The sequence below is a fragment of the Lithobates pipiens genome, unplaced genomic scaffold (genome assembly GCF_037356315.1).
Source record: "Lithobates pipiens isolate NorthernLeopardFrog02 unplaced genomic scaffold, aLitPip1_a1.2 Scaffold_8, whole genome shotgun sequence".
Taxonomy (NCBI): Eukaryota; Metazoa; Chordata; class Amphibia; order Anura; family Ranidae; genus Lithobates; species Lithobates pipiens.
The window spans coordinates 352,424,226-352,568,404 of NW_027507903.1; the positions used below are offsets into that span (position 1 = coordinate 352,424,226).

Consider the following 144,179-nt stretch of genomic DNA (forward strand, 5'->3'; position numbering starts at 1 on the left):
TTTGTGAGGTTGACGAGGGAGTTGCAGGAAGACATGAAGATTTGGGATTCCTTTCTGGCGGAATTCAATGGGCGGGCCATTTGGCAGGTTGGGCCGGTCGGCAATGCTGATCTGGTCCTGTTCACGGACCCTGCCGGTTCGGGTGGCTATGGCGCTTACTGTCAGGGTAGGTGGAGCGCGGGTCCATGGCCGGAGAGTTGGAGGGAAGCGGGTTTTCTCAAAAATTTAGTATTGCTGGAGTTGTTCCCCATTGTTTTAGCTGTGGAGTTGTGGGGGGAGGTCTTTGAGAACAGGAAGGTGCGATTCAATTGCGACAACATGGGGGTGGTGATGGCCATTAATAACATCTCGGCCTCGTCTCCCCCGGTGATAAGGTTGTTGCGCCACTTGGTGCTTTGCTGTTTGCGCATAAATGCGTTTATATATGCTGTGCATATCCCTGGGGTCGACAATGGCTTAGCGGATGCTTTGTCTCGTTTCCAGTGGGACACGTTTCGCAAATTGGCACCGGAGGCACGTCAGGAAGGGGACTTGTGCCAGCAGGAGCTGTGGACGGTTGCATTGGAGTCGCCGCAGGATTGATCAGACAGTCTCTCAGCGCAGGAACGTGGAAGGCTTATCAGAAAGTTTGGCAGGAATGGTTGGTCTTGGTGAATGAGGTAGGAGGTATGGGGGGCCCGGATGGGATGGAGATGCTGGTGTTGATCTTTGTATGTGCTAATCATGCAAAGGGAGTGTCCGGGGCAGCCATCGGACGGAAGATGGCTGCGTTGGCCTTCTGGTTTCAGATGGAAGGTAGGGTGGATGTCACAAAGGCATTTTTGGTCCGCAGGGCTCTGTGGGGGTACAGAAGGGGTTCCCAAACACGCGACTCCAGGCGCCCTGTGTCTTTTGCGGTGCTGGGGTCAGTTCTGTCAGTGTTGGGGGAGGTGTGTTCCACGGGTTACGAGGTAGTACTGTTTAAGGCGGCGTTTGTGCTGGCGTTCTTTGGGGCTTTTCGGATTGGGGAGCTGGTCTCGCCGTCCAGGAGGATGGCTGGCGGACTGCGGTGGAGTGATGTCCAATGCTCGGGAGGCAAGGTGAGGATCTGGATTAGGAAGTCGAAGATGGATCAAGAAGGAAGGGGGGCCTGGGTGGAGTTGTTTCCAGGGGTGGAGGAGCAGCTTTGTCCGGTAATGGCTCTGCAGCGGTTTTTGGCACTTCGCCCGCCGGGGGAAGGAGCGTTGCTGGTGAATCGGGATGGATCCTGCCTGTCCAGGTTCCAATTTTCTGCGGTTTTTCGGAGGTGTCTGGAGGCAGCTGGTCTTCCCTCGGGTGAGTATGCTTCCCACTCGTTTCGGATAGGGGCGGCTACTGAGGCAGCTAGATGGGGACTTCCGTCGGAAGTCATTCAGAGGATTGGTCGGTGGGAATCGGCTAGGTACCGGTTATATGTTAGGCCACAACTGTTGTGTTAAATTGTTTTGTTGCTTTTGTATATTACTGATGTTGATGGGTTTGCATGGTTCCTTCTTTTCTTTTCAGATCCCCCAAGATGTCTCGTTTGGATAATGGGACATTCTTTTGTTTTTTGGGGGGCCAGGAGGGCGGATGTCAGGCCTGAAGGTAGACAACTCAGGGTGGCCAGGGAGGAAGGCACGGTCAGGTGGATTGGGATCCCGGGTATGATGTGGCATAAGGTGGTCCCCGAGGTACATCGCTTTGCTGCCTTGGATCGGTCCCCGGATATTTTGGTGCTCCATGTTGGGGGCAATGATCTGGGGATCCAACCTATGCGACAAGTGATCAAAGATATACAGTGGGAATTCTTGAGGCTCCGTACCGCTTTCCCGGACATGACGGTGGTGTGGTCGGATATAGTGGCCCACATGTTGTGGAGAGGGGCTCGATCCTGGGAAAAACTGAATAAAACCAGGATTAAGGTCAACAAGGAGGTGGGAAGGTTTGTGGCCCGGAATGGTGGGGTGGTCATCCGTCATTGGGAGCTAGAAGTGGACACCTGGAGGTATTTGAGGGGCGACGGGGTTCATTTGAACCCTGTGGGCATTGATCTGTGGGCCTTAGGGCTGGAAGATGGTGTGCACCGGACTTTGCTGGCGTGGCAGCGGTCACAAGTGTAAGGTTTCACACTTGTTCCGCGGTGGCGTTGGGTCCTTGGCGATTGCTATATATATATATGAAAATATATATGTAGAAATGCATGGGTCAATTGAAAAAGGTTGGGACCCATGCCAGAGATGGAGTCATTGTGTTTGGGCTGGTGTCAGTCCAGATTAATGGCTAACATATGTTGGGGGTCTGTGGTCAGTTAGTGAGTCCTCGAGGCAAGTTTGGCGGCTGGGGACAGATGCTCACGAAGTGGGGATCACAGGCTCAAAATAATAAGGGGTCGTCAGGGACCAGCCAAAAAGCACTTAGGGTCTTTTGGGTAACTGGAAGTTGTTACAAGTTTTTTGTATTATTAAAATATTTAAAATAAAGTTTAATTTTTTATGGTTATTTAAATAAAGGCCGTTGAGGCCATTTTCATCCAAGCAGGTGTCCGGGTATTTATTTAAGATTAACAGTTAAGGTTTACATGTATTGTTGGGGAAGTAAGTTATCTGGCTACCCTAGTCAAGACATGTACAGAGCTGTATTGAAAAGGAAGCACAGGACATACATGACAGGGTGCAAGGGAATTACTGGGCTAAAGGAAAAGCAGCGTGGGGGTGGTTTAAGATGCAGGCGTACTTACCCTATTGGTGGATGGTCACAAGGGGGGAGGAGTGTGGGTCCTTCGTCCATGTGCCAGGGTGGGGCAAGTCAGCAGTTGGGGGTCAGCAAGCGAGGAGAGACGTTCCCGCCCGCCCTCCCTAATAATGGATAGTGGTTGGGTTTGGAAGGGTTATTGTTACGAGGGTGGCGTTGGGTCCTTGGCGATTGCTATATATATATATGAAAATATATATGTAGAAATGCATGGGTCAATTGAAAAAGGTTGGGACCCATGCCAGAGATGGAGTCATTGTGTTTGGGCTGGTGTCAGTCCAGATTAATGGCTAACATATGTTGGGGGTCTGTGGTCAGTTAGTGAGTCCTCGAGGCAAGTTTGGCGGCTGGGGACAGATGCTGACGAAGTGGGGATCACAGGCTCAAAATAATAAGGGGTCGTCAGGGACCAGCCAAAAAGCACTTAGGGTCTTTTGGGTAACTGGAAGTTGTTACAAGTTTTTTGTATTATTAAAATATTTAAAATAAAGTTTAATTTTTTATGGTTATTTAAATAAAGGCCGTTGAGGCCATTTTCATCCAAGCAGGTGTCCGGGTATTTATTTAAGATTAACAGTTAAGGTTTACATGTATTGTTGGGGAAGTAAGTTATCTGGCTACCCTAGTCAAGTACATGTTCTGCATGTATTGACAGATACCTATTGATCCTGGTAGACATCTAGTATCAGCTTTCCCAGTTATTTTCTGTGAACTACAAGCCCCCTTGTGTTATAAAGATGAGGAAGGTGTTGGTAATCTAAATCAGCAGAGCAAGCCTCGGGGGATGTTAGCATGGCAAAAACTCTAACTTTAATTATATTACGGTCTTTGTAAAGTTATGAAATCCTACTAAAAGGACACCAACAGATGAAGTGTGTCTGATTCTAATAGATACAGCAAACACAATAGAAGTGTTGCATTAATCTCCAGTACATGCAAAGAGAAGATTGGTAATGCTGGTTGCCCAGTATTTGTGCCTATTGTGGTTAGCAGAGACTGTATACAGTAGCTTTAAAAAGTATTCATACCCCTTGAAATTTTCCACATTTTGTCATGTTACAACCAAAAATGTAACTGTATTTTATGTGATAGACCAACACAAAGTGGCACATATTTGTGAATTGGAAGGAAAATAATAAATGGTTTTCAAAGTTTTTTTAAAATAAATATGTGAAAAGTGTGACTTGCATTTGTATTCAGCCCCCCTGAGTCCAGAACCACCTTTTACTGCAATTACAGCTGCAAATATTTTTGGGGATGTCTCTACCAGCTTTGCACATCAAGAGAGTGACATTTTTGCCCATTCTTCTCTGCAAAATAGCTCAAGCCCTGTCAGATTGGATGGAGAGCATAAATGGACAGCAGTTTTCAAGTCTCCCCATAGATTCTCAATTGGATTTAGGTCTGGACTTTGACTGGGCCATTCTAACATATGAATATCAACTCTGACTAGCTTCCCTGTCCTCTGAAAAAAGCATCCCCACACATATGACCAGAGCACCTTCTTCCACATGTTTGCTTTGTCCCCTACATGATTTATCACAAACTACAAATGGGACTTCCCTATGGCTTTCTTTCCACAGTGGCTTTGTTCTTGCCACTCTTCCATAAAGGCTAGATTTGTGGAGTGCATGACTAATAGTTGTCCTATGAACAGATTCTCCCACCTAAGCTGTGGATCTAAGGAGTGAAATTTTTGCCCATTCTTCTTTGCAAAATAGCTCAAGCTCTGTCAGATTGGATGGAGAGCATCTGTGAACAGCAATTTTCAAGTCTTGCTACAGATTCTCAATTGGATTTAGGTCTGGACTTTGACTGTGCCATTTAAACACATGAATATACTTTGATCTAAACCAATCCATTGTAGCTCTGGCTGTATGTTTAGGGTCATTTTCTTGCTGTAAGGTGAACCTTCACCCCAGTCTCAAGTCTTTTGCAGGCTCTAACAGGTTCTCTTCTAAGATTGCCCTGTATTTGGCTCTATCCTTCTTCCCATCCACTCTGACCAGCTTCCCTGTCCCTGCTGAAGAAAAGCATCCCCACAACATGATGCTGCCACCACCATGTTTCACGGTATGGTGTGTTCAGGGTCATGTGCAGTGTTGGTTTTCTGCCACACATAGTGTTTTGCTTTTAGACTAAAATGTTACATTTTGGTCTCATCTGACCAGAACACCTCCTTCCACATGTTTGCTGCAAACGGGACTTCTTATGGCTTTCTTTCAACAATGGCTTTCCTCTTGCCACTCTTCCATAAAGGCCAGATTTGTGAAGTGCATGACTAATAGTTGTCCAGTGGACAGATTTTCCCACCTGAGCTGTGGATCTCTGCAGCTCCTCCAGATTTACCATGGCCTCTTGGATGCTTCTCTGATTAATGCTCTCCTTGTTGGGCCTGTCAGTTTAGGTGGGCGGCCATGTATTGGTAGGTTTGCAGTTGTGCCATACTCTTTCCATTTTCGGTTGATGGATTGAACAGTGCTCCGTGAGATGTTCAAAGCTTGGGATCTTTATAGTATAACCTAACCCTGCTTTAAACTTTTCCACAACTTTATCCCTGACCTGTCTGGTGTGTTCCTTGGCCTTCATGATGATGTTTGTTCATTAACAGCAAACCTCTGTAGGCTGCGCAGAACATATGTATTTATACTGAGATTAAATTACACACAGATGGACTCTATTTACTAATTAGGTGACTTCTGAAGGCAATTGGTTCCACTAGATTTTAGTTAGGGGTATCAGAGTAAAGGGGGCTGAATACAAATGCACACCACACTTTTCAGATATTTATTTGTAAAAAAATGTAAAACCATTTCTCATTTTCTTTCCACTTCACAATTATGTGCCACTTTGTGTTGGTCTATCACATAAAATCCCAATAAAATACATTTACGTTTTTGGTTGTAAGATGACAAAACGTGGAACATTTCAAGGGGTATGAATACCCTTTTCAAGGCACTGTACAGCACACAAGAGGGTATGTCAGGGTATGATAAATATCTGTATGACAAAGATCCCAGGGACTAGCACCAGCATAAGGCAGCTTAGACAGCCAGCTTAAGGTGCCAGCATGGGGGGGGGGGGCAGTTAAGTCTGAATTCTCAGCCATTTGCTGGGGTTTCCGTACTTGCTAACTGTACCCCCTTTTCGTGAGGCATCCCACCTCAACTGTGTACTAAACTGTGTTCTGGGAATGGGTGCCACCACACACTTTGCCATACATGACAGGCGGCTTACTGTGTAGAGTGAGATCTCCCTCTTCTGGAACACTGTATAGCCTGTGCGCCCCCCGCAGAGGCTCGCAGCATTGGCATTTCAGTGTAGAGTAATGTAGAGCTGTCTGGAACCTCCCATCTCCACCAAGAGTGGTGTGGTGCATGTTTCCTTAGCATTCCTCGGCTTCTGCATAAATGCCGGGGAGTGTCTGAGCAAGGCAGTCACAAGTGGGTGGACTCAAACTGTCCTGGTAGATGTGTTATGGGGGAAGCATTGGAAGTAGTTGCATTCTGGGGGAGGCATTGGAGGTAAACAATGTATAGCCCGTTCTCCCCTGCACAGCTGCCTGGGACCTCCCCTCTCTACCTCCCTCCTGCCATGCATCTAAGGAGTGGTTCGGTGCATGTCTTCACAGCACTCCTCGGCTTCTGCATAGATGCCAAAGCAGCACCTGAGCAAGGCAGTCACAAGTGGGCAGACTCAAACCCTCCTGGTCCATCCTCAGTGTGCACCAATGCCTGACCCATGGCCACTACACACCAGACCATAAAGATGATCAGGAGAATGGTAAGGGCATAGGTGTACTCGGGGTGGAAGAGATTGGAAGCATAAAGTATGTGTGCTGGATTTGGGGGGAGCATAGGTATGTTGGAGGATTGTGGATGGAACCAGAAGTGTGCTGGAGAGGTGGAGAGGGGGAAACATGTGCTGGATTCGGGGGGGGGGGGGGATTGGAGGCATAGGTGTGATGGATTGGGGGGGTGGAATTGGAGGCATAGGTCTGATGGATTGGGGGGTGGTGCAACTGGAGCCATAGGTTTGAGGGATGGGGAGTAAAGGGGGTTTGCCGGAGGATGGGGGATGGAACCAGAGGTGTGCTGGAGGAGGGAGGGGGGAATATTGGAAGCATTGATGCGGGGGATTGGAGGCATAGGTGTGCTGGATGGGAGGGGATGAGGGGGAATATTGGAAGCATTGATGCAGGGGATTGAAGGCATAGGTGTGCTGGATGGGAGGGGGTGGTTGCGGACATAGATCTGCTGGATAGGGGAGGATGGAAGACATGATGTACTCGGGTGGTAGTAGAGGTATGCTGGTGGGGTGTTGAAGGCAGAGATATTTTGGGAAGAGGAATTAGAGACAGAGGTGTGCTGGTGGGAGACATTGGAGGCAGGGGATTGGGGACATGGGTGTGCTGGAGAGGGGAGGCATCGTAGGCAGAGGTGTTGAGGTAGAGGTATTCTGGGGGAAGCGGTTGGAGACAGAGGTGTTCTCGGGGAAGCATTGAAAGTAGAGGTGTACTGGGGAGGAGTTGAAGGTAGAAGTTTTCTGGGGGAGGCATTGGAGATAGAGGCATACTGGGGGAGGCATTGCAGGTAGAGGTGTTCTGGTGGAGGCGCTGGAGGTAAAAGTTTTCTGAAGGAGGCATTCCAACCATACAGTTGCATCCAAGTGCGCACAGTTTGTGTGTATTTTAGCAGCCCATTAATTTCAGTTAGCTGCAAAAACAAAAAGAGTTTGGCAGGCACACATTTTTAAATTGCACCATACCAAAAGTACTTTGCTTTCTGGTGGCTGCACATACATCTGCATTTGCTAGATGCATGGGGTACCATTAGGAATTAATGACTACCGCACATGCAGATGGCAGTGAATTTCTGTGCGGTGCGGGAAAACACATGCATCCATGCATCTTCCTGCACTGCAGTATGTTTTAACAAGCCTTAGGGTTAAGTAAAACTGTAGGCAAAACTTTGTTTTTCATTTTGGATAGAGCAAGTGAGGGTTATAACCCTGGTTACTTTTATTTTTTACTATTTATGTCCCATTTTGGAGATTTTCCTTCACTTCCTGTCCTATAGTCAAACAGGAAGTGAGAGGTTATCCTTGCAAATTAACCAACTCCGGACTGCCCACCGCACATATACCTGTACGTCTTTTCGTGCATGAGATACCGTGGGCTTGCACGTGCATTGCGTGCCGGGGTAGTGCACACATGGGTCAGGTGGACTCGATGTCTGTCAGCAACCCGCAATCGCTCCACAGAGAGGCAGAACAGGGATCTGTCCATGTAAACAGGGTGGATCACATTCTGACAGGGAACAACACTGAGATTGGCTCTTATTAGTAATCCCGAACAGTGATCTCTGTGTTGTCCCAGTAAGCCCATCCCCCACACAATTAGAACACTCCCAGGGAAGACAGTTAACCCTTTGATTGCAGCTAGTGTTAACCCCTTACCTGCCTGTGTCATTTATACATTGATTAATGAATGTCTTTAGCACAGATCACACTGCACCCTTCAGGAGCGTGCCCACAGGTCGGGCAGACTCAATGTCCACTGGCGACCCACGATTGCCTAGTACAGAGGCAGAACAAGGATCTGCCAGGGCAATCAAGGCGAATCCCCATTCTGACAGGGGACATGTCAGAGATATTCTGTTCCCAGTGATTGGGAACAGTGATCTCTGTCATGTCCCAGTGAGCCCATCCCCCCTACAGTTAGAACACACCTAGGGAACACACTTAACCCCTTGATTGCCCCCTAGTGTTAACCCCTTCCCTGCCAGTGTCATTTTTACATTGATCAGTGCATTTTTTATAGCACTGATCAATGTAATAACGTCACTAGTCCTCAAAAAGTGTCATTTAAGGTCAGATTTGTCCGCCACAATGCCGCAGTTCCCCTAAAAATCACAGATCACCACCATTACTAGTAAAAACAATAAAAATAAATAAAAGTCCCTAAATCTATCCCATAATTTGAAGACGCAATAACTTTTGCGCAAACCAATCAATATAAGCCAATTATTTTTTTACCAAAAATATGTAGAAGAATATATATCAGCCTAAGCTAAAGAATAAATGTGTTTATATATATATATATATATATATATATATATATATATATAAAGAAGCTTTTTTCTAAATTGTCATTCTTTGTTTATAGTTGATAATTAAAAACCACAAAGGTGATCAAATACCCCTAAAAGAAAGCTCTATTTGTTGGGAAAAAAGGACATCAATTTTGTTTGGGTACAGCATCGCACAACCGCGCAATTGACAGTTAAAGCGACACAGTGCCATATTGCAAAAAATGGACTCGTCACAAAGGGGCAATTCCTTCCAGGGCTGAAGTGGTAAAGGGGGTCAATTCTTCTGGGGCTGAAGTGGTTAAGTGAATACCTTGGGGACCCCCAGGTCACCAGAACTAGTGTCCCCATTGGAAGATTTCCCCTCTATTACTTTTCTGGGGACAACCCAGAATTTGGGACAAATAGAGAGGGTGAACCTACCTAAGGGGAGCACAGAGAGTAATAGGAGCTTTTAGGTGTTTAGGTGAATTTTCTTTACTTTTCACTTTGTGGGCTTATTCACACCAGATGTGTTATATTGTGTTGCTCTGCATTGGTCAACACAGGCTCAACACAAAAACACAGCAAAAACAATTGTTCACAAATTGTGACCTGTTCATACCATACATGGGTGTTGGTGTGTGTCATGTATAAATGCAGTGCGGGCAGGAAGTGGGGCAAAAAAAAAAAGTACACCCTGCTGCAAGTAAACAGATATCCAACATGTCATGCTTCAAAAATTTTGCCCGCTCATGGAATGGCGACAACTTTTACCATTTAAAAAAAATCTACAGGTTGCATGCTTTGAGTTACAGAGGAGTTCTATGGCTAGGATTATTGCTCTCACACTAACAATTGCAGCGACACCTCACATGCGTGGTTTGAACACCATTTTCATATGCGGGCGCTACTCAGGTATGCGTTCGCTTCTGCGCGTGAGCTCGGCCGGATTGGGTGCGTTTAAAGAAAAAAAAATCTTATTTATTTTACCTTTTATTTTTTATTTTTACACTGTTCTTTTTTAAAAAAAATTGTGTCACTCTTATTCCTATTACAACGAATGTAAACATCCTTTGTAATAGAAAAGCATGACAGGACCTCTTAAATATGAGGTCTGGGGTCAAAAAGACCTCATATCTCATATTTACACAAAAATGCAATAAAAAAAAATGAATGTAATTTGAAAAAAGAAAATGGCCTTTCTCGAGCTATGGGCGAAGTGACGTTTTGATATTGTTTCAGCCCTGTATAGAGATGTGTGGGGGCCATCTCCCCTCATTCATCTTCATGCCTAACAGGAAGAAGGATCCAATTGCCTCCGCCGCTACCGACAGCTCCGGTAAGCAGCGCAGGGCAGCAGAGCACAGCGGGGTGGCCCTCTCCCGCCACCAATAAAAGTGATCTTGTGGTGAATCCGCCACAGAGACCACTTTTATCTGAAAGCGGACTGCCCGCTGAAGAAAAGGATACAAGCGTTATGGCAGCTAGTTGCTGCCATAACAAACGATATTCCTCTTTAAAGTAGTGTCGTAAAGCGCCGACGGGTGGTCCGTAAATGGTTAAAGTGATACTTAAGTCTCATTTTTATTTTTTCTTAAAAAATAACAAAAATGATATACTTACCTGCTCTGTGAAATAATTTTGCACAGAGCAGCCCTGGTCTTTCTCTTCTCGAGTCCCTCTTCAGCACTCCTGGGCCCTCCCTCCTGTCTATTACCCCCACAGCAAGCAGCTTGCTATGGGGGCACCCGAGCCGAGCTGCAGCTCTGTGTGTCAATTCAGATGCAGAGCTGCAGTTCAGCCTCACCCCCCTCTCTCTCCTGGTTTCCTAACTGACTTTAATTGACAGCTGCGGGAGCCAATGGTGCTTATTCTGTGTCTCAGCCAATCGGGAGGGAATGTCCCAGATAGCTGAGGCACTTGTGCACATCGCTGGATAGAGATAGGGTTCAGGTAAATATTAGGGGGCTGGGGGGGGGGGGGGGTGGGTTCATGGGCTGCTGCCAACAGAAGGTTTTTTATCTTCATGCATAGAATGCATATAAAAAAAAATTCTGCCTTTACAACCACTTTAATTTTAACATTTCACCAAAACTCTTTAGGATTTCATTCTACTGAAATGACCTGTTCTTAAGAATTAAGAATTCCTGGACCTGAAATGTGGAACAATTCAGCATACTAAACTCTACTCTGCAATTAATAGGAGTTTACAATCTGCTCGGTGCAAGGAATAGTGAGACAAGATTATCACCTCATCTCATGGAGAAACAGCTCTGCCTAGCTATAAATCCTGAATGAAAAATTTCTGGCATCAACAAAAGCCCCTACACCTTTTTTTTGTATAACTCTCAGATTCTATATTGTACCCAATGTATTGTCTATTGTATATGTGAATATCTGTGAAATACAATGCACAAAGAAAAAAAGTATTAAAATTTGTTTATTTTCTGTATTTTGTGACAGATGGTTGTGATAAAAATTGTATTATGTCATTCATTTTCATATACCTGTAACTCAAAATTCAAGAACATCAAGGGGAACATACAATCATGACGGCTATCTAGAAACAGCTCTAATTCAATATGGAATGAAATGGCATAGAGAATGTACATATACAAAATAGAATTATACAGAATGAACAAACAATAAAACATTTTAGTATTGCTGTTGTCACAATAGTTGTAATAATAAAAATGAAAAATGTTTATGTAAGTTTAAATAGCTTCCATCCCCAGCCTGAATCAGAAAACTTCCTTTCTTCCCACAGATGTGCGTACTTTGCAAAGTATGTTTGAAATGCCTTCAAAGTTTAAGCCAAAGTCCAGGCAAAAATGAAAACCCATCAATCAAAATCTCATGGAATGGTGACAGATGGGGTTCACTTGATAAAATGCTGTATTGTCTTTACAGGACACGCATATATTTACATGTTTTCACTACACCAGCCAGAACTCCTAAGCTAAAACTATTATATCAGCATCCAAAATGCAGTTGCTTACTTTTAGAACAGTCATGGCCTGCTATGATTTTTTTTTTTTTTATCCTTTGTCCAAAGTCTTGTTTGGTGCTGGACATGCCTATGCACTGAGCCCTCAGTCTTGGATCAGGCTATCTGCAGAGACTAGAGATGCATGGGAGATGGTTCAATACAATTTTTTTGTTTATAAGCGTAAATGAGTTTGGCTGGAGGATGTACACATTGGCAAAGGCTGTATCTGGCCTCCTGAACGACATAAAAGCAGCTGGTGGGAAGGCTTTATGGTACAGTTTAGCCCAGAAAGTTAGTAATTGGGAGGTAAGTCCGTGCGCTTTTATTTTGTGAATTATACTTTTACTTTAAGAAATTCAAAACCATAGTGCTGAAATTGCCGTGTTGTCCTAGTGGTGTAGATTGTTCCCTGCTAACTCTATGTCCTCCTTCAGTCTGACCTGCTACTCACCCCAATGTTTACCTGTGTACAGCAGCTTCTGGTCACACATTCCAAGCTGCTTGTGGTCAGAACTAAACATCTGGTTGCCCCACTCAACAGAACATCTACTCATTTAGTTATTCCTACAATGAGTAGTTACATATTTCATAGGCAGGTGTTGTTGTTGTTGTTGTTATTCCTAATTCCCCAAGTAAATGTCCATGCAAACTCACATGACTAGTTAGCTGCAAGAAAGGGGGGACAAGCAGTCCAGGAAATTTTACTGACAATTTTGGAGCTGCTGAACTACATCATATGACCCGAACTAAGATATTTATACCAATAAACGTTTTATATATATATATATATATATATATATATATATATATATATATATATATATATATATATATATATATATATATATATATTTTTTTTTTTTTTTTTTAAATTAGCGCCTTATGCCTATAAGCTGTGTGTTTTAAGCATAGCTTCTTAATGAATTATAAAATGCTGTTCAGTCTGTCAGCAGTGGAACTGGGTTATTATATTACAATAGTAATGTGAACAGCTTAAATTCATTTTCAAATAACTTCAGCTGGGTATACAATAGTAAAATTTTGAACAAACATTCTTACTTAATTTGGGAAAGCATAGCACCAAGATAAGTGTAACGAACACATTACACTTACCCTTCTCTATCCTTTCTGCAGAAAACTCCTGGAGATCTTTATAAAGTTTACATTGCATATAATACAATTCTACTTGCAAAAGGGCCATCAACAACTCATCAGCTACTTGAGTATAACTAGGTTGTCAAAGTGATAAATGAACTTTCATTGGAAGACTGAAAATATCATTACGAACCCTTTAAAATATACCTTTGACTATCCATTTGGACCGGTATGTTGGCTGAATCTCATTCAAGTAAACAATCTGTGCATGTCAAGATCTAAAGCAGGTTAGTATGGCATTTATTGTTTTTGTACCACATGGAGAAGGCAAGGGATGGTGTAATCGAAAAGCCACCTGTCCCATAGCAGCTGCATACATTGCTATAATCTCCTAGCTTTACTACAGATTATATTGAAGCAACATAAATATATTATTACTAATTAGGAATTTAAATGTGATTTTCAAACATACTGTGTCGGCTATCTTGTTATTTTGTTTGTGAATTTTTTTTTGTTGACTTTTTAAAATGTATATATCTTCTCTTTATACTAATTGAAATGTTGATCTTGTTTTTTTTTTTATAATGGCTCTATTTAAATATATTGACTAGCACAAACTGGCATGAGGGAGGAGGTCACATTGCCAAGGCCAATGTAAACAAATACATAAATCCTTCCATGAAAAAGAAAGAAAGTCATTCAAATTCTGAAGCATAGATCTGTTTTTCACATACAGTATATATAGTTAAAATTACAATTGCACAAAAAACATTTTTCACTTTAAAAGGTACTGTTTCTTTAAGATTTCTTGGCTACGGTTCATGAAATAGATGTCATCCCAAGAAATAAACACTTTATTGTTAACAAGCATGTTTTCTTAGATTACCACCATGTGTATCTAGCACACAAGCCTCAAGCAAGGATAACTGTTGAGAGATTTTGGCTAGATTTTAAACGTTTTAAACAAAAAAACATTGTTACTTTACAAAGTCAATGTACTGTAACAAAACGTGGTTTCTTTTTAAAAACAAAGAGGCACTTAGGGCAATGGCTGCTTCTTGTTTTTCACCCCAGAGACTTCACTTCTATTGCTTCATTCTAGACATGAGCCGGGAATATGCAGGTGCTGAAAAAGAAATAGAGGGGGGCGGAAGTTTTAATCTTGCAACATAAATGAAAGTGCATTGCAAATATGATACCCTCCCTTTCAGTAGCGGTGGTCCATAATTAATAGTATATGAGTCAAGTGTGGTTATCAGCTGCCTTTGGAATAGCTGAAAATAGCATTGGAGATACTTCCTAATAATACTGCCCTGGGGGAGAGACTTACAAAAAATTATCTTGCCATTATTATTTAACACTAATAATACATCATTTGAGCTCAATGTATTATCATCCTCTATGTATGAATCGATACTGGTGGAAATATTGACACCAGGTAAGGATGGGATGCAACCAGATTCATATTGCCCAATATCTTTGCTTACATTGTTATGTTAAATTTAATAGCTAAATGGTATCACATCTTTTGATTGTAGTAATATGTAAAATTATAAATCCTGACTCAACAAGCTTTAGGATAAATCAACAACACCTAGTATTTAAAGTTCCTTTTAAATGTACAAATACCTTTTTGATAATATAAAGCTCCAGTGATACTATATCTAGATGCAGCTAAAGCCTTTGATAGTATTAAGGGCATTATTCATGTGCACTGATTAAAAAAAGTATTTCAGCACCTAGTTTATCAAATGGTTTTAAAAAAGTTAAATCAAGATCCCAGTATATAAATCAGAATAAACAACTATTTATCTCCTAAATTTAAATGTGCCACTCGTCTACGATGTCTTCTAATATTTTTTTTTTACATAGCTATTGAGCAGCAAAGATCAGACATTTCTCAGACATCAATGTCTTTAAATTAGGTCATATAAGAAAAAATAACATTAAATGCAGGTGATTTTCTTTTGTGGTGATACATGCTGTTCTTTAGAAATGCTGTGACTATCATTTCTACCTTTGGTCATTTTTTCAGGATTATTAATTAAGTAAATTAATAATTCACAGAAGGTATAACAAATATATTTAAGACACAAATATAGAACGATTTTATTGACATCATCATTATTTATAGTTATTATCTACTCAATATAATTTTTTTCCTCACATCTCATTAATTAAATCACTAATACTTTAATATATGCAAAGGAAGAGATCGGGGAGGGAAAGAGGGAGGAAGGAAAATAATAATTATTGTTTTGCCTCCTCTGCCTCTTTCCTTTTGATGGGGGGGGGGGAGAGGAGAGGGGGGGTTCCAACAAGAGTAGAGAGGTGCCGGGCGGGGCAAATCCCCCCCCCCCCCTTCCTGCTATCAGCAGGTTTATATAAGATATGATTACTTATTTTATAAATATTATTTTTTTCTGATTGTTGTCTATTTCTATGTTTCTATATAAAATATGGAATGTAGATATTTTTTGTAATAAATTCAAATGTTTACATAAAGATGAATTAATATAAAAAAATAAAAATAATTCTGTATTGTTACCAATTGTTAAACTGATATCTCTTTTATCCAGCTCTGTCACATGAAGATGGCTACCACTATTAAATACAGTGTTTAGTAGTGATAATTTCTATAAATCTTAAAATGTACAGTGTAATAAATGTTTATTCATGTATTGTTAAATTTCAGGCAGTGTAATTTGTGGTGTAAAGATAAAAAAAAAACACACAAACAGAAATTCCCAGTGCTGCCCTAGCTTGTCTAGTAAAAAGTCCAAACAATTTATGAAAAATGCAATGTCTAAAAAAGTAAAAATAAAAAATATAATAGATAATAAATAAAATGATGCACATATATGCACCTATATATGAAACAGTGCCTCTTATGTACTCAGTGTAGATAAAAAATCAATGGGAACTGTCTGTGGTATCCATTGGAAACAGACAGCCTATTCTGGGGTCAGGGAACCCACACTGAAACAGAAGAGGGGAAGGAGAGAAAGGCGCTAAGCGACCAATAGTGTAAAATTGTTTAATGGGTCAGCATAGAAAACCAAGTAACAGCTTCAACTCACAGGGTTAACATGGAGGACTGTCAGTGCCTGGATAGGCTTTGTAAAGGATCCTGAATGGTATCTTGGGGCAGGCCTTGCCGCAGCGGCAGCCTTGCGGAGACAGTGAAGAGGTCGATAAAGGCATGAGCTGCAGGGAGCCGAATGACAGCTGTCAAAACCTGGAGTGAAACTGACCAATCAGAACACGTTTCAGAAGCTAGTGATTAGCCACGAGGTCACTGCTGTGTCAAGGACCACCCCACGGCCCTATTCAGGATCCTTTACACAGCCTATTCAGGAACTGACAGTCCCCCATTTAACCCTGTGAGTTAAAGCTGTTACTTGGTTTTCTATGCTGACCCATTAAACAATTTTACACTATTGGTCGCTTAGCGCCTTTCTCTCCTTCCCCTAATTTGTGGTATAAACTTTCTTTTTCTATAGTTGGCAGATCCAGTCTTAGAAAGATAATCTGGGTGTCCCAATTATTATATCTACTTCATAATTCACCAATTTAAATTACAATAAACCGGTATAATAAGTAAGGGTATCTTTAGAGATCTTATATAGAGGGAATAAACTGCTAGATTATGTATAAAAATATTTCAACATCCAACTGATGAGGTTAGCATAGTTACCCCTAATATAGGGATATATTTTTATAGCTATGCAATTGCTAGATTCTGAAGGATGTGGTGAGGTGATCCTACTTCTATATCAATTGATAAATGCATGTGAGGGAGACTTGGATCTATTAAAGGCACTATAGAAAATTATTTTTTATTCTCTGGGTGATGCCCCAATTTTCTAGTTGTGGAATACAGCATAGAGATTGGCTAAGGAATTACTAAGGATGAGGGGTTTACTTGTCTACACAAGTGGCAAAGTTGGAGGAATTTACCCTCTGGAAACACTGTGCTATTTTAAAATTTAACCGATTGTACCCCACTGATTCTCTAAAATCATTTCAGCAGCTCTGGGAACAGTTCTCTATACCTAAACAAAATTTTTTTAAATTCACAATTGCATTATAAATATTCTCCCAGGAGGAGGTAACACCTATGAAGTAATATAGGATTACAAGATTACCAATGGAATTCTCGTGAGTGCATATTGGTGAAGGAAGAGGCACCAGAGTCACTTTATGCAGAGAAGCACTTCTGTCACCTTTTATGTTTGATATCACCTGGGAATATACCATTATTGGTTGATTTCTACACTTTTTGGCACATGCTTTCCCCTTTATGGACTTTTAGGAGTTTGATTATTCATTAAATATCTGTATGATGTAAGATGGTTACATGTTTGATTAATTTTATTTTGGTTTATACATGGCACTTTATGTATGAAGTATTCTGGAGCTGAACTTTTTATTTATTATTGAGTTTTAGCATTGGTTCGGTCACCTTTGTACTAGCAGCTTCACCTGAAGTGTTTTATTGAGTATGTTAAGAGGCTCAGCCAGCTGCAGTTCAGGCATCTGGGCAAATCCCAACATTATTGTTGGGATCTCTGCAGAACCTGGACTGGATCTGTGCTGTCAGCAGACAATGGACTTCAGCCCAATGTCAGCTGAATCTGAGTCACAGGAGTGCAGCACTAAGTGTACTCCTATGACCCATAGTTTGTTGGTCACAGTTTTCCTTTAAAGGTGATTTCCTGTAACTTAATATAGACTCTCAGAAAGTAACTCGGTAATTTATTGTCTTTAAGACAACCCCTATTAACTTAAAAAAAGCAGGCTTTCAGGATAGTACTAATTATACTAGATGTGGTCCAGCACAGATTTCTTACATCCTATTTGAAAATATCCTAAACTGGTAAGATATTGGAAATATGTTGTTCAGAATAATACAGTTTGCCAGCAATCCATGTATTTTGTATTTAGGGGCAAGTTAATCTGAGATTGAGGCTTAGCAGAACATTGTTTCTTGTTAGAAATGTCATTACACAAAAGTGAATTTTGCCACATACATCTACAGTGGTAGATTGAATATCAGCAATCTAGTAACATTTGAAATTAGATGTCAGGACCTGGTAGAACTGCTGGTGCCACTGTGCTTTCCCAGAGGGAGAGGTTGCAGTTCCAGTGTCCACCAGCAGGTGTCTCCCAGCAGCCAGCAGTCTCCAGTAACCAGCTTATGCTGGTTGCTTGGAGGGTACATATGTCTTTTTCTGCTTCAGTGTTTTGCTTTTGCCTTGTTGCCGATAATTCCCTGTATCCTGCTTCCCTGTACCTGCTCTCCTTTCTTCATGACTCCAGTTTTGGTTCCCGCTTCCTAAACGCTCCTTGAACCTCCATTTTTTTCCCTACTTTTCTCTGTCTCCCATGTTTTATATATTGTATATCATTAACTATTACGTTGCCTGTTTGCTAGTCAGTCATGTATTCTGTCACTGGGATTTTTGTTAACTTTACTTTTACATAGCTCCCAACTGTCCCTGATTTTGAGGGACTGTTCCTGATTTTGAGGGACTGTCCCTGACTTGGAACAAAGTCCATCTATCCCTCTTTCCTCCACTTGTTCCTCATTTTGGTCTGATCTATATAGTTGAATATAAAATGCACTATTTATCTTTCAAAAAGTATTTTCCAGTGCTAAACCTTTTGTCCAATTTCTAAATTGCTGCATTAGTAAATTCCAAAAGCCAATAAATAGGAATAGTAGTGGTAAAAAAAAAGTGTTTGTGGATTTTTTTGTATAATTCTCCTTTAAGGAGGCATGGCAGGGATATGTGTTCTATACCTACATACTTTTGCTGATAGGTGTCCCTCAATCCAATCTCAAAAAGTTGGCAGGTATGCTTTGATGTCTGCTGTGTATTGTTGTTTGGATGGTTTTTGTTTCAATGTAACTTAAAGGGGTTGTAAAGGCAGAAGGTTTTTTCTCTTAATACATTCTATGCATTAAGATAAAAAAACCTTTTGTGTGTAGAAGCCCCCCCCCCCCAGCTCCCCCTAATTACATGTCTGAGCCCTATCTCTCTCCAGCAATGTCCACAAATGTCTAAGCCATCCGGAAAACACTCCTCCTGATTGGCTGAGACACAACTGTCAATCAAAGTCATTCAGCCAACCAGAGGAGACAGATTGGGGCTGGGCTGGGGCTCCATGTCTGCATGTATACACAAAGCTCTGACTTGGCTTGGGTGCCCCTATAGAAAGGTGCTGGCTATGGGGGCACTCAATAGGAGGGATGGATGAGGAGCAGCAAAGAAGGACCAGAGAAGAGGAAGATCTGGGCTGCTCTGTGAAAAACCAACTGCAGAGAGGAGGTAAGTATAACATGTGTGTTATTTAAAAAAAAAAAAAAAAAGAGACTTTACAACCACTTTAATTAACAACTAACTTAAGCATATATATTCTGGTCTCCTTGTGTGGCTATGCAAATCTGGGAATCTCTGTCACTAAATTTTGACATTAGAACAGTTGTCTTTTTAGCATAGCTATAAAGTCAATTTGTGGAAACTTCTTAGCCAACAAAGACTGCAGACAATCAGTCACTGTTCTGGGATTTTGACTGCCATGGGAGGAGCGGCTGTCAGAATACAGTGGCCGTCATGGAAGTTTTTTCCATCTGCATCTCCATCCACATGGATGAGGAAATCTATCTTAACAAGAGAAATCCCAATGTGTATGGCTACCTTTGGAACACAGGGGAAGACACGTGAAGGCATATCCTTTTAGTCTAGGCTACAGTTTTTCTTCTAGCAAGCTGAGAGCTATGGCTAGTACAAGAATCTTAATGTGATACTAAAGTCTCGTTTTTTTTTCTTTAAAAATAACAAACATGTTATACTTACCTGCTCTGTGCAGTTGGTTTTTGCACAGATAAGACTAGATCCCCCTCTTCTCAGGTTGCTCCTGGCCCCTCCCTCCTATCAAGTGCACCCACAGTGCTCAGCTTGCTATGGGGGCACTCGAGCCAAGCCTCTGTGTGTCCATTCAAACATTGAGCCCCAGTTCGGCCGGCACTCTCTCTCTCCTGATTGGCTTACTGACTTTGATTGGCAGCAGTGGGAGCCAATGGTGCCACTGCTGTGTTTCAGCAGATCAGGAGGGAAAGTCCTGGATGGCCAAGGTACTTGTTCCCGTTGCTGGAAGAAGATCAGGCTCAGGGAAGTATTAGGAGGCTGACAGGGGGCTGCTATACACAGAAGTTTTTTTTTATCTTAATGCAGTAAGATAAAAAAACTATCGACTTTACAATTACTTTAAAGGACCACTACTGCCAAAAAGTTTTCTATCTGTTTACTATAAGGTTAAAATTCTGTATGGATGCTTGAGTGGATCTGATCTGCACATAATGCCAGTTCCAGCAACACTGCAAGTGATAAAATAGTTTTTTTTTTCAATTTTTTTTTTACAATCTATCTAGTCTAAATCCAACACTGGTCAAACTAAAAAAAAAAGATTTTTTTTTATTTTTTATTGATTTTATGAAAAAAAAAAAACATTGGTATTATTTTATTCTCATGCGAGATAAAATAGTTTCTAAATCAATAGGCTCATAGAGGAAATTTTTAAAAATCCTTAAAAGATTTACAGGTGTTGGAGTTTAAGTGATTAAAAAATAATAATATATAAAACCTATACGGTTATCAGAATACAATGTGTTTGCCATTTTGGTTCTTCTAGAAAAATAGTTATGCATTGTATTTAAACAGACATTGTCACTTTGGCCACTTAAGGCAAAGTAACAGGATATGTGCAAAACACCCCCCTTACCCCTTGACCACCTTATTTTAACCTTTCCAACACTTCCCCACCACTTCTTCTATGACCCCAACTAAAAAAATGGTGCTTCTGGGTAAGAGAGAAATAATGAAATCCCCCCATGATGCATTGCTGAAGCCCAGCAGCCAAAAGCTGGACCCAAGCACTGTCACCTGTCAGAGAGGGCAATTTTACTGCTCTGTATAAGCTCTAATATTGGCAGACACTAGGCATTTTGCTCTTGGCTGCAAAAGAAATAGGAGTGTAACTAGTTGAATTTTTCAACTAGCTGGAAATCTTGTTATAAAACAAATTTTTTTTGTAATTGCAGTGATTGGCTGGTTTATCTCTTACTATACAGATGAAAAAAGTTGGAAAGTTTCTACAGAAATTCTTATAGTGAACAAAATGTGTTAAAAAAATAAAAATCCTCTCTTTGAATAGATATTCAATTAAATAAAGAGGAGGGGGTATGATGAAATGGAAAGTATGTGCAGTCACAGAAATAAATTAATATTTAAAGTTTCTTATGCTATGCTTTACCTAATCGAGTGCTCCTTTGGGATACCTGAAAGAAAAGAAAAAAAAAAAAAAACAGATCTGTTACCAAATGTACTTGAAAAAAGGAAACAAAGGCATTCCAGCTTATGACTGATGACTCCATATTTTCCTGTAGTCTGGGAAAGCTCAATAGAAACATCCATTCCACATTGGTAACACAGTCACAATGAATGGCATGCTTACACACTATGTATACAAATGTATTTGTTCTACAAATAAAGCCATACAAAGATAAGACACACATACAAATGTGTTTGCTCTATAAATAAAGCCATACAAGGATAAGACACAAAATAACCACAGCATATGTTGTATAATTTTAATTGATTTCCTCTAAGTAAATAGCACCACATGATTAACTTTGTCGAAGGAGCAGCATGCATGTAGCTTCTATTATATCTTGGTTTCTGAGTCCTAAAAAAGGGTCTATTGAGTGTCGGCAAACACAAAAGTGGTTAGCCTTTGTTTTATGCAGGAACCAGTGTCAAGTCTTTGTAGACTTATTGGAAAACTCCAGCAGAATTTTGGTAGGAGAGTGTAATTTGTAAGATACAAGTACCTCTATTATATGCTGAGCAGGAAATGCTACAGAGAAAGGCTTTCCTTACAGTTCACCAGCTGCTACAGGCTTTCTCTCCCAATCCTATTCTTTAAATTGTAGCTGCAGATGTCTACAGGGCCAACTCCTTCCGTTCATATAATGCAGAGCAGTAGACCAAAGCTAGAAAACCCACAAGCAGTGGGGAGAGCCAACGGTTCTCTACAGCAGTGATCATCAACTCTGTCCTCGGGGGCCCACTAACAGGCCAAGTTTTATGTTTTACCTTGGGGAGATGCAGACTTGAATACTGCAATCACTGAGCAGCAAATTATATCACTTGTGATGTATTTCAGTTATCTTGCAAACCTGGCTTGTTAGTGGGCCCTGAGGACAAGGTTGATGACCACTGCTCTACAGCATTTGCAGCACTTACCTCCACAAATGCTGCAGGTTCAAAGCAATCAGCTTTGTTGAGTACTTCTTTAATCACCTCAGTATCAGCATGACATCCCCACTTCCTTCTCAGACCATTTTTCGGTTTTCAGTTATGGGATAATTTGACAATTTCTCAGTTATGCAATAGTGTTTTTTGAAAGAGATGAAGCTTATCTTTTGGAGTTATTTATTAACCTGCAGCGACTGTCTGTCCACAGCAGCTGTAGGCAAAGCGATGTACCCGTACGTTGTTGCCTGCTATTGGGTTTCAGGCATGCAATTACGTGCCCTCCCCCTCACCTGGTACCCACTGTGATTGCACACAGCAGCAGCCTGTAAGCAAGTCCCAACTAATGATACACAGCAGGGACCTGCTGATTGGCCGTGTGCAATCACAGTCCAGAGCTCTTGTGTTGGTAAACAACACTGAGCTCTGTATAGAGGGAGCAATCGGTCAGTTTCTCATTCCTGAAAAGCAGGGATGAGAAAATGAGAGGTCTCTTAGTAAAAGCAGCACAGTGCACACTGTGCACACATTACACATAGTTAGGCATATTTTTACCCTATTCCTAGCCACTGTAATAGTACTAGTGTATAGTATTATTACTGATCTCTATAATAATGTCACTGGTGATGTCATTGGCAGTCAGTCCCCCTCCAGCATCAGTTAGTGTCAGATTGTCCACCGCACTATCGCAGTCCCATTATAAGTCATCGGTCGCCATCATTATTAGAATACAAAAAAAAAGGGGTATATATACCATAGATAGATATACTTTATTGTCATTGTATGCAGGCATGTCCCACTTTTAAGTATGCAATAGTGTCTATTTACTAAAGCTGGAAAGTGCAAAATCAGGCTCACTTCTGCATAGAAACCAATGAGCTTCTAACCCCGACTTTTTCAATTAAGCTTTTTTAATAAAGCCTGGAAGCTCAATGGTTTCTATGCAGAAGTGAGCCTGATTTTGCACTTTCCAGCTTTAGTAAATAAACCCCATTGTGTACTTAAAAGTGGGGTATGCCTGTACATACAACAACATTTTTCTGGATACTCTTTACAGCAGCAATAAAACACTTCTCATTCTCAACAAAACCACACATACATACTCCTAGCACATGCCCACATATCTATTTAAATATATCAAAATTTAAAATGCTATTTAAAAATAAAAGAATATTAGAATTCCACATAAAATTCCTAAAACACTGTACCTGATTGGATTATGGACAAAACGGCCCTAGGGAAAAAACTATGCTTTAAGCGATTAGTGTGCATTTTAAGTGTCCTATATCTTTTTTTCTGGTGGCAATGGGACAAACACACTGTAACCTGGGTGGGTTGAATCAATACTAATAGCTTTTGCCCGCTTTTTTAATGGGCCGGCATATGTTGTGTCCAAATTCGGTAGCTCTGTTCCTATGATCCGCTGTTTGTAAGCGCTATAACTTTCACTCAAACTAATCAATATACACTTATTGGGATTTTTTGTATCAAAATCTGTAGCAGAATACATTATGGCCAAAATTTATGAAGACCTTTTTTTTTATTGGATATATTTTATTGTTTTGTTTTGTTTACGTTTTCAGACTTTTTTCCTTTATATCGCAAACAATTAAAAACCCAGTGGTGATCAAATACCAAAAGAAATTTCTATTTGTGTTAAATAATATACATTTTGTTTGGGTACATCGTTGCATGACTACGCAATTGCCAGTTAAAGTAGTGTAGTGCCGAATAGCAAGAAATGGCCTGGTCATTAAAGGGGTAAGCTACCAACAAAAATTGGGATTGCTTACGTTAATCTTTCATATCTAATATATCTTCATCTACAATATATTTTCATTACTAATAGATAATGATTAGAGTTGTTTCCTGGGATAAAGTTTTAGGTTGGATTTGTATTAAAACATAGGTGCTGATGAAACATAGGTGTTGTTGCTGCAGATATCAGTATATTGTGCTGAATCCTTCCAAAGGCATTATGATCAGTAGCATTAAAATGCCCACAATCATTGGTGATCAGTGACATTTTAACTCCCTCCTGCTACCCCATTATTGATGGTCAGTAGTATTTTAATCCCGTCACACTGCCTCCTGGCTACCCTTAGGTATGCTTTATTGCCAGGGAACAGAGCGGTTTTCTGATAACTTAGCTTCTGTGATTGGCTTTCCCGCTGGGACAGCTGGGTCAATGTGTTGGAAGCATGCTTTCAGCTCGAAACCTCAGGCCGCGTACACACGCGGGGACTGTTCGCTCAACTTTGTCCGTCAAACAGTTTCAGTGGACAGTCCGCTCAAAATTAGCATGGACGGACTTGCCCACACACGACGAACGAACAGTCCGCTGAAACCGTGCGCGATGACGTGAACGGCACGTACGACGGGACGAAAAATACAACGTCCTATACACTGCAATGCAAACTTCGGCGTGTAAATCCTTTCTGAGCATGCGCGGAACTTAGTTTGACGAACAAGCCTACACACGAGGGGACTGTTCGCTGAAACAGAGTTTCAGCGGACAGTTTTTCGGAATTTCCAAAAAACTTTGTTCAGCAGACTGTCCGCTGAAACTGTCCGCTGAAAGCCCACACACGAGCGGACTGTCCGCCGAAACACTGTTCAGCCGACAAAGTTGAGCGAACAGTCCCCGCGTGTGTACGCGGCCTCAGACCACCTTGCCATGGATGCATATATGTGGAGGCTGGTCGTTAATGCCCACTTTCCTGCCACCACGTACAACGTTGTATATGCATAATGTAGTCAAAAAGAGGTAAAAAAAAAAAACAATCCCACAATCACTGCTAGTTAGTGGCATTTTAAATCCCCCACTCTGAATAAATATAAGCCTGCCACTGTTTAGGACAGCCATTCTCAACCGTTGTGTTGCAGTACCCAGGGGTGACATCTGGGCCAATCAGGGGTACTGTGGCAAAATGCTAAAAACTGCACCAACAAAGGCAGGTGGATCAAGTAGCTTGATCCAAGCTTACTCTATTTTACAGAGAGCCATAGTTTGCAATACAAATACAAGCCCACCAGCCAATGACATCATTGGTTTCTAAGGAGCACGTCAGACACCTGTGCAGAGTCTTTGAGTTTTCCTCACCTGCTTCCATGGCCACTAAGGGAAGTATGGGTCAGTGGGGGTGGGGGAGATGGGTGTTTGGGATACCTGTGTCTCTCTCTCTCTCTCGAGGTAAACTTTGATTTCTTCTCTCTTGTGCCCTGTGCAATTAATTGTGGGACAGAGCTGTACTGCTGCTCAGCAGTTTTTCCTTTGTCAGCCAGAGCTGATGGGTAGGACCAGGGGTGCAGCCAGCTCTTTCCCTCATCGCACAGGTGGCTGATCCAGACATAGCAGCCTTGCATGTCTTCCATCTCCAGCCCTGTGTTAAGTGTATGCTCACTAAATGTCCTGCCACTACATACTGCTCAATGACCACTCTGCCACCAGGTACTGTTCACTGACCACCCTGCCACTACATTCTGCTCACTGACCACCCTGCCACCATGTATTGCTCATTGACCACCCTTCCACTAGATACTGTCACTTACTACCCTGTCACTACATACTGCTCCCTGTCCTACCACTGAATACTGCTCACTGCCCACACTGCTACCTGACTGTTTTACCACTAAGTAATGCTTACTGTAGTAGTAAGTACTGTTTACTGATCACCTTGCCACTACGTACTGCCCACTGACTGCTCTATTAATTCACACAATGCTCCATTATCACATGTCCACTGTGCTGCTCACTGACTATCCTGCTTGTATGTATTGCTCACAGACTGCCATACCACTATTTACTGCTCACTGACCTCCCACCACTGCCTACTGCTTAATGACTGCCTTGTCACTACATACTGCTCCCTGACCAAGCTGCCACTACGTACTGCTCACCAACTTCTCTGCCACTACATACTACTCAATGACCACCCTGCCACTACATACTGTTCACTGACTGCCCTACCACTACTGCTCACAGACTGACATGCCACTGCATACTGCTCACTGCCCACCCTGCCACTACATACTGCTCCCTAACTGTATTGCCACTACCCTGCCACAATAAACGGTTTACTGATCACCTTGCCACTACCTACTGGCCACTGACTGCTCTATCAATACATACTTCTCACTGAGCACCCTACCACTACGTACTGCTCACTGACTACCTTGTCACTGCTTACTGCTCCCTGCCACTGTGTACTGCTCCATTACCACATTACCACTGTGCTGCTCACTGACTGTCCTACCACTATGTACTGCTCACTGACCCCCCCACCACTGCCTACTGCTTAATGACTGCCTTGTCACTACGTACTGTTCCAAGCCACCACTACATACTGCTCACCAACTGCCCTGCCACTACATACTGTATGTAAACGCAACCAGTATTTACACTTGTGATTACTGTAGGCTGCATATACAGCTGAACAATTTTCAGGTGTTTTCAGTCATTTTAATTGAAACATTTTGAAGCTTTTTTTAAGCGTATTTCAAGCATTTTGCATGTGTATCCAATCTTCAGGCATTTTTGTTTTAGCCTATTGAAAAGCACTGGGGGGGGGAAAGACCAGTTCTAAATGGCCAAAAAAAAACAAACAGAAATATTCCTGGAAAAAATGATTGATTGATTAATTAAAGCATTAAAATCCATTCCCATTAAAGTCGGGGGAGGGGGGGGGCAAAAATACCCAAATCTGCCTCAAAAGTAGCTCATGCTTTTAAAGTGTCAAACATTGAGCTATAGAAGCCTGAACACTCATATGTGATTGGTCCCTATTGATTTACATGGAATTTTTGATGTTGAAGGTTTTGGAGCTTTGAGCTTCGAACTACAAAATGCTTGACTGAGAATGGAGCCCAAAGAATGACATGATATACGCACTCATGTTGTGTCAAAATGCACTACACACAAACATACTACTTTAGGTAAAATTGGCTTCTGCAATTACCAATGATCTTACTTTAAAACAGAAAACCTTTACATTTAATTTGCAACAGATGGGGGAATCTACTTCCCCACTAGACACATTACTCTGGCCTGGCACATATTTATCAGTTTAGTATTGAAGACAGTTTTTATGCAAAACTACATAAAGTTGAGTATACGTGTACATTCCATATGGCCAGTTAGAGGAGAAGATTTGAACTGGAACAAAATAAGTTACTATGATGTTTATTCAAGATTATATAATTGGTAGTTCTAAATGATGTTGAGAAAGTCTTCAGAAGGTCTATATGAAATCTATAAGTGAACTCAGGGTCGGGACAAGTGCAGGGCAGAAGGGACATGTGCCCCAAATGCAGTGATGTAATGTGGAGGGGGCACCGAATGTGCAGCTGGCATCAGGCATCCAGGGCTCTGCATCTCCTGCGTGGTGCACCAGGTCCCCTGTGCTGTTATTGCTGACACCCACAGCAACCAACGTCTCTACCTGCAGGCTGCCACCAATCACAACACTAAAGCAATATCAGCACTGAGGGAGGGAGTCTGGGAGGAGCTCTGGCATTGAGCCATGCCGTATCTTAGATCTGTAATAGGAGTAGAGATTTGTGGGGGGAATAAGAGGAATCATGGCGGCATTTGTACTGTAAAGAAGGAGGGGGGCTTTGGAGTTTATGGATATGATATGTGTTTGGGGGGTTGAAAAGAGGGGATGCAAGAGGATTTGTGCTAGAAGAGGGTGTTAAGGGGGATTGTACTAGAAAGAAGGAAGGGGGAGGGATATATGAGAGGGTGTATAGGATCTGGGCTTGAGTTTAACAAGATTTGTGGTAGAAGCAGTGGTTGGGAGGAGAACATTTTTTTGCAGGGGTGGAGTGAGAAGAGTATTTATGTTATCCTGGTATTTTTACTAGAAGGCAGGAGAAGGGATTTGGAAGAGGTTGGATAGGATCTGTGCTTGAAGGAGTGATTTTTGAGGGGTGTAAGAGACTTTGTGCCAGAAGGAGGGGTTGGGGTAAAAGGATTTATTCTGGAATTGGGATTGGGGGGGATAAGAGGAATTATGATGCTGTTTGTACTAGAAGTTGTGGATTTGGGAGGAGGTGGATATATTTTGTGCTTGGTTAGGGGGAGAAAAAGGATGTAAGAGAATTTGTAACAGAAGAGGGGGTTTAGGGGGAAGGATTTATGCTGGGAGGGGAGATTTGTGGTGGAATAAGAGGATTGGTGCTATAAATTGGTTTTGGAAGGGGGAGGATTTGTGTGTGGTGGGGGTAGGGGTGGGGGGTTTGGGGAAACAGAATTTGGAGTAGAAACTTTTTAAATAAGATTTACACATTTTTCTAATTGGATTCAACAGAAATAATGTGTGAATCCAGGGGGTGAGAATATAAATAGGCTCCTTTATGTCTCTTCTGAAAATTACCTTTGAGTATGCAGCAGCTTGCCTCAGGATATCGAGCCCAGAATCTGAGAGTTCATCTCCTCGTTCTTGGGACTCTAGGGAGTAAGAAAATATAACAAAATAATTAATTAAAATTACAAGATCTTCACTTTGTATTGCTGTAAAGGTAAAAGTTCTTTGCAGTCCCAAAATGTTTGAGATTCACATGAAATATTTTATATGCACAAGAGTAATTGCAGAATGAAACGATTTAGCTGCCTACAGATACCCAAATGTGGCCTGCCCTTCGCATCCAATATAGTCATGGAATAATCTTGCTAACTAAAAATAATCGCCTAAAAGGTGAACATTTCCAGTGGAAAATATGCTTGTTGGTGCTTATGAAGCAGTTAGTCACAAAAAGACCCCTTTTACACTGATCTGTGTTTTTTCCGCAGTGTGGGATCACCCATGGTTGATGTACCCATGTTTTCTGTTCAGATTACTTGCTCTTTGCCATAGACTTCCATTAGCTTCATGCAGGACTTTTAGTGCTCTTTCAGAAAATGCACCAAAACAGCCTGATCTAATGGAAGAAGCACAGGTAGCCTGTACAAAAACCACAGATACACTGCCCTGCGCCTGCGCTGCAGAGAAACCGCAGTGCATCAGAGTGAAAGAGACCTTAGTGGTTTGTCTTTTTTGAAGAGGGGGCTGACCTGTGATAACAGAGTATACCTGTTTATCAGGAGAAGTAATTAGGGTCTCACTAATATGATCTGCCTAATATTGTCACTATCCACAAGACATAAACTATTACTGAGACTGTAATTGTTAATTTGATGTACAATATACATCTGGCCAGACAAACATGATGGATCTTTCATGAGCTCTGTTTATTTACAGTTTTTAGATAGACTTTAGTTTTTTAGGCGCCTGGAGAAAACCAGATTCAGACCCCATACACACTATTATGCTGCGTACACACGATCGAAATTCTCGTCGGAAAAAGCTCTGATGGTTTTCCCGACAGAATTCCGACGGAATTCGGCTCAAGCTGTCTGGCCTACACACGGTCACATCAAATTCTGATCATTTATAACGCGTTGACGTACAACACGTACGACGTGACTAGAAAAAGGAAGTTCAATAGCCAGTAGCCAATAGCTTGTAGTTGAATCTGAGCATGCGTGATTTTTGGCGTGTGTCGGAATAGCATACACTCGATCGGTATTACCGATAGCAAGTTTTTCCGTCGGGAAAATTGAGAACATGCTATCAATTTTTGGCTGGCGGAAATTCGGACAGCTAAATTCTGATGGAGCATACACACGGTCACATTTTCTCATTGGTCTTTTTCTGGCCGGAATTCCGATCGTGTGTACGCGGCATAAGATTTTCTGCAGATTTTTGTCTTCAGATTTACCAAAACAATGTAGTGCAAAGACCTGCCTGATTACATACAAATTGAAACTCTTAAGGTTTGATGTCATATTATATGGTTTGGGTAAATCTGAAGACAAAAATCTGCAGAAAATGTAATAGTGTGTATGGGGCCTTACACTCAAGCTGATTGCAGCCTGTTTAGAGAAATGGATATTTATCTAACTAAATATATTAGTACATTCTTTTGTAATTCCTCATTTCTCTCATTCCTTAGTGAAGAACTTTTTTTTTTTTAGATATAGGTTTATTTTTCTGCTATTAGATGCAATCCAGAACTTCTACGTGGATATTTTACTCCCTCTTGCATGCATAACATACTGTTATACTTGAAAACAGAAAACTCTTTAACATTTAATTTGCAACAGATGGGGGTTCAACTTCCCCCACTAGACACATTACTTCAGCCTGGCACGTATGAATCAATTTAGCATGAAGACAGTACTGATGTAAAACTACACAAAGTTGAGTATAATGTACATTCCATGTGGCAAGTTAGAGCACAGACTTTGAACTAGAACCAAACAAATTGGTAAGATGTTTATTTAAGATAATATAATTGGCAGCTCCAAAGTATCTTACTTTTTAATGAGTTAGAAGGTCTCCATGTAAACCAGATTTAATTGACTCTGCAAATTTGATTAGCCAGACTAATGACTTTAATGTATTAAACAAAATATGCTGCATACACTTTGTTGGCTATTAGCCATCTAATGACATAGGCCTGTGAATGTAACCTACATTGGTAATAGTTTTTATTTCTTTCATTTTGAATCATCCAGATGCTTGGAAAATCTATTTTAACCAGTGTATGCTTGCTTGTTATACAAGCTTTCACTGCACTCATAATACAAATAGCGTCATTAATTCATTTATTTCCCAGTAAACAACTAGTTATACCCAATGCACTTATATTGAATTGCTTTCTATTACTTTACTAATGGAAGGACAACTCTAGCATGTAAATGTAAAATAAAAGAAAGGCATTTACAAATGCAGCACTGATTTATTCTTACTTGGTGGCTGTAACACAGTGTTGATAGCATGGACCACACCATTTGTTGCCATCAGGTCTGCTTCAGAAACACGCTGTTTGTTGACATGCAGTGTGGAGTTTTTCTGTAAAAACATCACAGATCAAACTACAAGAACTAATTATAAAATGTATATGGGCTAATGGTAGAGCCAAACTTAAAATAACAACATTACAATGATCGAAAACTGAAGCAGGGATAGATATATTTATATATTTATATTACCTGGCAGGGCAATTAAAACAGCTACAGACATAGATAAGACAGGAAAGAGCAGGAGGAGTGGAAAAGTATCTATTGGAAATAATCCAGGTAAAGGATTTAGTGGTAGGATTGTTGGCACAAACAGCGAGGTTACCTAAAATTAAGACCCCCATATTTACAATGGCACGATTGGTGTGGAAAGAAGCTAAGAGAATAGTAGGGTTTAGGGATATTCCCCAGGAAATTCCCATCTGGAATAATTCAGCCTTTTAACAGCTGAGAGGAAATCCAGATGGAAACTTCTGGAAATAGAAAGGTGTGATTGTATTAGAGCAGTTGTATGAACATGGAACTATGCTAACATTTGAATACCTGAATAAACAACATAATATAGCACATAAACACTTTTATAAATAATTAAAACTAAGGCATGCCTTGCAGGCACAATTTGACAAACAGAATCTTAAGATAACAAAATACCCCCTGATAGGAATTTTGAAGTCACAAGGGCCGAAGGGACTGATATAAATATTTTAACAATTTCTATTACAAGCTGAAATAGGTAGAGAACCATTGAAAGTAAGATGGCAGGTTTTGATCTCAGAAATTACAGCTAAGAAATGGGAGGAGATATGCTCCTCAAATTTGTTGGTATCGCCAATAGATAATAACAAGATGGCGCTATTGTATATAATGCACCAGATATAGCTCTATTAGACTATATAAAATGGATAAAAGGTCAACATGAAAATGTTTGCAATGTCATTAAGATGAAGCAGATTTATGCCATTTGATTTGGTCATGTAGGGAGGCAATGGGATATGGGAGTCAAGTAACAAAAACAATTATCTGAAATGATTAAAAGAACGGTGCCTTGTACCCCTGAAGTATGTTTGTTGGGGGTGTTGAATTATGAAGAACGGTCAAAGATCTCTTTGCAAAAAACACTTTTTTCAGGCTAGAAAGCAAATTGCTAAGATGGATGCAAATGATAACTCCTTCTATCAGAGAATAGATAAATGCAGCTAACCATATCATAGCATATGGAAAAGTTATGTATGAAAGTAGGGGAAACCTACAGAAATATCAGAAAATTTGGAGTCAATGGTGTAGTATGGAAGGGACTAGTGAGAGATAGAGTAGATGAACCGAATGATTGCTGCAGAAAGTTATAATGTAATCTTTAATATTATGTATGTTTTTGATATGCAATAAAGAGTATTAAAGAAACAAAAAGAACAGCTATGTTGGAATGATGTCTTTATGTTATGTGGCATACATAATGTCTGATAACGCTAACTTGTATGCCATTTAAGGAATATGAGGAAGAAAATGTAACTCTGTGGCTCTACCAGGGTAATAGAGCCAACTTTGATGACCCACATGCTCTGGCCCAAAAGGGGCTTCCCTAACATTGAAGATTTTTTTTACATGCTGAAATAATTATTTAACGGTTTAACTTGACCGTCTAAACCATGGGTTTTCAACTTTTTGGCCTTCCTCGACCACATTGAAAGAGAAGGAATTGTCTTGAAATTGCCACACATAAAATACAATAATAATGATAGATGATGAGCAGAAAAAGACAGGCAGATCACAAGTTACCGATCACTTCAATAGATAATGCAGCTATCTGAGCCATAATACTTTTTTTTTTTGTAATTTTTTTATTATAAAAGTAAAAGAGGGCAACATAAAACTAGTATGGTATTTGACACTCTTTTTGATAAACTAATGCATCAATATCTGGTTAGATGAATTTAGTAGCAATTCTCAATAAGTTATCAAGGTGCTCATCAGATAATTTGGTTCTAATTTTGCCATTCATGTGCTTAATTTTTGAAAAATAGTTGCTCACAAATATAGGTGCTGCTGAAAATTAATGACATTAATTAATTAATTAATTAATTAATTAATTAATTAAAGATAGCACAGTAAAGAGACACAGTAAAAAAGAAAAAAAATGCCATGTGTTCACTAAGTGTAAGTGCATTTTCCAAAAAATTCCCCCAAAAAATGTAAGTAAGTTTATGATTTTGTATTGGGCCACATTCAAAGCCGCCTTGAACTGCAATGACACCCCTACACTAAACAGCAGCTTATAGGCTCCAGTAATAAAAATGAAATCAAAGATGGTTGTATTGGTATGCCACAGTTGCTCCCCATATTATGACATGTATTATATTTGTGTATGGCAAATACTGCCCTTCTGTGAATGCTCTGTGTGCATTGCATGCTATTTGCATTCTGTGTGCTCTGTGCTGTAAATGGACAAACTTTCGCCCCTTAATTTTCTGGGAGTACAATCATTCCAGAGTCAGTGGACTCCAGTAAGGGCAGGACAAGTGGCAGCATAATAAATAATAAAGGATAAGGGATGACTGTAAGTTGAGCAGTACTTTGTACAATTTTTCTAAATGTATTATATACATTTCATGTTTTCTTGTGAATTCCTTCTATTTAAAAAAAAAAAAAAGGATACAAATAATCAGGACAATTAACAATTAACCTACCGAAATGGCTTCCAGTTTTCCACCCTGCAGAGACTTTAATCTTACAAGTTGACTAACTGACCCGCTGACCAGGATCTCATCACCAATGTGATACTTCAAAAGGTTGGAAAGCTCTTTGGCATTACCTTCAAAGCGAAACAAAATATATATTATACCTTACATTAAAACTGATATACTACAGTATACTAAATATATCTTTAAAGCACCAGTTTGTGTAAACTCAAATTTCAGATTAATGTGATATTAAAACTATTTTGTTTTGGATCAATCATGGCTCCAGCCATACTGTATAATTTTTTGTAACCGACTTTAAAAGGTAAACTAGCAAGCACCTTGACGAAGAACTGAGCCAGTGCAGGCAACTGGCCCATTTTACACACCAAAGAGTTATTGGGGTCCAACTGTAGGGTTAGCTGCTTCTGATGTTTTTAATAATGACATTGCAGCTCATGTTAATGTTGCCAGAGGCTGCCAAGGTATTTGTCTGTTTGGCAAATACAGCCACAAGCTTGGAGGAGAAAATAGCTTAGTTCAACCTTAGTTTAACCTCTACTGGTTTCTGCTGAAAGTGCGTTGGGTGGCTTTGTAGCTGCCAGATCACTTTCACATACACCAGAAAATGCCTCCTGGATTTGAGAGCCACCATTTCACATCCTCTGTGGCCAGGGGAGAGGCTAATCAAGCGTGATCTGTGCTTCACTAGACTCCACGGAGTGCAGGGAAGACATTAGAGGTCTAATAGTCCCCTGATTTCTCATTAAATATGCATTTTTAATTGTGCTATCACATGAAGGGGGGTCCTTATCAGTTAAGTAAAAAAAATAAAAAAATCACAAAAATTCAAGTTACATAAAAAGAATGTAAATCATACAAAAAGGATATAAAGGATTATATATTGCTATGCAGGAATGAAAGTAATATTTAACTCATGGTTAATGCTACAGTTTTGACTTATGACAGCTTTTGAAACTTTGTCTGTGGACAATTTGGGGTATCATAGTTTGTTGCCATTTCACAGCTTTGTGCAGTTTTAATGCTTAACATGCTTGGTATGTATTTACTCGATGTAACCTCATCTTATTATATTTTCCACCAAAATTAGGTAATATAAGAGGGCTGATTTACTTAAGGCAAATAGACTGTGCACTTTGCAAATGCAGTTGCACTCTGCAAGTGCAGTTACACTAATTTCCCTTAGTAAATGTCATTCGGAAAAGCTTCACTTTGTAAAGAGTAACCTATCAGGAGCAAGAAAAACAAAAAAAGGCATTTTTGCTTGCACATGATTGGATGATGGAACTGACCACATTTACTAAGCTCTGGGGAAAATGAGTGCAACCACACTTGCAAAGTGCACAGTTTATTTTGCCTTTTAGTGTGCACTAAAATGAATGTTACTATATTTTTTACTGAATGGTTGTTTTAATATTGTGTGGTCTTTCCTTTCAGAATATATACTGCTTAAAGTAATCTTCAGTAATATTGTCTATCCCTGATTGCAATCTGTCATTGTCTGCAACAAGAAAATCTGCAAAAGTGCATTTTTTTGTCATTTGAAAATGTTGGATAATAAATCCAGATTTAGGTAATCAGAAGAAAAGACTACTATTAAGTTTGGACAACAAACATCATTGTAAACAAGTACAAGGCTTCTATAAAAATATATTTGCTATTTTTGTTACAGTAACATTGTTTACTATGGTAATGGAGAGACAATTGAGAAAGTCAATAGCTTCTTGGCAATATCATTGAAGTGATGACCATGGTTGGCAAATTTATGAAAAATGGTCACCCAAAAGATCCCATATAAGAGTCTAGTGACTAGTCATTTTAAAGAAAATCAGATATCAGAGAAAATCAGATTCACTTGTCACCTAAGACCTTATTCTCTATAGAATGCCATCTCAAAAACAAAAATTCCTGTTTTGATTACTATCTTGATGACTGTTTCCCCGAAAATAAGACCAAAGCGTGATTGTTGGTGATGGCTGCAATATAAGCCCTACCCCCAAATAAGCCCTACCCTGTTTCCCCAAAAATAATCCCTGCCCTGAAAATAAGATCTACAAGGACTTTAACTAGGGCTTATCTGGTGGGTAGGGCTTATATTGCAGCCATCACCGACAATCACGTTAGGTCTTATTTTTAGGGAAACAGGGTAGTTATGACTTGTGCAAATGGATTTCATAGAGAGGAGGGAGACAGTTAAACAAAAACACTGTAAAAACAACATATATTTAACACGAGGAAGAAGAAGAAGACATTTACAAATTCATGCTTCATTCCACTGCAAAAGGAAAAAAATAAATCATATTTTATTAGTAAGTGATATGTCTGCCAAATTTTGTTAAAATGTTGTTTTATAGAGTATAAAAGCCTTTTTATAGCTTCAGATTGTTTTTTATTGGTGCCTCCAAAATAAGATACACTCTCTTTGTTTGTACAGTAATATTGGGGAAGTGTTCCAATTGTTCAGGGGACAACTTTCTCGGAGTGGATTTAACCTTAAGCCTAGTACACACAATCAGAATATCGTACAAAAAATATTGCTTTCAAAATGATCGTATGATAATCTGATCGTTAATACACAGCTTTCATCTGAAAGTTTCCGAACAGACAAACAAGAAAATTTTCCTTTAATCAGTAAAGTTTTCATCTGAAAATACAATACAAATACATTATGTCACTTCCGAATTTTTATTCTATAATACGAGAATTTACGTACTTTAGTAACCAATTCGTTTTCTATATTGGGACTAGCATGCAAAAATAAAAAACGGACAATCATTCGTCCGATAATCTCATCCTGTGTATTAGGCTTTACTGGATAGATTTTCACTCACTTTCTTTTGTATATACATGACAAAAAGTGACAATAAATCTCTAAAAAGAAACCAATAAAACTAACAGGGTTTAACCATTATCTAATCAGATAAAAACAGACTTAGCTTTAACCCTTTTGCTGCCAGCGACCGTTTTTTTCGCATTTGCATTTACATTTTTTGCACACTTTAAAAAAACATTTTAAGGCTAAAGATTACATAAAAAAACCTTAAGCATTATGTATTTTCTGAAAACAGACACCCTAGATATTACCGGAAGGGCATGTGCATTTATGTGTGTATGTGGTTTTAGGGGTTGCTCAAAACATTTATGGGAGAGTTTTTGGGTGTTACTTTATTCACAGTTTTTTTACATATCTTTTTTGTACTAAACTTATTTTTCCCAACATAGGGAACAAAAAAATAAAAGCTAAAATTTGATTTCTCTTACTAAATAGAAGAAAACATGATTTCAGCTTTAAATATACTCAAATTAGTTGTTGCTGGCTCATTTACTCCAAGATTGATAACAAGTGATTACGGAGGCAAAGGAAAGTATACAACTGCAATCAGTAGGCGCAAGGCTGATATATAGCAAATGATTTAAAAATTTAAAATAAGATGAAAAAAGGCCCTGGATTTATGGGTAACAGCAGGATCAGCAGAGCAGAGAAATACGCTGAAATTAGAAGAGACTGTAGGGTTGATTTACTAAAACTGGAGAGTGCAAAATCTGGTGCAGCTTTGCATAGAAACCAATCAGCTTCCATTTTCTTTTTTTTTTTTTGTCAAAGCTTAATTGAACAAGCTAAAGTTAGAAGCTGATTGGCTACCATGCACAGCTGCTCCAGATTTTGGACTCTCCAGTTTTAGTAAATCAATCCCAGTGCATGTAACAGGGTAAACATTAGTTGTGGTAGCTAATGTTCCCTTTTGTTTTCACCACTAGATTTATCACACATTCACCACTTTCTCCATGAATGACAAATGGAATAACAATTCTTTCCTGACGCATCATGGCAGCACACACAGTGGGTTGTGACTCCGCCTCCACAACCTGATAGGACTGGTTAGCTATAAGATTTAAAGAGGAGTCCACCGTTGCATTCTCCTTTTTTTCCTCACCTGTATGGGACATTACGTTTCGAGTTCGGTTAGCATGGAACCCCTTACCGCACCACCCCAGCTAGGTTCAGCCTCTCCTACTTGGAAGTCCCTGTCCGTACGGTCTCTAAATGAGCCATAACGCAGGGAGCCCCACTCTGGTGGTCTCAGGGGCAAAAAAATTACAAAGCAGCGGGCTTTTAAAAAGAAAAAAAACCTTAAAAAGGTTGTAATGATTGCAGCGGTCTCCCCCTTTCCTATCTGTCGTGCTCCCCAGCATGTCTCCTTTCTCTGCCTACCTTCTGTTTTCAGTCCTCAGTTTTTCCTTTTTTTTTCTCTCCTCTTCTTTTTCTCCCCTCTGGGCACGCTGAGCCCTGTAGTTCCACGGCGCTGTGACCCTTCCATCATGGCGGTTCCGTCCGGACGATCGGCGCTCAGGAAGTGACGTTTTCCCCTTGCCCTCTGCATTTGCCAGCATCCAAGATGGCGCAGGGCGGCGCAGGCGGCCAGTGCGCATGCGCGGCGGTGACGTCACTCCTCCAGCGACGGCGGGCTATTTAAAAAATGTCATTTTCGTTTGGAAGTGCTGCTTGTGCCTTCCACGCCATCTACCATCCTGATCTCTGCACACAGCCTGCTGCCTTGCAAGACAAGTCCTCCTGAACTCTGGTAAGCCTCTTTTCTTTCATCTTTATGCACTTTGCCATTCATTTATTTGCTGCACCTTCTGCCCATACTCTGCATTGGCTCTTATACTGAAAACCTCTGGTCACAGGTGTACTCTATTCTTCCTCATGGAGACCGCTGCCTTAGTAAACCATCCTAGAACCATAAGGTAAGGGGGCGTATGGATTGGTAAGTAGCGAAGAGGAGAAAAAGAGAGCTCTGCCACTAATACCTTTCATTTTGGTAGCTCTGGCAGGTCTTCGGGGTCATCCCATTCTAAAAGAAAGGAACGTTCCCCCTCAAGACACTCTCACTCTCGGCGAAGTCGGTCAAGGTCTTCCCGTCATCACAGAGAACCGCCATCCTCACATCGTGAGGAACACCATACCCGTCCTGCGGTTAATACCTGCTGGGTCTGTGGAGCGCAAGCATTACCTAGTAAGCTTGTTTGCCAAGTCTGTCTGGAGGAAGCAACTCGGGACAAGGAAGCTGACGCTAGAGAAGCCTCCAATATTATAAGAGACTCAGTTAAGGAAACAATCCTACAGGTGACAGCTTATGATCCAATCAGGTCATCTAACTCAGCCTCAACCTCTCATTCTCCTCAGGATCCAGATGACTCCCCAGAGGATGAGGATCCCCTGACCCCTACAGTTTTCGACTTTGCATTAATAAACCCTTTTGCGAAATCGGTTAAGGAAGCGATCGGTTGGGAGGAAGAGAGAGATGTCCCGCCTAAGTTAAGGAAATACTTCTCTAACCTCAAAAAAGACCCTGAGGTCTTCCCCTTTATCGAAGAGCTAGAGGAGCTCATAAGAGATGAATGGCAAAAACCATAAAAGAAATCCGGCTTAAACAACAGATTAGCGAAGCTCTATCCCCTAAAAGAGCCAGCAGTGAACCCTCTTATCTCCGCTCCCGTGGTAGACTCCTCACTGATGCGCTTAGCGCGCCATGTAACCCTACCAATAGAAGACGCCGTAACCTTTAAAGATGTGATGGATCGCAAAATTGATCTCGACCTTAAGAAAGCCTACTCAGCAGCAGGGGGGGCCTGTAGGCCTGCAATCGCTCTAGCAGCGGTCGGTAGAGCCATCACCTCCTGGACATCTGGAGTTGAAAAATTTATCGCAGAAGCGGCGGACCAAGACAAAATCATTTCAGCACTGCAGGAACTCAGCCTTGCGGGTGATTTCGTAGCGGAGGCGGCGGTGGACGTTATTCGGTCATCAGCAAGAGCAATGCTGGCCTCAGTAACTTCCAGAAGGGCTCTCTGGCTAAAACCTTGGGTTGCTGATGCGACTTCCAAATCCAGCTGGTGTAAGATCCCTTATGATGACACTAACCTTTTTGGCTCAAAATTAGATTCCGCAATATCAAAGGTCACGGGGGGAAAATCGGGTCTAATACCGTCGGACAGAAGATCCAAGCAACAGAAAAATCCGCCCTTCAGACGTCACCTTCCGGAAAGGTACCGGGACGTAAGGTCTTATAGACCCGGGAAAGAATTCAAACGGAATTGGCGAAGCACACAACCCTCTTTTGTGAGAGTCCAAAAATCGAAGACAACCGTGCCGGTAGACCAACAAAAATCTTTTTGATGCCACGCATGCCCAGCCCGCAATAGTTGGTGCGAGGCTGAGGCTATTTGCCCAAACTTGGATAGACAAAATAAAAGAACCCTGGGCGATATCCACCATCCAGCAAGGTCACAGGTGGAAATTCAAGCGAAAACCGCCAAAAAACCACTACAAATCTACCAAGCTACCCTTTTCGCGCCTGAGGCGAAAGCTTTTAGTCAGATACATTATGGAGTTGCTCCAGAAGCAAGCAATTATAGAAGTTCCACAGGAGCAGAGAGGAGAGGGGTTTTACTCCCCCCTTTTCTTGGTGTCAAAGAAAACAGGCGACCTGAGGCCCGTGTTGGATTTAAAGAAGTTAAACCAAATGATTCTAGTCGAATCATTCAGGATGGAGAGTCTCCAATCAATATTACTAGCAATAGGGGAGAAAGATTGGATGCTCTCGGTCGATTTATCCGACGCTTATCTACACATTCCAGTGCATCAAACCTTTCAAAAGTACCTACGCTTTGCGATAGGCAGGCAACACTTTTAATTCAAAAGCCTCCCATTTGGGATATCAACGGCACCCAGGACCTTCACAAAGGTGTTACTTCCGGTTATAGCACTATTGAGAGAAAGAGGTCTAAGAGTACTACACTATCTCGACGATATTCTTCTTCTAGCAGACAGTCGAGAGATACTTCTACGACATCGTTCAATTCTGATTTCCACACTCCAGCAATTCGGGTGGATAGTGAATTGGAGGAAGAGCAGCCTGGTCCCAGTGCAGAAGATGGTCTTCCTAGGAGCCGAATTGGACACCAGATCCAACACAGTAGGGCTTCCCCAGGAGAAACTTCATCCTCTTATCCGCAAAGTGAGAAAGCTACTATCAGTAGACCACCTATCTGCAAGAAAATGCTTAAGTATTCTGGGCTCAATGTCATCAACCTTTCTAATGGTTCAGTGGTCTCAATGGAACTCCAGGGTATTCCAGAATTCGTTCCTAAAACAATGGAACGGGGTGTCAATGTCACAACAAATAACAATCACCAGAGCAGTCAAGGAGTCAGTACGTTGGTGGGCTCAAACCAACAATCTAACTCGCCGTCGTCCTATCGTTCATCCACTCCCAGAGATAGTAACGTCAGATGCCAGTTACCTTGGCTGGGGTGCGTATCATCTAGATCGGGGAACACAGGGCCGCTGGTCCTTCTGTCCACAGGGGATAGTCTCGAATGTTCTGGAACTCAGGGCTGCATGGCAAGCACTTCTAACTTTCAGTCCCCTCCTTTCAGGGAAGAGTGTCCTCCTGCGTATGGACAACACAGTGGCTGTGAATTATGTCCACAGGCAAGGGGGCACAAGAAGCAAAGTCCTAATGCGGGAGGTACGACCGATAATCGAGTGGGCCCAAGTCTACCTGACGGATCTGAAGGCAGTATACATACCCGCAATTCACAACCAACTCGCGGACGATCTAAGTCGAATATTTATTTCAAACAACGAGTGGTCTCTCAGTCACAAGGCCTTTACTCTTCTGACACACAAATGGGGTGTTCCCGATATAGATCTGGCAGCGACTCCAGCGAATCGCAAATGTACTCGCTTCTTAGCAAGGACCGCCTATCCAGCAGCAACAGGGATCGACTGTCTCCACCATCCTTGGGAATTTCGCCTAGGTTACATATTCCCTCCGGTGCCCTTGATAGCCAGGTTTCTGGCCAGACTGAGGACTTCGTCTTCCACGGTAATAGCAGTGTTGCCCTTCTGGCCCAGAAGACCATGGTTTCCGACCATCCTGCAATTGAACACAGAAGAGCCTCTCCCACTTCCGCTGTTCCCAGACTTGCTCTCACAAGGGAAATTTCTACACCCGTCACCAGAGCGACTACACCTGACGGCTTGGAAACTGAAAGGGAAAGGTTACTAGATCAGGGTTGTTCATTAAGAGTAATATCCACCTTACAACAAGCAAGGAAGAAATCGACAAACAACATATATAATAAGATTTGGAAAAGATTTTCTGCAATAGCCCAACTACAGTCCTGGAATCCCCTTTCTCCATCAGTGTCTCAGGTGTTAGAATTCCTACAACTAGGCCTAGAGAAAGGCTTAAGGTCAAGCACTTTAAAAGTTCACGTCTCTGCCATATCCGCAATGACAGGAATCAAGTGGGCTTTAAACCCCCTCATCATTCAGTTTCAGAAAGCATGCCTAAAAATAAGGCCTCCTAGAAAACCAATTTTTCCGACCTGGGACCTATCGATCGTCCTGGAAGCCTTAACCAAAGAACCTTTCTCGACGGGGGGATCAATATCCCTATGGGACTTGACACTAAAACTATCGTTTCTAGTTGCAATCACATCGGCCAAAAGGGTCTCCGAGCTGCAAGCTCTACTAATCAAAGAACCACACCTAGTTTTTTTCCCAGACAGGGTCGTACTCAGACCTTCGGAACGGTTTGTGCCAAAGGTAGCATCTAGCTTCCACTTTAATCCGGAGATCAATCTTCCCGTTTTTCTCAACACAGATGGAAATCCACACCCTCTGGACGTGAAGTCTGCAATATCCGCCTACCTGGAGGCTACCGCTCCATTCAGGAAGTCAGAAAACCTCCTAGTCATTCCGCATGGCGCCAAAAAAGGTCAAGCGGCTTCTTCAAGAACAATATCCTCATGGTTGATTAAAGTCATCAAGAAAGCATATCTAGTTCAACACCTTCCAATACCGGAAAACCTGAAAGCGCATTTGACGAGAGCGATGGCGACCTCATGGGCAGCATACAACAGAGTGTCACCAGAGACTATTTGCAAGGCAGCAACTTGGTCATCAAAAACCACATTCATGTCACACTATAGAATAGACCCGGCTCAATTAACTACGGTTGAGTTCGGGAGATCAATTATTCAATCAAACTCATCTATATCCTGTACTTGAGTAAATAAAAAACTTCTAAAAGGCACCCTCCCATGTAGCGAGTTATTTCCCACTGTGTGTGCTGCCATGATGCGTCAGGAAAACGGAAAATTGTATACTCACCTTTCCGTAATTTTCCTTTCCTGACGCATCCCATGGCAGCACACAGGATCCCACCCCTCTAAGGTGATAGTTACTGAGAATGCAACGGTGGACTCCTCTTCAAATCGTATAGCTAACCAGTCCTATCAGGTTGTGGAGGCGGAGTCACAACCCACTGTGTGTGCTGCCATGGGATGCGTCAGGAAAGGAAAATTACGGAAAGGTGAGTATACAATTTTCCGTTTTCTAACCCTTTTCATGTTCTACTTCCACTTCATCATCATATAAATGGCATCGTCATAAAGATGTGGTGCTATACTTTGGTTAGATTTTAAGGAAACTGTTGTCCCTTTTGTCTTCAAAGTATAGTCCAATCAATATTAAAAATCAAACAGTAGAATACATATAAAGTACAGCTAATCTAATTCCTGATTTATGATTTTGTTTTTCATAAATGCATTGCTGTAGGGGCGATCTGGTGATTGAGAACCCTTGATTTGAGAACCCCTGCTTGTAATGCATGAGAGCTGTTCCTAAACACACCCACTGCAGACTCATTCCTATCTGCCACATACAGAAAGGTCAAGGTACAAAAAATGTCAGTAACTAAGACATATCTCACAGACATCAATCAGATTCAGTTTATTGCCAATACAGAAAGCCTTCTCACACACGGATGGCCAGGAGGTGCTAAAAACTGACGGCCAAACTACAATTTTACTGCTCTCCCATTATGGCTAGACAACAACAACTGGGGGAGGCTGTTTGCATGGCGTGGCTCCGATGCTGTGTGTAGCGGCCACAGAAAAATTTATGTGACATGCCAAGTTGGCTGGTTGCATGCAATGGCATAGTTGAATGCAAATCTACACTGACAATCTACTGCATTGTCAACCTTAAAAGTTCTGTACAAGTATTTAGAAGTTGTGGGAAAAGGGATGTGACAAGCTCACTATCTATAAAGGTTTTCTATACTGGACAAATACAGAGTCTTATGTAACATGTGCCAAAAGGGATCAGATATTAGGGCCTTTTATGACTACTATTCTGATTAATTTACTACATAAGTGTAAAGGTAAAACTAGATAAGATGGTGAGGTATTATAACCCCTATCACAGGGATCTGCAATTAGTGGACCTCCAGCTGTTGCAAAACTACAAGTCCCATTATGCCTCTGTCTTTGGGTGTCATGCTTGTGGCTGCCAGAGTCTTGCTATGCCTCATGGGATTTGTAGTTCTGCAACAGCTGGAGGTCCGCTAATTGCATATCCCTGCCCTATCATGTCTTTCAGCTGTGTCTGTCCCTACTGGGGAAGCTGACTTTGACTAAAAATTATGGAAAAATCTAAAATTTTGAGCTATCACCAGAACCAGATTAAACTGCAAAATCCAAATGGGGACACTAGTTATATTGTACTGCCAAAAAAGGGATTTACTTCATTTTACCATATTTCTTCAACTTCTTGTTGTGACTTTCATAGCAGAAGTAAAGAGAAATCTCTTTTTTGGGACACAGAATGTAAAAAGAAAAAAAAAAGCCATGGGTTTTAACCATTCCCTGCTCTATCATAAATGAGAATAAAAAAAAACACTATGGCTTTAGATATAGTTTAATTAATTGAACAACCATTTGAATAGGTGTCTGTGTTTTAACTAACATCATATGAAATTATAGGATGCTGTATTGGCTATGAATACTTTGTATATTCCTGGTGTCTTTTATGCCTAATTGCAAACAGACATAAGCTGTACTGAATTAGCAACCATACACATGTATGGTATATCTGGTTAACCTGGAGAAAATGTAAAGCATGCATAGACACTTTTCCTGCAGATTTCTGTGAAAAGCAATGAACATGCTACTTAAATCCAGCTTTGCTGTCAGTTTGGCTTAATCACTGACTGGATTTAGACCTCACGCTGTGCATTTTTATAGATCCCTCCAGCAGTGTCATAATATTTCTTGTTTAGACAGTCCCATTTTACAGAAGGTTAGTATGGCAACATTTTTCCCATTAAAGTGTCGAGTTGGTATTAAAATACTTGAATTTGAAAGATGACCATTCTTTAACTTGTGGATTTGTGGCTGTTTAGACTTGTTGAAAATAGCAAATACTGCATTGGTTGCCTAACTGTGATTGCAAGCTGGTAACAATTTATTGACTAATGCTATCAATAGGTATAAATAGGTCATCGATGTTGATAATTTATGATGTCTCCTATACAGGGCTGGTCCCCTAGACTATTTTGCACCCTAGGCAAGACCAGCTACTTGCCTCAAATAAAAAAGAAAACTTGCATTTTTTTTAAAAACAGTGAAAAATATTAAAAAACCTTGTAGCTCAAGTGACACGGTTTTGCTTTATATCACCCAATATGTGTGATGTTTCTCTGGACACTTGACTTTGTGTTATGCCCAGAAGGGGTCTGGCAGCATGCCGCACTGGGATAACAAGTCTTGATCTCTGTATGTCCTGAGTGCGGAGCCCTAACATAGGGCCTACTATGGAGGGGGACAGTAAGTCGGCTGGTGTACCTGTCAGTTCCTCGGTTGGTGGGGGAGCGAAGCACAGACACAGAAGGCAGCAAAGTAGTAGTGTGGCACCTCTATGTAAGCTCTTAATAATCAACCGGGGGCCCCGACCTGACCACTAAGGACCAGTGCATAATGGGTTACTTTCCACTGAACACCAAAGAAAAAGGGGACACTTTTAAATATATAAAATATTTAACATTTTTTAATGAGTAATAGGGGGCACTAATGTACCTTTTACTCATCTCCCTGGGGGGGCAGCCTTATTTCAAATGGGGCTTTGGGATTCCTGTAGGTTTGCCCCTCTTCCAACACACACAAACCCAGACATCATCATTGGGACTGGATGTGGGGTTGAGGAGCGACTCCCCTCAACATGAGAACAAGGTGCCTTGCAACGAGGGCTTTACCCAGGCTATAACCATATTTGACCCATGACATTACCCAGGATCTCATCTTGCTTGTTTACACAGCCAGGGATCTGTTATTTAGTAGTATTTCAGTGGGGCAACATCGTTGGACAGAGGAATGGGAAGACTGACATTTAATTGTTGAGGATGTACAATGGGGGGACATTATTCACAATGCAAATTTTATTAAATTACATTTTTCATATTGTGTGTGTGATTTTTTACTTTTTTGGGGAATAAATAATAAGCCAGTATTCATTTTCATTCCCCGGAGGAGGGGGCAGGATATCTAATATCTCAGGGACTTCTACATTTCTAAATGTGCCCCCCTAGACAAACTTTCACATACTTTTGGGGACTGGATGTAGGAAAAAAGCACTTGTCCCCTGTCATTGGGAGAATGTGCCTTGCAAGAGGTGGGAGGCTTGTTAAAAGGCATGTGTCCTGAAATGGTTCAAATTGAGGGATTGAGGGCTCACATTCTTTGATCTATCTTTCCTGACCATCTAGGTTGTATGACTGGATAATGCTCTGGGAGAAGTGAAAATAAACAAAAGCACAACTACCATAGCAATCAAACAGAGAGCCGATAAGAGCTAGATGGAATTCAGATGGATTGTTTCAACATCATTCCTATCTTTTGAGTGACTGGTTGATAATGATTGCTTACTATTTTATACATTACTTTGCATGCAGCTAACACTAGAGTTGACAGTTTGGCATCAGTGATGGTATCGGATAACTTTTTTTTTAAGTTATGCCAAGTTACTTACCAACCTTTTAACCCAAAGAAATATGACGTGGTCTTATAAAAGCAAGGTATCGCTGATTACAGGTGAGCCGACAAGGCTTAATCCAAGTCAGTAGTCCGTAAAGGGGGCACGCCCTGTCACTACAGCAGTGGTCAGCATGAAGAAAAATTCAGATGGCTGCACTCCCAAAGACGATGCAAAAATTGGCCTTTTGGGCAAAAAATATTAAAAGCATCACAAAAATGCCCTGCTTATATGCCTTTTGTTGTGATGCTTTTAATAATTTTTTGCCAATAAAGCCAATTTTTACATCGTCTTTGGGAGTGCAGCCATCCGAATTTGTGTTCATTATGAACTGGCCTTACTTCACCAGTAATGAACCAGCAGCAAACCTCAACCTGATTCCACTTTCATTATGCATACAAAATGTGGATGCTTTCCATTTAAATTATATTGAAATATATTTTAAGCAATGCATTTCTCTGTGTAGCTTGTTGAAGCTCAAGACGCTATGCATACCTAACAATCTGTTTAATTCTGCTCTTGGGAGGGCACGGAAAGCTTCATCTGTTGGAGCAAAGACCGTGAAAGTGCCTTCTCTGTTCAGTGTTTCAGTAAGTCCAGCAGACTGGATTGCAGTCACCAATAAGCTACAAAAACAAGAGTGAGACTTAGGCTTTTAGTGTGTCAATTTAAGAGAAGTACATCACAAGACCCATAAGAAACCCTTCAGAATATTATTGCCTAAAAGCAAAAAAAAGTTTAAAGCTGGGATTTTAGGGATTTTAAAAACATAACTGCAAATGCAGCATTGTTTTGTAAGACATTTTGCTTTCTCTGATTGACTGACACAAGTTGTAACTTATGCAAGAATTATGCTTTCACTCTACATTTGATGAGAAAACGTTTCATATTCATTAATTTGGAAGCAAAGTGTGTTGTAGAGAAAGATTATCTAGCATACAGATTGGGAATTTCGGTCAGAAAAAAAAATTGTTTAGTGACCTAAAGCTTACTAAATGTCTAATTTCCAAGAGAAACCCTAAAATATTTGAGGACTTATGACCCTTGAGACCTGAGTTGGAAGCTGATGTAGATAAAATAATCTGGAAGAACCTAGTTAGTATTAACTAAGCACTTAAAACCAGATTTTGGTTGGATTTGTTTATTTAGGAAAATGACAGAAGGCTTTGTGGGTCTAAGGATTTCCATTAATATAACAATACAACTCCCGTTATTATAATGTGACTTAAAGCGTAACTCCACTTTTGTGGAGAAAAAAACAACCCCCCTGCGTATTCTATGTACTTTCCAAGGATTATAAAAACCTTTGTTTGAAGATTCCTACCTTTTGTTATTCTGAAGAAATCCATATGTGTTTGTCTGTGCCTCTGCGCTCAGTGGGTCTATTGGGAGTGGTTTCATAATTATCAGTCAGCTGTGACAGTTACAGGGCACTATTGGGGAAAGCTGCTGGGCCTGCACCCCTTTAGACGTGTTCCAATTGGAAATATCTCACCAAAAATGAATTTTTTGTTGCAGGGGATGCCTGAAATCTGACTTGTATCTTAGGCAGACTTCTGGAAAAATTGGTGAGCCAATCACACAAGCAGAAAATTATGTTTCTGGGGGGTGGTCAGTACACATTATGTGTACAGAACAACTCCATGTAGCCATATTGCTTTGCATTTATAGAACATTACAGCGGCTGCAGATTTGCTGTGGGGCAATTTTTGGAGTAGCTCCTGACACACCCACTTTTTTATCATTCCAAGTTCAAGGATGATGGTACCCGTCCCTATTCTTGTTTATCTTTTAGATTGAGGCACTACCTTATAAGTGGATGCAGACTGATAAGGAAAGGTAATTTTTAATAACATTAAATAACAATATGACTTGTATCACAATTGTAAGCGCTATATTACTTTTTCTTTATTTGCTATTTTTTCCCGACGAAAGTGGAGTTACCCTTTAAGTAATCTTAATTGTGACAGCCAACCCTTCAGACAAAATCAGTTAATACAATACTGGTATAATGTTTTACATTTTAAGAACAAAAGAATATGTACCTGAAGCGATTATCAGCTTTAAGAACATCCATTACATTTCCTGATGGTGGAGTCAACAGCTTGTCAACAATAAACATAGTGCCATATCTTCCCTTTTTGTCATGTGCATCAATACAACTGTTTTCAATGCAAAGAGCCTATAAAAAATGACTGGGTCAAACTTTGCAGCATTCATGAACAATAACACTTTAGATTGAACCTGTGTCCAGACTATGCACCCTAATAATTTACATATTCTGAACAAGCAGTACATTTACTTTAAAACAGAGCATTATTTACCTCTGTAGCAATAGCATTGTAGGGAAATGAATTTCAAAGATCACAACAAAGGTTGGAGTTTGCAAAATCTGGTGCAGCTCTGCATAGAAACCAATCAGATTCCAGGTTTTATTGTCAAAGCGTATTAATTGAACAACCTGAAGTTAGAAGTTGATTGGCTACTCTGCACAATTGCACCAATTCTGAATGCTCCAGTTTTAGTAAATCCCTCCACTGAATTCTTAGCTCTATTCCTATTACTTTGTATTGGAGCAGAATCTTGTCTGACAAAATCTGAGAGAGAATGGCTGAAACCCAACATTAGGACTTTTCCTGTGTTTTTTGTGAATGAATTACAGGCATACCCCACTTTTAAGTACACAATGGGGTTTATTTACTAAAGCTGGCAAGTGCAAAATCAGGCTGAAAGAAACCAATGAGCTTTTAGATTTTATTACAGAAACTTAATTGAACACGCTGGGGTTAGAAGCTCATTGGTTTTTATGCAGAAGTGAGCCTAATTTTGCACTTTCCAGCTTTAGTAAATAAACCCCATTGTGTACTTAAAAGTGGGGTATGCCTGTGCTGCATGATACAAGCAGTTAAAGTCAAGAATGGCTTCTTTTTTCTGTCCAACACCTGGACACAGGTGCACTTTAATCACTCTTATTGCAGAGATCATAACAATATCAATTCTGAAAGTTTTTGCACTGTAGGGATGAGCTCCTGATTTGGCCTGAATTTCTAAATATCATTTTTTTCTGCAGTACTTCCTACACATTGTACAGATGTGCACAGACAGGTTCAGGACACCCCATAGCATGTTATTTAAAGTTGACCTCCAGGATAAGCAAATATTGTTTAAATACATTCTGCATGTGTATTCTTACTTAGATCTTGGTGCACTTTGTGTATTTGTTCCAGATCTGTGTAATAATCCATTGTAAAACTTTGCATCTGTGCAGAAGCTTCCTGTAAAAAAGACCAGTCACTTCTGCTGTCTCTCCTTGTGCAAGGTGATTGGTCTTGCCCAGGGTTCAAGTCCTGCGGGAACGCATGGGAACGGAGTTCCTGTACTTTTTCCACAACAGGGACTCAGTTCCTGTTAGCAGCCACGTCCTGCAAGACTTTGAAGTATGCAGGCTGGGTGGCAGGTGCTACACCATTCAGGCATTGCCAGTAGGGGGCCCCATGTTAGCTTCATCTTCGATCTACCTGTCAATCACAGCTGGCTGACGGGTAGATCAGGTCCCTGCTGCTAAGAGATTGTATTTAGTCAGACCTCTTGTTATGCGCTCCTCCCTGCCGGCCCCTCCTGATTTTCTGTCACCTCATCCTCCCCCCCAGTCTCCTGCATACTTGCTCTGTGTGTCCCGCTGAATCCCCCCCCCCCTCTATCTTCAGTGCCATATGATGAGAGAACCCAGAGGAGGAGCACAGCTATTCTGCTCACAGGACATGCAGGGAGAGAGGTGAGCTGAGGGAGGAACATCAGTTTGGGGTGGTAAGCTGAGCACAATACCTGGTAAAGTTTAATGCCAGGAGGGAAGTTTATGTGGAAATATGTGAAGGGTTGGAATAGCAGCGAGTGTGTGTTGGAGCCCCTGCAGAGTTTGCAGCCCCCCAAGCTAACATACATCACCTAAGCAGGAACACATCACTATCTCCCCAAGCATTCTGTCCAGATAATGTGCAGTTAATTTATGACCTTTCCTGTGTTATCCCAACTCTGGTCAATGAGTAAACTTACCACATAAACACTCTATATATAAAATAAAATTCTCCAATAAAGATCAGAACATGATGTTCACATTTGCATGGAAGCACAATTGAATGAATGCTGATTCAGAGAATTACTGTATTTATGTTTATTGAGGTTCTTTTTTTGTATGTACTAACAGTTAAGCTTCATACCCACAATACGAAAATTGGCTGAAAAATAACACTTTTGAAGTGTTCGTGCATATGAGCGTATCATTTATTTTTATTTTTTGGTAGGGGAGTGGATCTTGGGTGGGAGTTCCCACACTTTTTTCCTTAGGACTTGACCCCTGGTCTTTCCATTCGCCAGATGGCAGATTGACAAGATTTGTAAATGGTAATTCATTGCAGCAGATAAAAATCAGGTCTTTGGCCCTGCCAGCCTGAATTTTACTGTGTAGCAATAATGTGTAAATCTCAGGACAGGATTCTGAGTCAGATCCTTTCTACTGTATATATTTTATCTGTGTATTTAGCCGTTTGACTGGAGTTCAGCTTTAATTAATCAACATCTATAGAAAAACATATACACTTTTGTGGAAATGCAAATAGAGGCATTGATATGGCAGTAAAATAGAAAAAGGGTCATTCATGACATCTTTGCACCACATACTACCACCTGGATAAAAACATTTTTCAAATTATAATTTTTGCTTATGCCGGTACTAATACTAATCATTTTTTATAAATACAAGTAAGGGATATCTTCCATGTTTTATTGACAAAGAGGCTTGAAGGAAATCAATAATTCTAAAATATTTAAGTATAAAAATGAAATACTTACATTCCGATATACAAATACTCTCAGTTTCTTCCCACCAACTGTTTCCAGAACTTGGCCATGATAAAGATATTTGGAAGAAAGCTGATCTTTTATAATGTGATTCTGAAGTAAGTTGGTCATATCTTTGTCAATGTTCGGTACTCCATCTAAGTACAAAAGTTCTAGAGTTTATAGTAATCAACCACACTATATATAGCGTCATTCATTAACTTACTTTCAATTTAACGTATACCTAACAGAGTTTCAGAAAAAATAACTGCTTGGGATCCTACTGTGGGAAAACATAAAATATTTGTGACTGGCCACCATCAAATGAGAGTTCAATTGACATCAACTGAGAAACAGTTTCTCCAGTCAAATCAAGTATATCAGGGTCATTGTCATGGCTAATATGCTAAGGAGTTGGGTTGGCAGGTGTTTTATCTTATTTTGATACATGTGAACATACCCTGTCAAAGTGATAGCTCCCTGCATTCCCCTAAGGTGGCTGCTGGCATTGCAGTCTCCCACAAACCTGGATCACTTATACAAACGGCCTTGAGTCATTGATACCCAAGGCCTAAATCCTAGTAAACATACACAGAATGTCTGCCAGCATCAACTGGTTCAATAGAAACTAGCTGACATTCGGCCTGTGTGTATGGCAGCCGGTCCACCAGAAAAAGGTTTGCAAACTGACTCCCGATTAGTGCTCCCAGCCAATGGCTGAATGTGCTGACCAGAGTGGTCTGGCGGGGGGTCGTCACCGTGTCAGATAAAAATAGGACAGCGGGGGAGATGTCTGTACTAACATCAGATTGTTAGTACAGCGGTTCCGACCTGAGCTGTCAGGTTTTTTTCGTTCAACCTGCTGGATTGAATGAAAAAAACAAACAGTGGTGTGTACTAGGCTTTAGTGTAGGGTCACTACTTAACAAGGGAAAATACTTGCAAGTATACAGTACACCTGACCTATTGGTACTGCCAGCTATAACCAATGAAGAAATAAAAAGCGGAACAAAAATACCTATTGCACCGAATAAACCTATACAAACTTGAGTATGTATGTCCTGTGGTAAGTCCTGGTCAGAAATATATTTTCATAGCTGCAACAGCAAAATATCCTTTTAAAGCTGTTGTTCTGATTGGATATATTCAATAAGGGATCTTGGTTCTTAGCTTTCAACTTGGAATAAACAATTTTAAGCAGCATACTTCTTAAATGACCTTACCAGAATTGTGTATCTGAATATCCGTATCAAAAAAAAAAAAAAAAGACACTAGTTAATCTGGCTGAACCAATTACAAAAAAAAACATATTCACTGGCCTATACTCCCAGTTGATCAAGAGGAAGGCAATAAAAAAAGAAATACAAAACAATAACGCATGAGACAATCAGATTTCTTGGATCAACTATCCCTGAAATTTTTATCTCTACAAATTTGTATCCAGTTATATTTTGTGCAAATAGGAGCAGTACTCAGTGGATCTCACCATCTGCTACGCATGCTACGCAGACTCATCCCTTTTATCCCAAAGAATGACAAAGCAGTAGTAGTTGGAACAGTCATTAACCACTTGCCGCCCGCCCTATAGGGAATTGACGGTGGCAAAGTGGTTTCATAATCCTGACCGGACATCATATGACGTGATCAGGATTATGAGCCGCTGCGCGCCCCCTGGGGCGCGCATCGCGGCGATCGTTGTTGCGGGGTGTCAGTCTGACACCCGGCAACTACGATCTCGGTAAAGAGTCTCCGATGGAGACTCTTTACCATGTGATCAGCCGTGTCCAATCACGGCTGATCACAGTGTAAATGGAAGAGCCGGTGATCGGCTTTCCCTCACTCGCGTCTGTCAGACGCGAGTAGAGGAGAGCCGATCGGCTGCTCCTCTGACAGGGGGGGTCTGTGCTGATCGATTATCAGCACAGCCCCCCCGAGGATGCCCACACTGGACCACCAGGGACGCCACTAGACCAACAGGGAAAAGGTAATAAAGGCCATAATCCTCCCTAGACCACCAGGGATGCCAGTCAGCACAATGGGTGCCAATCAGTGCCCATAATGGATGCCAATCAGTGCCCACAATGGGCATCACTGATTGGCATGCATTATTGTTTGGCACTGATTGGCATCCATTACTATAACACCGATGCCGCCTATGAGTGCCCACCTGTGCCGCCTATGAGTGCCCACCTGTGCCGCCTGAGTGCCCACCTGTGCCGCCTATGAGTGCCCACCTGTGCCGCCTATGAGTGCCCACCTGTGCCGCCTATCCATGCCCACCTGTGCCGCCTATCCATGCCCATCCGTGCCGCCCATCCGTGGCAGCTATCAGTGCCAATTTGTGCCACCTATCAGTGTCCGTCCGTGTTGCCCATCCGTGTCGCCCATCAGTGCCGCCTATCAGTGCCGCCTATCAGTGCCACTTCATTGGTGCCACATTGGTGCCCATCAGTGCCGCCTTATCAGTGCCCATTAGTGTAGCCCCATCAGTGCCCATCAGTGAAGGAGAAAACTTACTTATTTACAAAGTTTTGAAACTGAAACAAAAAAAAACATTTTTTCGGTATTTTTTTATTTGTAGCGCAAAAAATAAAAACCGTAGAGGTGATCAAATACCACCAAAAGAAAGCTCTATTTGTGGGAAAAAAATGATAAAAATTTCATTTGGGTACAGTGTAGCATGACCGCGCAATTGTCATTCAAAGTGCGACAGCGCTGAAAGCTCAAAATTGGTCTGGGCAGGAAGGTGTTTAAGTGCCCGGTATTGAAGTGGTTAATTCACGACTGGACTACGCAAACTCACTTTACATAGGATTACCACAATATCAACTTGCGTGATTACAACTTATACAAAACACGGCGGCAAGGCTGATAACAGGAAAAAAACCCTGGGAATCCCTCTCTCCTTCCCTGAGGAGCTTACATTGGCTAACCAAAAAGAATCGGATCACATTCAAGACCCTCTGCCTTACCCACAAATGTGTACATAGAGACGCTCCTCAATACCTAGCTGAGAAATGAAATCATTACACCACCAAACCGCAGTCTTCGATCAGCCAACAAAAACCTCCTCCTCGTGCCCAAATCCCGGTACACATCTAAGGGGAATCGGAGATTCGCTGTCCAAGAACCTCGGCTATGGAATGCTCTACCAACCAACATCCGCCTGGAAGAAAACCGCCTGGCTTTTAGGAAAAAACTCAAGACCTTCCTCTTCTAGCTGATGATCAAAGATCTTCACAGCGCCTTGAGGCAATTCAGACCGCATTGTGCGCTATACAAATATCTCATTCATTCATTCATTTAAAGATGCATCCAGCTCTTTTTTTAACCACTTGGGATCCGCGCTATTGCCGAATGACGGCATTAGCGCGGACCTAGATTGCCGGGACTACGTCTATTGACGTCGTCCCGGTTACGAGCGGCCTGCGCGCCCCCTGAGGGGCGCGCGCGGCGCGCTCTGTGATCGGCGAGTCCGTGAGACTCGCCTGATCACCGATCCGTGTAAGGGGTCGATCCCGACCCCTTATCACGTGATCAGCTGTCAGCCAATGACAGCTGATCATGTGATAAAACGGAGCCGGTAATCGGCTAGTATTCCTCCTCGCGCTGACAGCGCGAGGAGAAAAAAAAAAAGCCGATCGCCGGCGGCCGTGTTCGGGACATCAGTCCCGATCACGGCCAGCAATTCAAGCGGACACCTGCCCCCTGCCAGTGCCCACCTGCCACCCGCAGTGCCATCCTAAAATAAAGTAAGTGCCCCCCTGTCAGTGCCACCCAGCAGTGCCCATAGTGCCCACAGTGCCACCCAGCAGTGCCCACAGTGCCACCCAGCAGTGCCCACAGTGCCACCCACAGTGCCACCCAGCAGTGCCACCCACAGTGCCACCCAAAATCTGCCTCAAAGGTGCTGCACCCCAGTGCCGCCCATCAGTGCCCAGCAGTGCCGCCCATCAGTGCCCAGCAGTGCCGCCCATCAGTGCCCAGCAGTGCCACCTATCAGAGCCACCTATCAGTGCCACCTATCAGTGCCCATCAGTCCCATCTATCTGTGGTACCTATCAGTGCCCATCCGTGCCACCCATCCGTGCCACTTATCCGTGCCACCCATCCGTGCCATCTTATCTGTGCCCATCTTTGCCCATCAGTGCCGCCTTATCTGTGCCCATCGGTGCCGCCTTATCTGTGCCTATTAGTGCCGCCTTAACTATGCCTATCAGTGCCCACCAGTGCAGCCTATCAGTGCCCACCAATGCAGCCCATCAGTGCCCACCAATGCAGCCCATCAGTGCCCACCAATGCAGCCTATCAGTGCCGCCTAATCAGCGCACTTCAATGAAGGAGAAAAATGACCCGTTTGCAAAATTTTATAACAAACTATTAAAACATGATTTTTTTTTTTTTTTTTTTGCATCTTTTTTTGTTTGTTTAGCAAAAAATAAAACTCCGAGCTGTAACTAAATACCACCAAAAGAAAGCTCTATTTGTGGGAAAAAAATGATAAAAATTTCATTTGGGTACAGTGTTGTATGCCCGCGCAATTGTCATTCAAAGTGCATCAGCGCTGAAAGCTGAAAATTGGTCTGGGACTGAGGGGGGTTTAAGTGCCCAGTAAGCAAGTGGTTAAACAATCTACTAAGCTAGCCAGAACTACTGCTTGAGTGAGCATATTCCACATATTCACAGCTCTGACTGTGAAGAAGTCTTTCCATATGTAAAGATTATATCCCTTTTTCTCCAGATGTAAAGATGGCCCTCTGTCCTCTGTAATAACTCCAAAATGAATAAATCTACATCAAGTTCACTATATGGATCACGTATGTATTAATACATGTTGATCATATCAGCCCTTAATCTCCTCTTCTCAAGAGAGAAGACATTTGGTTCCTCTAATCTTTCCTCATAGCTGAGCTCCTCCATGCCTCTTATAAGTTTGGTTGCCCTTCTCTGCACTTTTTCTAGTTCTCTGATATCCTTTTTGTGAACTGGTGCTGCCATTAGAAGCTGAGAGATCCTTTTTCATTTTTCTCCTAATTATTTTTTACATTTTTTTCTCTAGCACAGGAAAGGGGCTGGCCTAAATAATGGTACTTGCACAACGGTGCAATATACACTGTAAGAAGTCTTCTGATAGCATGTATGGTTACCACAACTGCCTATCAAACAATGTAACTAACAAATCCTTCATATACAGTACACATTAAAAATAAAGTAATGTTATGTCCAGCTTACGAGCAGATTTTTTTTAAGTGGTAACATATCATTTCCTGCGTCATTCCTTGAATAATGTGCCTTTTGGTTTAATGAATAGTCTGTCAGTGCTTAGGCTCTTGGCTGGATTTGCTTCCTAAACCAGATTTAGTTCTGAGCATACACAAAGAGGACCTCTTTTGTAAGGTTTTTGGGAAGCTGAATAAAGATGGTCAGGATAACAATCAATATTTTACAGCTGTTGAAATAGTTTATATTTTCATATTTCAGGGTGTTCTCCATCTGGACTTTCATGATGAGAACAACAGATGCATCATCTTATACCAACCTGTAATGTGAGGTGTTTCAAAAGCCTATTGCTTTCAGATGAAGGTGTTTCTCTTCATCGGTACAAAGTACAACAAAGTTATGACATAGATACACAGTCAACATCTTTTAAAATATTTTGCAAGCATAAGGGTCGATGCACACTAGGGGCAGAAAAAATGCTAGAACCTCTGCCAGAAAAAGCAGCATTAAGAAATGCCCATAGTAGCTCGTATTGCAGAAGAGTTTTTGAGAGAGTTTTTGGGCATTTGTTTTTGTAAGTGTTTTTTCCAAAACATTCCCTCTGCTCATTTTTGACTATAATCAATGTACACTTGAAAATGTTGAATGCCTCTAAATGCTGTGTTTAGGTGTGTTTATAAGCATTTAGCATTTTTCTGCCTGAAAACTCCTCTAAAAAGCAAATGTGTGATGTTTCTTTTTCTGTCTCTTACCTCTTCTCTTGAAATATGTCTCTAAACACCCTAATGATCATGGACACATAGGATAATATTGAGCTGCTTCTACAGGCAGGAGAAAAAAAACTGCAAAACTCCTGTAGAAGTAGCATTTTTTAAGCCCAAGGTGCATGGACCACAATAACAACAATAACTTAAAGTCTATGTAAATCTGACATATAATTGTCAGTATCTTTGTAATCCAGTCTTACTGTATTTAGTTTTTTGTTTCTTTTTGTGAATCCATTGCAAAGTTTATTACCTAAGCATCCTTCTGATAACATCACTGTCTGACAACATTGCTGACAATGCTAAACAGCATTATAAGCCAGTTGTGTGTGCTCCTTCAGTTGGCTAATGAGCTGTCCATGTGATCTGACCTCCTTGGCAGCCCAAAGTCCAAATGAATCAGCATACACAGTAGGTTGACAATGATAATTAAAAAGCAGTGGCTTAGTGTTTAAAAAAAACACCCACCCCGCACTGGAATCCATAGTCCGATGCCCTGATATGTAGATCAGGGGGCCAGAAGCATGGAGGGGAGGTGGTGCCCATGCGCTCTCTATGGACGGCCCGCCACTGATTGCAACAGATTCACAAAACATCATTATAGACAACTGTACATGCTGAAACACGTTGCCACAGATACAAAAATATATTTGGAATTCGCATAAAAAACTTGTCAAATCTATTAAGATTATGTTGCCAACTCCAGGAAGCAAAAAAAAATATTCAGTGGTTTTCCCAGGGGTGTCCTTAGTAAGACTAAGGTGGGGGACCCCACTGTGTGAACAGGCACATGGTTACAGCACTAAAAACTTTTTCCGCATTTCGCCTCCTTGGCTAGCCCTTTTGGCTAAGTTCTGAGGCAATTTTTGCTACCAGGCCTCGGGCCCGAGTTCAGGGAAAGATCCTACTTCTTTGGGGGGTGGACAAAAGCACACCCCTAAGTGCACTTCTCTTTGTGTGTTCACATGCATGTTTTTAGTTTTTCAGCACCACCGCGGATACAAAGGAAAAACAATGGTGCATGGGAGTGTTGTAATGCACTGTTGATATGCCTTATAGATGGTACTGTTATGGAATAGCATGGAACCTTTGACATGAAACAGCACACCACATGTTTATGCTGTCCTTTCTTATTAAGAATGAACAGAGTGATTTTGGTGAAATTTATTTTGCTGTAAAATTACTGATTTTGATGTGCAAATTCCCTGTTTTGTTTACTAAACTGAAAAAAAAATCTTTTTGTTTGAACTCTTCATTTCATTTGAATTCCTCATTTTTTAAAGTATTTATTATCTGTGGCTTATCTGTTTTTATTCCAAAAAAATAAATAAAAATAAAGTAATAAAGCTAATGAGAGGCTATTTTTTATTGAAAAAATAGGTTTGATAGGAGCTTCTATAGCTCCCATGAGTCAATTATGATCAATGATACCCTTAAAAATCTTAACAATGTCACCAAAAACTCTCAGTTTTGCTCACCGCTGTTTTATATTTTCTGTCATGTAAAGATGAATGAGGCACAAAGAAAAGTTACAACTAGCAGAGCAGTGTAAAACAAATTCCTATTATAATATTTACATTACAATGGAATCTCGGTTTGCGAGTAACGCGGTTAATGAGCGTTTCGCAATACAAGCAATTTTTTTTTTGACTCTGTTTGAGAGTGTTGTCTCGCAAAACTAGCAGGATTCAAGTCTCTGCGGTGTGCAGTACCACATTTGCCAGAGGTGCGGAGGCACCAGTGACACTCTGAGCCATTCAGAGCCAGTTGGAAATACTTGAAAACACTCAGAAATATTCGGAAACAGCGGTGTCCGAGTATTTCCAAGTCTCTCTGGCGCTCCCCCCCCCCACCTCTGGCCACATGCGATATTGCATGCAATAAAAGTCAATGTGGAACTAATTATCTTCATTTCCATTTACTTCTATGGGGAAACTTGCTTTAATATGCGAGTGCTTTCGATTACAAGCATTCTCCTGTAACGGATTATACTTGTAATCCAAGGTTCCACTGTAGTTAAATTGAATATGTTCGTGATACATTTCCATAAATGTCATATCAAACGTAAATTCTAATTTATGTTCACTGGCCCTTCAAGCATTTCAGAAAGTATTTCTAAGACATTTTTGTAGTAACAGAAGAACACCCTAAATATTTTGCTTATGGCATAATGAAGTTTTAGAGATTCCAATGTGAGGCACCTCAGAGGATACAGCTGTGGCGTACCATTCCTTTCATTCACATTTTCTAATAAAGATCTATGACAAGTACTTTCTTGTAGGACCTTAGAACCATAAAAAGCTAAAGAAACAAGTCTGTGATATAATTTTTGTGTAAAGAAAATGCAGGAAATAATGTACGCTTAGCTCAATAATCAAGTTTCTTAGTTTGTAGTATGTTTCCAATGAAGCTAGTATTGTTAAACATTAAAATTAGCATATGACTTAATAATAACCATTTTTTTTTACTTACATTTTGATATGCAAGCTTCTATGCATAATCAAAAACTGGTTTGCTGATAAGTCCTCATTATATATTATGCTAAATCAAGGATAGAAAGGAGGGAGATATGTATGAAAATAGGAAGGTTGGAGGAGGAAATACCTGGAATAGAGTTAAAGAAGGAATATGAAAGAGAATAATAGTGGAAAATAGAGAAGTATGGTCACCTACTATAGGTATATGGAATGGATGGACACTAAACCTGCGGGCATTTACAAATGTGGTACTAGATTTTCTAGTGGTACCTCTTTGCATTCCTCAGTATATAATAGTAAAAAATCTCATGTCACTGTGATCTAATTGTTAAGCTATGGTTTACCGTGCTTTCCATATAGTCATTGTTCTTTTCACAGGTTTGCTCATAACTAAAGCAAATGTGCATACAACTTCTACATTTATCTTAATGAACCTCCATCACATTACATGATCACTCTCTGAAAAGCTGTGAAGTCCCTCTAGGCACACGGTGAATCAAAATCAAGCATTATTGGTATACCATTGCTAAATAGATCCATGCAAACTACATCCGTTAGCATACTTGGAGGGGACATATAAAGAATTCATAACATTACTTGTAGTTTTACTGAGCTTCATGGCTGTGTTATCACTACTTCTTCACTAATCTGTACTATAAAAGATAAAAAACAATAATAAAAGGACAGACCTTTAAATGCATTGTTGTGTGGAGCTATTACTGTAACACGTTCATTTACTGCAAGGTGAGAACCCAATCCAGCTTGATTAAACAAATCAATAGCTGTAGAGGCAACTGAATCTTTCCCAAGTTCGGATAATGTTTTAGCTGTGAAGGAAAAAATGAAAAAATACACTTATCAATACATTCATGCATAGTTACACAATCATATTCACTTGGCAGTAGATAAACACCATAACAATGTTAACATTTACTTCTTGGTAAATGGTACGTTAATAGTAATTACACTTATAAATACAGATGTGCCAAAATACTGCATATTGTCTGGCTTACGTTTATTCCCCAGTTAAGATGACTGAACTTTAAAAAAATCCATTAAACTTCTTTTGGGTCTAATTCATCCCTGCAGTTTTGAATTTCTGAATTTCACATTAAAGAATTTTATAACGTGGAGAATACCACAAATATTTTCCTATTAAGCTCCCACAATAATATTAACTCTTTTTTTAATGTGAGCACACATCAAGAAAAAAATCTATTCAAAACTATTATACTACTGTATAATTTGCATCGTTATTTTATCGTTAGCATTCGTCTTGCGTTTGTTTTGGGTGAAAACATAACAGAGCTAAAGCTTAACATTTTTTTTTTACATGAAGGAAGCGCTTTTTGGGTAGTTTTGATTAGTTGAGAGTGTGGAAAAGACAAATTTACCCAACATTTCCACAGAAAAAATCATTTTATTGCAGTATCATTAAATTACTAACACATAGGGGTTGATTTACTAGAGTCAAATATACTGTGCATGCAAGTGCACTTGTTCCAGAGCTTAGTAAATGAGGTAAAGCTTCACTTTGCAAAGAATACTCAATCACATGCAAAGGAAAATAAAAAAACTGCATTTTCACTTGTACATGATTGGATGATAGAAACCAGTAGAGCATCCCCTCCTTTCAGAGCTTCCCTCAGATCTAGAGAAAATGCACGTGAAGTGCACAGTATATTTGGCTTTAGTAAATCAACCTTATAGGGGTTGATTTACTAAAACTGGAGAGTGCAAAATCTAGTGCAGATGCATTGGCAACCAATCAGATTCTAACTTCAGCTGGTTCAATAAAGCTTTGACAGAACACCGGGAAGCTCATTAGTTTCTGTGCAGAGCTGCAGCAGATTTTGTACTCTCCATTTTTAGTAAATCAACTCCATAATCTCTAAAGCACCTTTCTGTACTATTAATATTAAAATAATAAATAAATTATAAAAAAAAAGAAGAAGCAATTGCTTTACTGCTACTACCCCTACTTGTTCTTATTTATAAACTTTATTTATTATTTAAAAATGTATTTCTGCCGCTAAAAGGAAACCATTTAATTCCACATATAATGTAAAAAAATTGAAATAAATATTGATTTGGCAGCACATTAGTTGGTTATATATGCAGTTTACACAGGATACATATTTTCTACTGGTTTGTTCACTTATCTCAACAAATAAGGTAAAGTTGCAGTGACTTCAATCAATTATTCATATGCATTCATGTGTGTGTGTGTGTGTGTGTGTGTGTGTGTGTGTGTGTGTGTGTGTGTGTGTGTGTGTGTGTGTGTGTGTAGGACATACCTTTGAAAATCAATTGGTTAAACTGGTAGCAAATTTATTTTTATTTATTTTAGTTCTACAGTAATAAATGTTTTCCAGCAATAATACACACATATCAACTCATATATATCTGTGTGTGTGTGTGTGTGTGTGTGTATGTCACTTTATTGCCAGAAAACTAAAATAAATAAAAATAAATGTGCTACCAGTTTAACCATTTGATTTTCAAGGGTGTGTCCTATGCAACAAAGGGTTAAAACAAGCTTGAAGATGCAATAGCACTTGCAAGCATGCAGACATGCACAGTTGTGATTAAATACCATCAAAAGAAACCTCTATTTGTGTAAAAAAAGGATATAAATTTCATATGGGTACAATGAACACGCAATTGTCATTCCAAGTGTGACAGCGCTGAAAGCTGAAAATTGGCCTGAGCAGGAAGGGGGTGAAAGTGACCGGTATTTAATTGGTTAAGTATGTGTGTAAAAAAAAAAAGTAAAACTTGGTTCAGTAGCGAAAGGGTTTAAGAGACTCTAGCTCCAGAATGAAAATGTTATCCTGATGTCACCTCACCCCACAGTAAGGATGACAATGAAAAACCTAGAATGGGAAAATTGGAAATGTCAAGGAAGAAAGAAGTTCAGACCAAAAAGCTATAGCTGGCAATGGGGCTAGAAAATGTGATTGAGGTTATGAAATGTAGCTTAAAATTTGGGATCAGAACTTGGGATCTGGCATCACTTTTACTGGCATAGCGTGACCATGACAAAGCATTTGTTGCATTCTATCATGAAACCAAAAATGAGAATCCCTGAACTAAATATACGACTAGCAAGAGGAAGAGCCTACCTCTAAGATAAGCCTTCTTTCAATTCATTGTAAATGACCACACCCTGCAGAGGTTCCTTGTTAAACCAGTTTGATTTACATACATTTAGATACTATATATTTTCAAAAGTATGCAACAAAAGTTGTTTTTAATACACATGTTAGGAACAGTTTAACTAGATTTTCTGTGCTGACTTGCTAGGCCTGGGGGATTTTTGTAATATTCTGTAATCAGAATTTTGGAATTTCTAGCTGTCTTTATTTTTTGACCATCTTTTGGCTGCAGCAGCAAATGCAGATCTAGCAAAACTTATAAAAAAAATAGTACTAACCGAGACCTGTATATTATTGATAAGTCAAGTGTCTAGATGTAGGCCCCTTGCAAATTGACCTGTCTGGCTGTTGTGTATTTCTCCTGACATTTTAGAGCTTTTTGGGAGGGAGAAGTACAGCAATCAGACCCACTGCCTGCAGCCTGTAAAAGCTTATGGCAGGCTGCAATTGGATTGAGTTGAATGCTATACCAAGTGGTTCTGGAATTTGGAGCCCTATGCATTCAGATTAGACTGTCCATGCTCTCATATAATATAGTATTTTACTGTATTATTTAAAATATAATTTGCCTTATGCTCTTATATAATACATCCTTAACTAGGGATGACCATTGCTTTTCACAGATTCATACAATTTATTCACTTATTTATTTTATGGTAGGGCTCTAACCGTTTTTGAGTATTAGTCTGAATGCCTTAGCTTTGTTCACACCAGAATGTGTAAGACACAGGAAACACAGGAGAGGCTCTTTACAGGCGCTATTTTTAGTGCTGTAGCGCCTGTAAAGCACCTCAGTGTGAAAGCAGCCTAAATAATACGAGATGTAAAATGTGCATTAACGCAAGTCATTTTTTTATTTTTTTAAACATTTGGATTATTGAACCCAGCCCAAAACTGGCCTTTTCTAAAGCTGGCCATACATGGACAGAATTTCCCCTGGTTCCTGACAGAATAGCAGAAATGTAATCTATATGTGGCCCTGTTGGCACCAGTCCACCCAGCATCCTTTGATCTGAAAACTCAAAAGAGCTGGGCAGAAAATTGTTAGCCGAACAATGACTGCAGCCAATCAGCTACAGTCAGAATACAATAGCCCACAGGAGAGATTCATTCATCCACCTTGTTTAGTGTGGATAGGGGAATAGATAGCTAGGCAAAACAAGCTTAATCTAGGAGTCTATGGTTAGCCTAACACATTCTAACTTTGTGTTGAAATGGCAACGACAACAATCATGTGCTACTGAGAAGAGAATTTCTTGTAAAGCTTTGGTGAACTCCATGCCCAAGAAGGTTAACCTCCCTGGCGGTATTCCCAAGTCTGGCTCAGGGTAAGATTTCAGTAACAAAAGCGGTAACCCTGAGCCGGGATTGCATCACAGGATCCATGTAGAGGTTACTTACCTTGTCCCCTGGATCCTGCGATGTCTCCCCGCTGTGATCTGCAAGCCGCCATGTCTCGCTCGAACTGTCACAGTTCCGGGCTCCGTTCCCTGCGAGCGCTGCGACACATGGGAACGGAGTTCGGCGCCAAATTCAAAAAGTAAAAAATACAGTATAGATACAGTATACTGTAATCTTACAGATTACAGTACTGTATCAAATAATTACACATCCCCTTTGTCCCTAGTGGTTTGTCCATTGTCCTGCATGCAGTTTTATATTATAAATACTATTCTTTATGCAAGGAAACTGGAAATTGTCCATAGCAACCAAAAAATGTCAGTTTACATCAAAAGTGCTTTTAGACCAGCTAGAAAACAGCGATAATAAATTAGAATCACTTGCAGAATTGAGTGATAGTGATTCGTGGGGAAATTCATCATCAAACACTAAAAGTAATGACAGTGACAATTCTGCAACTGAGCAAATTTCTGTGTTTTTGATTTGATTACATTATTGAATAATTTTTATTATTATTATTATATTATTTGTTATAATTATTTATAGTCATTTATTATATTATATTATATTATAATATATATATATATATCAATCATAATTCATGATTTTGTATTTCAAACTTTATCATGCCTGGGATGTCTACTAGACTCTTGTTTGGATGGATTTAACCTCCCTGGCGGTACGATTATTTCGGATTTTAGGTGCTAAAAGCGGTACCAGTATTTTGCATGAAAATTTGGCGTTTTATATTGTAGTCCTGTAATTCTTAGGAATAACTCTCTTAAATCTGTCCAAACCAGAGTCTAGCACACATCCTGGGTATAATAAAGTTTGAAAAATGAAATCATAAATTATAATATGATAAATAATTATAAATAATTGTACCAAATAATAATATAACAATAATAAAAATTATTCAATAATGTAATCAAATCAAAAACACTGAAATTTGCTCAGCTGCAGAATTGTCACTGTCATTACTTTTCAGTATTTGATGACGGATCTCCCCACAAATCGCTATCGCTCAATTCTGCAAGTGATTCTAATTTATTATCGCTGTTTTCTAGCTGGTCTATAATAATTTTTGATGTAAAGGGACAGTTTTGGTTTCTATGGACAATCTCCAGTTACCAGGCATAAAGAACAGTTTTTATTATATAAAACTGCATGCAGGACACTGGGCAGACCACTAGGGACAAAGGGGATGTGAAATATTTACATACAGCAATGTAATCTGTAAGATTACATTATACTGTATGTTTACTGTTTGTTTCACTTTTTGAATTTGGCGCCGATCTCCGTCCCTGTGCGTCGTGACGCTCGCAGGGAACGGAGATCGGCGATGTGATAGATCGAGCGAGACACGGCTCGCTCGTACAGCGGGGAGACAACGCTGGATCCGAGGGAGAAGGTAAGTAAACCTCCTCCTGGATCCAGCGATGCGGTCCCGAGTCTGGCTCGGGGTTACCGCTTTTGGTATGAAAATTCCAACCCGAGCCAGACTCGGGAATACCGCCAGGGGGGTTAAGTGAGTTATTTCTAATGCCGCGTACACACATAGCCAACTATCCGGCGAACTTAGTCCGGCGGACTTCCCGCCGGACTGTCCGAAGAACTTTCTGAAGGAGGCCTCGCTGGCCCCATCACCTGGTATGGACTTAAAGGGGAACCCCAACGCCGAAAAAATCGGTGTGGGGGTCCCCCCCAGGTCCACATCAGACCCTTGTCTGAGCATGCTACCCGGCCAGCCAGGAAAGGGGGGGACGAGCGAGTGCCCTCAACATGGGGGGGTGCCTTCTGGAAGGGGGGGCCAAAGCACCTTGTCCCCATGTTGATGAGGACAAGGGCCTCTTCCCGACAACCCTGGCCGTTGGTTGTCGGGGTCTGCGGGCGGGGGGCTTATCGGAATCCGGGAGCCCCCTTTAATAAGGGGGCCCCCGGATACCGGCCCCCACCCTATGTGAATGAATATGGGGTACAATGTACCCCTACCCATTCACCTTTAAAAAAAAGTAAAAAAAAACACAACACACAAGGGTTAAAATAGTTTATTGCACAGCTCCGGGGGTCTTCCGTCTTCGGGGGTCTTCTCGCCGGACTCCTCCGCTATCTTCTGCTAGCTTTTGCTAGCGGAGGAGCCCGGCTTTCTTCTTCGCCGCCACCCTCTTCTTCCGACTACGGGGGTCTTGTCCCGCTCTTCGGTTCTTCTTTCCGGGCCACCGCGCCTTCTTCTAGCTCTTTTACAGGCGGTGGCCCGGTCTTCTGGGCGGTGGCCTGGCCCGGCAAGAAGAACCGAAGAGGGGGACAAGACCCCTGAAGTCGGAAGAAGAGGGCGGTGGCGAAGAAGAAAGCCGGGCTCCTCCGCTAGCAAAAGAGCTAGCAGAAGATAGCAGAGTGGAGTCCGGCGAGAAGACCCCCGGAGCTGTGCAATAAACTATTTTAACCCTTGTGTTGTGTTTTTTTTTACTTTTTTTTACAGGTGAATGGGTAGGGGTACATTGTACCCCATACTCATTCACATAGCGTGGGGGGCAGGTATCCGGGGGCCCCCTTATTAAAGGGGGCTCCCGGATTCTGATAAGCCCCCCCCTTGTCCTCATCAACATGGGGACAAGGTGCTTTGGGGTGGGGGGGCCGCGCTTCCCCCCCTTCCCCAAGGCACCCCCCATGTTGAAGGCACGCGGCCTGGTACGGCTCAGGAGGGGGGGCGCTCGCTCGTCCCCCCCTTTCCTGGCCGGCCGGGTAGCGTGCTCGGACAAGGGTCTGAAGTGGACCTGGGGGGACCTCCACGCCGTTTTTTTCGGCGTAGGGGTTCCCCTTTAAGTCCATACCAGGTGACGGGGCCAGCAACGCCTCCTTCACTGGCCCCGTCTACCTGGAGACGCGCTCAAAATGAGCGGACTTTTCTCCGCGTGGGAAAAGTCCGCTCATTCAAAAGTACGGTGGACTGGCATACCAACGGCCGGATTGTCCGCCGAAATGCGAGTCTGACGGGAAGATTGGAGTGCAAAACTACTTTCTAAGTCCGCCGTACTTTTGGGTAAAAAAAAGTCCGCCAGAGGCTACACACGGGGGGATTGTCTGGCGGACTTGAGTTCGCCGGACTTTTCCACCGGATTGTTTGAGAATTACAGGCCCACAATATAAAACGCCAAATTTCCATGCAAAATAATGGTACCGCTTTCAGCACCTAAAATCTGAAATAATCATACCGCCAGGGAGGTTAAGGCAGCGCTGGAAAATAATGGTGGCCACACAAAATATTGACCCTTTGGGCCCAATTTGGACATTTTCAGTTAGGGGTGCACTCGCTTTTGTTGCTAGCGGTTTAGACATTAATGTGAGTTATTTTGAGGGGACAGCAAATTTACACTGTTATACAAGCTGTACTATCACTACTTTACATTGTAGCAAAGTGTCATTTCTTCAGTGTTGTCACATGAAAAGATATAATAAAATATTTACAAAAATGTGAGGGGTGTACTCACTCTTGTGAGATACTTTATATATATAAAATTTTCTGTTTCCCCCAAGGTAGTTTCTTATGAACCTTGAGGAAAACAGAAAATGTAGATGCTACACTGCAAATACAGTGGCCTAATTCAATTTTACTTCTCATTAGACATGTGTGATTAGTTTAGTACGAATCTCAAATTGCCATGTGTCTGAATTTTGTACGAAATACAAACTTTTGTTTACGAATCCCCAGGAGGAAGTCAGCACAGCACAGGGATGGTGGGAGCCCCTCATCTAACGAAAATTTGTATTTCGGATAGGAAATTCTTCAACGGAATTTCGTATTTCGGATAAAAACCAAACTTCCATCCGCATCGACTGTCATATTGAGGTATATTTTTGCCTTTAAATTCATCGTAAAGAATGTTCATACAAGTTAACGAACCTAACGACAATTCGTATTTTGTACGAATTGAAATTGAATTTCGGACACGAAATACGAAGTACGAATTAATTTTAATACGAACCGTAACGGAACAGAATGAAACAAATTTATTGACGGCGCCCATGTCTACTTCTCATTGAGTCACAGTGGCCTTTTTAACTAATTTTAACTTGTCCAAGAGTCTGTGACAGAGGACTCCCATTGCTGTTCATAAATACGACTATTAATAAAATATGTGTTCCATGTCCTATTTTTCTTTTTACTGCCTGCCTGCACTTTTTAAATAAAACATTCAGGGAAAAAGAACATACCTGCATCTGGAATCAACAATTCATCAACAAAGTGAACGACTCCATTTGTAGCCAAAATGTCTTTTTTAGAGATGATAGCTTTTCCGTTGAGTGTGAGCTCATCACCATGGCAGCTAACTTCCACTGGAGTTCCCTCAACCGTTTCAATAGAAGATCCAGCAATGATTGCTTCTGAGCACTGGGCATTGTTCAGGAGGTGATGATTCAACAGATCTGTAAACATATTTATAAGTCACTTGAGAGAAAGAAACTACATACCAAAGTAATGTTATACTCCTCAGAGCACCACAGCTTTAATTTAGCTTTAGTAGTGTTGTGACATTATATAACTAACTCAAGTGCCATGTAAAATATCTTATGAAGTTTACAAAGATGAATGGGATTATGGAAAAAGGCTTCCATTTCTAAATTGAATATTTTGTATATGGCACAAAAAGCAATGGCTTTTAGTGTCTCCTTTTGCTCAAACCATTGTTTTAAATTTCTATCTTTCTCCACTAAGGAGGTCATTTTGAAAAAAAGCTTTAGCTACATACACAAATGTTTCACAGCAGTGATAGTCAGCCACACATTTCACAAGCTTAGCCTAACGCTGTAAAATATAAAATGATCAACTTGTTACTAAGAACATCACTGTCCCCAAATTGGCATTGTGTCAGCTCCCAATAACAGCTTGCCATGTCTGCATACAGCACACAAAATTTGAAACTTGGGAAAGATTCTGCTTCAATTTTGAAATCAGTGATGTGACATGTTTTTAGTGTGTTTCTGGGTGTAATTCATAACTGTTTTAATACACAGCAAGTCACTAGCATAGAACAGGGGTAGGGAACCTGGGACCCCCCAGCTGTTGTAGAACTACAAGTCCCATCATGCCTCTTGGAGTAATTATAATTGCCAGCCTTGCAATGCCTCATGGGAAAGCAGCTGCTGGAAGGCCCCAGGTTGCCTACCCCTGGCTTAGAAACATCAAACATAATCTGACATTAATACATGGATATACACGCCAAGCATACACTTATGCCCTGTACACAAGGTCGGACATTCTGACAACAAAATCCGTCATCATTTTTCTGAGGGATTTTGGCCTAAACTTGTCTTGCATACACACGGTCACACAAAGTTGTCGGAAAATCCGATCGTTCAGAACGAGGTGATGTACAACACATATGACAGTACTATAAAGAGGCCAGTAGCCAATAGCTTTTGTCTCGTAATTTATTCTGAGCATGCGTGGCACTTTGTGTGTCGCAATTGTCTACACGCGATAAGAATTTTTATTTGTTGTTGGAAGATTTTAGATCCAGACCTCAAACTTTGTGTGTCGGAAATTCTGACAGAAAAAGTCAGATGGAGCCCACACATGATCGGAATTTCTGACTACACAATCCGATCGCACATTTTCCGTCGGAAAGTCTGGCCGTGTCTACAGGGCATAACAGGCAGATTAGGGCTCATTCACACAAGATGTGTTGAGCCGCATTGACCTGCATTGCATCAATGCAGGCTCGACACAAGGGTAGCTAGAGAACAATTGCTCTCTATGTGCCCTGTTCACACCATGCATTGGTGTGTGTTGAGTAAAAATGTAGCATTTTTGCATTTTTACACAGTACAACGCATGTCACCACATGTCAACGCAGTAAAGCAACTTGCACATAAAGTTGGATAAAGTAACATAGCAGATAGATTTATTGGAGGACAAGCTAGTCACATAACTTTCATGGTTCATGTGACCAGGCTCTCCTCTTGGCTGTTTTGTTTTGCACTCCTGCTAAAAGAAGAGATGATATATTTACTTTAGTGAAAACCTGTGTCTTGAAACAGTGTTGCTTTGCTGTTCCATGTCTGGTGCAAGTATTTAAAATTTCTGGGTGTGTGGAAAACGTATTCCCCTGCTGCTCACTTTGGTTTCTCTTTTACTAAAGGACATACAAGCTGGTGGGAGGAACCACAGCGTGTAGTGGGGAAAACGGGTATTGGATCCACCAATGACTTTGGTACTTACAGAAACTGGGGATCAGCAAAGCAACAGTTTTTCAAGACATAGGCCACTAAAAAAGCAAATATATTTACTCCAGCCTGTACCACCCCGTAATACTCTTTTATTACAGTTTTCAGTGTTGTAATAGTTTGACTGAACCTAGACTTGGTATACAGCAATTGGGGATGCAAAGTCTGCCCAAAGATGTTTTGCTCATCACTGTTTGTAAATGATTCTGGAGAAATAACAGTCCGCCAATCCACCATTTATAAACGTAGAAAAACAGGTTAAACAGGTATTCGTTCATATGTACAGCCGTGGCCAAAAGTTGTGTGAATGACACAAATATAAATTTTCAGTTTTTATTGAAAATAACAATAAGTTTATGCAAAGATTCAATATTTGCAGTTTTGACCTTTCTTTTTCAAGACCTCTGCAATGTGCCCTGGCATGCTGTCAATCAACTTATGGGCCACATTCTGACTGATTTCAGCCCATTCTTGCATAATCAATACTTGGAATTTATCAGATTTTACCCGATGTTTTTCATGGAGAGAAGTGGCTTTTTTGCTGCCCTTCTTGATACCAGGTCATCCTCCAAAAGTCTTCGCCTCACTGTGCATGCAGATGTACTCACACCTGCCTGCTGCCATTCCTCAGCAAGCTCTGCACTGGTTGTGTATCAATCCTGCGGCTAAATCAACTGTAGGATAAGGTCCTTGCACTTGCTGGACTTTCTTGGATGCCAGTGGAGCCTGGTGGTTTTTTGGGGGGGTGGCAAGCAGCACCTCCCCCACCTACTCATTTGCTGGCTGGTCTGGCACTTACCACATCTAGGTGACGGGCATCGGGCCACGGCTTCTGTGTCTTCTCCTCCATCACGGTAGGCATCCAATAGGATCTCCTGTTTTTTCAGCCAATTGTGTGACGGGTCTCCAGACCCACTTCCTGATTGGCCCAGAGGAGGATCAGTGTTACAATAGTGAATCTATTGTAACACACCTGGACGGGCTTGGTTTACAGTGCTCTGCATCCCAAACACACCTTATTTTGAAGACTATTGGAGCCTGTGGCTCTAACTGGGTGCTTCAAAACCCCCCTGCTATTGGAATCCATGCATCCGGCATCCTGCATGGAGGTCAGATGTATGAATAGTGGGGGCAGTGTCCGTGCGCCCTTAATGGACGGGCTGCCCCTGTTGGGCTCCCTGAAGCCTTCTTCACAAATGCAGTGGAAATTTTTTTATGGGATTAAGTTCATTTTCATGGCAAAGAGGAACTTAGCATTTAATTGCAATTTGAATGATCACTCCTTATAACATTCTGGAGTGTATGCAAATTGCCATCATAAAAACAGAGGCAGCAGACTTTGTGTTAATTAATATTTGTGTCATTCTCAAAAGATTTGGCCAAGGCTGGAAGTGTTTGGTTGGTGTCATTTGAAATATGGTCCTGCTTACTCTATGATTCTGGAAGGTCCTGAAACATCGGCCTGTGATGCCTGTTAGGTCTCACACACACAGGAGGTTTTTTTTTTAACTCTCCTAGAAGCCAGCAGTGCTTTTGCAGAAAAAATGCCTGATGCTTGTAAAAGTGTCTAAAGCTTTTACAAGCTTTGAGGAGATTTACAGACATCAAGCTCTTGGACATTAATTCATTTAATTGGCCTCAATAAATAATTTATTCTGCCCATTGAAATTAATTAATGCTCAAGCACTAGCGTTTAGGTGCAATTAGGCATGTTTAGCAACTTTTAGAAGTGTCAAGCATTTTTTATGCCCAAACTCTCCTGTTTCTAAAAGCTCCTGCCACTAAACGCTGCTAAAAGCCTATGTATGCATGGACACATAGGCTAACACGGAGAGGCATTTAGAGGCAGGGAAAAAAAAACATCAGTTGTGCATGAGGCTTTATTTTATATAAATAAAGGGGAAAATTATCTCTATACCAAGGTGTACTGGTGAAAATCCTTATCTTACAAAGATTGTAACCAAACAACCATCGACCAAACCACTACAGCACCCTACACGAACTGTGGGCATCCCCTAAGGAGTGTGATGGATACAATACAACTTTATATGGGATATTATCCCATCTGACACCTTCTAAAGCCGCGTACACACGGGCGGACTGTATGGCCAACTTAGTCCGTCAGACAATCCGACGGACAGTCCGTCCTACTTTCGAATGAACGGACTTGACCACACACGATGCACAAACAGTCCGTTGAAAGCTTGCGCGATGACGTGTACAGCACGTACGACGGGACTAGAAATAGGACGTCCAATACACAGCAATGCAACCTTCGGCCGTGTAAATCCTTTCTGAGCATGCGCCATACTTAGTCCGTCCAACTAGCCTACTCACGAGCGGATTGTCCGCTGAAACCAAAGTCTGACGGACAATATTATGGAAATTCCGAAATACTTAGTCTGCCAGACTGCACGCTGAAAAAGTCCGCTGAAGCCCACACACGAGCGGACTGTCCGCTGAAATGTGTTTCGACGGACTAAGTTGGCCAGACAGTCCGCCCGTGTGTACGTGGCTTAATAGTTCCATAAAGCAGCTGAAAAGTGGTCCCTCACAGTCATTGTAGGCACAAAATTCCAGGATTTTGTTGAAATACCAGGACGGTCCCAAGAAATCAGGGATGGTTGTGAGGTATGTCTTTTTTTTAATACAAGTTTAAAAAATGTTAAAGCAGAGTGCACAAAAACACTTCAAAACCACAACCCCGCATTGCCCACTTCCCCTCCCAGCCTGATATCTCCATTCATCACGCAAACAAAGCAGAAGGGGGTATCCCCCATCAGAACATTGTATTCTAATATTTTGATTCGGTGTACAAAGGATTGGTAACTTTGCCTCTGTCAGAAATAAGTTCAGTCTGTGGACCCCAAAATTGTAAAAAAAAAAAAAGATAAAAGGGACCTAGCAAATTTCTGGATGCGGTTTGTTGCATACTTTTTAGTTGAAATAAACAATTTGAAAAAAATAAAAAAATAAATGCAATTAAAAATTATATCTACCTCCAAAAAAAACCCTGAAACACTAAACCTTAACCCTAAAAAAAGTAAAGCAAAAGTAAAAAATTTTAATACCGTAAGAGCGACAAAAAATGAAGTTATTGCCAACACATACAAAAACAAAGTACTAGAAAGTACTGTTGGGTCCACACCACATTTCACAGTATAAAGCACTCTCTCTCTAATCACACATTGTTAGTTCTCACTTTCTACTTTGACAAATGGCTGATGGGAACCCTGCCTTTTATAGTGAAGGGACTGGTGCATAAGAAAGTCGTATATTATAGGACCTGTAAGTCACGTGACTTTATTTCAAAGGCCAAGAAGTGCATTATTGGTAGTTGGTTGCATGTTTAACCAGAACCTGGACCTAGTTTTAACCAGCATTTATTCATTGATTCACAATGACAATAAAATGTATCTTCCCTTCTGTTCTAATACCAGTATGTGTAGAAATTAACTGTGGCTCTTAATTTCAAAATATTTAAAATAAAAATTATATTCTACAAATTGCAGATTTTAATATGTGATTGGTGGATTTAGCAATCATATTTTATTTTTTGAGATACTGATAAATGGGACTAGCACAAATAGTGGTGTACTATGCATATTTGTATGTTATATGTTTAGAATACTTTGCAAAACATAGCTCTCAGTGATGGTATACAACATGATGTTAAAAGGACCACCTAATATTCAGCATATGATCAGATTTTTGCACATGTAGGCTACCTTTCAATGCCTCTGGGTCACCAAGGATTCTGTTGAGGGTTTCTGGAGAAACCTTTTCAAAGGCTTCATTGGTGGGAGCAAGAAGTGTGTACTGTTTATCTTCAGATTCCAGTATATCAATGAGCCCTGATGCAGCTATAGCAGCCTTAAATATAAAAAGAACATGCCATTAAAGTTATTTTTATATAGTGATCTTCCAATCTCTATTCTTCTTCTTTTTTTTTTGAAAAAATAGACTACAGTAACAAATATAATAAAATTACATTGTGTATGAACATATTAAAGTAATATCATGTACCAACTTTCTGTAATTTGCACTATGAAAAAGACAAAAAGAGATCGATATTTCAGGTACTAAACAGGTCATATCACAACTTACTGTAAAAATGATATCGTTTTTATTCCATGTCATTAAATACCTTTCCAAACCAATGCTATTAATAAAAAATAGTGATCCCAACTTGTGCATAGAACATATAGAGGCTATTCTTGTTTTACCAATCATGCTTTTTCAATATCTACTTATTCACTATAACTTGATTGTCACCCAAATAGCAGTGTCCGATCCTTTTTAGGAAAAGGTGAAACTTTACCTCCCAAAACGTAAAAAGAATGTGGAGTTTCATCTTATCCCTGCAGAGGGTGGGGCACTGGCATTTGCTTAGAAGGGTTGAGCATATTCACCCTTGCTATCAAAGTCCTCTAAGTAAGAGGATTTTGTCTTGAGCTGGTTCCAGTATTGAGCCCACCATTGGGATTCCTCCTGAGGAATGTTCTGTTCACTCTTTTCAGTCTGCTGCATATGCAGAATAATTTCCCCAATGTGGGTATGCTGGATATCTTACATCATTATTCTGTGGCATGAGACATGGCCTTGTAGCACAGCAGAGCATTTTAAAGAAGGAGCTCCCATTGGACCCTGGGCTTCCATGTGAAGGCCAGGGATCTGGTGGAAAGGCTAGTGACTCCTATATTTTAATACAATGCTATTAGAGTAAGTTGGATTAAAAAAAATCTTTGGGGATATGTATTGCCATCTTTACTATGTTTTATTAGGATTGATTCATGTTTTTATTATCTTGATCCATAGACAATTCAAGGGCGGCACAGTGGTGTAGTGGGTAGCACTCTCACCTAGCAGGAAAAAGGGTTGCTGGTTCAAATCCCAACCACAACTTTACCTGGCAGGAGTTTGCATGTTCTCCCTGTGCCCTGTGTGGGTTTCCTCTGGGCACTCTGATTTCCTCCCACACTCCAAAGACATGCTGTTTAATTGGCTTCTGTTCAAAATTGGCCCTAGTATATGAATGGGGACCCTGGATTGTGGGCACCCTGAGGGTAGGGACTGATGTGAGTGTGCAATGTACAGAGATAGGGACAATTGTAGACACTCACTCAGGTTGGACTGGTGTCTTCATTCAACCTTACTAACTATGTAATTATTGATATTTAGCTATTTAAATAAAGGGGATGAAAAATGTCATCAATATTTGGGGTATAAACATAAGATTTGGGGCAAATTTTAAATTTTATGAAAAGTTTTAGCAGTATTTAAACATTTTTGTGATATCCATTCACAGACACTTTCCATTAAGGACTAGCTCCTCCATAATCCTCTGCAGTCTCCCCTTCTGTGATTCTTGGATTACTGTGCATGTGAATGCTGAAACAGATTTTAATTATTGTATCTTATCTATAAAGTGCTATATTATACAGAAAAGGGGGAAAAAAAGGTCTACTAATAATGCGTGTTACATGGGGCTGTCCTCTAAGTTAGAGGACAGCCCCATGTAACACGCATTATTAGTAGACCTTTTTTTCCCTCTTCTCTGTATTCATTAGGTTGGGATCACCGGTGATCCTTTCTGTTTAGGTCACTATAGGTAGGTACTTACCTATAGGTAGGTATAGCAAAAGTGCTATATTAGTAAGTTATTTTTTTCTAGATAACTGATTGAAATGTGATATTTTAAACTGATATATTTGTATTACATTAGATATTTACCCCCATTATCTGAGGAAACCTACATCCAATTGACATTGGTATGAACCCAGCCTAAATCTTGTTCAGATGAACCTTTTCTATTCACAGACTACAAAAATGTTTATTCACAGAATGGTTCCTCTTTTGCTTTAACTTTTCTTACCAACAGCTGTTCTTGAACTTCTGCTAAATGAACAGTCATACTGATTTGCAAGGAAGTGGTTTTTATTCCTCCCATCTTTGTCAGCACCATATAATGTAACTTTCCATTACTTTTATGGTGACTAAAACACTGTCTATACAAGTCCAGCATTTTCTAATATGGGAAATAAGAACTTACTCGAAGGGTCTCCAGGCTGTCCTCGGTATCAACCACTTGGGCAATATTGTTTGTGATGGCTGTAATTACTTTATCAATCACATGGACTACACCATTTGTTGCATGATGATCAGCCTTTATAAGTCTGGCACAGTTTACTGTAACAATCTTTAAAAGAAAACAATAAAATATTAAACATATACATGGCAATTGTCTTTTGTTTCCATTATATATACACATGTTAAAGAGATCAGTAGTGTAAGCGAACCCAAAATTTAAAACTGCAGAGGTCAGCTACCCAATGCACCTCTGCATTGTAACAGCGAATTATTACTACTTACCGTTGTGTCTTTTTATGATTTTACCTGCCCATCCTACCAGAGATCACAAATAGTGTAAAGATGACAAAGCTTGTTTGTTGTGTAGCTGTATAGTAATAACATGCTATATGTTGCTGCTGGAATTTCCCATCTATAGACTGCTAACTAAATGTATGACATTAAAAATAATAATAAAAATCCTTACTCTCCCACACAGCAGTGTGAATTTATGCATGGGCAGGCATTAATAAAAAACAGGAAGTGGCACAGCCCTGCACTTTCACAGTGGCTCTTGCCAAAAATCCCTGCACTAGGGAATGGTCATATAGTATCTGTTGATCTAATTTCTAACTTTTAGATTGGCTTGCATTTTGGTTTAACCCAGGTCCAGGCATTTTGACTTTTAGATTTACATATACTTTAAAAAATAAAGACGGGGGGGGGGGGCATAAACTAGTACAGGTACACACAGAATATGATGCAGCTGTGTATAATAACCAATCAGCCTCTATGTTTTATCCCTCGTTCACATTGAAGGCAGGTTTGAAATCATGCGAGTTCAGCTTAATTTGCACGATTTCAAACATTTAATTGCGAGTTCGGGGTGATTTGAAAGACATCTGTGCGAGTTCATGCATAGACGTCTATTGAAATCGCCCCTCAAAGTCGCCAAAAGTAGTGCAGGAACTCGTTTTGGAAATCAGTGCGGCACCTCAAAGTCGGCGTCTCACTAATTGGGATGCTCCTATTGCCAGCAATAGGCTTTGATTTGACATGGGATTTGACCTATCAAATCACACCAATATGAACCCAGACTTATTGTCAAAGCTTAATTGAACAAGCAGAACTTAGAAGCTGATTGGTTACTATGCACTCCTGCCTCAGATTCTGTGTGTACCAGTTTTTGTACATCTTCACCAGTGTGTGATATTTAAAAAAAATACTTGTTTTTTTTTATAGTTTTTACTGAAAAAAGTAGAAGAGGGCAACCATATTTTCTTAGTAGAAACACTGGACCTGCTTCCTGCTTAGCAACACTACACAATCATTCTGCTTTATTGTTCTTGCCCACTATGCAAGTCTGAGATAATTACTTATTGCTATATTTAAATAAAAAATAAAAAAACAGAAGAGTGAGCATAGAAAAAAATTCACACGAAAAATTATTTTTGAAGCACATCTAAATCCATCAACACAAATTGAATATATTGCAGTTCACCAGTCCTTGGTGACAGCATTGGTTTTATGTTTTTTTTAGGCTTTTTTTTCTTGTACTGACAATTCTGATCCTGACAGAAATACACTCCCTATCCTAGTATGATAATGCTCACTAACTACACTGTATCTATGGAAGAGCAATGTTGTCATTTGAGGCTGTTCTACCGATCTGGACTACAAACACATCATCCTCTCTTTTTTACATTACACAGAGTGTAGTTGTTTTATAGTTCATAGAAGAAAGTCTAAAAAGTAGCTGCTAAGAGTTATTAGTACAGAGCACAGGGTATGAAAGGGATACTGGATTTCTCAGCATCAAAAGGTATTTTTCTGTACTTACAGAAGTATATACAGTACCTAGCATGGAAAAAAACATGCAACCACCATATAGAAGAACTACAGCATCCCATTAAAAAAATATGTGCTGCAGCATATCTCCATGTGAAGTTTTCTCTTAGTGCCCCTGCAAAAAGTCACAAATATCTTTGGAGTCTGACAATAAAATCTTCCTAATGCGGCTTCCTGGGATGATACAGCAACAATGCTACACTGCTCCTGATACCGCAAGGTGCAATGGGATGCCATTCAGGACGAATGGCACTCCATTCTCTGATGCATATAACAAGCATTGCCATAAAAGTATGAATGGGCCCAACAGTGTGAATGGTAAGCTGCAATATATTATACATTTTGTTTTAGGCCTAAGATATATGTTAAACACTGTAATAAAAAATGAGAAATATATGCACACAGATTGCACCCATTATACTTTTCTCTTAATACGTATTGTACCTACTGAATTTGTATCAATTAGATGATAATAACTGTTTCTTTGTGTGAAGAGAAAGAAGACATATGTAACTCATCATGCATAATTCAGTTTTTTCCTATAAAAATGCTTCAACATATTTTGTTAACCATAATCCTGGGATAAAGGTCTACAAATGACAATCAAATGCAAGCATGCAAAGAACTTTGCATACATTTATATACACTGTTCACTACTATTATCCTGATTGCAGATTTTTATGTGATCGTTGTAGTTCACTATCAAGCTTTAAATCTGTGCTGAATCAAAAGATACTTACACCATTGGGATAGTGGTGTACATGTATGTCAAGGTTTTGGTACATTGATGGTATGGTAATTCCATGTTTCAGCTCATCTGTGAGAAGGCGTCTGTCGACCATATGATACCGGAGTGCGTTCAGAAGCTCAATGTTAACGTTGCTCACTAAGGCATCTAATATTTCCTGTAGAACATATGTAGAAATAAATAGGTCAAAAGGAAACTAGAAAAATGGCCCATATGTTTGTTATTTACCATGTTTTCTGCTATTTTACATAACCTATTAATCCTGCATTATCCTTATTGGAGAGAACTGAGTACTTACAGCTGGCAAAGCTTTCCATGCCTCGTTGCTTGGTGCAAAAATAGTAAAACTGCCAGGACCTTCAATTTCAGGCTTTAGGTTGGCCTTCTCTGAATATATTTGTGTTGTAGCTGCTTCAACAATTCCCAGGGTTTCATAAATGTTTGAAAGAGGAAGTGCTGTGGATGATATGAAAGTTTGTGAAATTGCAGAAAATCATTAGGATGTTAACTGTAAATTATTTAGGGTTCCATGTAGTGTCCTTTTAATCCATTTTGTAATCAATATCAAATTTTCTAATTTGCATCTAAGCTATCCGTGCAAATAATCAAAAGGGATGTTTTGTATTTGACCTTCAGATGCAACTAGCAAGCTTTGGTTTTATCATCAACATTGGTCCACTGAGCTATATCAAGAACGAAATAAAACTAAAATCTATTTAGTCAATCACCTATTTACAATTAAAACAATGTCATGTACTGAAATATGCCAGGTTAACATAGCATGCACATTTTGTGGTTTTCCCAATGCATGTTAACCTGTATGCACAGCCAAAGCTTTTTTTTAGTGATGGGTGAGTGGAAAAGGATAAGACCCACTATCAGGTTTTAACTGCTCCATTAGAGAGTTTTCTTCATGGTGACAATTGTTTCACAAGACAAGGATGTTGGGAGCAACCTCCAGCAGCAAACTAGACAAAAAAATCGTTTTTTAGTAGAGTAGAGAGGGGCTAAATTCTAAAACTAAACACATTTTTTTTCCTATCCACATGCCCATTTCATCACACCACCCTACACAAAGAAATGGTATGAGGTAGAGATGCCGCGCCAAGCAGGTTGGTGTCTCTAATAACCGCCCTCCCCACTCACAACTTCCGGTGCAGGCTCTGAAATGATGTAGAAAACAGCTGAATGGCCACACTCCAAATAACACCTTTTATTCGTGGCAAAACAGTGTAGAAGATCCAAAATCTCTTACATCATGGTGATGAAAGGTACAGACAGGCTAACGCATTTCCCATCATTATAGATGCTTAATCATAACTATGATTAACCACTTCCCGACCAGCGCACAACGATGTACGTCGACAGAATGGCACCACAATCACATGCCACCATGTGATTGGAGCAGAGATCAGTGTACACTAAATGAAAGCCCAACCCCCTCACAGTTAGTAACACACCCCTAGGAACACTTAACCCCTACACTGCCACCCACTGGTTAACCCTTTCACTGCCAGTGTCATTTACACAGGAATCACTGCATTTATATAGCAGTGATTACTGTATAAATGACAATGGTCCCAAAAATGTGTCAAAAATGTCCGATGGGTCCCCCACAATGTCGCAGTCACAATAAAAATCGCAGATCGCCGCCATTACTAGTAAAAAAAAAAAAATAATTATTAATAAAAATGCTATAAAACTATCCCTATTTTGTAAACGCTATAACTTTTGCGCAAACCAATCAATAATCGCTTATTGCGATTTTTTTTTTACCAAAAATATGTAGAAGAATACGTATCGGCCTAAACTGAGGGAAAAAAATGTTTTTTTATATATTTTTGGGGGATATGTATTATAACAAAAAGTAAAAAATAATGTGTTTTTTTCAAAATTGTCGCTCTATTTTTGTTTAAAGCGCAAAAAAAAAAATCGCAGAGGTGATCAAATACCACCAAAAGAAAGCTATATTTGTGGGAAAAAAAGGACGTCAATTTTGTTTGGGAGCCATGTCGCACGACCGCGCAATTGTCAGTTAAAGCGACGCAGTGCCGAATCGCAAAAAGTGGTCTGGTCTTTGACCAGCAAAATGGTCCGGTCTGCAAGTGGTTAAGCACCTATACTGATGTGAAACGTGTTAGCCTGTCTGTACCTTTCATCACCATTATGTAAGAGATTTTGGATCTTCTACACTGTTTTGCCACAAATAAAAGGTGTTATTTGAAGTGTGGCCGTTTGGATGTTTCCTTCAATAAACAAAGGGTACTGATAGTCAAATGATACCACTGAAAGTGATAGTGTGAGTCACACTTTCAGCCATGGTGATACAAAAAACACATCACCATATAGAAGACCCAATGTGGAATCCACGTGTGAATAAGAAGCATTGACTGTTGTGCCTGATATTGACTCTTTTTTTTTTTTATGGTTATGGAACCATCTTTAAAGTCAGTATATGGAATGTGCAATTAGAGCTCAGCACTCAGGTTTGGTGTAATAGGTGCTCATTTGGTCCAAACTGACATGAAAACATTTTAACTGCTCTCAGGCAACTTCTGTAACTAAAAATATTCTGTTATTAAAAATGCTGAAGAAATTAGGTTTGTATTACCAAATAAAAATTGAAAACAGTTATATTTGAAATCTGCATTTCTGGATTAGAAACACAAATGCACAGAGCAATCATAATTTGACAAACACATAACATCTGCAAAATATCAATGAAGAAAATTAGAGAGAGAAAGAAAATCAATATAGATTGATCATTTCATAAAATATACCAGAAATTTTAGAGAAAGACTAGGCACCATAACATTTACAAAAATCAATGTTGAGAACAGACCTCAAAGCCCATACCTTATATAACTATTTAAAACAGACAGAAAAAATTCCTACATCTGGAGTTCAAAGCAGAAAAACTCTAAAAACCACTACTGCAGAAATATATCTACTTAACATGGCTACCGTGGAAGTTTTAATAAAACGAAAAGGAAAAATATATCCATATGCTCCCTAGAATTTTTTTATTTATTTGAAAATACATTTTAAAAACACAGCATTTGAAAAGAAATGTTAGACATAGAAAGACACTAAAACATTTACCTGCAGGGCACCCTTTCTCGCCAGGCACTTTTTCATATCCAGGACAGCATTCATAGGTGATTATTCTATGAAAAATAAAACATAAGCATTTTTAATTAAATACCACACCAGAAAAAAATTTGATCCAGTTGCTGACTGCCTAACATTCTAGTACACTGGCAAATCGGCCTATATGCACTGGATCACGCACCTAGTACATAATACGCACGCCCGCTGGCATGTGATTCGTTACAGCACAAGCCAATTAACAGGCCAATGATTTACCCAGCTAAGTGATTCACAAAATAAAGCTATGTGATTGTAAACAATACAGAGCTCTGTTCACTGACAGGGGATATTTGGGAAAAGCAGCACACTGTACACACATTAGCCCTTGTACACACGGTCGGACATTCCGACAACAAAAATCCGTCGGATTTTGTCCAAAACTTGTGTTGCATACACACGGTCGGACAAAGTTGTCGGAAAATCCGATCGTTCAGAAAGTGATGACGTTATTTCGTTAAGACGGGACTACGTTCAGGCTAGTAGCCAATAGCTTTGGTCTAGGAATTTGATCTAAGCATGCATGGCACTTTGTCGGAATCAGAATTCTCTACACACAATCGGACAAAGTCCGATCAGATCATGTTGTCGGAAAGTTTTATAGCCCAGCTTTAAAACTTTGTCCGTCGGATATTCCGACAGAAACAGTCCGATGGAGCCCACACACAGTCGGATTATCCGACAACATGGTCCGATCGGACATTTTCCGCCAGAATGTCCGACCGTGTGTACAAGGGCTTACACATAGTTAGGCACACCGTTAATCCATTGATCACACTAGATCTATTATTAGCACTGATCACTGTATTAATGTCACTGGGGATGTCAGTTCCCCCCAGTGTCAGTTAGTGTCAGATTTCCCGTTGCACTATCACAGTCCTGTTGTAAGTCGCTGATCGCCGTCATTAGTAGTACTAACACTGTCACACAAATTAATCATTATACACTTATTGGATTTTTTACCAAGGTAGCAAAATTAATTTTGCCCAAAAGTTATGAAGAAATTAGATTTTTAAAATAGTTTTAATGGATGTTTTAAGCGGAAAGTAAAAAACGGTGTTGTTTTTTCAAAATTGTTATTTTATTTAAAAAAAATCCAGTGGTGATCAAATACTACTAAAAAATAATTGTTTTGAACAGCAAAAAAGGGCCTGGTCACGAAGGGGGTAAAATCTACCGGACAGCAAGTGGATATTTTACTCCTGTCATGTACATACAGGGTTCTGCCACTCTTGGTTGCCAAGCTGTTTTGCAGACTCTCTGTCAGGAGCATGTAACACTCCTGTTCCTCATATCAGCATCCAGGTTTTGGCCTTGGCATTCTCCTTGTCTGTCTTTCCACCTGCAAGGTGATTAATGTGGCCAGTCACTGGGTAGAGACCAAACTTGATTTAAGCCAGCCAACCCTGCAGTCTCATGCTTGTGATATTGTGTTTGTAACACATACTTCAAGCTCTCTGCTTGTCTGTCCTGCTCTGCTGTTTGGATTCCTTCATTAGACTACTATTAGATATCGACTACACTCTAAAAACAGCCTACCTTTTGACTATGGATTTGACCCTGAATATTCTAGACGTTGCCTTGTACCTGGACTGTCATTGAACCACTCTACCTGTACGCCAAGTACCAAGTAGGTACCAAGTACCTGTTTGCTGTGCTCAGCTCATACCTGCCCCGGCATGGTAGCCAGCACTATAGTATTGTGTGTAAGTCCTGGGTGGCAACAGAGTACCGGTAGGCCTGCTTTCCTTATGGGAAAAGGGGCTGATATAGATGAAGAACACAGAAGCTAGCTATAGTGTATGACCACCTGTGTTAGAGGTAAGCATGACACTCTCTGGCTTCAACACTTTCTAAATCGCTTACTCAGAGCAAATGTGTGGATAAGGAAAGCCAAACGTCCTTATACTTTTTGGGGCAATGACTTGACACATAACGGAATGCATTGTACATCAATTTGACTCTGTGCATGGATAAATAGATAAGGGGACATGTCATGAGGGCTGTTACTAGTCACATTAAAGAGAATCTCAATTCTTGAAGCTGTGCCAAAAAAAAAAAAAAACAGAGAGCAAAGGACTAGTCACTGGCATTGCCTATGGTCTCCCAGCAGTTGATGTTTCCCTGTTATTGACTTTGTGTGTCTTTGTACTGGGATGGTCATCTTGGTAGAGGGAGCCCTGCAGGGGTGGACTGACAAATCATGGGGCCCCCGGGTAATATGAGATTATGGGGCCCCCCAGGCAATCCGAGATTATGGGGCCACACAGTATACACACACACAATATACAATCACACAGTATACACATACATGTATACACAGACATGTTTCTATTGGCTGAGAAGGTACTGGAGAGGTGGGGCAGCTATAATCTCAGGATTTTTAGACCAAAAGGATGTCGGTAAGGGACATTTCAGAGACAGATGTAAAAAAAAACACAGATTTTTACATACTGTCCCTGGTTTTACTGAGGCTGGCAACCCTGATGGGGCCCCCTAGTGGCTCGGGGCCCTCGGGCAGTGCCCGAGTGGCCCAATGGTCAGTCCGCCCCTGGTGCCCTGTTTTAGAGTTTCCATGAAAAATCTGTAAAAAGGACAGTACTGACATTGTCAAATCTCATGCAAAATATTCAGAGATCAGCAGTCAGAGGCAGCAGCACCTTATATCACACACTTCAGATATACAGCTATGAGTGTGTAGTCATAGAAACACCAGGACGTACACTGTTATTTTTTTGTAGAAATTTAAGACAAATGGTAGATTTTTCAGGATACTACTTTGGCACAATCAAATCTTCTAGATATTTATTTTCACGTAGCAAATTTTCATTTTTCGAGTTCTGCTCAACTTTACCTGGATTTCTATAGCATGTACTGTATATAACAAACATAGAGAACATTAACATACAACATAAAAAATATTCTGTTGAATATGTATAAATATATATTTTTCCTTGCTGTGGGATCTCACAATAAGTATTTATATGTGGATCCTGCCTACTAATTTTTTTTTTCACTTTGGATTGAGTAGGGGACAGTTAAAACCTCAGCTATTTTTTTTATTTTTGCCATCTGTTTCCAACTGAGGATATTATCCTTCATTAATAGTTCTGTGAACACAACAAAAAGTATAAGTACATCTCTCCAAAGAGAGGAAAATCCCTTCTTATGCCGGGTACACACGATCGGAATTCTCGTTGGAAAAAGCTCTGATGGTTTTCCCGACGGAATTCCGCTCAAGCTGTCTTGCCTACACACGGTCACACCAAATTCTGATCGTTTAGAACGCGGTGACGACACGTACGATGGGACTAGAAAAAGGAAGTTCAATAGCCAGTAGCCAATAGCTTCCATATCGTAGTTGAATCTGAGCATGCGTGATTTTAGGTGTGTCGGAATTGCATAGACACGATCGGAATTTCTGATAGAAAGTTTTTCTTTCGGGAAAATTGAGAAAATGCTATAAATTTTTGGCTGGCGGGAATTCGGACAGCTAAATTCTGATGGAGCATACACACGGTCACATTTTCCAATGAACAGCTCTCATCGGTCTTTTTCTGGCCGGAATTCCGACCGTGTGTACGTGGCATTATATAGCTCTCACCAGAACAAGTGTCCTCATTGGAAGATTTTCCCCTTTATTCCTGATCTTGGAACAGCTAAAAATGTTGAGATTTTCTTCACTTATGGTCGTAGTGACAGCAGTCACCATGACAAACAGAGAGTGAACTTCCCTAGCAGAAGCACAGGCAAAATAACAACCTGGGGTACATGCATAAGAGTCACTAGATCTCATAATATTAATTTCCAGTGTTGTGAATGACTATCTTATTGATCAAGCTCACTCTTCATTGAGACTAATTACAACTACTGGAGCAGTGAGGAGGGAGTCTTGAGAGTAGTCCAAATATGTAAGAAACAATAAAAGCTGCAAACCAATGGTCAGAGACAAAAATGTATTTTTTTTATTACATAATCAGTGGACGAAAAAAGCTAACATTTTTCAGATGCTCCAGCTTTATCAGAGCGTATGTGTTATGTAATCTCAAAAATGTCTGGATTCAATTTGATTATGATAATAGTTGGATGTATAAATTCAGATCCTACCACTAACACTTTTTACAGCATGCCACTCTGCCACTCACATTTCATCTATGACCCTTGTATTGATGTAGCCTTCTTGTTATTTTATATATTGCTATTGCTTGTTCATTTGTGTGTAGCTGAAGAAAAGTGATCATTGTGCCACAGAATGTTAACAATATTAGCTGAATGTATATGTTAGGGATATACATGCACTGGCCACTTTATTAGGTACACCTGTTCAATTGCTTGGTAACACAAATTTCTAATCAGCCAATCACATGGTAGCAACTCAATGCATTTAGGCATCTAGACGTGGTGAAGACAACTTGCTGAAGTTCAAACTGAGCATCAGAATGGGGAAGAAAGGGGATTTAAGTGCCTTGGACGTGTCATGGTTGTTGGTGCCAGATGGGCTGGTCTGAGTATTTCAAATGCTGCCGATCTTCTGGGATTGTCACACACAACCATTTCTAAGGTTTACAGAGAATAGTCAGAAAAAGAGAAAATATCCAGTGAGCGGAATTGTGTGGAGCAAAAAGCTTTGTTGTTGTCAGAGGTCAGAGGAGAATGGGAAGACTGGTTTGAGCTAATAGACAGGCAACAGTAACTCAAATAACCACTTGTTACATCCAAGGTATGCAAAAAACCATCTCTGAAAGCACAACACATCAAACCATAAAGCAGATTGGCTACAGCAGCATAAGATCACACCTGGTGCCACTCATGGCAGCTAAGAACAGGAAACTGAGGCTACAATTCCCACAGGCTCACCATAATTGGACAATAGATGATTGTAAAAATGTTGCCTGACCTTAGTACCAATTGAGCATCATTTAAATGTCATAGGCTACCTGAGTATTGCTGCTGACCATGTCCATCCCTTTATGACTATAGTGTACCCATCATCTGGTGGCTACTTCCAGCAGGATAATGCACCAAGTCACAAAGCTAAAATCATCTCAAACTGGTTTATTGACCATGACAATTAATTTACTGTACTCCTATGGCCTCCAAAGGCACCAGATCTCAATCCAATAGAGCAGCTTTGGGATGTGGTGGAATCGAAGATTTGCATCATGGATGTGCAGCCGACAAATATGCAGCAATGGCGTGATGCTATCATGTCAATATGGACCAAAATCTCTGAGGAATGTTTTCAACAACTTGTTGAATCTATGCCATGAAGAATTAAGCAGTTCTGAAGGCAAAAGGGGGTCCAACCCGGTACTAGCAAGGTGTGCCTAATAAAGTGACCGGTAAGTGTAGTTACCTGCTATACCTAATCTATTGGATTAACATGCTGGAAGTTGTTTTTAGTTAGTTTGTATCTGAGAGCCAATGGGTGTTTTATTCTCATTGTTGAAGTTTTTTATTTGAAGATAAATAATAGCTGAACTAAAACAGCCTTGTGATTCCATTACATATTACTAAATGGTCTGCTGTGTGCATAAACAATTCATTGCTCAGATGAATTCTTACTTCTGTATTTAGAGTTAACATTGGGCTTTGTTTTGATGAACACAAGACAAATGACTGATGCAGCAAATCATGCCAACAGTTTTATTTAATGCTAGCTTTCTAAACACTTTTGGGTAAAACTGTAACTCTTTAGTACTGCCCATAAATAGTTGCAGATGACAAAGCAAGGAACATTTAGTGCTGCCATAGCCAAAAGAATTTTTACATGAAACAGAAGCCTTCAATAAAGTTGCAATGGGGTTTCTAAACTTTGACATTTGAGGCTAATACAGTAGGTCTCTCCTGCTGAGATTAAGATGCACACCGAGCTGCTAGTCACGTCATAGCATCTACAGACTAACCCCTTGCTTGGCAGTCAAATGTTTATAAGTAAGAACTAATGAAATTAGCTTTTTTTTACAGATTACAAAATAAATACATAAGAAGCATCATAAGTCAGGAGTTTCAGACCCAAGGAAAGAAAGCCTTTTTTTTTAAACTATACTGTACTGTAACGCTACTAAAATGATTACTAGGCTTAACAATTATTAGAAGCCATTATTTGGTGCTAATGGTTTCAATAGATCTTCACAGTAGGCAGTGAATGGGAAGAAAATAATCTATACAAAGTTCCATTATTCTTATGCAAGTAGATACTGTACCTGTATACATGTTGAAAGGGAATAAATGTAAATTATCATGGTCAGGTAAATAGAAAATATTGCATATGTCTATTTTGTAGTCTCCTATTTAGCCAAGCTTTATACTCCTTTCAAATGTTTTCTAGTTTATTCTTACAAAAAGGTGTTGTTTACAGAAAAAAGTAAGCCAAGTTGAGATGCATACAAATAAGTGAGTCAGAGTAGTGCCTCCTCCATCTCCATATGACCCTGAGTGTGCCTAGAGCTGGCCATACACAAGTCATTTTTTTTTGTTCAGCCACACACGCTAAGTTTGCATGGATCCTTTCGCTGAGCCTTTGTATTTTGACAGTGGGGAGACTTCCCCAACATCATAATACACTTATCAGCACCACTGGCTATAGCCTGCAGTGCTTATCAAGAGAAAATTGTGCAACAGGCCTGTTGTACACATGTCGATCAATAGATTGACTTGTGCACGACTGGCCTCCCCATACTTGGATCAAAATTCGGCTGGTCTCTGCCGAACTGAATGAATATTGATCCATATATGGGCGACTTAAAGGCGGAACCTTCTGACATTATCGTCACTGCCTCTCCTAGCTCCCTGGTGGGTGCAAACTACAATCCCCTGATCTCGATAAGGAACTTAAACGTTTAGCCCAGTTTTAGTTGTCCTGGTATGGCAGATTAGTGGCACTGAAGATGAATATCCTTCCCCAAATTATCTATGTTTTTAGGTCCTTGCCTATACCCATCACAGACCACTACATGACATTCCCGTCGAGAACTATTCAATCCTTCATATGTAAGGGGCTAAAGGCCAGATGCTCTCACTCATGTTTAACTAGACATAGATCATTAGGTGGAGCTGGGTTCCCAGTTTTTAGGAATTACTATTGGGCTGTGCATTTAAATCAAATTAAACACTGGTTTCCCTCTGAAGAAGCCCTTCTGTGGGTAAATATCAAGCTAGCCATCACCCCTACCTATGACCTTCATCTACTTCTTCTGAGTGACAAGTGGAAACCTTGGGACCTTAAAACCCTAACTGTAACTATGCAAGCATCGTTGCTGGCTTGGAGACATCTTAACTCCGCTACAAACCCCATTCCCTCTACAAATTTTTAAGGACATGATCCTTTCACTATCTGTTAAATCCCTGCAGCTGCACAACATTACAGATGCCAGTGTTCTCTTCAAAAGTAGCATCCCCTACTCTTTAGAGGAGCTAGTAGAGAGACCCCACATTCCCACGCAGCACCAATTTACATGCTTGTGACTACTTTATTTTATCACTAAATACCCGATCTCAATAATCATTCTAACCCCCTAGAGCCTGGGACTTTTTTTACCCAAACTAAGCTTAAATCACGAGGGATATCCCTCTTCCACAACATCCTCCAGGATAAACACACCTCTAGCCCAGTGTTAAAATAGGAAACCATACCTCCTTTTCTCCAGCACAATAGCGAGTCACCTTCAGTTCAATTGTTAAAGCATCCCATTGCACCAGTCACCATGAAGTGATTTGATTAAAATCACCATTAGATGGTATTACATACCATTCAGACTAGCTAAAATCCTTCCTTCAGCCTCCCCTCTGTTCTGGTGAGAATCTGGGCAAACAGTACGTATTGTTTGGGGCTGCCCTAGCCTTACCAGCTTCTAGACACCCATATTTCAATTACTACCCACCTGCACCAGAATATTAGTCAAACCACAACCAGTCATGGCCCTGTTTATTATTGGAATTGACCACTACCCTCCCTCCCAGCAACCCATAGTCACCCACAACCTACTGACAGCACGATTAAGTATCCTTAAAAACTGGAAATAAAACACATCACCCATTCTTTTGGAGGTAGTGAGTATGGGTAATTCTATCTACAACTTTGAACACCACTTAGCACTCAATGCCTTGAAATATGCAGAACTTTCCCAATCATGGAGCATATGGGTAAATAAACACCCTCCTCGCTTTTCATAACTACTGGACAACCAGTGTATGTACTTTTTGAATTCCTGTACACCCTTGAAATTCTGATTTCTATTTGAGTCCTGTGACCTGTACTGTGTATCATATCATATACTGTTTGTTTCTTAGTTTTTTTTATAAACTTGAATAAAAATTGTTGATTCAGAAAAAGTGGAACCTTCTGATGTGCTCTTTCTTAAAAAATATTATGAGCATCCTTTGTTATGTGTTAAATGTTTATTTTTTAAAACATGTTTATTAATGATTTTAAGATTTGAATGATATGTTATATCACAGTGTATGCTGACAATACAAATTATGCAGAAAATAAACTTTATAATAATATGCATCATCATTACAGGAAGACCTTGATAAATGAAGTGATGAATAAAATCACTTGATACCCTCATCCATGCTAAACAGTGTGGATAGAGGAGTATTCCCTGCCCCCCTACTGGAAATTGTGACTGTTGGTATACCCGAACAGTGAGGGCATCTGATTAAATGCAGTAACTCCTTTAAAAAATGTACTTTTGTTAAGCCAACCAGACCACCAATGACTTCAATTTCAGCCGATTCACCGGTATTTGGATGAATCAAAGCTGTTTATGGCTAGCAAAACTCTCAATTGAATGTAAAAGTATAAGCCAAACCATGACTTTTTTCTTCAGACATTCATTGAAAATTGCTTGTATAACTCTGCTATTCATTGATGTAATAGACTTTTAAATCACATATCAAGAAATTGTGTTAAAGTATGGTTTTAACTTGGCAAGTTATCAAACACAAGCTAAGTTAATGATCTTACTTCCAAACTGAGGTGTGATTGTCAGTACAATCACTCTGTATTGTTTTAACAGACACCAACTGGCAACAGAATATCAAGATAAATGTTCTGTGATTTAAAACTCAGCTCTTTGGAATGTGTTAGAAGAATGTTTTTAAAGATTTTGAACAGTGTAAAAGTATAATGCAGACAGATGATGCTGGAAAATTTAAATTAACTGCTTTGTCGTCATGATTACTAAAGAGATGTTCTGATTGAATGTTTTACAGTATGTTTCAACTAAATTCTCATCTCTGATTTCATTGTATTTAATATTTCTATTTTCATTTGTATGTCTGTACAAACACTGTCCAGTTCTGCTATGCAAATATGTGGAATTCTAATGATAAAATAAAGCACGTTATAGTGTAGTCATGGTTAAAGGCTTCCGATAAAAATACACCAGTCGGGTGTTGTCAATAAAACCATAGGTTTTTCAGCCCTCAAGCTTTCCACACGTCTACTCCCATTTTGCGAGTGGAAAATGAGGGCTTGTGAGTAGGGCTGCCTGGGAGCGGGGGGGGGGGGGGGGGGGGGGGGCGTGAGCACCACCAGCGGGCGGGTTTGATTGGGAGCTGTTCTTCCAGCCATCGCCCCCGGGGGGAGAGAGCATGGAAGAACAGGAGCGCTGCAGGATCACAGAGCAGGATAGCACGCTGTTACAGCTTACATTACAATTGTCTCCTCTGCTCAACACAGCCCCGCCTTCTCCTGACCCCGTGCCTGTGATAGACAGAATGTATCCCAGCATTGGACTGGCATTCTTTTTATCACAGGCATAGGGTCAGGAGGAGGTGGGGCTGTGTCAAGCAAAGTGGAGACAATTGCAATGTTAGCTGTAACCGCATGCTATCTTTCTCTGTGATCCTGCAGCTCTCCTCTTCCTCCAGTCATGCATTCCTCTGGCCAGGCGAGGCTGCATTAGTGGGCACAGTGAGGCTGCAATGGGCACAGTGAGGCTGCAATGGGCACAATGTGGATGCAATAGTGGGCACAGTGATGCTGCAATGGGCACAGTGTGGCTGCAATAGTGGGAACAGTGAGGCTGCAATAGCCACAGTGTGGCAGCAATAGTGGGCATAGTGTGGCTGCAATAGTGGGCACAATGAGGCTGCAATGGGCACAGTGTGACTACAATAGTGGGCACAATGAAGATGCAATAGTGGGCACAGTGAGGCTGTAATGGCTGTAATAGTGGGCACAGTGAGGCTGCAATGGTGGGTACAGTGTGGCTGCAATGGTGGGCACGGTGTGGCTGTAATGGAGGGCACAGGGAGGCTGCAATAGTGGGCACAGTGAGGCTGAAATGGTGGGTACAGTGAGGCTGCAATGGTGGGCACAGTGTGGCTGTAATGGTGGGCACAGTGTGGCTGCAAAAGTGGGCACAGTGTGGCTGCAAAGGTGGGCACAGGAAGGCTGCAGTGGGCACAGTGAGGCTACAATGGTGGGCACAGTGAGGCTGCAATGGTGGGCACAGGTGAGGCTGCATTGATGGGCACAGGTGAGACTACAATGGTGGACACAGGTGAGGCTGCAAATTGTTGTTAATATTTAACTCAGTTATGCATAAACCATTTAAGTGTCATTTCATGAGATAATTTATTAAGGGTGTGTTTAGGAGCAGGGCCAGGTTGGGGTTGGGTGGGGCACTGCTGGTGAGTAACCCTTAAGGCCTGGCTAGTAGCTCAAGACTTGAAATTTTGAGCCCTGGGTTTATGATGATAAAAATCTGTATAGTATGTGTTCAATATATAATCAATATTACTGTGGCTTTCTATGTTCTTTGGCCAAGAAGGTCATATACAGTAGGTACCAAAAAATACAATATGTGCATGAATGAGTGTGAATGAACCCCAGACAAACGGCAGCGCTGAGGAGTGGTCTGATAAACCAGACATAATGTAGGTGGTAATTTAATGAATCTACCAAATGGATGGATCATACAAAATGGGTAAAAAAAAAACTAAATGTACCAAATAAATAATGAAGGATTAGAAGTGTGAAAAATGATTGGTAATAACAAAACTAATGATATGTACCAACAGTATTGAAAGGTTTGCATAGGATAGCCCAGAGTGCTAAACATAGCTAGGAGCTGAAGATAGAAAATCAGAGAGGGGGCTCACTTTCCAACCAGTGGAAGAAGTGTAGCAAAAAAAATAAAACAAATGACAATTTATTGAAAAATAGAAATACACTAACAAACATGCATATGTGTAGGGTATGGGACAAAGGTGACTTGGAAGCCAGAAATGTCCAAGGGGCAGCCAGAATACCATTAGCCTTGGCCATTGACTGGGGATGAAGCATGCTGAAGATGGAGGAAGCCGCTGTCACTGCAAGTGCAATCGGTGCTCAACCAAGGATTAAAATCCCAGACTTCCCTGGAGACACATGTTTTGAAGAAAAGGGGCGTGTTTCAAAGCCAGTTGGCTTGTTCATTAGCCTGTCTATGCTGGGCTATCCTATGCTTTATATACATCTTGGAGGAGGCAGGATCGTAAGGATTCAGATGCAACTCGTGGAGAGTGAGACACACAGGTGATGATCTGTAGCTATGGAACCATCAAGAGTTTTTCTAGATAGATAGATCTATCTATCTATCTATCTATCTATCTATCTATCTATCTATATATCTATCTATCTCTCTCTCTATATATACTGTATATATTAAAATGTTAAAAAATTATTATCATGATCATCACAAGGTGTTAAAATGGTGTGATTTGAAAATCTCATTATACTAAACAGCATCATGATAATGATCTAAGACTGGGTACTAGGTTGGCATAATTTATATTATAAATAATGAAAAGAAGAAATTAACCAATAAGATATTAGAATAAATGATTAAATGCATATGTGTGCCCTCACACATCTTTGTACACGCATGTACATAACTACAAATGTGAGTTCATGGGAAATGCATACAAGAGTAAATCATTTGGATAGCAAAGAAAGGATATGAATAATAATAATAAACCAAAAGGGGTGTAGAAAAACTGGGCGGTACATGAGGGACCAACTAAGAGTGATTGTAAAGTATTTGTTACAATAGTTGGTATAATTGACATATAAAAAAGAATAGAAAGAACTGGTGAATTCATGTACAAAAATGAATAAAAGGAATAAATGGATCAATAAGATATTAGAACGAATGACTGAATTAAATACATATGTGTGCAACACAAAAAAAAACTATTTGGAACAATGTTATACACTTTTTTCTTTTTTTTACTGATATATTTTGTGTCATATTCCACATCTTTGTCCTGTGACTGTTTAGTATTTAAATCTGGCTATACACTGATAGTAATGTGTGTGGTCCAGCATGTACCGGATGAATTTTGATCAGTGCCTGGGCTGTCTCGTTTGACAGGAAAACTGGTTGCCATCCAGTGACTTTTTTTTCTCTTTTTGCACTTGTGGTACTACTTTCTTTAGTATTGAATAACTACCTGTCCTTTACATATTACTTACTGGACCACATTGATGTCACCCCCCTCCCCCCATCTGTACCTTGTGTAATCAGTCCCAAGTGGGATATATAGACTTTCCCTACCTTTAGAGAGTGCTGGATGTTTGTGTTTAAGCACTTTTCGTTTATGTTTTGCAGTCTTAATCACTACTTTGACGACTGTCCCCATCTGATACTTGGATCCTGATGTTAGAACTGGCTGATACCTATCACTGCCCACCACCTGCATACATTCTAATCCACCTGAACTCAATCTACTTCAGATTTTAAATGAAGACACCCTCTGGCTGACTTTTGTCTGCTCTGTTGTTTGTTTATTAAATACACTTCTGCCTGACATTTTAATAGTTCACTTTGGGTATCTGTCATTTCACCAGCTTTCATTAGTGGGGCAAACCTCAGGGCTGTATCCTGCACCCTGCGAAGCTAAAACCTCATGTCGGTGAGGGTCCAGTGAAGAGCAGGCACACCTGAAAAACCCCATTGAAAAATACCCAATGCCCGTGGTTGCCTAAGCCATTAGGGCAGTCAGACAGCTTGAAAATGTATTTCAACATATATGAAATATTTACGGATGTACAGCAGTGTGATTAATTCATAATTTTACACCTGTGTCTTTATGCCTTTTCATTTACAGGTAATCAGGGTCGAGGAGTCTCCAGGCCCTCAGCCCTCAACCAACAGTTTTCTGATGCTTATAACAAAAAATAGTAGTCCTGGATGCCTTTTATGGTTGAGAGCACTGATCATGAGCCAATCAGCAGACTTTTTTTGGTCATGCCCCTTTGGCAGAAGCCACCTGAATGGCCAGTACACACCGGCTAGTGAACTGTGTGTACTAGGCTTTAAGATAAGAGCTGGTTTTGTAAAAGGCCAAACATAGCATGCACCATGTATCTAGGCAAGCTGGTCCAGCAATACAGTAACCCATTATAATGGATCAGCAATACAAAAAAGAAATATATACCTTGATAGCTTATTTTCAATATCAATTATAGAAATAAAATTTGAATCCAGAAAGTCCTGACATAAATAGGTTAACACAATGGCATTGATTTCCTCAAGGCCAAAAGACTGATCACTTTACAAGAGAATTATTCCCAGAGCTTAGTGAATGTGGTCTCAAATGACTTCCATCATCCAATCATGTGCAAGCAAAAATACATTTTTTTTTTTTTTTTTTTGTCTGCATGTGATTTTTCTGCATTCACTGGGCTCTGGGGAAAATTCCTTTGCAACGTGAACAGCCTACTTGCCTTTTATAAGTCAACCCCAATGTCCTTCTAGAACTGTATTTTTTTCTAGCACTTTATATAAAAGCATGTAATTCAGAAAAGTAGTTATATACGACACAGTTAGTACAATACATTCATATACAAAAATAATTAAATTAAATGCTCTGCTAAAATGAATTCATTCACATAATGAAGGGCCAAGTTCTGGTGTCATTTATACCATTCACGTAAAATCCTCTTCACCATATCATGCCTCTGAGACATCATAAAAAAAAAAAACGAGATCCAAAATACTTGTCTTTATGCCTCAATCTGATAATGCTTCTTTCCTCTGGTGGCATGTCATTTGACACAGTTTTGAGCATTAGTCTCTTTCAATGGTCTCTGGCCAATCATGGTCTGTGCCAATGTGATGATCTCTTCCAATGGTCTCTGGCCAATCATGGTCTGTGCCAATGGGATGATCACTGTTCAGGATTTCTCAATCACCCACAATGCACATGAATATGTCCTGTGCTAGCAAACCTTGTTTCAATATTATCTTACTGTGTGTTTTTTTTAAGGTATATTTTATTTTGGTAATGTTGTTACTGTTTACTGATCAATCATTTGCATAACAGATTATTAATCAATGGAACTCCATATTTAAAGCTGAACTCCAGGCAAAAAGCTGACTACACAAGAAATTTGTCTCCGATGTTTCCCGTTGTGCAGGTCATAGTATAGCTAGTAGTAGTTCTATAATGCTTTGTAGATTCTCCAGGCCACTTCAATTCTAATATATCCCAGCATTTATCATATATACAACACAGGTAGTGCAGACACCTATATCCAATCACCATTGACTGTGAAGATATTGAATGTCAAAATCTACATACTCAAGGTTCATTGGTTATGGGTATCTGTGCTACCTGTGTGGATATACAGTAAATGCTGTGGTATATCTTCCGAGCATTCATTAGAACTACTGTAAAGAGGGTCCACCTGAATGTGAAAAACAAGTGCTGGCTATAAAGGATCTGTTTTATCTGACAAAAGGATTTGTATTTTCATCCATCCAGTCATGATATTTCTACAGCACTGCCACACATTACAATCCTATCTGACAGGAGAGGGGACTTCATCTTTTTCTGCTTCAGTTTCACTTTCACAGTTTACCTTCCCTCCTGCATCCTGTGACTGGGCAGTAAAAGGAGAAGCACACTGATAATCTCACCCCTGCACTCTACTACTTACTGTAACAGTCAAATAAAATACGACTAAAACTAAAACAACTGAGATGACTAAGATACGACTGAAACTAAAATGGCATTTTAGTCAGAAGACTAAAATTGGACTAAAACTAAAATGCCATTTTATTCCAAAGACTAAGACTAAAACTAAATTGAAATTTGGCTACAAAATTAACATTGGTCTGTAGTGCATGTTCATACCTCAATGCCATAATAAATAAAATATTAGATTTTTCACTCCAGCAGTATATAATGAGTTTGGAAATTGTAAAGAAATGTTGACTAATGCATTACAATTTAATTACACCTATTAGATTTTAGATGACTAAAATTAGTTTTAGTGGACTAAAATGTACTGGAGATTTTAGTAGACTAAAACGTAGGACATTTAAGTCGACTAAAATGTTCTGGAGATTTAGTCGACTAAATACGACTAAGACTAAAACAATTGCAGAAGACTAAAATGGGACTAGAACTAAAATGCCATTTTAGTCCTAAGACTAAACCGAAATTGAAATTTGCTGCCAAAATTAACACTGTACTGTAACCACTTTGAACTCTACTGTACAGGGAAGAATGATCAAACATTTCCATAGACACACAAACCTAGTGGAAAGCCTTCGCAGAAGTGTTGAAGCTGTTAAAGCTGCAAAGGGTGGGCTAACTCAATATTGAACCCTATGGACTAAGACCAGGATTCCATTACAGTTTGTGTGTGTATAAAGGCAGATGTCCCAATACTTTTGATGATATAGTGTAAGAGTAAGGTTGTGATAATGATTACAGAGCTGCTTTAACATGTGGCTTTTATACATCCATGGAGTTCAACTTTACATTTTAAGGAAATCAACCAAGTTATTAGAAATTATATTTTTACTGTAAAAAGCTACTTTGTAAGAACCTTCTGGAACATTAAACATGGTGTCACCCCCTCCCTTCCATTAATAGGACTATAGTCCTCCATTAAGTACAGACCCTCCCTCCATTAAGTACAGACCCCCTCCCCCCACTAAGTACAGACTCCCCTCCCACAGTACAGATCCCTGTCCCTCAGTACAGACACCCCCTTACTAAGTACAGACCCCCTCCCACAGTATAGATCCCCCCTCCCTCAGTACAGACCCCCTCCCTCTGTACAGAAACCCCCTCCAACAGTATAGACCCCCCTTCCTCAGTACAGACCCCCCTACTAAGTACAGACCCCCCTCCCACAGTATAGATCCTCCTCCCTCAGTACAGACCCCCTCCCTCTGTACAGAACCCCTCAGTGCAGACCTCCCCTTCCTCAGTTTAGACCCCCCCAACTAAGTACAGACCATCCTCCCACAGGAAAGACCCCTGTCCCGCAGTACAGCCCCCCTTCCTCATCACAGACCCACCTCCATCAGTATACACCCCCTCAGTGCAGCCCCTCCTCCTCTATCAGTATGCACCCCCTCTGTGCAGCCCCTCCCCCTCTATCAGTATAGACCCCCTCAGTGCAGCCCCTCCCCTCTATCAGTTTAGACCCCTCTCAGTACAGTCCCTCCCCATCTATAAGCATAGACCCCCCCAGTGTAGACCCCTCTGTCCACTTGTGACCATAGGGCACCCCCAACATATGTCCTCTTAACCCCCACCCCCATCGCTCCAATAATTTTTCAATATACTCCACTTCTTTGGCCACTGTCCCCCTCTTATTTCAATGATCCATCCAGATTACCGTAAACTGTACACAGACCTCAGAACAGTGCGGTGTGTCCCTTAGACTCCCTTTCCTCCTCCTGTGTAGATGTACACAGAGGGGAGGGGGAGGTGGCTTCGGTTCACTCCTTGAGACAGGGAGATAGTCAGTGAGGGAGAGGCATAGATCACTGTAAGGGATGCCGTGTTAGCAGTGCTGCTACCCACCGGTGTCCCCCTGCACCCCCCACTAGCAACGCCACTGACTACACTCAACTACACTTAATGCAAAAACGAAGGACAAAACCATATTTCCACAAAGTCCCACCAATAGGTTTAATTAAAGCAGTTGACTTAGTACATAGTCCCCACCCTAAGCCACACCCCTCTGATGTGACGAGGTCGGTGAAGTTGACAGAGAGGTACAACTAAGCCCAATCATGGTGAAATGCATTAGAAGGGTGTGGCTTAAGGTGGGGACTATGCTGACAGCCCAATGCTTTGATTAAACGTTATGGTGAGCCTTTATGGAACTGTGGCTTTGTCTTTTGTTTTTGCAATATGTGCTAAGCGGGGGTGAGCTCCTAAAGCCAGCACCCAGTGCAGAGGAGGACTGTTGGAATATGCTTTGGTCTTGGATCAGTACAGTCTTTTTTCTTTCTGTCTACACACTCTTCTGCACTGTTCTAATAAATGCAATCATAAACAAACTTCACATAAAAACACAAAAAAGTCTTCATGTATCAAACATGTCTATAACACATATTTTCATTTGAATATAGTATATTTAAAAAACATAGTATTTAATAAAAACAATAAAATAAAAATAAAATTAAAAACTGAAAAAAATATGTGGCTACAGCCCCAAAACTTTTAGTCTAAAAAAGCATGTGGTTAAATAATTTAGATTTTTACTGTAAAACTCAGTTTTAGTCTAGATTTATAATATGACTAGCAGTAAGTATATTGTGTAAGTTGTGTACAGTAACTCTAACGTCATTGTATTCGAGAAAAAGATATGTATGTGTCACACTTTCATAATGTAAACTACAATGCAAAACCAGACTCATTTAGTCTAGACATAGAAAATTCCATGTGGAAAATGCTTGCATAAAGAAATCCTTTTCTTTGTCTTTGTGGACAGCTCAGCTCTGCCCAACCCTCTCTGAATCTATGTTATGTCTTTTATACACAGATTTTTATTGATGTACATTTTTCCAAACCAGGGTGTGAAGTTTGACAGTATCCATCCAACACAATACAATGCATTAGTAATAGACACCATCAACATACAGTTATTTTAGTCTTATATCCCAAATAAATATTTATTAACCTGAGCACATCGCGGCTGAAATTCTCCCCCTACAATAATATGTAAAAGTATTTGAGGAGGGAAAAAAAAGATTATATATATATATATATATACAGGCGTTCCAATACTTTTGACAATACAGTATATTATATATAGGGGCAACACGACTTTTGGAGACAACTTGGACACGAATTGAGTATGAATAACAGTGCGACTTGGGCAACTTCAACACGACTTGGGGCGACTTACAACACGACTTTAAGTCGCCCCCGGGCCAGGCGACTTTGGCCGTGGCCAATCACAGAATAATCATCTCTCGAGAGGGAACTCCACGCCAAATGTTAAATAAAAAACCGGCATGGGTTCCCTTCCAAGAGAATACCAGGCCCTTAGGTCTGGTATGGATTTTAAGGGGAACCCCCTATGGTGAAAAAAACGGCATGGGGTCCCCCCAAAATCCATACCAGACCCTTATCCGAGCATGCAGCACGGTCGGTCAGGAAAGGGTGTGGGGATGAGCGAGGGTCCCCCCTGAACCATACCAGGCCACATTCCCTCAATATGGGATGTGGGTGCTTTGGGGAAGGTGTGCTCCCTGAAGCCCCCCCCCACCCCAAAGCACCTTGTCCCCATGTTGATGAGGACAAGGGCCTCTTCCCAACAACCTTTGCCATTGGTTGTCGTGGTCTGCGGGTGGGGGGCTTATCGGGATCTGGGAGCCCCCTTTAATAAAGGAGCCCCCAGATCCCGGCCCCCCACCCTATGTGACTGAGTATGGGGTACATCGTAGCCTTACCCATTCACCTGGGGGAAAAAAAAGCGTCAATAAAAAAAACACACTACAGATTTTTAACCACTTAAGCCCGAACCAATTTGAAGCCAAAGGACCAAGCCCCTTTTTGTGATTCGGCACTGCGTAACTTTAACTGACGATTGCACGGTCATGCGTCGTGGCTCCCCAAAAAGATTGGCGTCTTTTTTTTCCCACAAATAGAGCTTTCTTTTGGTGGTATTTGATCACCTCTGCGGTTTTTATTTTTTGCACTATAAACAAAAATAGAGTGACAATTTTGAAAAAAATTCAATATTTTAACATTTTTGCTATTATAAATATCCCCAAAAAATACATAAAACATTTTTTTTTCCTCAGTTTAGGCCGATACGTATTCTTCTACATATTTTTGGTAAAAAAAATCGCAATTAGCGATTATTGATTGGTTTGCGCAAAAGTTATAGCGTTTACAAAATAGGGGATAGTTTTATAGCATTTTTATTAATATTTTTTTACTAGTAATGGTGGCGATCAGCCATTTTGATTATGACTGCGACATTCTGGCAGACATATCGGACATTTTTGACACATTTTTGGAACCATTGTCATTTATACAGCAATCAATGATATTTAAATGCACTGATTCCTGTGTAAATGACACTGGCAGTGAAGGAGTTAACCCCTAGGGGGCAGTGTAGGCGTTATGTATGACGTTATGTGTTTTCTTTATTGTAGGGGGCGTGGCCTGGCATGTGACATCACTGATTGTCCTTCCCTATAAAAGGGAGGAGACGATCGGTGACAGCCATACAGGGAAGCAGGGGGAGAGGTTTGTTTACACAGACCTCTCCTTGTTCTTCAGCTCGGTGACCCGATCGCGGGACACCAGCGGCGATAAGGGTCCGCTGGTCCCGTGGCCATGGTTGCAGAGCACAGGACCGGGTCAGGAGCGCACCACCGGCGGCGCGCTCCCGACCTACAGCTGGGCACTTAAAAAGCAACGTACAGGTATGTGCTTGTGCCCATCCCTGCCATTCTGCCAACGTACATCGGCGTGAGGTGGTCTTTAAGTGGTTAAAGTAATTTATTAGTCAGCTCCGGGGGTCTTCTTCTGACTTCTCTTCGGCCTCTTCTCCCGGTTTCCGGTCTCTTCTCCCGCTCTCCGGTTCTCTTGCTGGGCTCCTCCGCTATCTTCTTCCAGTTCTTTTGCTAGCGGTGGTCTGGTCTTCTCCGTCCTTCTTCCCTCTTCTCCCTTCTTCCTATGTTGACACAACCCTCTCTCCCGCTGTTACGCCATGTGCGAGGTGCGCAGTGACATATACAGACATGGGGAGTGGTCACCGGTTGATGTCACACAGGGCATGCTGGGACCGTGACATCATAAGGGGCGGGTCAGCATGTGACATCACCTGGTGATCACGCCCCATGTCTATATAAGTTGCTGCACACCACGCACACGGCATTACAGTGGGAGAGAGCATCGTGTCAACATCGTAGGAAGAGAAGAGGGAAGAAGACGACGCAGAAGACCAGGCCACCACTAGCAAATGAGCTGGAATAAGATAGCGGAGAAGTCGGAAGAGACCCCCAAAGTCAGAAGAAGACCCCCGGAGCTGACTAATAAATTACTTTAAAAACCTTGTGTTTTTTTTATTAACACTTTTTTCCCCAGGTGAATGGGTAGGGGTACGATGTACCCCATACTCATTCACATAGGATTAAAGGGGGCTCCCGGATCCCGATAAGCCCCCCACCCACAGACCCCGAAAACCAACGGCCAGGGTTGTCAGGAAGAGGCCCCTGTCCTCATCAACATGGGGGCAAGGTGCTTTGGGGTGAGAGGGGTCGCAGGGCACCCCCTTCCCCACAGCACCCACTCCCCCATGTTGAGGGCATGCGGCCTGCCACGGTTCAGGGGAGGGGGCGCTCACTCGTGCCCACCCCCTTTCATGACCGTTTGGGCTGCATGCTCGGATAAGGGTCTGGTATGGATTTTGGGAGGACCCCCACTGAAAATATTATGACTGATTGTGACTTTATCAGTATTGTGACTGATAAAATCAAGAGCCTAACGCTCATAAAAAACACCATGGATAACGTACATATACATTTGTGTGCAGATATGTGCATACAAAAATAGCCACATACACATATGATTTTATCAGTCACAATTTGAACTCTTATCTTTTGGTCTGGTGCTCTTTCCATGTATGTGCAATGGCTGTTGGCATGGCTGTTTATAGCTCCTTCCAGAAACTTGTACAGCAGGGTGAAAATACAGTAGACATTTGGATAAAAATGTCACCCTATTACAAGAACCAGGACATTCATGATAAGATCATCAGGTATTATTCAAATGAAATCTGCACATTTAAAAGACTGAAAATTACTTTTTAAATTACTACAACATCTTAAAGCTTAAATGAATTTTTAGTCAATGGGTTTAGATCTTCTAAGAGATTAGGAGAGTGACTAGTTATTAGACATGTGCATTCCTTTTCCTCCGAATGCATTTTCGTCCGAATTCTGGGTATTTTCATCATTGTTTTCACAAACAATAACAAACGTGCAGAATCTGAAAACCAAAAGATCCGACATAAACAAATGTTTTATTTTCATTTTTGTTGTGACAACAGTTCGATGTAGATAGGAGATTCGACATGATGCCGACAATAGCAATCTGTGTCCATCGAACCTGTGGTCGAATGTACCTAACCTTAGCTCTATTGGTCCAAGATTATTCTACGTAGAGAGAAAAGATTCAACATAGAGAGAAAAGATTAGACATTATCGAGACAATAGCAAAAAAAGTTGAATGTGCCTAACCTAACTCTATTAGTCCAAGATTATTCGACATAGAGAGAAAAGATTTGACATTCAACGAAGCAGTGTCATACAACATTAGAATTCTACTATAGCTTGTAGACAGAACATTAGACTGGAAATGTATGATTGCGGCGTTGTACAGTTTAGCTGCTTAGTATAGGCCCCTCTTCCACAGTACAGACCCCTCTTATCAGTATAGGACTCCCTTCCTTAGTGTAGACCCCCCCTCATCATTATAGGACCCCCTCCCTTGGTACAGACCCCTTTCATCAGTACAGACCCCCCTCCTTCTGTACAGACCCCTTTCATCAGTACAGACCCCTCCACCTCAGTATAGACACCCCCCTCCCTCAGTTTAGACTCCTCTCCTTCAGTATAGACACCCCCCTTCCTCAGTTCAGACTCCCCTCCTTCAGTGCAGACTCCCCCTTCAGTGCAGACCCATACTTTTCATAATGTACACACCTCACATCATTCACAGGACATACTCAACAGTGTCCCTGTGAGAATTTAAACAGAGAGGAGGGGGAGGAGGCTTAGCTCCGTTCAGCTGCATGAGACAGCATCAGCAGCCAGCGGGGACAGCTCAGACAGCCCGTGAGAGATGTGGAACCCCTAGCGACACCACTGGTGACAATTATCCACATGAGTGATTTCCAACTAGGTACAAAGCTATATACAAAGGTAGCAATAAATGCTAGGGATGCTAATGTAAACTAGAAATTCGTTAAACACGAGACCCAAAGCCTTGAAAGCTATAGAAGTTTACCATTAATAGACCTAATTACAACCCGGCATATGTATTTATCATGGCTAAAGCCAAATAATTGTTGGCCACTGCATTGCTACACAATCAATAATTGACCTCTTCGGTAGCCACTTTGTTAGCCATGGAAGGACCATGCGGTTCAAACAGTAATGAAGTAATATAGCCTCAGAATAACACTAGTAGTGCTAATTACTTACCACTATAATAAGATCACTACAGTTAGGGAATATCTACCATATTAAAACCACTACAGTTTGGGGATGATGGCTGATACAATCAGAAAATAAATAATACATTTTTACCAACAAAAATTAAAGCCAGATATTGGCCACAAACCTAGCTGTTATAACATAAGTCGGAACATGAACACAACTAGAGCCAGGATGTGACCACCAGCATAATCATGTGACCTAGGGAATAGCCAGATAGAAAATTAAAATAGAAGCAAATAAATTCCCTTTTAAATGGTTTTTCTCATTATCCTATTTCACACTTGGAGCTCTACATACATATATTGTCGTCTACAGTGATGTAAGTAACTCATTTAAAATAAACTGAGTTACTTAACGCAGTTACTTTAGAGGGTAACGAGTAATCTAACTGATTACTCTCCCCCTCACTGTAACTCTGTTCCCATTACTTGGGCGGTGTTACCGATATTACATTCCGTCTGGACCTCCCCATCCCGCACACCTATCCGCCGTGCTAGTCCGCCGGATTTTTGAAATGAACGGACTTGCCCACACACGGAGTAAAGTCTGTTAATTCTTAATGTGACTCCAGGTAGACGGGACTAGCAAAGGAAGTGAATGTTGCTGCCTCTATCGGCGAGATTAACACCTTGTGAGCCCCGTAGCCTGGTATGGATTTAAAGGGGAACCCCTACACCGAAAAAATTGCGTGGGGGTCCCCCCAAAGTCCATAGCAGACCCTTATCTGAGCACACAGCCTGGCCAGTCAGGAAAGCGAGTGCTCCTTCCTCCAGAACCGGACCAGGCCGTGTGCCCTCAACATGGGGGGTGCTTTGGGGAAGGGGGGCCCTGCGGCCCCCCACCCCAAAGCCCCCTGTCCCCATGTTGATGAGGGCAAGGGCCTCTTCCTGACAACCCTGGACGTTGGTTGTTGGGGTCTGCAGACGGGGGGCTTATCAGAATCCGGGAGCCCCTTTAATAAGGGGGACCCCAGATTCCGGCCCCCTACCCCATGTAAATGAGTATGGGGTACGATGTACCCCTACCCATTCACCTGGGGGAAAAAGTATTAATAAGAAAACACAACACAGGTTTTTAAAGTACTTTATTAGACAGCTCCAAGGGTCTTCTTCCGACTTCGGGGGTCTTCTCGCCGGGCTCCTCCACTATCTTCTGCTCTTCTACCACTAGCTCTTTTACTAGCGGAGGAGCCCGGCTTTCTCCTTCGTCGCCGCCGTCTGGAGGTCTTCTTCCGACTTCAGGGGTCTTCTTCTGACTTCAGGGGTCTTGTCCTGCTCTTCGCTTCTTATGCCGGGCCTCCGCTATCTTCTTACAGCTCTTTTACTAGCGTTGGCCCGGTCTTGTTGCTGTCGTCACCGCCTTCTTCTTCTTTTTTTCTTCTTCTTCTTCCTTCCGATGTTGACACAATGCTCTCTCCGGCCGTAATGGCAGGGATGCATTGTGCGGCGACTTATATAGGCATACGGGGCGGGGTCACCGGGTGATGTCACATTGTAACCCCTCCCCTTATGATGTCACAGTCCCAGCATCCCCCGTCTATAGAATATTAAAAAAAAGTCACAGTTACTTTGCTGAGTAACAAATTACTTTTCCAAAGTAGTAACCGAGTTACTAACACAATTACTTTTTGGAAGAAGTAATTTGTAACTTAACTAATTACTTTTTTAATGTAAGATGACCAACACTGGTTGTCTATCAGACCTGCCTACCTTCTGTTTCAGGGAGAGGGATTAAAGTATTAGCGTCTAGATTATGTTTTTAATGACTGCACACTAGACAAGTGCCATCATTCACAAAAACACAAAACCAACAGCTGGCCCTCAGGTCCCTCTCCTGGAATATCAGTCAGTTGAATCTGGGCCCAGTGGCCAGAGAGATTAATGTAACAGCTGCAGACTTGTGTTGTGCATTTGTGTTTTTGTGAATGGTGGTGCACATCTCAAGCATGCCATCATAAACAACACAAGCTGGCAGCTACTGCTGTAGTCCCTTTCCCCAGAATAACAGGTTGGGGAGAAGATGAAGCAGAAGAGGTACAGGGCTGAAGATTAGATGGCAAAGCTGCAGCTGTTATCCCCCCTCCTCTGTGTATGTAAATAAGATGGCAGAGAGATGTAAATTAGACAACAGAGCTACAGATGTTATCCCCCTGTGTGTGTGTATATTGTGCAGATGGAAGACCTGAGCACTGCTATGAATTATAGAACCCAGCAATTATTCCTAACAAGACAATGCTGACCATTACCATCACCATAGAAACTAGTTGGATGGTGACTATACAAATGTTGTAACTCGTGGGTGGTGACTACAGTGCAGTGCTGTAACACCCCTTATGGGAGCACCCATAAATTTAGCTTGATCTTGGGATGAGGCTACAGAAAGCACAGATTGACATAAATGTTCTTTAATTGCGCAATTGGGCCATGGATCCAAAATGGACCCAGTATTACATGCACTTCAAAAAATATGTTCAAGTTCTGGTGATACTGGTAAACATGTGCAAATAATTCTGGACATCTGATCCAACTTTTAGAATATGTTCCTCTATTTTAAAATAAACTTAGTTTTCAATTGACTTCCAATATTTACATCCTACAATAAAGCAACAAAAAGACACATATAGTATAAAAGACGGGTTGAACTAGACAAAACAAAGGCGGTTATTTAGGAAAGGCAAATCCACTTTGCACTGCAAGCGCACTTGAAATTGCAATGAAAGTGCACTTGGAAGTGCAGTCATTATAAATCTACAGGGTAGATCTGAAATGAGGGGAAGCTCTGCTGATTTTATCATCCAATCATGTGCAAGCTAAAATGCTGTTTTTTTATTTTCCTTGCATGCCCCCCTCGGATCTACAGCGACTTTACTTCCAATTGCACTTTCATTGTACTTTCAAACATTTACAGATCTCACCAAAAAAGATTAGGAGACATTTTTTTTTTCATTGGGACACCTTCTCTGGTGACAACAGTCTGAGGATTTCCTCCCAGTTTGCAGAGATTTCCTCTCATTTCCCATTGTGACTCTGGGACAGGTGGTAAAGGCGATCCTTCTCAAAGTGTCAAAAAGGACTCAAAAAAAGAAAACTACAGTAAAACTACAGTAAAAACTACAGTAAAGCCTTGGCTTGCGAGCATAATTCGTTCTGGAAACATGCTTGTAATCCAAAGCGCTTGTATATCAAAGCAAATTTACCCATAAGAAATAATGGAAATTCAAATGATTCATTCCACAACCATTTATTCATAAATCCTTCAGTTTATAATCCATATAAAAAGATTATAGCAATGTGATTTGGTTGTGTAACCATAGAATGTCAATCCACAAATGTCATCCTCTACAAGGGGATTAGAAGCAAAATCCAGCAGCAGCTACAGAGTATAAAAGAGAAGAAAAGAGTGGTACCTCTAAGTGTAACAATATGGTTATATTTAATGAAGGTAGAACATTTAGCAACTGACATGATTGATGAATCAAAGAGGCACATCTAAGTATTCAGGCATCTGGGGTAAAGCTGTCCGCATAGACCATCCTGCAATCGTGACAGTAAAGACTACCTTGCAGTAGAGCAATCTGAAAGTGTGGCTTGAACCGCTCGTGGAGCACAGCGTGGAAGGGACAAGGTCAATGGCGGTGAGGAAGATGATCTATGTGGGCAGCGTTACCCCAGATGCCTGCATACTTAGATGTGCCTGTTTTAATCATCAACCATGTAAGTTTTTAAATGTTGTATCTTCATTAAATGTAACTGTATTGCTACACTTAGAGGAGCCTCTCCTCTCTTTTATACTCATTTGTGACATTACGCTACTTGTAAATTAAATCATCGTTTGTATATCAAGTCAAATTTTTTTTTTAAATTTAGCTTGCTTTGCAAAACACTCTCAAACCAAGTTACTCTCAAACCAAGGTTTTACTGTAATAGGAGTTGTAATCATTCTGTTCTCTATTTGAAACTAAAAATGGGCTTTTGATATGCTTTAAGTTTCAGAATTTCCCCTGTATCCTCCCTTTTAAAAACATGTATGGGTGGTTAATACTGTCATAGGCTTAAAAGCATGCTTGCTAAATGACTCCTTGTTGAAAGTCTGGCTCTGGCCTATCCATTCTTCATTCATTGCTTACTTCACCTCTCAGTTATACGTTTCACACCTCCCTTATATATCCCTCTATCCCCAAATTACCTTAACACCATACAAAAACTATGTATGGTCCTGAAAAGTGTGCTAGATATTGAATTCACTCAGTATTATTAATCCCGTGAAAACATTTGCCTTAATTTTGCTCAAATAAGTACCGTGGATATCTATTTCCTCTATTGTTGGTTTCATTTTTATTTCTCTCATGTAAAGGTGACAATACCCCTTTTGCTAGTGTTCTTTTATTTTTAAAATTAACATTATATTAAAAGTAAGGAAAACTTTTGTTTTAACTTTGAATAGAGTAAAGCCCCTATACACACTATCAGTTTTTCTGGTGAGTTTTTCCTTCAGATTTACCAAAACCATATAATATGAGGTCAAACCTTAGGGCCGCGTACACACGGGCGGACTGTTCGCCCAACTTTGTCCGCTGAACAGTGTTTGGGCGGACAGTCCACTCGTGTGTGGGCTTTCAGCGGACAGTTTCAGCGGACAGTTGGACGGACAAGGTTTTTCGGAAATTCCGAAAAACTGTCCGCTGAAACCTTGTTTGAGCGAACAGTCCGCCCGTGTGTAGGCTTGTTCATCAAACAAAGTTGCGCGCATGCTCAGAAAGGATTTTCACGCCGAAAGCTATAATGCAGTGTATAGGACGTCGTATTTTTCGTCCCGTCGTACGTGCCGTTCATGTCATCGCGCACGGTTTCAGCAAACTGTTCGTTCGTCGTGTGTGGGCATGTCCGTCCATGCTAAGTTTGAGCGGACTGTTTGCCGAAACTGTTGGACGGACAAAGTTGGGCGAACAGTCCGCGCGTGTGTACGCGGCCTAGGAGTTTCGATTTGTATGCAATCAGGCAGGCCCTTGTACTACATGGTTTTGGTAAACCTGAAGGAAAAAATCTCAGCAGAAAATCTGATAGTGTGTATGGGGCTTAAGGGAAAATTAAAACGCTAGTTTTTTTAAATTTTTTTTTATTTATGTCAACTTGGGAATATTTCCCACCACTTCCAGTTCTCTAGACACGGCAGGAAGGAAAAAAACCTCTAAAAAAAGAGGAAAATGTCCCATCAGTTTGTTGTCACTGAAAATGTTGTTCCTTCTGAAACATTTTCACTTTTTTTTATTAAGCTTGTGGATTTTGCCTCAACAAGCAAAGAAAAAGTAAATCTTCTAGCAATTAAAACATGACAAGGGTTCTAATCCACACGCTGTTATATTTAAAGAAAAAAAAAATGGTTTAGATACATTTAATCAACAAAGCTCTAAGTAATTCTACTGATTGATGTCAGACATCTGCTGCAGTCAGACACCAAAGAACAACTGAGTAGCTTGTCAAACCACTTCCTCAAACTTAATCTAAAACCGAGCTCTTAATATTCCCCCCCCCCCCCCCACGTGCCCCTTCCCCTGCCTTCTTTGTCAAGATCAATGGCATATCTATCAGTCCATCCCCACATGTCAGGGTGCTAGGGGTAACCTTAGACTCTGAACTGTCCTTTCAGGCCCACATACAATCCCTGTCCAAATCATACCGCCTTAGCCTCCACAACATTTCCAGAATACGCCCTTAACTACTGCTGCCAGATTCATCCACCTTACCAGCCATTCAGTGATCTCCACCCCTCTCTGCCAATCCCTCCATTGGCTTCCACTCACCCAATGAATAAAGTTCAAAGTACTAACAATAATTTACAAAGCCACCCATAACTCTGCCCCTAGTTACATCACTAACCTAGTCCCAAAATACCAATCAAGCTGCTCTCTTTGGTCATCCAGAGACCTCCTGCTCTCTAGCTCCCTTGTCAAATTCTCCCATGCTCTCCTCCAGGATTTCTCCAGAGCTTCTCCCCTCCTTTGGAACTCCCTAACCCAATCTGTCCAACTGTCCCCTAATCCATCCATCTTTCGGCGATCCCTGAAAACCCTTCTCTTCAAAGAAGCCTATCCTGCTTCTAACTAACACTGTTTTACTTCCTCCATCAGCTCATCCCCCCCACAGCTATTACCTTTTGTATAAATTGACCCTTCCTTTTTAGATTGTAAGCTCTAACGAGCAGGGCCCTCTGATTCCTCTTGTACCAAATTGTAATGTAACTGTAATGTCTGCCTTCATGTTGTAAAGTGCTGCGCAAATTGTTGGCGCTATATAAAACCTGTATAATAATATTAATAATAATAATAATAATAGTGTTTTATGACAGTGGTTTATGATATAGAGTCTTAGAAATGCTGGTGGGCCCCTCTTTCTTCAGCATTGCTTTTGAAGCTGCTACTGAAGGGCCAAATACAGCTGGAACATGATTTTTCATGGAAGCTGTCCCCCAAGATGTCTTGAGTATCCTACAACCCTAAACCCTCCTCCCTGCTTTTTTCTCAAGATCTGCAATCAAATGAAAAAAGACCCATAGACTGAGCTTGAATGTGTCAGTGTGTTTCTAGGACTGGAACCCAGTCTAGCAGCTTCTGAACAGGTCCATTCCAGTGGTTAGTACTACATGTAAGTCAATGTGTCAGTACGAGATTCATAATTTTCAATAGCGCTACCACAGAAGGTTTGGAGTTTAGGTAATACCATTTAAGGCTAACTTGTGTTATTAAATATGCAAGTTTGTGGAATGCTTTAGATCCCTTCTTCATGCTTTATATCATAGGTCTCCAAACTGTGACCCCCCAGTGCCAGATGTGGCCCTTTGCTTGCCTTTATCCAGCCCTTGGAGTGCTATTCATCCCACTGATATAAGACACTATTCTGCCCACTGACACAAAAAATGGGACATCATTCCTGCCACTGACATCGACAATGGGGCACAATTTCTTCCACTGACACTAACAATGGGGCACTATTCCTCCCCCTAATACCAAAGATGGGGCACTGTTTACTCCCAGTGATGCCATAAAAATGTTCTATGCCCGTTGGCCACAGTCCAGCCCCCCTAAAGTCTGAAGGATAGTAAACGTGCCCATTAGATAGGGAAAAGAAAAATTCTGGACAGCTGCACTCTGGATCGAATCAAGAATGATTTGTGCCTTTATTTTTTCAAGTAAAAAATCACATCATACGAACCACAGCAAAAAAGGAGAAAATGGACCAAAAACTGATGCGTTTCGCACTGAAATGAGCTACTTGCCCATTGTTTAGAAAGTTTGGAGACCCCTGCTTCATACAAATCAAGAAGGCATCTAGTCATCACAAAAGCTTGCAAGTATAGTACTTATATAGGGTATCACGGCAAACATGGGTACAATACTGTACTACTGCAAAGACATCGCTGCCAAAGATAAAATAAAAAGTCCCATACAGAAGCCATTAGTCAAATAATCTTAATATTTTAGCATACACATGTATCACTGTTAGCAGGGCTTCAAAGCATACATTTTGCATCACAACCTGCATGTTTTTTTGTGGGTAAAATATGTTTTGGCAGATTACTCAACTTGGCAAATGTATTAACTTGAGACAAATCTTTGTATCTTCACTTGGATACCAAAGAACATGAGAATAATAATTCTCTTTGAGCAATGGATTAAGATTTCCCCTACATCTGAACCAATGTTAGGATTATGGTTTGGGAAAGGATCCAGTATGCAGTGAGTGGAAAAATATTATACATCATTACTAGGCAGATGTACAGAATATTAATCTTCTCTTTCGTATAGTTTATATGAAGTTACCTTTTAAGGTATGAATACTGAATCATGAACCCTATATAAAGGTCAGATTTGTATTGTATGTAATGCAACCATTTTCTCACACACATATATTTTCACAATATGGCCATAGGGTAGGCGTGTTATCCCCTAAGCGCAGCATCTACAACATGGCAGTAAACATCAACATGGCAAGGGGCTGAAAGTTTTCTGCCTTCACTGTCATGAAAATACCACTTCGCAGGCCAGGTGTGCCAGGCTGGTTATTTCTGGAGAAGGGATAGCATAAGTTTTTTTAATTTTTGTTTTTTGCCAAAATCAGAACTGTGGCATCCTTTTAAAGCGGAGGTCCACCCTAAAGTGGACCTTCCGCTCATCGGAACCCTCCCCCCCTCCGGTGCCACAATCGGCACCTTTCAGGGGGGAGGGGGGTGCAGTTACCTGGATAATCCAGGTAACTGCACCCACTTCCGGGATAGCTCTCTGTGGAAAGGGGCGTAACTTACGCCCCTTTCCGCAAGTGCCCGCCCCTTCCCGCAAGTGCCCCGCTGCCTGCTGGGAAACACACAGATCCCAGAGGCAGCGGGGACCGTCCTCATTGCGCAGCGCGGCTCGCGCATGCGCAGTAGGGAACCCGGAAATGAAGCCGAAAGGCTCCATTTCCTGATTCCCATACCCAAGATGGCGGCGGCACGAGCGAGCGATCGGCTTCGGGTGCCGACATCGCGGGCGCGCTGGACAGGTAAGTGTCACTATTTTAAAAGTCAGCAGCTGCAGTATTTGTAGCTGCTGGCTTTTAAAAAAAAAAAAAACGCGGAGTCCCGGTGGACTCCCGCTTTAAATTATATTCTGTAGCAGGTGTTTATAAGTACATCTGCTCTTACAGTTATCCAAAAATCCCTTTGCAAGGCTTCGCAAATAGATAAAAGCATAGAGAGGGGTGCCTTCTAAGTATGAACTGTATAGACTGTACAGTACAAAAATTAAAAACACTCAAATTGAGGTTACAGGAAATCAGCATGGGGAAAATGTCCTGCAGCGGTGCATCTCCTGACTCACTGGTCCATCAAGCTGTGTCACGTGTAAGCCCTTTGGGAGCCATCCATTAGCTCTATGTGCTCTATGTGCAGTGGTAAAGAGGACAGGAGGGCTGAGACACTCATGGACCCTAGCAGCATGTGACATCACCAGAAGTAGTAACGTAATTTCTGAGCTTGCTCACTGTCGATGGGAAGGGCAGGCAGCGCTCCTTTGTCAAGCTCTGGCATCATTTAAACTACAGTTTTCGCCAGAACTATCCCCCATTTCCAAGGTTTCACAAATACCTGATGATCTTAAGTAAGGTCCGCCTTATGCAGCTTCTTAGAATGGTGTGGCAAAGATACTACACTGCCCTTGAATTCAGAGCAGAGTTGTCATTCTCATATACAGTAAGCTTTACCTACTTGTATTGTAGTGGAATAAAGAATGTTTCAGGGGGCATGGCTATCAGCAATGTCACCGCTGATTCACAAGACCGTATCTTGTCAATCAGCACCTGACCACACCTAGTCCCAACCATTGCACTCTGGATTGTCTGCTGCTGGAACTCTCCCACTGTGAGCTGTTGAATCTGGGAAAAAGAGCATTTAAAACACACATCTGATTTGGTTCAGTCAAGATAGGTAAAAGAAGACGCTTGTGCATCACATACTAACTGTATTTGATACCTGCTTAGATTTCATACAAGAGATTTTAAGGATGGTTCATGCCAGATTCATCTGAGCTGCCCTAGCAGCTTCTTCCAGTGCAGCCCCAATGCGTACATAAGGCAAAATACCTTGTATCTAATGGTGTCACTTGTGACATTTTTTAATAATGTTTTGTGAAAAAACTTATCTGTGCAATGCACTGGGATCATCGCATCAGCACTATGTTACGCACTACATATCAGCTGTTATGTGTTTGTCCAGGCTCACTTGTGTAAATAGGCTGTACTTTAAAAAAGAAAATTAAATTAAACACATGCCCTAAAGTACATAACAATATAAAAGGAAGGTAACATTTACCATTTTACAAGTATGCAGCACAGTGACTAATAGGGATGAGCCTGATGTTCTAGTCGGACATACGTTCGAGTCGAACATTGGGTGTTCGGCTGTTCACCGAATAGCGAACAATTTGGGGTGTTCGTGGCAAATTCAAAAGCCGCGAAACACCCTTTAAAAGTCTATGGGAGAAATCAAAAATGCTAATTTTAAAGGCTTATATGCATGGTATTGTCATAAAAAGTGTTTTTCGGGACCTGGGTCCTGCCCCAAGGGACATGTATCAATGCAAAAAAAGTTTTAAAAACATCTGTTTTTTCAGTAGCAGTGATTTTAATAATGCTTAAAGTGAAACAATAAAAGTGAAATATTCCTTTAAATTTCATACCTGGGTGGTGTCTATAGTATGCCTGTAAAGTGGTGCATTTCCCCTGTGTTTAGAAAAGTCCCTGCACAAAATGACATTCCTAAAGGAAAAAAGTAATTTAAAACTACTTGTGCCTATAATGAATTGTCGGGTCTCGGCAATACAGATAAAAGTAATTGAAAAAGACCCTTTGGGTCTGGTATGAATATTAAGGGGAACCCAAACCAAAATTTTAAAAAAATTGCATGCCCCCCCCCCAAATTCCATACTAGGCCCTTCGGGTCTGGTATGAATATTAAGGGGAACCCCGCACCAATTTTTATTTTATTTTTAAATGGCGTAGTATGATTTTAAGGGAACATCTTTGCCAAAGTTTAAAAAAAATGGCGTGGGGTCCCCCAAAAAATCCTTACCAGACCCTTATCGGAGCACGCAACCTGGAAGGCCATAGGAAAAGAGGGGGGACAAGAGAGCACCCCCCTCCTGAACCATACCAGGCCACATTCCCTCAACATGGGGACCATTTCACAAAAAAGTGTCAAAATGTAAAAAAAAAACAAGCCACACCTTGGGACAAGTCCTTTATTAAAAAATAAAAAATAAAAATGTCTATTCATTTTCTTTTATGGCTCCTCTGAGGGACTGAAAAATAAAATAAAAAAGATCCGCCTCCATGGGAGGCACCTGCTGTATGATGCTTCAGCGCCAATGACAGCTCTTTTATAAGTGAAGGTGGGGCCACACAGGGACGTACCTGGGTGACCCCACCCCCCTGTGATGCACAGGGACTTCCCAGTGCCATTAAAGGGGGCGGGGCCACCCATTTACATACCCGGGTGGCCCCATCCCCATGCGTCAGAGGGGGGTGTGGCACCCGGGTACGTCACCATGTGGCTCCACCCTCAGTTATAAAAGAACTGTCATCGGCGCTGAAGCGTCATATGGTGGGTGTCTCCCATGGAGGCGGATCTTTTTTATTTTATTTTTCGTTTCATCAGCGGAGCCATAGAAGAAGATGAATGGACTTCGTGGGTCATTTTTTTATTTTTTTTTAATAAAGGACTAGGTGTGTCTTTTTTTTAAACATTTTGACACTTTTTTTGTGAAACGGTACAGGTACAATGTACTGTTAGCATTTCAAACAGGGGGAGTGGCATCTGTTGATTTGGATAAGCCCCCCCGCCTGCAGGCTCCTACAACCATGGGGCAAGGGTTGTGGGGATGAGCCCTTACCCCAAAGCACCCTCCCCATGTTGAGGGCATGTAGCTTGGTATGGTTCAAGAGGGGGACGCTCTCTCGCCCCCCTATTTTCCTGTGGCCTGCCAAGTTGCATGCTTGGATAAGGGTCTGGTATAAATTTTTGGGGGCTCCCCATGAAATTTTTTTATTTTGGCACAGGCTTCCACTTAAAATCCATAACAGACCTGAAGGGTCTGGTTCAGATTTTGAGGGGGACCCCTATGCAAATTAACGCAGGGTTCCCCTTAATATCCATACCAGACCTGAAGGGCCTGGTATGGAATTTGGGAGGACCCCCATGCAATTTTTTTAAAATTTTGGTTCGGAGTTCCCCTTAATATTCATACCAGACTCAAAAGGCCTGGTAATGGACTGGGAGGGATCCCATTCTGTTTTTTTCAATGACTTTTATCTGTATTGCCAGGACCCGACAATTCATTATAGCCACGAGTAGTTGTAAATTACTTTTTTTCCTTTAGAAATGTCATTTTGTGTAGGGACTGTTCTAAACACAGGAAAAAGTGCCACTTTACAGACATACTATAGACACCCCCCAGATATGAAATTTAACCACTTCCCTACCCACCCATAGTCATATGACACCCGCAGATGGGATCTCCCATCCTGGGCGGGCGTCATATGACGTCCTCCCATTCCCAGCCACCTAGGGGGCGGCACGTGCGTGTGACCCGGTGCATGTGCCCGGCAGCCACGATGTCCTCTGGGCACCGGCGATTGCCCGGGAACACAGCAGGACCGTGGATCTGTGTATGTAAATACACAGATCCACGTCCTGTCAGAAGAGAGGAGACCAATGGTGTGTTCCCAGTAGAGAGGAACACCAATCGCTCTCCTTCCCTTTAGAGTCCCCTCCCCCTACAGTTAGAATCACTCCCAGGGAACATATTAACCCCTGCAGCGTCCCCATATACGCTTATTGCAATTTTTTTACCAAAAATATGAAGAAGAATACGTATCGGCCTAAACTGAGGGAAAAATTATTTATTTATTTTTTAAATTGGATATTTATTATAGTAAAAAGTATTTGTGTTTTTTTCAAAATTGTTGCTTTTCTTTTGTTTATAGAGCAAAAAATAAAAACCACAGAGGTGATCAAATACCACCAAAGGAAAGCTCTATTTGTGGAAAAAAAAATTACGTCAATTTTGTTTGGGTGCAACGTCGCACGACCGCACAATTGTCAGTTAAAGTGACACAGTGCCGAATTGCAAAAATGCTCTGGTAAGGAAGGGGGTAAAAATCATCTGGGGCTGAAGTGGTTAAAGGAATATTTCACTTTTATTGTTTCACTTCAAGCATTATTAAAATCACTGCTCCCGAAAAAACTGCCTTTTTTAAAACTTTTTTTGCATTGATACATGTCCCTTGGGGCAGGGCCCGGGTCCCCAAACACTTTTTATGACAATAACTTGCACATTATCCCTTAAAATTAGCACTTTTGATTTTCATGTTCGTGTCCCATAGACTTTAATGGTGTTTGTGTGTTCAAACAAATTTTTTGCCTGTTCGTATATTCTGCTGTGAACCAAACTGGGGGGTATTTGGCTCATCCCTAGTGGCTAAGTGGTTAGCATTTCCAGTTAGGAGCACTAGGCTCATTGGTTCAAATCCCAACCACAGCACTACCCAACTGGAGTGTGTATGTTCTCCCTGTGCCTATGTGGGTTTCCCCCCACACTTCAAGACATGCTGGTAAGTTTATTGGCTCCTTTCTAAATAGGCCCTAGTATCTGTATGAATGTGAGCTAGGACCTTGGATTGTAAGATCCTTGAGGGTAGAGACTGATGTGAATGTAAAATATATTAAATTGACAGTGCTATATAAGTACCATGAATAATATGAATGTTACAGTAAACACCTTTTTCCAGACAAAAACAACTGTTGCAAAATGTCAGAGAATATAATGTTTCACCTGGCAATATTGGGTCAATGTACATACATTAGCTGTATGAAGATTTTTGCCCATTTCGGACCATCTGAGTAGTGATGGTGAGTAGCCTGTTGGAAAATCTCCCTACATACAAGTCTGATCTTTTTCTATGTTATGGATTAGAAGTTCCTGGAGCTGAAGCTATAAGAATAACAAATAGGTTTCTTAATAACATTTCAAAGTGCTTTGTGAACATCTGGACAATCTCCACTTAGGCCCTGTTCACACCTGTGCATTTTATGTCCATATACAGTGCATTAAAAAAGGCCATTCAAATGGTAACAAATGTATGTAAACCGCACCTACAACACACTGCACAGATGTGAACCAGCCTTTACACATAGTCCTGATAGAGGTAAAACAATATTTTTAAAGAGGGTTTTTTCCTTAAATTACTATGGACTGTTGTTGGAATTTTAGATTTAAAGAGTAGACCCAAATAGATATATATATTTTTTTTAAATGGTGAAAATTTTAACCACTTGACAATTTGTTATACCTCTTGAGAACTCTATTGGAGAGATATCTCTGCCTGGGCCCGCATGCTTGTGTCAATCGTGAGCGAACCCCACTGTCTACTGGAATTTTAACTTGTTTTATATTAAAGAAAATGCAATAGGAGACGCTGGAACTTTAGGTAAAGTGACCCTTTAAGAACAGTTTTTATATCTATTTGTTAAACATAACAAATGCATTTCTTATTAACATTTCAAAGTGATACTTTTTAGGTAAAGGGACTCTTTAAGAACAGTTTTTATATCTACTTGTCAACCCTAACAGATACATTTCTTATTAACATTTCATAGTGCTACTTTTAGGTAACGTGACTCTTTAAGAACATTTTTTTTTATGTTATTATTTATTATTATATGTTGTTATTTAAACATTAAATTAATAAACTGAACCAAATAAGCTACCAACCCAGCAAAATTATTCAGATAACCTTGCCCTTATATTGACTTTGTTGATCTGAAAATGTAATAGTGTCTCTATGCAGTTACTGTCGTAGTTTATTTCATATACGGCATACTCCACATAGGTGGTATATTCATATTTACACTCTCACTAAACTTTTATTACTTGCATAGTGTCAGTGGTTTGACTGGCAGTGAAACTTTTAGCATTAGCATGGTGTTTGTGGTTGCTGCACTTCCACAGTTAACATCCAAATTCCCTAACAGCCAACAGTCAGCAAACAGTAGCATTAACCCCCCACGACACAGTCCAGGCTAGCTGGTACACATAAAGTGATATGACACTATTCATAACTCAGACGCTGCCAATACAAACACTGCATATCAGACTCCCCCATACTTTATGCACAGATAAATTACTGTCAGCCAATACATACATTATATAAGAAGACTTACGTTGATTTGCCGCATATCTTTCTTTGGTACCACTGTTTGCAGTTTGTGTAATATTGCTTGTTTGACCCAATGATCTTCTGTACTGCACACACATTAGGGCTAAAGCATAAAGAGTAGGCAGACAATTTATTGTGAATAATAGTAAAATAATAATAATAATATGTATAATATAAAATGTATAAATACAATTTTATAAGAACAGTTCTTTCAAAATTATTTCTATATTCCAAAACATCAGCTGTGAGCGCCTCTTAAAATTAATTGACTATACTGGACATAATTCCACAAATTCCTAGATTGTAAGCTCTAACGAGCAGGGCCCTCTGATTCCCCCTGTCTTGAATTGTATTGTATTGTAATGTCTGCCCTAATGTTGTAAAGCGCTGCGTAAACTGTTGGCGCTATATAAATCCTGTATTATAATAATAATAATAATAATAATTACACAAATCAGCAGAGCATGCTACAATATTTTATATCTGCTTGCTCATTATGTAGGAGTGCCCTCAAATAACACCAAGAAGTAATAGGAGTATTACTGCAAAGCAATGAACCACTGTAATGCACCTATTTATATTAAAATATAGACTTTCAAACACTAGCAAGCTTAAAATCCACTTACCGACACAAGAGAATAAAAACCACAGAATATAAAATTGCATTTTATTGTTAGAATTTAAATTTTTCTAGAAAATCTGAATATTTGCAGAAAAGAAGCAATAAAAAAAAAGAGAAAAAAAAAAGAATAAAAAAAAGAAAAAAAGGTTCTTACCCATGCAGCCTGCCTCGTATCCTGCTGTGCTGCAAGACCTGTTGGTAAGGATACCTGGCTGTAGTTACCAATGTGGCCAGTAACGTAAGAACCAGGGCAAGCAGCACAATGCGATTCATTCTGAGAAGAGTAAGTGCAGGTTGTGAACTCCCACAGCTCTGAACTAAAAGCCAGGAAACATAAGCTGTGCTGTGTTAAATAGACCGAGAGCTGGAATGGGTGGAGAGAACAAGCTACTGCTGCAATATGAGCTTGACTTTCCAGGCTGACTCTTTGGGGAATATGTAACCTCTTGGCTGCATGTCTGAAAGAGTTTTAGAAATTCAGAAGTTACAATTATTAGGCCTGCCCTGCGCTGCCTGCTGTCATCTCTTTCATGCAAAATGTAGCTATTATTTCTGTCATTAGATACTACATTGCGATGCATATTTATATCTGGATTCAGATAAGTGACCAGAATAACATTTGCAAAAGAGTTTAGAAGTTTTCCTTTGTCCGGTGTAGAGATTTTTAGACACTGAGATTATTGTTTGTATACTGGAGTCAGTGGGTAAGCATTAAGTAAACTATGGGGTAATACATCACTTAAGAAAACAGCTAATGCTATTTGAGTTAAACAAAACATACAAATAGCCCATGTGAATAATGGCAATGATTCCGGTAACTAAGAGGAAAGTCTAAGAGCTGTTTACTAGAATTTCAAATGGAGGAAACCAGACGCCTAAAGTATATGTTCTGCCAAAAACATTGTTTTAATTGTGGATGCAATGGAGGTGAGTTGGAACCCCTGTCATGTGTTACTGTTATCTGGAGTTTTATTAGCGAAATTTATCCTAAATTATAGTCTTGATTAAAGAGGTAGTAAACCTAAAAGCAAACATTATCGCAACCCACCAATTCTTAAAGGTTGTGGCTGCATTCGTTTTCTTTTTTTTAGGTGTTTTTCTTTTATTTTTACCTGGTAATCCAGCCAGTAAGTCTGTTGTTTTTCAACCGAACAAGCTGTCCTGCAGATGTAACATTTATAAGCTCGGGTCAAACCATTTACCAGTGACATGGGGAGCTTACAATGATCATCTTTTATTAATTTATATAAAATCTTTATCCCCCCCAAAAAACCTTGTTGCTGTAACTGCTTTCAGACTGATGAAGTGTGGTTTTATTGCACCGAGGCTGCAGCGCAGCTTACCCACATGTTTGGAGACGGTTATTATTATTATACAGGATTTATAAAGCGCCAACAGTTTGTTAGCTGGGTTAGCGATGCTTTCCCATTAAGTAGTGCCCTGTGGTTTTGGTGCGCTTTCTGAAGGTGCACCAAAACTCCTACATGCTGCATCTTTGGTGCACTTACAGAAAGCGCACCAAACAGAACTTAATATAACTCTATAGAAAAGCACAGCTAACCTGCTCCGAACACATGGGTAAGCAGCACTGCACGTGCAATGCAGTCAACCTGCACCGCATCAGCCTGACTGCAGCCTAAAAAGTATTATGTAATGTACACACGACCGTTTTTCCCATCAGAATAAACTCTGAAGGTTTTTCCGACGGAGTTCTGATGGAGTTCCGGCGGAGTCCTGACGGAGTTCCGATGGAATTCCACTGAAAATGTCTTGCGTACACACGATCACACCAAAGTCCGATCGTAAAGAACGCATGGAACGGTGACATACAGCACGTATGACGGGACTAGAAAAAATAAGTTCAATAGCCAGTAGCCAATAGCTTCCGTCACGTACTTGCTTCAGAGCATGCGTCGTTTTTGGTCTGTCGGAACAGCATACAGGAATTTTTGAAAAAAAATAGTGCGATGAGACATACACATGATCAGAATATATAATGAAAAGCTCCCGTCTGACTTTTTCTGGCGGACATTCCGCTCGTGTGCATTAGGTTTAGTTTGGCTTCAATTTGAATTCAAATCTGCTAGTACATCTAATGCTGCATGCACATGACCGGACTTTTTGATAGCAAAGGTTCGACGGAATGAGTCCGTCAGGCAATTCAATCGTGTGTAGGCTCCATCGGACCTTTTCTTGCCAAAAATTCAGCAGACTTTAGAAATAGAACATGTTTTAAATGTTCCTGCCGGAACTTCGCCGGACTGAGAAATCCGCTCGTGTGTATGCTAATCCGACGGACAAAAACTAGGCTAGGGCAACTATTGGCTACTGGCTATGAACTTCCTTATTATAGTCCGGTCGTACGTCATCACATTCAAATCCATCGGACTTTGGTGTGATTGTGTGTTTCCAAGTCTGTTCATTCAGAAAGTCCCCTAGAACTCCGCCAGAAAACCGTCGGGAAGACTGTCGAACCTAGTCCGTCGAAAAGTCCGGTCATGTGTACACGGCATTATACTTCCCCTCTTCCCTGCTGTCCAAAGGTGTCTCTGTGCTCCTTCCTTAGATACTCTAATACAGGATATGTCTTAGTGGCCAGATCACCATGAACCTAAACTGACATTAGGGTCTCTACTCTGGCATCTATGTCCCCCATTTGGTGCGTTCCATTGAGGGTGCAGGTCAGGCCAGGAGTGAACCCTGATTCAATGTAATCCACAGATCAAGCAGAGTAAAATCTCAGCCACTGCATACAATAAAAGACCAGCATATAATAGGTGATAACAGCCTCAGTCTATATCCATCCAGGCCATAACCCCCGCAGATCACCAGGTGAAAAAAACCTGAAAAAGAAAATGAATGCAGCTACCACCTCCATTGATTGGTAAGCTGCCATATATGATTTGGTTTGGGGTTTAATACCTCTTTAACGTGTATGTTCTGCCAAAAATTGGTTTCAATTTTGGATGCAAGGGGGGTGGTTCAGAACCCCTGTCATGATTTACTGCTATTTGGGGCATTGTTAGCGAGATTTACTCTCAAACTGCCTTGGTTAAGATAAAATCTTCAACAAAGACCCAGAAAGCAAAAAAATATAAAAAAATTATGACAGTAGTTCAAGTCTTCCCCTACTGATTAAAAAACATTACCAATGTTTGACAATTGTGTCTCATTAGGGAGATTTTGCTTTACTTCCTGTCGTCAGCATAGAATTGGAACAAATGAGGGAAATTAAGTGTCCCCACTGGAAAATTTCACCTTTAGTCCTTGTTGAAAAATCTAAATTTTGGATGTATACTTGCTTTCATTCACAGTGACATTGGTGATCAGTACAATTAGAGAGAATATATTTCCCTAACGAAAGTGTAGACACCATTAAAAACCTCACAGTCGTCCTGACCACTCTAGTCATATCTAAGAAAAAAGGTTTATTTTTCCATTTAGATTAAAGGAAATCTATAAAAGAAGAAACATGTGAGTGTCTTTGCTGGTCCCTTCATTTGGAAATGCTAGTTGTTTGACTGTGATAACGATCCAGTGGTTTCAATATTTTTTGAATCAATGACCTATAACAAGCAAGCAGGAGTAGGAGTAGGAGTTCTGAATTTCTTTTTTCTGCTGCATTTACTAAATGAGTAAAGACTGTTTCACTTAGCTATGTGATTATTCACTGAACTTAGTAAATAAGGTGAAGTTATGTTCACGTTAATAGATCAATCATTTGCAAGAAACACTCTTGTATCTTTAATTTCCCTTACTCATGATTGGGTATTAAAAGGGAACACAAATTAACTGTATTCACCATACTCAGTGAATAGAGATGGGTCAAAACCCCCCTGTTTGGTTCACAGCAGAACTCCCGAACAGGGGAAAAATTCTAACCCGAACGGCAAACCCCATTGAAGTCTATGGGAGCCAAACAGGAAAAATAAAAAGTGCCCATTTTGAAGGCTTATATGCAAGTAATTGGCCATACAAGGGGTATGGGGTCTGCGTATTGTCCTGGGGGACAGGTATCAATGCAAACTTTTTTTGAAAAAATCCTTGAACCCTTTCACTGCCAGGTCCGTACGCCGTACCGATGTACAGAAGTGCTTGCAGATGGCCACGTCAGTACGGCGTATGGACCTCCTTTCTCCCTCTCCTATAAGCTTATGGTCACTTCAATGAACTGCAGTGTCTTGCTGTCCAGGGATTCCATCTGTTCAGGTGGGGGTTGCCATTTGTCTTATTTTTGCAGTGAAGCCAAGGAAATAACCAATAGAATACTATGGTGTCTTTACTATACAAACTATTTACAGTTACAGGGATACAATGCAAGACATAAAGTGTGTTACAAATATGCATCTACACACATACAGAAATGTCCTTTCTTCCTAGCAATGCACTAGTCTATATGCAAGAGGAATATACTAAAAGTCACTTAGGTTCTGTTACAGCTGATCCGCAATCTCATTAGCAAAACAGGACCATAAGTAGTAGGAAAAAAGGGGTTTTGGTCTCGGCAGTCTTTCTCTCTCGTAGTATGGCTTCTAGGGATGTCCACTGGTAGCTGGCCTTTTATCCTGGAACATTTGGCAGTTAGTTCCTCATGAATGTAACCCTTTCAAACTGGTTTCCTACATCAGTTTCAAAATTGAGATGGTAGCATAGTACCAAATATGTCATAAGGTCAGGAAATTGTCACTTCTTATTGACAAAACGACAATTAGGCTTGGGTCCAGTGTTTGAAAAGAACTCCTGAAAGAACGTCTTGATATAACAAGGGCATGTGTTTATGAGATGTTACAATTGAAAACTGATGTTTGTTAAGAAAATTTACAAATGGCACTGTGCATAACCAAGGAAGAAAGGAAGAAAGTTAACAGCATTCCAAGCATACATCTACAAAATGCACATTGCACATTGCTTAGGTTAAATCAGTAACAATTAACAGACAGTAACACAACATACTGTATATATAAAGCAGTCAATGCAATCATGGTCCCCCACCCCTAGTGACATCAAAGTGACCTCATAATCCCACCAATTTCAATGGAAAAATGCAAAGAACATAATGCTATGAAATAAATTTGCATAATCAAACAACCCAGATGTTTAAATACCTTGAGAGTATGCTAACAGCAAAATCACCTTTCAACCAATTACCTAGGCAATGTAAAGCCTCGTACACACGATCCAATTGTTGGCCAACTGAGCGTCAGATTTTTGTCTTCAGGCCGTGTGCATGGATCTTGTCTTGCATACTAACGGTACACAATTGTCGGCCAACAAACAGCCTCGTACACACAATCAAATTTTCTGATGGGAATTGTGTGATGACAGGCTGTTGGCAGAAAATCCAACTGTTTGTACGCTCCTTCACACAATTATTGTCGGATTTTCCACGGACAAATGTTGGATGGTAGGCTTTAAAAAAATTTCCGCAGACAAATGTCTGTTGTCGGATTTTACAAGCGTGTGTACACAAGTCCGTCGGGCAAAAGTCCAAAGTGCAAACACGCATACTCGGAAGCAAGGACAAGCTGGAAGTGGTCAGTCTTGTAAACTAGCGTTCATAATGTAGAATTAACATTTGTGACATGGCAAATTATGAAATTGCAGTGCACATTCTTTTCTTCTTTAATGGTATAATAATGAAGCTGCTTTGCTGGTGATACTGATGGAGTTATGGCAAACACATTTTCAAAGGCTTTTTTTTTTCTAGTGATATCAAGAATAATATTATTATGCTTGTTTTTTTGTTTTGTTTTTTGTTTTTTGGTGCAAGTTACCACAACACCATTATCACGTAGTTTTTAGGATCAAAGATACAACTATGTTGGTGTCGCTTGTTCATTTTACATGTATTTTAAAAATGTAACTGCCTAGTCCCAAACTGTCATTTGAAGTAAAACACATAGCCAAGTATTATTCTCCACAATGTTTTTATTGTGCATTAAAAAAAGAAAACAAATAAAATTAGACATGCTATCTGCTAATAGAACTTAACCAAAAAGTGCATTCTATGCATCCAAAAATATAGAAAATATACTAAATCAAATCATTATTCAACCAAAAAATAAAATAAAAGCCTCATGCATGTGTCCTGCTTCTTAATATAGGGGGTCAACAATGTCAAAGCAATAACTCCAAGGCCAATAATACGTTATCTTCTCCGATTCCGCAACATGGCTTGTTGACAAACACCCGTTAAGAAACTAACTGAAAGCCACAAAATGAAAAACGTAAAATGAAAAACGCAAAATGGAAAGCGTAAAATGAAAAGTGCAAAATAAAAAGTGCAAAATAAAAAGCACAAATCAACACTCACCAAACTTCTACTAATACAAAATTAGCAGAAGGAGCCCAAAGGGTGGTACTAAAGAGCTGAAAAAAACACATAGCATGTCACTACATTCATGTTTGTTGGCCGACAATTCCTTTCCCTTTGTATGCAAGAAAAGTTCCTGGCCAACGCCCTTCAGACAAAAGTCAGAGGTTTTGTCTGTAGAAAATCCAATCATGTGTATAAGGCTCAGAGTCATGGCTGCACCAAACAAAGCTCCCAGCTGGGGATCCATCAGGCAGTCAGAGAAAGTCATTGGCAGGTGTAAAGTTCTGAAAGCAAACACATGCAGTTGCCATGTTGCTGCACATGCTCCATGCACTACCCACACAGACACGCTGGCAATCTCATCCTGGAAGTGTTTTTCATTGGTAAGCAACCATTTGACCACACAGAATGTGGGGAGGGAAGCTCTGATACTAGAGAACAGAGATTATAGAAGGGGGGAAACAACGGAAGGAAGGACAGATAATAAAGGCCCCAGTGTGGTAATCGGCCTTTGATAAGATATTCAAGTCGGGTCTTCCCTACATGTTTCGCCAAAGCATTGGCTTCCTCAGGGGAACAAGATGAACCGAAAAAATGGATAAATAGCTCTACAATACAAAAAGAACAATAAGAAAGGAAACATACACATATTTATACATGTATACAATTTACTTGATCTGATATACATCATTGTGAAGCAAGCAAAAAATAGGCAAATCTCCCTAAATGATACCACCGGACCCATAGATAATAACCCAGTACATCACACATGTAAACATGACACATACCAGATTCAGCTCCACAACGTGGAAAACGTTGTAACCACCCAAGAGGGCATGCACCTCACTAACACAGATTGCAGCTGCAGGGGGCAACAGCGGATGAGTAAACTATAAAAAAGAAAAAAAATAGAAAAGTAACTCCTAAAATATAGAACTAGAAAATACTTGGCTGTTATCGCCAATATATATTCCAAGCACAAAAGGGTCAACAAGGCCTTATAACCCACCAAATAATGATAAAATCAGTGAATGAGTCAAGGAACGCTGAAAGGATGATTTGGCAGATGAAAAACATCCTCATACAAAAAGCCACACGACTTCGGTCACTAGGATAATAATGAAATTCACATCAGAATATCTTTTATGTTAATCATTGAAATCCTTTATATTAAAATATTGTTTTTATGATGCTAAAACTTACCCGACACACTAACCAATCATAGTAATGTGTCAGGTATATATATTACATTCAAGAAACCAATCCAATTAGAAGATGAACCAAAAGGATTTGAACACTCCAAATAAAGGACAGGATAGTCCTGCAGCCACAATAGTTTTATATTAAGAAAAACATACCATTGTAAAATTAAGGATAAAGAAGTAGAAAATCAATGCAGGTACAGCAAGGGAGAGGAGTGTGGAGCAAGGCATCCTCCACCTATATACTGACCTTTACAGCAAAGTATCCACATAACAACATCCCTGCAGAGCCAGCAAGTAACTGCTGGCTCTGATCAGCTTATATACCCCCCACCCAAGAGGCGTGATGAAGTAGCCGACAACGGGAGCGGACACACAAAGCGGCATTATGCCTCTATTTAAACGTTTATGTACTACGGCATTGAATAGACACATTGGTCTTCAACATGATTTTGATTCAAATATGGTTCAGTTTTACGCACTGCAACACGTACATTACATGTTAGGAGCGGAGATATCGATACTACTTTATTGCAATTAAAAACTAAGTGGATACATTCATTAGATGCCACAAAGTATCCTGGCTTAAATGAATATAATTTCTTTGAGGTATGATGGGTACACTGGATTGGTTTTCTGTTGCGGTCTGCACTTGACACCACAGTGTCAAGTGCATCAAAGCAACACGTCCCTATCCATCTTTTGCCAAAAGTGATAAAACTAGAGAATCACCCATTACCAAAATGTCTAGGAGGCCTGAAGAGAGAGGCAAAGGATAATCCTTTGCAGCTATTGGTCGACTAGAGGTTCTGTACCCACAGGCCAAAGTGGTGGTCGAAGTTCACCTTTAAGGGCACATCTTTCTTTTTCTGGTAGTGGATGTGTATACAGCCAAAATAAGTGGAGGAGGTGATGGAGTGACTAACCAAATCCTTTTCTTCTGTCAATCAGGCACCGATTAGCATAATGTCATCTACATCTGCAAAAACACCCTGTTTTTCCTCAACCCACAGCTAATCCTGACTTTGCAGTACAAACTGAAATGAAGGAGTTGAAGGAAGTATTTGAGCACTGTGCCAGTCACTTCCTGCAGGAAATTAGATTGAGCAGCCCATGACATGTTAACCGGCCCCTTCCCCACTCTCCATCCTGACGGATCTCCCGGGAAAGGAGGGGGCGGAGAGCACAGGGAGAAAGCCGGAGAACACAGGGTGGAGCGGAGAGCACAGGGAGGCTGGAGAGCACTGGGGGAGTCAGAGAGCATGGGATGGGGGCAGAGAGCACAGGGGAGAGGCAGAGAACACTGGGGAAGAAGAGAGCAAGGGGGGGCAGAGAGGAGGCAGGGATGGAGAGATCATGGTGGTCTGGAGAGCACTGGGGGGGTCAGAGCGCATGGGGGAAGCAAGAACATGGGGTGGGGCAGAGAGCACAAGGGGGCAGGAGAGAATGAAGGGAGGTGGAAATCATGGGGGGGGGCATAGAGCACTGGGGGGAGACGGAGAGCATGGAAGGAGGCAGAGAGCGTGGGGGGAGATGGAGAGCACAGGGGGGAGTTGGAGAGCACAGGGGGAGGCGAAGAGCACAGGGGGCTGGAGAGCACTGAGAGGGAGGTGGAGAGCTTGGGGGAGGCAGAGAGCACTAGGGGGCTTGAGAGAATTTGGGGGAGGGGGGCAGAGAGCACTGGAGAGGCTGGAGAGCACAGGGAAGTGAGAGAGCACTATGGGGGCTTGAGAGAACTGGGGAGAGGCGGAGAGCACTGGAGAGGCCAGAGAGCACTGGGGGGCTGGAGAGCATGGGGAGAGGTGGAAAACATGGGGGGAGTGGTAGAGCATGGGGGTGGCAGAGAGCACTAGGGAGCTTGAGAAAACTGGGGGGGGGGGGAGGTGGAGAGCACTGGAGAGGCTGGAGAGCACTGGGGGAAGGGGGCTGGAGAGCATTGGGGAGGCAGAAAGTACTAGGGGGTCTTGAGAGAACTGGGGGGAAGCAGAGAGCATTGGAGAGGCCGGAGCACACTGGGGGGCTGGAGAGCATGGGGGTAGGGAGGCGGAAAACTTGGGGGAGGCAGAGAGCAGGGGGAGAGCATGGGGGTAGAAAAAAAAAAACAGAATAGGAGGAGCGATGCTTGTTCTAATCCAGAAATGTCAGCCTGTCTAAAAAGGCTTAATAGACGTGGTGCATGTGTTAAATTTTTCCATCTTCGATTTCTGAAAAAATACGCAATTTCTTTATTTACAGATTTAGTGTGTTTGTTCTCCCCCTCAAAAGTTGTTACCTATTCAGTAAAGGTTTAAAGTGTGCTGCAAATCTGTTGTTCTGTCTTTAACCACTTGGCCACCGGAAGGTTTTACCCTATGACCAGACCATTTTTTGCTATTCAGCACTGCTATTTTAACTGGCAATTGCTCAGCCATGCAATGCTGTATGCAAATAAAATGTATATAATTATTTTTTTACATTAAACAAATGCTTTTTGCATTAGAATTCATTCATATTGGATTACTTTTGCTGTATGTTGGCCAAAGAATAATGTAAGCGTAAGTGTAAACAAAATTATTACATATGCAATTTATGTGATTCCAGAATAGTATGATGGTGTTCCAGAGGATTTATGTATTTTTAATGTTGCCCTTTATATCACTTAAAAACAATCACTCACCGCTGAACAAACATGTATTTGTTTATTTCATTATTTATTAAGTAATAGCCTGGCAAATTGTCAAAGGTAAGAATCTGTAATAACGTTTGTTAAAATCCTTGCAATGTACATAGATCGCCCAGAGGGGAATGTTTTCTCAACAAAAGTGGAGTAATGCCTTGTACACACGGTTGGAAAGTCAGATTGAAAAGGTACGATCAAATTATATTGTCGGAAAATCCGTTCGTGTGTGGGCTCTATCTGACTTTTTCCATCGGAAATTACGACGTAAAAAATTTGAGAGCAGGATCTCAAATTTTTTGACAAAAAAATCCAATCAGACTTTTTCCGATCATTTGTAGAGAATTCCGATCGGACAAAGTGCCACGCATGCTCAGATCAAATTACGAGACCAAAGCTATTGGCTACTAGCCTCAATGTAGTCCCATCGTAACAAATGAACGTCATCACGTTCCGAACGATCGGATTTTCTGACAACTTTGTCCGATCGTGTGTATGCAACACCAGTTTAGGACAAAATCCGTCTGAAAAAATCAGACAGATTTTATGGTCGAAATGTCCGACCGTGTGTACAAGGCATTACTCTTTAGCCTTTGACAAAAAAACATAATCCGCAATAAACAAATATAGATGCAAATAAAACTGCCTATCATAAAAAAGAATACACTCTGATACAAGTCCCCATCTTTCAAGAAATTGAAATAATATGCTTGGTGCAAAATGTGTTTAAACAGTTTCCAATTACTCTTCTATATCTTCCACCAATTTTATGAATTGGTCGCTACAATGCACACCCTAATGGATAAACACTCACCGGATGGTGTTCACCACTTATCTCTAAGTTGTTCAAAATTTGCATTTTAGCTGGATGCACTACTCACTACTTGCCTCTCCTTTCAGTAGCAACTCTGAACACTGGTTTAGCACTTTATTGAACACTACTACCTCCGTGCATCAGAGATGGGGTCACCAAAATGTATTACCCACTTGGATGTGAGAACATCACAGACTAATCCCATTTAACATGTTAAGTCAAAAATGGCTTCCTCAAGAATGACATCTGTGCTGTTATCTGGGCAAACCTATATGCAAAACTAATGGCCTCCTCCTTCTTGTCCCAATTAATTCCTCAATCTCCCGACCTAATTTGATACCTCCAATAGAAAAAACCTTACAATCATTTAAAATATATCTTCTTCTGTATCTTCTTTATATAATTAATACACCTTCCACTATATTTTGTATAAAACATTTCAAAAAACATTCACTCCTACTTGATAAAGATAATAACCTAAAGATACTAAACATCTTATGCCCCATACACACAGTAGGACATTCCGACCACAAAATCCGTCAGAATTTTTCTGACGGATTTTGGGCGAAACTTGTGTTGCATACACACGGTCGCACAAAGTTGTCGGAAAATCCGATCATTTTCTGAGCATGTGTGGCACTTTGTGCATTGGAATTCTCTACACACGATCGTAAAAAGTCCGATTGTATTTTGTTGTCGGAAAATTTTCGATCCAGCTCTCCAACTCCGTTTTTTATTTTTTGTGATATAAGCGAAAAAAGAGCGGAAATTTTGAAAAAATAAAACATTTTCTTCTTTCTATTTTAAAAGAAATCCAATAAAATCTAATGTTGTCATAAATTTAAGCCACAATGTATTCTGCTACATGTTTTTGGCAAAAAAAATCCGTTAAGTGTATAATAATTGGTTTGTGTGATCACAGACATATGTATGCAAAGGATCAGGTACAGATGTGTGCTGGTGATCACGGACATATGTGTGCAGATAATCATTGGGACATGTGATTTTAGTAAGACATATGTGGGGGGCAGGTGTTTTTATTATTTGGGGACATGTGTGTTTTAGGGACATGTGTGTTTTGGGGACATTTTATGGGGACATTATTATTACTTAGTATCAGTGATGATAATATATTATCAGTGATGATAATGAATACATGCTGTAAGTGTAAAGCCTCACACTGCTAGTGTTCTCATACTTAATAAATAATAACTATGTGCTGTATATAAAGTGTCTAAACCATCAAACAACTGAAATTACACATCAGCAATTGAAATGATAGTAAATCATAATCTGCAATAACCAGTGGATGGCCCGTTCATTAAGGGCACATGGAAGCCACCCCTCAGTCCATCCCCGCCTCCCCTATCTATGCGTCTGGCCCCTTTCAGGACACCAAGCTTGGATTGCAATGTGGAGGGGCTGTTTTTTATGAAGTACCAATTAGAGCCAGAGGCTTTTTGTTGTAACACTGATCCTCCTCCTGGCCAATCAGGAAGTGTGCATTGACACCGGTCACCCAAATGGCTAAAAGGATAGGAAATCCTATTGACCGCCTAGGAGAAGGAGGGGAGGAGCTGGAAGCCACCAAGGAGGAAATGACTCAAGGCCAAGCTGCTGCACCACGCTTCCTGCCACATGCCACGATGAGGCAAGTGCCTGACCGACGGGCAAACAGCCCCCCCAAAAAAACACCAGCCGCCACTGGCAATAACCAAATATAAGTGCAAATGAAACTGTAGTATTATAAAAAAGAGTTCACATGGTGTTGACCCTTTATCTCTGAGTTAATAGAAATTCTTGTTTTGGTACTTATATTTCCCTTTGCTGTATGCCATGTATCAGGTCAGGAATATCTTCACTTGTTGCTGTGTCAACCCTTTGCTGACACATACATGGAATGATGAATCGAACTTTCAAGTCTTTAACTGGTGTTTTTCGCAAAACCCAGGGTGCTACAGCCAATCTAGAGCTATCCTAGACTTTGTAGATGCACACTATTTAATCCAGTGTCTCAATAAAGCATGATCCAGACAGATAGATCAACAAGCCCTCTGCTGACAATGGACTATCAGACATTAGTACTGTAATGTAAGTCTGTCACCAGACTTCTCTTTTTAAATTAAAAGCTTGCAGTGGTAGAGAATAATAACCAGTTGCATATATCCTGGAAATGACAATTCCTGTCTGTGTCAGACTTTGCTCCTACCCCCTCCCAAATGCTGGTACATAGGCATGTAGGCAGGGGTTAATTCCTCTTTAACGTTACCCCCCCCCCCCCCCCAGTAGGAAGGAAAATTATGTAATCCCTGTTCCTAAAGTGTGGGAATGGGCAATTAAGGGGGGCTCTGACTGGAAGAAGAATGTAGGAAGGTTTGGGCATGTTCTTTTCCCTTTAGAGGAAAGGCCTATCTAGGAAGCTAGGACAGTTTGATTTGACAGTGAGTACCTCCCTTCATCTTACAAGATACTTGAACTGTTCTTGTTGGACTGTTTCTTCCATCATTTAGAATGTATTATGGCAGTACCATTGAATGCTCATTTTATATTCAACGGTATGGCTCCAAGCATACTTGCAAATGGGTCCATTACATTTACATTCAGAAGACCCAGTGGGGTTCCTAGCGATTAGCTGTAGGTGGAAGCCCTATTGAAATTAATGGGAGGCTAACATTTTCCACAGCTAATGTGAGAATCCACAATTAGCTGCAGGAGCAAATCGCCAGTTACCCACACTTGGTCTCCCCATGTAAACACTAACAGTCCTATTCACAAGTGTGACTGGGGACTAAAGAAGATATTTTAGCAGCCAACAGTTTGCTTGTGATGTATTCAGTACCGGGACAATGTTGTCCAGGGCTCAGGGCTAGGATTCAGAATTGCGCCTCCTTCCCCCACTGTTAATAATGCTGTAGAATGGCTGTACCACCCTGCATCCATGCTTTGCCCCCATTGCTTCACTGCGCCTAGGGCAGCTGACCCTCCTGCCCACCCCTTGTCCTGACCCTAGATGTACTGATAGGATTGTTCACACGTGACCCGCCTTCCTCAGTGCAGTCCTTCTCTCCTGAGCCACTGTGCTTTCCATACTTATAGGAATGGGGGTAACTTGCCTTGCCTTGCCGAGCATCATATACACTTGAACAAATAAACTGGATTTCATATATACACTTAGTTAACTCTTCCTCCGCCCCACCCGTGCGCAGGGTGAGGACCCTGGTGGGGCAGATCCACCCTTGCTGCCATGAGAGATGGACCGCTGCAGAAGGAGCGCTGACAATATCTCCTGCCCTGCATGAGGCCACCTACCCTGCCAAACACATGCATCCACGACAGGTGGCTCGCCAAACCCTCATCACCCCTGGCAACCACTGAATCATCACACTGCATTACCTCCTCTGTACTGATGTCTTCATACGCAATGTGCTATTGACCCAACTGTAGACTATGCATGCCAGTTACCTGCATCACAACCCTCCAGCAATCCCAGACCAGGCTAAGGCAAAGCTTCAAAAGATTTACTGGAATAATGCAGCATGATGAGAATCACAAGATAATAGTTCAATATAAAGTACAGTCCTTTCCCAACATCTCTAATCCACAACTACAGGCCCATGGGTACCTAAGCATACCTAGCCAGGAAAGAGTCTATACTTGGCAGAGTCTGCAGTTGGTATCTTTGGGGAGGACTGCAAGTCCCAGAAATCCCCCTACATGTGCAAGGCTATAGAACACAGGTATCTAGCAGAAACAGGGACTTCCACAGAGACAGAGAACCCTGGCAGAAGCAGTGGCTGGAAATCACATCTTGCTTGCTGTCTGTGTCTTTTCTTTCCATGCAGCAGCCTCTCAGCAATTTTCCATACAGGCTAATCTCCCCCGGGTGGTTGCTTGGCTGAATAGAATACTTCTTCAGCTGACAGCCTTTCCTTTTTCCCACGTGGCTTGAACTAACTCGGGCAGAGTTTCCTTCTTGAATTTATGAGCACAGGGAGGGGTGCAGAACCTAGCAAAAAGCCAGATAAGGAAGACCCGGAAAACAAGTTAACTCTTTCTTTTCCTCCCGGGCTTCCTGCCTACACACTGACAGGTACATGGCTAAGGCGTTTTGTAGTAGGGTGGTCAGAGCCTGATGGGGAACTGAGAAAACAGCAGTGTGCAGAAAGCTGTCACATACATCACCTGCTCTGAGTACTGGTGTACCTCTTTACACCAGCTCACAGCTGGTCTTAATTACCTTCAGTTTCCCAATCTGAGAACTGTTAGTAATTGTTTACGAATCTGTTGCATGCAACAGTTACAAGTTCTTAAAATGTTGGTTATACTACTTGAATTTGCTGCATGTGTTGGAAATGTTACTGACAATGCCACAAATGCTTGCCAGAATTAGGTGCAGATAGTCTTTAGGGAAAGAGCAGACAGAAAATGTAATTTAGGACTTTATTAAATTTATTAAATCCAAAATATCTTTCTGTAGCCCAATACATGTTAATGCACTGTGTGTCCTGTGTCAGCATTCTACATATATAAGAGGACTAATGTCACCATATTGTTAGCCCCTTCAACTCTCACATCTGTTTACCCATTATGGAGTGGAATAATTTTACTCAAACGACCCATAAGACAGGGAACTCACAAGGGACATCAATTAGTATAGCCCCATAGGATGAACAAATCACTGGTCTCCTATATTCACCAAACACATGAGGGAAGCCCGAATTCCTACATCAGTGAGTCAGCAGGACGTGAGCCCCATGCAGGGACCCCAATCAGATTCTGGCTTAGGTGTTGTGCATATTCAATCAGCTGATATGCGATGTGTGCCTATTTTGGGTCGCTGACTCACTGATCTAGGAATTTGGGCTTCCCTCATGTGTTTGGTGAATATAGGAGACCAGTGATTTGTTCATCCTATGGGGGTATACTAATTGATGTCCCTTGTGAGTTCCCTGTCTTATGGGTCGTTTGAGTCACATTTGCTGATCCCACTAGTTCACGATTCATCTCCCAGGGAATGGATAGAGGTTTCCTCTTCCCGTTATTTTGCATCCCTCATACCGTCCAGTGTATTGATTCTGGTCACCATAGTGATTTCCTGTTTTCTGTTTGATGCAAATTATATATACCCCTGATGAAGAGAATTTATCTAAGATCTCGAAACGCGTTGGATTGCTGCCTTTTGTCCACTGTAGGGTATTGTTATACAGTTGGACTTAGGAAATATACAGTGTAACAGGATAAATTATGTATATATGTCATTTTTTGTCTGTAAATATATGAAATGTGTACTGCATATAGTATTATTAATTTTTAACTATTATCATTAAATAATTATTATCTTTTGATTTATTTTTGTATATTTTATATGACCACCTGCCCGTGATAAAGTCCTATCCTTAGAGGAGTAAATGTGTTTTTCATATTATAGGAGAAAATGGAAAATTTATATCAAATACTTACCGTAATTTTCCTTTCCTGATGGGCTCCATGGCAGCATACGTGTGGGTTAGCCCCGCCTCCATAATTACCCAATAGGACCTCTACTCCCATAAATCTTTGCTCCAAGCTGCTATCCGTGTTCCGTAACTAGCCTACTCCAACATTTGGGAGGGAACTCCTGCTGCCATGGAGCCCATCAGGAAAGGAAAATTACGGTAAGTATTTGATATAAATTTTCCATTTTCCTGACAGGCTCCATGGCAGCATACGTGTGGGAAATAACTCGCCAAACACACCCGGGTGGGCTAAAAATGTTGAGCAAAGAAACTAGAATTTTATTTTTCATTGTCCACTGACAATACTTGTAAACCAAAATTAACAGAAGAAAGCGCAGCTGGCTCTACACAATAATGGGAAACAAAAGTATTAATTGAAGACCAGGAAGCTGCTCTACAGATAACTTCTGGTGCGACATGTCATACTGCTGCCCAAGAGGTCGAGATGCCCCGAGTTGAATGAGCCGTCACTGCCTCAGGAGGAACCATGCCCTTTGCCTTGTATGCCCTTTGAATCGTTTGGACCACCCAAGATGAGATTGATCTTACTGATGCTCGCATCCCTTTATTTTTGCCATGGAGAAGGACAAAAAGAAAGTCTGTTCGTCTGAACGAGGCTGTAGCATCCAGATATTGTTTCAAGGTGCGACCAACATCCAGGGGATGAATCTCTTGGTTGTCTGACATTCTAAACATAGGTGGCACGATCTCCTGATTTTCATGAAATACTGATGTAACTTTTGGATTTGACCCAAGCATAGGGATCAGGACTACTCTGTCCGGGAAGAAAGTTAAAAATGGTTCAACAGACCCAAGATTCCTAATTTCCGACACTCTTTTGGCTGAAGTTATTGCCACCAGAAACACCGTCTTGATAGTGAGATCTCCTAAAGACAGAGGAGCATCCAAACCTTTCCCAAGATCAGAAAGAAAGTCCAATACTAATGGAAGGTCCCATTTGGGAAACCTGGGCCTTTTTTGAGGCCTAAGCCTGATGGCTCCTTTAAAGAATTGTTGAATTAAGGTATGATTCGCCCACGAAACTCCTGTAAAGGCTGAAATGGCTGAAACTTGTACTCTAAGAGAACTAACTGCCAGAGACAAGTCTAACCCTGACTGAAGGAAAGACAAGATATCTTGAACTGCCGGAGAATTATATGAATTTGACCTAGAAGACATGTGGCCCATAAACCTGGCCCATATACGTTCGTACACTTTATTGGTACTCTTCCGTCTGGCACTAAGAAGGGTTGGAATCGCTTCTTCTGGGCAACCCAGAGCTTCTAGCCTTCCCCTCTCAAGAACCATGCCCTGAGGTGTAGACAGGATGGGCACGGGTGTAACAGTGTGCCCTGAGACAGTAGATCTGGCCTGAGAGGCAGGGGAACTGGGTCCTGATAGCTGAGGAGCAACAGCAGAGGAAACCAAGGCCTGTTCGCAATGATTTCCACCTTCTCCCTTCTGAGCCTCTGAAGGAACTTAGGATTACAGGAACTGGAGGGAAGGCGTAGGCTCTCTGGAACTTCCAACAATCCGTGAGAGCATCTATCCCGAACGCCTGAGGATCCCTGAACCTCGAGTAGTATCTGTGCATCTTGCGATTGTACGGCGAAGCGAACAGATCGACCTCTGGAGATACTCCCAGAGTCAGAAGCCACTCGAAGACATCCCTGTGAAGGGACCACTCGTTGTTGTCTATTTTGACCCTTGACAGAAAATCCGCTTGAACATTCTGGACCCCTGGGATGTATACAGCAGAAATGTTGACCACATTCTTCTGAGCCCAGTTCATTATCGGTTCTACTTCTCGTAATAGAGACCAACTGCGAGTCCCTCCTTGTTTCTTTATATAGGCCACCGCAGTTGTGTTGTCCAGTCTTAACATTACTGACGACCCTGCCACCAGATGGTGAAATGCTATGAGTGCTTGAAAGGCTGCTCTCAACTCCAGGATGTTGGAGACCACACACAGCGACGGGAACGACCACCTTCCTTGAGCTACTTCCGTAAGGCAATGAGCGCCCCAACCTTTGTTGCTGGCATCTGAGGTTACTATTACCCAGGAAATGGGGACTATCGAATGATGGTTGCGTAGATTCTTCCCTTGAAGCCACCAGAGGAGAGACATCCTCATCGCTGGTGTAAGGAGTATGCGCTGTGTTTGATTGGACGAGTCCCACTGTTGCAGAAACCCTTTCTGGAAGGGACGAGTGTGCCACTGGGCCCATTTCACCATAGGGATGGTGGCCGTCATTGTGCCGATCACTTTCAAGCATTGTAGAGCCGAAAGATGAGATGATTCCCAAGCCTTGTGAATCCTGTCCCGGATCACACAGATTTTTTCCTCCGGCAGAGAGATAGTGCCTTTTAATGTGTCGAACTGAGCCCCTAGAAACACGATCACTTGAGTTGGAACCAGATGGCTCTTCTCTAGGTTCAGGAGCCAACCAAACGTCTGCAGAGTGGAGATGACTAAACTCTTGTGTTCCAGAATTTGATCTCTGTCCTGAGATAATAGGAGCAAATCGTCCAGATAATGATGGAGACGAACTCCTTTGACTCGTAAAAGAGCTACTATCGCTAGGAGTACCTTGGAGAAGACCCAAGGAGATGTTGTCAACCCGAATGGGAGACAGGTAAACTGGAGGTGTTGATCACCAACTGCGAAACGGAGAAATTGCTGGAAATCCCTTGCTACTGGCACGTGAAAGTATGCGTCCTTCAAATCGATTGAGATTAACCAATCCCCTAGCTGCACTGACTGTTGGATTGTAAGAAGAGACTCCATTTTGAACTTTTCCTTGCGAATGAAGGAATTGAGGAGGGTCAAATCTACCCCCGGCCTCCATGCGCCATTTCTTTTCTGAACCATAAACAGAGGAGAATACATTCCTTCGCCACGTTCGTCTTCTGACACGGGCACGGCTGCGCCTTGATCCAGCAAACAACTTACGTAGGTCAATAGGACCTGTTTCTTTTCCTCTGAGCCTGGAATTGTTGTGGGAATGAACCTTAATCTCGGAGTGTTGATGAAAGTCCACTTGTGACCCGAGGAAACCGTCTTGACGGTCCAATAATCTTGAATTGAGGCCGCCCAAACATGTCGGTAGTGAAGAAGGCGAGCCCCCACCTGACATGTTTGAGCGGGCCCAGTTTCAAAAAGATTTGGTAGAATCTTGATTACCTGCGGAAGCCCCCTTTGAGGTTTTCTTAAGGGAGGATTGTCTGGACCTCCAAGATCTAGAGAACTCCCTGCCGGGTCTATAACTGCGCGCTTCTCTAGCGCGATCCGAGGTCTGCCTTCTTGGAAAAATACGTTTTTGGTTTTGAAGACGTCTGTCTGGAGGGAGGAACCCAGACCTCCCACCTGTGGCCCGGGATATGGCGCTATCTAGTTTTTTACCAAACAAGGAGGTTCCCTCAAATGGTATACGACACCATGCCTGCTTAGATGTTGGATCCGCCAACCAGGGACGGAGCCACAAAGCACGGCGTGCCGAGACTGCTGCCAACATAGCCCGAGACAGAAGGCGGGTAATGTCAATAGATGCCTCCCCCAAAAAGGCTGATGCTATTCTGATCTCCTGAATAGGAGAGTCTTTAGCCGTATTCACTGAGATACCTCTTAAGAACTCTTCAACATTGTCGGCCCATGTTTCAATAGCCTTTGAGACTGCGGCTAAAGCCAAAGTTGGTTTACAAGCCATCCCTGAAGTTAGATAAATTCTTTTCAGATCTGAGTCAATTCTTCTCTCTAACGGATCTTTGAAAGATACTGTGTCTTCCAAAGGGAGAGTCACGTATTTGACTAAACGCATAAGTGCTGCGTCTACCAGAGGAGCTGATTCAAGGTGCTTCACATCATCCTCCTTAAAGGGGTACAATTTAGACACCTTTGATTGCATGGAGCTCTTCCTATCAATCTTGCTCCACTCTTCAGTAATGATTTCTCCCAATTCAGATAGAAAAGGAAAATGTTGCCGTTCCTTTTTGAGTTGTTTGAGTTTGAGTTGTTTTCTTTGTTTGGGGAGGGGAGAAGTAGTGGGTTCTTCCCATTTTAAAGCTTCTTTCACTGCCTTGACAAGAGCAGGTACTAAAGCGTAATGAAATCCTACTCCTGGATCCTCTGGATCCGATTCGCTGTCAGACAAGAGCACAGAGTGGTGGCTTGGTTGAGAAGATTCCCCAGTCTCTTGTAAGAGCCCTTCACCTCCTGAAGGACATAATGGGTCTGAGGGGGATTCCATAGCGTGATGAGCTTCCCTCTGCTGCAGGGATTCCTTTACCACCCTTCTCACCATAGATTCCAAGCGTTGATCCGCACCATCTCTTTCATCTGCGACTTTAGAGAAGCAATGATCACAGAGCGATTTGTCTGATGGGATGGGCATCTTACAGCCCCAACATGAATTATCTGGTCCTCTGCTTGAGTGCGAGTGACCACTGCGTTGTTCAGATCTGGAAGACCTACGGTAACCAGACTTTGACGATGATTTGCGGTGGTGCGATTTTGACGATCCACTGTGACTATGCGCACTGTAATGCGGTTCAGACCTAGAAGGGCTATAAGGAAATATACAAGAAAGAGAGAGAGATACAGACCAGGCTGGTATCAAATGCTAAGGAATACTCCACATATACACAGCAATCCAGCCATGCACATACCTGTTACAAGCGGGCAGGTCACTAGTAGGCAGTTAGGCATCCATGACTAAGAACGCTGACTGTAACAACAATAGACCCTCATAAGCAGCCATACAAAACACAGGAGCAACAATACATCAGAGCAGATCATAACCTACCTTACACCAACCAGAGAATGGCCCCGGGAAGTCGCTGAATTTCCTGCAATCATTCCCAAATTCTGACATCTCTCACTGTGTTTTAAATATGGCGCCCATGACGTCATCAGCGGCGTCAGACGCAAGATGCCCGCGTGCATGCGCGGGAACCAAGCCTCGCTTTGGATTTGGGTCCGCGCATGCGCAAAACGCAGCGCTGGACCCGGAAACAGGGGGAGAAAGGCTGCTGGAACGCGGAAGCGTCAGCGCCTATGCACAAGAACCAGCTGGCATATGAAAAAGACACAGGTAGAAAAAAGAAAACACATAAACACTGCTGCCATGAAAAACGGAATTTTTACAGCTCACCACTCCACCAACGATCATCTGGCTGAACAGGTTCAAGCACACACCACCGATCCACCGGGCAGATAATGGCCACCTTACATAGCAGGTAATAAGCCGTGCGCACTTATCTTCGGACAAACCAAGCCTTCAGCGCTACTCTGCCATGCACTCCATACCCATGCTTAACAGACAGGGCCTATCGGAGGAACAAAAGCTTGATAGTCGGCCTACTTGATCGTAGTGAAGATCTCTTCAGATAGGAAACACCTGTCCTATGGAGGAGGACAAAAAAGGAACACGGATAGCAGCTTGGAGCAAAGATTTATGGGAGTAGAGGTCCTATTGGGTAATTATGGAGGCGGGGCTAACCCACACGTATGCTGCCATGGAGCCTGTCAGGAAAGATTTGAGCTAATTGAAACTAAAGTGGATGAGACAGTTACCAAAGTTAACCAGAATTCCACAATGATCACAGACCTACAGAGCAGGCTTGATGAGGCATTCACGAAAATCGAGGATTTGGAAAACCTATCCTGCAGATACAATGTTCGCCTGCAAGGACTGCCTGAAAATCACACTGATTTGGAAGCAACCATGAGGGAGCTAATGAAGGAACTGATTCCGGGTGTTTGAGAGAGGCATATGGAAATAGACAGGATCCAATGGGCACTGACAGCGCCAAGATCAGATGGACTGCCACGGGACATTATAGTTAAGCCGCACTATTATGGTATAAAGGAAAAACTGGTGGCGGCTGCCCGCAACAGACCAGATCTATCCCTTTATGAAACACCAATTCAACTTTTTACGGATTTGGCTCCCTCGACGGTCCAAAAACGAAGGAACATGAAGCCTCTACTGCAACAGCTCCTAAACAGCCAGATCAAGTACAGATGGGCATTTCCGTTCAGGCTTTCATTTTATTACCAAGGCAGATCTCACTCCTTTTCAACTTTTAATAAGGGGGAGAAATTACTACTGGAACCGGGGATTATTTCTCGAGAATCTCAAACTGCCCCTTCATTACGCAATGCTGACCACCCCTTTTCTCCGCTGTGGCAACGACCATCCAGATCGTCTGCAAAAAAGTCTTCTCCGCTCACCTGAAATTGTCATAACTTTATCCCCCCTTTTTGGGGGCAGCTATAATCCACCCAAGGTGTCCTTTACACGCCTGATGCTAGCAGTGTGTCCGCTGCTGTCGTCCCTGTCACTTGAAGTTGGTTAAACACGTAGAGATGCTTAAAAAATGTGAAGTTAACAATGATTCATTTTTTAGCGATTGCTTATGTTATGTTGCACCACAGTATTCTATCCTGGCGGTATTCTAAATTGGATGCCGCCAGTCCTCCCTGGTGGGCCCACATTTTCAGGTCATAAAAGGCTGACCTGGATTTTTGGGCCTCATGGGAGGGTGACTAGATTGTATAGCCGTAGCTCCGCAGGTGCTGTTCTTTTGTTTTTTCTCTCATTTCTTTTTCTTTGTCTACCATTTTTTTTAAGTGTTCAAATGATTGAGACCCAGTTCCCATGGGTTGTAGTTGGTATGTAAATGTAATTTGGGTTGGGGTGTAGATACATGCCTAGCCAGTGAGACTATCTCCCTCTTCGGATGAAGGTATCCTCACGCATTATGTTCCGGATGTTAGTTCCGGATGGGATTTTATCCCAAAAACTTGACATTAAGATAAAAGTTTATAGATAAGGTTATTTTGGCCTTGTGCCGCAATTTCTACTCTTTACTCACCTATATCCTTTTTTCCTTCCCCCCTCCTCATCCTGTTCCTTGACTCCACGCTCTGGCTCCATGACCCGACTCTGGTCAAAGCTGAAGACAGCACCTCCAGACTAGGTACAATTCAGGATTCAAGGTAAGAGTGTCCTGCCCTGCCACGATGGCTAAGGATTGTAAGATGCAGTATTCCATAATAACCCATAACGTCCACGGTTTCATTTCTACAGTGAAAAGGAATAAGGCCTTTCACTACTACCACTGCCAGCAAGTTGATGTCCTATTACTGCAGGAAACCCATTTTTCCAAATCATCAAGCCCTAGATACCTCACTGCCAAGTATCCACAATACTATCTATCCTCAGGCCCGGGAAAAAGGGGAGGGGTGACAATATGTTTCTCAAAACGGACCCCATTCACGCCCATAACTATAGTT

General features: G+C 41.2%; 1 protein-coding gene across 1 annotated transcript; it reads right to left on the reverse strand.

Moving 5' to 3' along the window:
* Window positions 1-11,244: 11,244 nt before the first annotated feature.
* TGFBI (transforming growth factor beta induced) lies at window positions 11,245-120,783 on the reverse strand. The gene is made up of 17 exons (XM_077473374.1): window positions 120,554-120,783; window positions 119,782-119,880; window positions 82,502-82,566; window positions 79,698-79,855; window positions 79,392-79,556; window positions 76,787-76,933; window positions 74,463-74,607; window positions 68,722-68,934; window positions 60,640-60,777; window positions 51,502-51,647; window positions 48,699-48,835; window positions 47,149-47,279; window positions 33,756-33,880; window positions 31,021-31,123; window positions 28,604-28,677; window positions 21,226-21,250; window positions 11,245-14,032 (listed from the first exon to the last, which is right to left on the reverse strand). The coding sequence occupies exons 1-17, from the start codon at window positions 120,670-120,672 to the stop codon at window positions 13,992-13,994; spliced, it is 2,031 nt and encodes a 676-aa protein (XP_077329500.1). The 5' UTR covers window positions 120,673-120,783; the 3' UTR covers window positions 11,245-13,991.
* Window positions 120,784-144,179: the final 23,396 nt, after the last annotated feature.

Excerpts from the sequence above, each read along its gene's own strand:
- TGFBI (XM_077473374.1), bottom strand. The coding sequence starts at position 120,672 with ATGAATCGCATTGTGCTGCTTGCCCTGGTTCTTACGTTACTGGCCACA. Across the intron at positions 68,935-74,462 it reads TGACCCAGAGGCATTGAAAG|ATCTGTTGAATCATCACCTC; the intron begins GTAGCCTACATG and ends ATATGTTTACAG. Across the intron at positions 21,251-28,603 it reads AAGCTGCTGCATACTCAAAG|GTATCCCAAAGGAGCACTCG; the intron begins GTAATTTTCAGA and ends CTTTTCTTTCAG.